This window comes from Dermacentor silvarum, chromosome 9 (genome assembly GCF_013339745.2).
Source record: "Dermacentor silvarum isolate Dsil-2018 chromosome 9, BIME_Dsil_1.4, whole genome shotgun sequence".
Classification (NCBI taxonomy): Eukaryota; Metazoa; Arthropoda; class Arachnida; order Ixodida; family Ixodidae; genus Dermacentor; species Dermacentor silvarum.
Window position 1 is genome coordinate 106498477 of NC_051162.1, and position 140845 is coordinate 106639321.

Here is a 140845-nt window from a genome sequence, read left to right on the forward strand (position 1 = left end):
TCTTTTTTCCTCTCGATTGGATTGGCACAGCTCGCTACGTACTTGCACTATCATTTCCGAGCACAGATCGGTGTGCGCTTGGTTTTCGCACTGGCCTTTCAACAGATTGCTCGTTGCTCCTTCTCTTTCCTCTGGATTGAATTGGTGCGGGTCGCTACGTGCTTGCGCTCCCATTTCGGAGCACAGGTTCCTGTGCGTCTGGTTTTCACACTGGGCTTTCAACGGATCACTCGTAAGGCTGCGAGACGAAGTGAGCGTCGGCTAGCGCAGATGTGGTTTGCTGCGCACTTACCGTGAAAGCACTCAGGAATGACGGAAAGCACTCATAGAAGAGTTAGAAACTATGCTTTATTTTCTTTTACTTTGTGATGCACCTTCATACTGGCTAGCGCCGAGCGATGGCTTCTAACAACCGCAGGAAAGAGTCTTCATACTGGGTAGCCCGCGCGATCCGTGGCTGCTGACAAACGCAGGATTGCAGCGCACGTGGCCGTTGCCTGCCACCACATTCATCCCAGGTGGTACTCCAGCATTGCCAGTTCAGCGGCGTGCTTGTCGTGTCCCTTCGTCCCTGTTCTTTGCGCTACCGCTAATGATGAACCCTACTTGGGCAAATAGGCAGAATAGAAAAGCGCGATTTCTCTGACCAATTAAAAATTTATTCGCCCAGAAGCGTCTTAAAATATTCACCACCAAAAAATAGGAGAGCATTCTATATAAACTATGAAGAATGGGCATGTCGTACTCTTTTGATGTTCGTTTGCACTATATTACCTAATGATATAATTTATCACTGCACTTACGACTTAAAACCACTACTCGCATAACAACCAAATGTGATGTCTATACAGGCATGAGCGTCTCATGGTGATTTCCACGACAGACGCGCAGGCATACAATGATGAGATCATCGGGCAGACGCCTGTCGTCCCCGCCGAAGATGGTCTCCCTGATTCATGGAGGACCCGGTATATTGGACTCCTTTCGACGCTACCTCCACTTGGTTAGACTCGGACGACCCACTCGAGGAAGGAACAAGGGGTTCGCCAGGCACCAAGGAAATCATGTCTGGTTCAGCGCAGCCCGCAGCAAGCATCCAGGCGTTTTCACAGGTGAGCACTTGGCTCCATTGACAGAATGTAAAGGAACAAAGGACGCGCATCAGACTCAAAGCGGTGAAGTCAATTTATTTACAACATCCACAGAGTACAGTGATCAACACTGGCAAGAAAGCTTGAAGCGGACAGAAAGCCGCTATCGGCCAACCACAGCAGTGAACATAACGTAGTGGTATATAAGCGCATTAGAATGGTAGCTTCGTTTGGTAGATAAGCATATCACATATTCCTGGCCTATACTCACTTCCCTACATACATGTATGTATTATGTGATCATTCAAACACATGAGTACGCACAACTTGACGCATTTGTCAAAATCACAAGTAAAATTATACTGACACTTTATAAATTGTAACACCGCTTTGGTAAAAATACCGCGTGCACATCATCCGAAGAAAGAGGCCAAGATAGCTACGCATGCGACCACTGCGAGGCCGGCACCACATAGTGCGTTCATGCACCCCAGAGACTTTCGAGCAAGTATTTGCTAGCCTACGCAGCCTCTCTGATTGGAACAATATAAACACTACAACTTTAACATACCAATTTCTGGCCTCAACTTCATCCTTGTGAAATGACCCACACACATCCGCAAAAGAGAGGTAAATAATGCTGCATGCAAACGAAGCTTTCGGACGATATTTTTTTATATGTTGACTGTGATGTGGACGGTATACGGCATTCGTGATGTGTGTCAATTGTGCACCACTTTTGCTTGTCAACGTAGTGCAAACAGGAACGTGTTTGCTCGAGACGTTGTTATTAACACTGTCATTCCCTCACACGGCGCATCGCATCGTATCGTTGCTGTAATGTTGATTAGCTGGAAAGCCACTTGAGTATAGTCGTCTTGCGGTGCTACTGCGGCCATGGGCCTGCACGCCCTGCGTCAGTTGTCCGCATGAACAATCTTTGCATGGCGCCTGTTTTTCAGAAATACTAGAAACCAGCCGTACCGTACCTTGAGTTAAATTGTTTACAGTTTCTCCGCATGTGTTGCCATATCTGGTAGTAGCATCTTCTACAACATTGACGAGACCCCAAACGAAGCATGTTTTCTGATGGCCCCATTCCCGAGATCTTCCCTTGTATGCACGCTGCCACAAGCGAAGAGCGGAAACGTTCACCCGTTTCGGTGCCGCATTACGCATTCTCTTTCTCCTCTTTTTGCTATTATATGTCCCTTCTGGGATCATGGGTGCAAAGGTAACTGCCATGCTTTGGCGGGGGCCTCACGAGTAATTTCAGCCTTCCAGAAGGCACTGTGTCGACGGCCAGGGAGCTTCACAAGTGCGACGCTTACAGAGTTCTCGTTGGGATAATCTCATAGCCCCGGCGATCTGCATTGTCAACCCAAAGCGGCGTTCAAGACCGCAGCAGTAGCAGCAGCAGTGGAAAAGTCGAAACAAGAGGCAAACAGAGCTTCGCTTTGAAAAGGTCCGTGTCGGCGCTAAAGAAGACACGGTCAACCCACGTCATGGTAGAAAGTAATCGGTGATTAAATGTTCAATATGTGGCCACAGTACGATTACGCATTTGACCCATTAAGGCCCAGCGTACTTTTAAAGGTACAGTACCACTTTCATTCGTAAATAGCCGCTGCGGTGGCTCAGTCAGCTAAGGCGATGCGCTGATGAGCACGAGATCGCGGGATCGAATCCTGGCCGCGGCGGCCGCATTTCGATGGAGGCGAAATGCAAAAACGCCCTTGCGTTGTATAGTGCACGTTAAAGAACCCCATGTGGTCAAAATTAATCCGGACCCTCCACTACGGCGTGCCTCATAATCAGAACTGGTTTTGGCACGTAAAACGGCAGAAAAAATGAAGAAGTAATTAAAGAGACATACTGTGTTCCTTAGTACGCCATTTTGCTAAGAAGTGTCCTGCCAAGACGACCACATTGTAGTGTTTTGTAAGCTGCATGATGAACTTGCCCTATTCACCACCAAACTTGGAGAAGTGCTGAGCATTGCAGGTGGTTCTGTGTGTACATGCAGCTTGTTCATTTTTTGTTAAGCGTAGCATATGTTTCTCGAAGCTTAGGTTTGTGTGGAAGCTTTAGAAAAGAATTGTCTAAACTAAGAATGCATGGCATTCCATATAATATACACATTTATAGCATCGCATGAAAATGAATGCAGGGTAATTTGTAAAGTACACTGGGCCAATGTGTACGCTAGATGGGTGTGCTTCTGAAGAAGCGCACCCATCATGTGTGCTTCTTCTCGAAGCACGCATGATGTTCTTTTCTTCTTTTTTACCTGTAATACGACAAAACATTTTTCTGACTACAAGAACTTCATAGACCGTCGCAGGTACAAAATGTAATAATAAATACATCAACATTACTGTTATTCCGCCTGATTCCTTCCCTGCTACAGACTGTTCAAACGATCGAGACCGGTGACTGATTCGAACATGAACGGTTTATTGAAGAAGTGAAGTGGCGCGCGCTTGCGCCAAGGAGGCGTTCTCTTGCTCTTCGTCTTCGAGTATTTTGATGATGATATTTTACAAGCTCCCGCCCGCCCAACTGGCTCAGAGATAGGCTTTGGCGGGCTATTTGAAACACTCTTCAAGAGGGTAGATGTTGTTCACGGATCTTCTGAGAAACTCTTTGTTGCCTGTCCGAAGTAAGCAAGCTCTTGTTACTCCGTCGCGTCCAGGGTAAGTTTTTTCAATTCGGCCCATTTTCCAAAATGTCCTTGGACCCCGGTCTTCGATTAAAACCACATCGCCTTGGGACAATGGTTTCGCTTGTCGTGTCTTGGCTTTGACAATAGCTCCTATTTCCGTGAGATATTCGTGATGCCATCTTTTCCACCAAGCTTTCACTAGTTTGCATCTACTTCGCCATGCTTCTTCAATGTCTCCGTTGTATAGTCTTGTTTGTCCGTCTTGAAGCTGTTGGCGACCGCCTATGATGTCTGCAGGAGTTATTGGCATGGGCTCATTAGGTTCACCATACACGTAAGTTAACGGTCGATTGTTGAGCGCTCCTTCAACTTCTGCTACAATTGTGCGTAGCTCCTCCACTGAAGTTGTTTTTCTTGAGATTATTTTTCGCATCGATGTCTTTAGGCTCCGTATGAGGCGTTCGTAGAATCCTCCCCACCACGGGGCGCACTCGGCTATTGTTTTCCATTGTATTTGGCGTATACTGCAGTAATCCTTCACCAGTTCGTGCCCAACATTGTCAAGCTTTCCGTTAATTTCCTTCTCGGCCTTTGTAAAGGTCTTGGCGTTGTCCGAGTAGATTATGACAGGTATACCACGTCGTGCGGTGAATCGCCGGAAAGCTTGTAAAAAACTGGACGTCGACATGTCGTTGGTCATCTCCAAGTGTACTCCTCTCGTTACCGCGCAGGTGAAAATTACTACGTATTGTTTCACAATCTCGTCTTTGCTTTTCGCGTAAAGTGTTCCGGTGAAGTCAACTCCTGTGACTTGAAATGGCCCCGATTCGTTGACTCTGTCCGCAGGGAGTGGAGGCGTAGTTTGAGTGGCTGGTCTTGTATTATGCCTCTTGCATACTATGCATTTGTTTAAAACTCTTTTTACAGCTTGGCGACCTTGCAATATCCAAAACTTAGCCCGTAGTTGCGCTAGCGTGGCTTGAACTCCGCCGTGCAATATTATTTTATGAACGTGACGTATCAGTAGTTCCGTGAAATATTCGTCCTTTGGAAGTACGATGACGTGCCGGTTTGATTCTTGGCTGTAGTGCAAGCGTCCTTTCTGTCTTATGAGTCCTTTGTCGTCATAGTATACTTCTTGTCCATTTATATTAAATGGTTTAGTGCTTGACTTAGCACCGCCACTTGTCTTCCTGAGTAGTACTTGTGTTTGTCGTATCCAATAGGTCTCTGCAGTTATAATCTCTTTTCCTGTTAACGGCCCCTTGTGATGTTCTTTTCTTGCGTTGTTTATGAATCTGAATATCCATGCCGTTACTCTTAGAAGTCGTCCGTATGATGAATAATTTTTTATTTCCAAGATTGGTTCATTCTCTGTTGATGCTGTGCAGGTTTGACATTGATCTTCGTGTTGATCGTCCATCTGTATATTCATGCGCATCACGCTTGTTCTTTCCGGCTCCACGGAGGTAACCCATTCGGGTCCATGCCACCACATATTGGAGTTATTAACGTCTTTGCGCTGATACCCCGTGTGAGTAGATCTGCCGGATTGTCTTCACCTTGAATGAACGACCAGCTCGTTTGCAGTGTCTTCTCTCTTATTTCTGCGACTCTGTTGGTAACAAATGGATCCCTTTTGCTTGTTCCTTTGATCCAATGAAGTACAATCATTGAGTCGGTCCAGCAGGCAGCTTCTTGAATTCTTTTGGTGAAGTGACTTTTGATGTAGTCGCTTAGTCTTGATGCTATCACCGCTGCCATTAGCTCAAGTCTTGCTAAACTTAGCTCTTTGATTGGAGCTACACGGCTTTTCGCTGTCAGTAGCCTTGACTCTTTTGTTCCATCTTTGTACACTAGTACCAAGTATGCTGCAGCTCCATATGCTGTTGGACTCGCGTCTGCAAACACATGCAGCTTGTATGCTTGTACTGCTTGATCCTTACTTGCGTAGCATCGCTGAATTTCTAGAGCTCGCAGCTCCTCCGCTTCGGACATCAGGTCCCTCCACTTGTCGCATTCTTCTTTAGGGAGTGGATCATCCCAAGTGACGTCCGTTTTCCACAGTCGTTGAAAGCCTATTTTTGCGCGTATCGTAAAAGGTGACAGCAGACCAAGCGGATCAAATATTCTTGCTGCTGCTTGCAATACTGTCCTCTTGGTTAAGCACGTGGTTGCTGGTAAGGGCGCCCATTTGTCCACAGGGAAGGATATCACGTCTTCTGAGTGCTTCCATATCATGCCAAGAAGCATTGTGTATCCTTTCGATCGAATCTCTATGTGAGCGTAGTCCTTTTCGTTTTCATCTATGATTTTGTTTAATCTCTCATCATTCGATGTCCATTTTCTCAGGTTCATCGCCGCCTCTATTGAACACTTGTTTTGCCTCTTTGTACAGCTTGACAGCTCCGTCAAACGTTGCTGCTCCTGTGATTACATCATCCACGTAAATCGCTTTCTGTAGTTTTTCTGTTGTATCCGGAAATCGCTCAGCCACTTCTTTCAAATGGTGCTTGATTGTAGCTGCCAGAAGAAACGTGCTCGGTGTTGTACCAAAAGTAACTCTAGTCATGCGCCAGGTTTGTACTTCATTCAGCAGCCTACCGTCAGCGTCGTGCTTCCACCACAGAAATCTCATGGCATCTCTGTCCTCTTCATGGATTGAAATTTGTAGGAATGCCTTCTCCACGTCTCCTACTAGGGCCACCTTTTCATTTCGAAAGTTGATTAACAGCGAAAGCATGTCTTCGTTTAAATTAGGTCCTGCCTCCAGATTGTCGTTTAATGACATACCTTGCTGCGTGTGTGAAGAGGCGTCGAATACTACACGAACTTTAGTCGTCGCTCGGTCCTCTCGAATAACCGCATGATGTGGCATATAGTAACACAACGTAGTCAGTGGTTCTTCGGATTCCTGAACCTCTTCCGCGACTCCCGAGGTCATATATTCTGAGATAGCTTGATCGTAGCGACACAGCATTTCTTCGTTTTTCTTTAACCTTTTCGTCAGTTGGAGGAGTCTTTTCATTGCATTGTCTTTGTTGATTTCCAAGTTGACGTTTTCTGTCCAGGGCAAGCTGACTTGATAACGACCGTTTAGTTGTACTATCTTATTCTCGAATTCTTCTACAATTTCATGCTTCTGTAGTAGTGCAACTATGTTGTTTGATTCCCATTGATTCCAAGCTCCAAAACCTCTGTAGCTCTTGCTGTAGTTTTGTTTCCGCAGCTTCAACCTTCAGAACCATGACTGCTTGATTTTGGGCTTGAGTTAATTGTGTTTTAGTTTGCTCCGATGGGCCTTGCAGTACCCAACCCAGTATTGTCTCGACAGCCATCAATCTGCTTTCGATTTTTTGTGTTCTGCCAGTGACGAACTCCCAGTAATAATCTGAGCCGATGAGCAGCCCTATAGCATCTGTTGCAGTAGTCGCGGTTCTGTCATCTGCCACTTGTAGCTTTAGTTGATTCATTTTCTCGTTGAGTTTGTGATTTGGAGCAGGTAGACAACTGTGTGAGATGACGTCGACTTGTAGAGCTTCGATCACCGTGGCTGACTTGTTTCTCGCGTCGCTATAGTTACCTGCACCACATTCATTTGTTTGAATTTTTCGTCTCCTCCGAACGAACCAATTGTCAGCCTTTCCTTTCGTATTATCTTCGCACCTATTTCTTTTGCTAATCCAGCTTCAATAAATGTCCGCTGGCTTCCGCTGTCCAATAACAATCGGCAATGTCGGCCACCCTTTTCGCCATCTATCCAAGCTACAGCTGTCTGCAAAAGCACAAAGTTTTGCTTTAGATTCTCAGTGGCATGTAGAGTAGACGTCTTCGCTTCCGCTTGCTTTGTTGTGACCTGATCTGCCTTTTCTTGCCTCACCGTTCTACACACTGATGTAGCATGTCGTCCTTTGCATTGCTTGCATATAACTCTTGCTCTACAAATACGTGCGGTGTGTTTTGGCCGGGTGCATCTGAAACATGCTCTATTCTCGGTTAGAATGGCCTTTTTTTCCGTCATAGGAATGTTCCTACGACAGTCCTCAGTTGCGTGGTTGTTCTGCTTGCAGAACAGGCAGCTTCTGTTTTCCGAGCTATAAAAGCTGGAAGTTGTTCTAAGCTGTCTGCTGTTATCCCTTGTCTTCTCAGTTATCCTCTCCTGTTCACGCTGTGTTTCTTCCCGAAACGATATTTGCTCTCGCAGAAATGACATAAGCCTGTTCAACTTTTCCTCACATTCTTTTCCTGTTGTGCTGCTTTGTGCGCTAGCTTCCATGTTTGAGCTGTTTCTCATTGCTTCTTTGACTTGAACTGCAGGGATAACTCCGGTGGAATTGCTCTTTTCAACGCTGTTAATAACATTGGCGCGAAACTCTCGGTCTCCACCTTCAATGATTTGAGTGCCAATGTGTTGACCTGCACTCTGTTCACTAGCTTGCGTAGTTCATCAGTTTCTTGCGCCGATTTTACTTTCTCTAGGCTCAATAGCTCGGTCATGTGCAGCTCCACTGATTGTTCACGATTTCCGAACGTTGTTTGCAGAATTTTTATCGCTTCATCATAATTTTCTTCTGCAGAGTACTGAAGCCCTTCTATCGCAGACGCTGCCTTTCCGGTTAGAGATGCTAATAAATAATTGAACTTTTGTCCCTTGCTCATGTTAGGTCTGAGGTGAACTGCTGACTCGTATTGAGCCCAGAAGCGGTTCCACTCCAAAGCTCTTCCGCCAAACTTTGTCATTTCTAGCTTAGGTAGTTTAACTAGTTCCTTTGCTTCTTGTTCTGTACTTGATGCGGCCTGCCTTGTTCCGTTATTTAAATCCACCTGTGCAGGCTCTCTCATTCTGAACTCTATGGTGGACAAGATCTTCGTTATTTTCATGTCATACTCTATTATTCTCTCGAATTCAGCTTCGGCAGTATCTTCAGTTAAAAATTTCTCCATTTGTTCGTTGGCGCTTCTTGAGGCTTTCGCTTATTCCCTTAATCTGCGCGTGCGTTGAGATCAACTCTTCTCTGTTAGCTCCTTCATTAATTTGCTGTTCTGCTGAGTTGATGAGCTGCGTTATCTGGGAGCGAAGCGCTTTCCTCTTCTTCGTTATTACTTCTTTGCTCATTGCTAGGCGGTGAAATGACCTCTTACTTGTCAGTCAGCCGTTCCGATGCTTTTGGTTTTCACTTCGGTCTCGTCGTTCGATCCAGGTTGATTTGCTGCTCCACCGCCGTTTTCTTCTCTTCTGCTTCTTTGCAGGTTCACCTTCTTGTGGGCGGGGAGGTAGTATCCTGGTTCACGGCACCATTGTTAAAACGATCGAGACCGGTGACTGCTTCGAACATGAACGGTTTATTGAAGAAGTGAAGTGGCGCGCGCTTGCGCCAAGGAGCCGTTCTCTTGCTCTTCGTCTTCGAGTATCTTGATGATGATATTTTACAGCCCACTCACATGTAGACCGCCTCATTTCTTTTTTGTTCACGCATCGGGAGAGTTTTTTCATCATAAGAGACAAAGAATACCCAAATTTAATGCGTTTTGTAGAATCAGCTGTAAGTTTTCACTAACTCTGTACTGCAGAGCGCAGCTTCAGGCAACCAGTGTAAAGGCTATATCACCCCCCCCCCTCCAATACAAAAATGGGCTCGCAACAGAAATGCTTCGTAACATTTTACGCTTAACTGTCATGATTAGCATGCAGTATTCATATGTATAACTTGGTTAGGTTCTATGTGGCTTTACCACATGGCGAATGCCTATTGTGCGTGGACGTAGCATAATAACATCATTGAATGTGGCACCATTGATTTCATCCGCGACATAGCATGCGGACGCTTAATTAATAGTTTGTTTTTATTTTTGTGAGTGCCATCCTGTCGGATGTATTTCCTGATTTTGCGATTGCGAGTTCAGGGTGCCATTTATGATTTGCATAGCGCAATCTATCGTTAAGACGAGGCTTTGTTTCAGACTGGGCTAACAGAATTGCTGGCTTGAGGTCAGTTTTGCGTGTCACGCAACGCTTATAGTCGGCTACACTTTTAGAAGACAGCGGCATCTGTCCCCTCAAAGGCTGATGCACACCAGCCTCCACCAATGGACGCGCACTCTAGGCTGACGTCATAAGCCGGATGGCCGGTGACCCCGCCGACGGAGAACATGCAGCCCACGCTTCGAGCTGGGCCGAGTCGCGTCAGCTGGACTACTTCTTTAATCGAGCATGCAATCGGCTGCCGCACTTCAGTCATCTGGGTGGAGCCTCTCCTGTCTTCCTAAGTTGTACCCGACTATAGTCTGACAGCACGTAGTTCATCTAGAAATCTGCCTGCTGATGACGAAGTACCTGGAAGTGTAACTTCCATTTTATCATAAAGTGAGCAGATTACTTTGATTTGGTGAGCTGATGGACACGTCGGCTCATGTAGAGACGCGCAATTTCAGAAGTCAGAAATAGAAAACTGAATACTTTTTTCACGCGTTAGCACCTGCCCGAAGTTCATTATGTTGACCATTGTGTGGATGAGATTGAAAGCATCGTGAAGGAGTCAGAGTCGTCGTGAAGTGAAATTCCTCGAACTGTAAACGTGTTTTTCTTCCCTATTTTCTGTGATTCTCGTGCTTTTGCTGGAAGAATATGTGTACAAGACACCGTAATACTATAAATTCAGAACGCATAGTAATCTGGCAACTCTCTGTATTCCATCTGCCAACTTTCGTACAGCATTCTTGGGGTGAGGATCTCTATTGCAAAGCCTGGCAAAATGATTCTTCTTCTGGAACCTTTGGCAGGTAGCTCCCCAGGCTGGGCATCTCGTCTTTCCCTTTTATGACTCCATGTAACTTCACAGCATGACCACCTTTCTACTTTGTTTCTGCTCTTTCCAGTGCTTCTGACTAGTACCTCTACTAATGTTCTGTTTCTTGATAGTGAGCTTCTGCGCCGTCTCTTCGGGCACACGCCGTTCCATGGGGGCTGCTTGGCATTCGGCGTCTTCAAGGCTTCACTCGACTGCCAGCAGTTGCGTTAACGTGATGTCCGTTTCACGCAGTGCGCTGCGCCACAGCTGAGAGAATGACGTGCCTTCCATTATCTGTGAAACAAGTTCACTGCCGACGTCTGCGAACTCATAAGTCACCGAAAGTTTTCTCAGCCGTACTTGGAACTGGTCGAGCGTTTCTTCTGGCTTCTGTCTTCCTTGTCAAAAACATGGCGGTCATAAAAGGTGTTCTTTTGAGTGCAAAATGGTCCTCCAGGCGTGCCACGACGATTTCGTAATCTTCTCCTTAGACAGAGTCAAGAATGTGTTCTACACAGCTTCTCAGGCGTATAGGGGCGGAGCATGGCGCGCTTGCGTGGGGTATAGCTGTGATGTTATCGGCTAGCAGGAAGTTATCGAAGCGTGCTTGCCATCTTAGCCACCACGGTGCGAGCGATGTTGCATCCGAGTGTGTATCAAAAGGCAGAAGGCAGGCAGGAGCGTCTCCATGCTTCATACTTGAAACGTGGCACGGTGAATGGAATTGTATCTTCTGTGCGGGGCACTGCGTCGTGCGTCTCAGCGTCTTGTCGTTTTCACACTTCTTGCCTTTGTTGTCTTCTCAAACAGGACACATCCTCGTCGCCAAGTTATGTAGCATCGGAACCCGGTCAGGGAAACATCTAATAAACACATCTGAAGCCGATACTAACAGATTAACATCGTTTATTTGTACAAGCGTACCCACATGCCGCCTAGCCCTCTCTTCTAATCCCCTCTCTAGCTACGGCCTTCCTCCGTCTTCTCCGGCAGTGCGCCTAGGTGGCGCCGGCTTTTAGTTACGAAGACACTACAACACTCTTGGTCCCTGCCTAATGCTTACACAGCGTTTTGTTGTTCAGATTTCTCTAACGTAAACCTTCACTCTGTGTGCATGCAGACACTTCGGGATGAAGAACAGTGCAAAAGACATCAACTATCTACCTCTGGCTGGGTCCCCGAGCGTGGCGTCTCTATTCCAGAGCCGAATATTAAGAACAGCAACATAGTTAAATGCACAATGAACGTCTGGAATTTACGTGTGATTCAACTGCACTATGAGTGGTTCAAAAGCTACACCTTCGGTAAATAACGAGCGAGCCTTGTCCATGCTCGTTCATCTCTACCACCGCGGTGTGTTCCTTTGATGGTGCGCAGTAACAAATTCATGGACTTGCATACCAATATTCCTGTTTTACAGCGATGCCACTCCAACCACAAGCTCTCTAACACATTATGTGCGTGTTTTCATGGTGTCCTAGAAATACAGCATTTTCACCGAGTTATTATTTCTGAGAAATGGGAGGCCGTTAGGGGTAATGTGCAAGCAAAACTTTGTTTTAGTAAATTAGGTGCTGAATGAAAATTGATAAGCCATGGTTATCTGACTGATTAAAGGCGCTATAGGCTTTAGCGCTCTTTGGCCGTACGTGGCCCTTGTGCCAATAAACCCTATATATATATATATATATATATATATATATATATATATATATATATATATATATATACCGCCAACACCGCAAACGACTGACCTCACCTCCGGCTGGACTACTACAACCTGTCCCGTGTCCTGAAGCTCCTTTCGCAGTAGTTGGTATCGACCTGTATGGACCACTACCCTTATCGGCAAGCGGTAAACGATGGATTGTCACAGCTGTAGACCACTTGACACGGTACGCTGAAACAGCCGCACTACCTTCCGGTTCCGCAGCGGAGGTTGCATCCTTAATTCTTGAAAGCCATCTTTTTACGACACGGAGCCCCACGTATTCTTTTGAGTGACCACGGCAGGACCTTTTTGTCTAAACTTCTCGACGATGTTCTCCATGCGTCCAATACCATCCATAAAACGACTTCCAGCTACCACCCTCAAACTAATGGCCTCACAGAGCGCTTTTATCGTACGCTGTCCGACATGATTTCAATGTACATCAACCCTGATCACACCAATTGGGATGTTATTCTCCCATTCGTCACCTTCGCTTACAACACGGCCGTCCAACGCACAACGGGGTACTCACCCTTTTTCCGTGTATGGTCGTCAACCAATCACTGTCCTCGACGTCTCTTTCTTTGACGTCCCCGTGCCATCGTCCACATCAACGTGTGAGCAATTTGTTTCGCGAATTACCCAGTGTCGCCAACACGCCCGCCTCAACACCGACGCCAGTCAACAAGACCGCAAAACTCGCTATGATGCATCCCACCGTGTCGTTTCCTTCCAGCCTGGAGACGAAGTGTTGCTGTGGACTCCAGTTCGCGTTCCTGGTTTATGCGAGAAATTTCAGTCCCGTTTTGTCGGGCCTTACACTGTTCAGGAACAGACTTCGCCAGTTAACTATCGTGTCGCGCCCGTTGTTACGCCTTTGGACGGCCGCTGCCGTACCACAGAGATTGTGCATGTTTCACGTTTAAAGCCTTTCATGCGGCGTTCGCCGCGATAGCCAGCGGCCAGGTTGGCCGCTTCCATGCGCGGGGGTAATTGTGTGAGCATTATATTACCCCTTCATCTTCTTCATCTGTATATACTCGTCATCATGGCCAGCGCCATTCGCTTCAGCGGGCGGCCTGCATAATAAACCGTCGAGGTTGAACAGCTGTCTCGCAAGATATATATATATATATATATATATACACGGTTCGAATGCTTCGCTGCTGCCCCTCCCCCCCCCCCCCCCACCCAATAAAAATTGCAGGCTCTCCCGTAATCGAGAGTAGATGGAAGCATAAAATAGCTACCATAGGGCGTCTTTTGCTGCCACTGCTGCCGCCGCCTTCAAACTGGTTTCTTCTTGGAAAAGTCCAAGGCGCTCAGAAACTCACCCCGAACCCCCCCCCCCCCCCCCCCCGACTATACAGGCCCTCCACGTGGCGCGGGGCGTCAGTGAACAAAAATTGAATTTCTCCACCTAAAATCCGCCAGAAAAATCGTACAGTATGAGTTTAACTACAACTAACAGACATGATAGCGTCGGATTGAAGCTTGAATGCACGAGAAAACATAATTCCTTTAAGAGAAAACTCAAACACAAAGCCCTTTTTCAGCATTTCTAACATAACAATTAACAGGGGCGCGCTCAGGTAGGTTACCGGCGAAAACCCTATCCAGATGGTGCTCGCCTCGAAGGCAGCGTAATACGCTAGCGGCGTGCAGAGGCAAAGGTAGAAAAAAAAGAAAGGGGCAGCTGCCGGAAAGCTTCACAAGCATTCAGAGCTGTTTGAATGCTAGAGCGTCCTCCAAATTACGGACACGCTGGCACCTCGGGGCAACAGCATACAATTATACAATAATAAAAAAAGGTCCGAGGGCCTTCACATTTTCATACAAGACGGCTTATATGGCCCCTGTAAAAATATCTTGCCAGCAATGCATTTGTGTTTAAAAGTGAGGCCGACTTTAAGGGCGTCGCTTTAAACTTGGTCTTTGTAAGCTGGCTTTCCCACGTTGCGGTTGCAGTAAAGCCTACTCATAAAGAAAAATGCGATGCGAACGGGTCCCGATAACGCCATCGCGTTATCTTAAAGCCGAAGCTTAGGCGTCCTCCAATTTTCTCTTCTTGTCGCACCGATGTGGTCGGCAGCAAATGTGCGGCCTTAGGTAGGTCCCCTGTATCAGCCTTTTGAACGTCGCTATAGAAAATGACAATAAAACTTCGGGCTACTAGGAGTTACAGCTTGACTGATATTGTGAAGAAATATTAGGAACAACTCGGAAGCAATATCTTTCGTAACTTTTTTGGAGAGTAACTAGCATACTTAATGTGGTCCTGTACAAAGGGTTGTGGGCCAGAGACCGCATTTCCTTAAGTTTTGACTGGTTGCCCGGATCTCGTTTTGTTCTCGCAATATGCCGCCATGTTCTTTTGAGTGCCCTGATAACGGCTTTGACTTTTGGCTCAAGGTCACTTGAAGGTCGCAGGCAACGGAAGCTAAAAGCATTTCACACTAAAAAAAAGGAAAAAAGAGTTACAGTGGCATCAGTAAAGTGGAAGTTTGGACGAATTCGTTCGACATAGTTGAGATCCAAACAGCGGAAAAGAACGGCACACCGGACGAAGATATTTTATGTTTCACGAGAATGGCGGCTCTAATATTGGTGACGAATATTCTAACGCTGAAGCGTTTAGGTTAAAAATGTGCTGTGTAAAAGCGTACTGAATATTTGTTCTCTATAATTTATTGGTTTGTAGTCTTTTCGTTGATCTAAACAAATCAGGTTTTTAACAGCGAAGCTCTTAGAGCTGGAGGAGAAACGTCGGAAGTCCGGCGAAAGCTCCGCGCCGTTGACTAGCAACAACCAAGCCACAGCTGCGCACCAACTGGCCCAGCCTCGCCTAGCCGCGCATGCGCCGAAGTAGTAATGATGACGTCACCTCGCGTTACCTAGTAACCACCGGCGCAGGTGCGCGCTCACTTCGCCCGACACAGACGCGGCTCCGCTGTGCTCCCGCCAGCTGCGCGCTACTGCGCATGCACTGTAACGTCATCCCGGCATGTGGTCTGCTGCGCGCCGCCCGTACACTGTGCGTAGCTTTCGCCCAGTGTGCATGTGCTTGGCCTCGGAGTTTGCGATAAAAGGGGCGGCGCTTAGTCGTGCCAACTTTCGCTAGATATCGAACGGCTAGCCTCCAAAGCGTTCGGCGTCGGCAAGCAACAGCGTTCTTCTCACTGTACCTACCTTTGTTAGCAGGCCTGCGTTTGTAGCATGCCAGGAATACTGTCGCTCGTAGGCGCCGACGCATCCAGCGCTACTCACGCGAAATGTCGGGAAAGGGAAGGTACCTCCGAAAATGATCGCTCGAGAATGCCTTCTCTACATGCGTAGTTAAGTTAAACCAAGTTAAGACCTAGCAGCAGCCATGTTAATACTTAGCAGTAGCAGCCAGTAAGACTTGAGGATCGACAGTTTCGCTGCGCCTAAGCTTTGCACGACCGAATGCAAACTTTCTCGCTTTTTTACACTTTGCGGAAGTAGAGAGTATCTTGTGAATTATATTAAATCAATGTTTATTTAGCATAGGTTAAATTTTGTTCTGAGAAAAATTATACACACGTCAGAATTCTTTATAAAATAAGCAAGGCTAGCCGAGGAAGCCACCAAGGACCAACAACGCCTGGCCGAAGCCTAGGCGGGGTCCAGACCCACCCCATTAAACCGCAGGGCACTCAATAAAGTTATTTCAATGAATGAAGTCAGAGCTTATGAAGCTTGTTTTACGAGCCGCATAGGAGGTTTTCTCGATGTTCTTCAAAAACAGTAGCTTCTTCAAAGTTGACATTTTGAAGGAATATAGGAATCTTCAAGCGAGTCAATTAATTATGGGCATTTCAAAATGTGCGGTCTGGACAAACAAGACACAGCGGCCCTGTGAAACTTGTTGCTTTCAGATTTATAGTATGGTTGTTACTGAACAGTTGACTCATGCTGATAATATTCTTTTATCAACGTTATTTGTTTAGGTAGTGAACGCAATGGTGGAGATACAGGTGAACGCTGCAACTGGGCCGTTTTCTTACATGCAAAACTGACGTAAACCTTTCCCCTGCTTTCTTCCATGCTCTTACACTAAATTTCCAAGTCATATATGCACTAAAAACGCAGTCTTGTCTCTTTTTTGCATTATATATAATTCTATAGTCTGCGTAAAGAGATGCAGCGACGACCGACATCATCTCTCACAAGCTCATTGATATTCACTTTGCGCGGCATGATCGCTTTCGCCTCACTCTGAGTTTGCTAAGCGTAAACAATGGATCAATGGAATGGTCCAAGAAGATAAAGCACACGCCCCAGCACGCTTTCTTGTATTGTTCATGTATGACAGGCCTGTTCGTTACGTATACACGTCACTCTTGTGCAATGCCAAAAGCTATGAAGAACGCTACATCATGCTCGTGATGTATACTGCTGATCTATAAGCAGTATGACAGTTTGGTGTTCGTTAATGTCCGTGTTCACGCAGATGCAAGGATAAACGTGACAATCTTACAAAACATATCACTGCCGAGCACTGCTCTTTCGGTGCCGCTAGCAGTCTTAATTTTCATCTTTGTCTGGACGTCTCAAGTGCGGATACCACTACCATAATATTTATGTGCAACACATTACAAAAGATCAGTAGAAACTTGAGTATATTGCTGAGTTATAAAAATGTAGTGAAATGGGCGAACGAATTGAAAGCAGAGGCAAATTAAGAGGGCAGCACTGGGAACATCAGTTTGTCGTTACTCTGACAGTTCGTACAATCTGTAGTCTATTAGTCAGCGTTCTTATAGATAATAAAAATGGCTGAAGCTCCCCTACTTCTCGTTTTGCTTTTATTTGTCGGTCTGGAATAGGCACAGGAAATATCCATTTTCCGAGCCTCCTCGCCAAGATTGCATAGGGCTGGGTAAGTCCTTGTTCAAGAAGGTAGGGGGACGTTAAAGTGCCTGCTTTCTGAAGCAGTGCGCGAAGCTGAAGTGCCACACCCGACGTCCAAATGCAAATGTCGTCGGCATAGATGGGGAGCCTAACGGTGCATGGGAGCACGTCGGTGAGCTTGTTTTCTCATTTTGTATGATAAATACAGCGACTGCCACACACGTCTATACTGATGGCTCAACTACACCAACCAGTTTCAGTGGCGCTGTAGTTATACCAACAATGGGAATAATTAAACGATTCATGACTTCCCATATCACTAAGTCTACAGGTGCAGAGCATGAAACTTCAGTACCTGTAGTGTAAATGAAAGCTTCAAGTTGTGCGACCTGTTTATAATCCTTAAGCGCCGGAATATGTGTATGAGTATGTAATGGAGGAGCAACTATAGTGTCGGTATAGACAAACATACAGAAGTATTCGACAATGCTGCTCCACTTCACGGCACAAAAGTAGATATTATGATGTTTCGATTCGTTAGATAGTTATTGTTCTTGTTAGCCAAATTAGGTTACAGCTGTGATGCCACTGTGGTATATTCAGAATGGCGCACAAAAAACAAAGCTGCTGCGAATAAAGCTATATGCGTTTCTTGCTTATATTTAAGTAGTCATGAACTCAGGTTATATGCGATATAAAATCATGTGAATATATTTGGGCCAGTGGGCTTATAGAACACTTGTATAGAACACTTGTGCCTTTGTCTCTGCATTTTTGCTTTGTAGGCCTGCATTTCTGGGAGCTGTCGCTCCTTCCTTGCGTCAATTGATGAAGAGAACTCCGACGACCTTCCTGGTGTGCAGCCGTCAGGTAGGATATCGTCTAGGAAACGTGGAAGCGCGTCAAGCGACACCGACGCCGAGGCCACTGAATTATGCTCGGACAGCTACGACTCCTCAGACGATGACTTCAAAGTTGTGATGAGTAGAACCGCAAAATAAACACTACTGCAGGCATCTTCGTGGGCAAGTACTTCTACCATGACGAGTGCACCGCAGTGCTGGCCGCACACTGTGCTCTTCATGCCCGTGGACCCTACGACCAATTTGCCGCTCCCAAACAGGCAGGTCCTCTCTTCGTTGCTCGATAAAATCGCACCAAATGAGATCAAATACGTGAGAATAAACTCGCACAAAAATGTCCTAGCAGTTGATGTGTTCCACCGTAGCGCCTTACAAGTCCTACGTAATGTAACTGAGATTGACAACGTTAAGGTGCGATCAATGCTACAGGCGGTGATGGTACTGCGGGCGTCATTGATGACTTCGACGTTGCCATCTCGAATGACGACTTGTCAATAGTGATCAAACCAACGACAGATGACACTTTATTTACGAAGATCTCCAGACTGGGAAAGACACGATGTATGAAGGTTTTGTTTCAAGCAGACAGCCTTCCTTGCCACGTCAAAGTAGGACATGTCCACCATCCAGTACATCCATTCGTGCCGAAGCCCCTCTAGTGCTTCAAGTCCTGCAAGATTGGCCACGTAAAGGGTGTTTGTGTGAACAGTGTCGTGTGCCCGCGGTGCTCTGAGTCTCATTCAGAAGACGCCTGCTCCACAGATGTTCTAAAGAGCCGTAAGTGCAGTGGTGCTCCGAAGGCCTCATCAAAGGATTGCCCGCGGGTGCATCGAGAGGCTGCTGCCGCTCTTCGGCGACGTCGGCATCAACACGAAGACGTTCACAAAAACCCGCCGCTGCAAATAGTGACACGCCATCTTCCGTCAGAAGGATTGCCGCATCAACGCATAGCACCACTAAGACGGATGCAAGGAAAACGAACAAAGCGGATAGACTCGCCCGTCCTGAAGAATGGCCACAGCTACCGATGGCTCAACGTGCTGCTGAGTTACCTCAAAAACGCACCAACCTCGACGGCTTCGGCAACTGTTGAAGCGACGTTGGCGGATAATAATAATAATAATTATTATAATAATAATAATAATAATAATAATATTTATTGCATTCATTTACATCCTAGTTACAGATCCAGCCCGCATAAGCAACATTGCTTGTGTGCAGGCTGGGCAGTCGGCAGGTAGTACTAATACGTGTATACTAAACGGATTACAAAGCACAAAAAATAATGTTGAAAAAGATAGGGGGAAAACACTGGGTACTATAATATTGAAAACATATAACATTTATGCCTTCCAGGTAGAAGAAAATAAATAAAGAGGAAACAGTGACATCAGAGGCTAAAACAGTACGCTCAACAGGTTCTGACAGGTACAAAAAAGAAAAAGTACATTGTATGATGCCTTCTTCTGCATGTGAACCGTGATTGTAGCGTGCTTACAAATCCTGCAGGAAATTTTAACAGTTTTGGGCTTCATGTATCGCCCATGACCTTAAGAATGCTTTTATTTCTTTAAATGACCCTGTGGTCTCATTATCATTCAGATTGTTAAAATTAGCCGGCACGTAGAAAGCACGGGTCCTCTTGCCATAGTTTGTGTACACACGAGGAACAATATATTTTTCTAAGTGACGTAAGCAGCGAGATTTCACGTTCAAGTTTTTGAATATAGGAGAAAAATAATTCTTACACATGATGTCAAACAGAACCTGTTGTTCGACAAACAACATGTCTGACTGGCACATGCTCAACGAGACATCGTCCCCCTGACTAACTGTACCACAAGAGAGGCTATAGGCAATTTTTTTAGGATACGGTTAATTATCTTTAGTCTACTAGAAGAAGCAAAGCCGTAGATTGTTATTCCGTACCTTATGATTGATTCACCTAGAGATTTGTAAACCATCTTACGGACATTTGCATCACACAAAGATTTTAGGGCATACAAATGAGCGCACACAACTCGTAGACGCCTTGCGAGCTCTTCTATGTGTACTCTCCATGACAGCGTGTCGTCGAAGTGTAGACAAAGGTATTTAAGCGTTTTTTACCGTAGTTACCGGAGCACATGGGTATGCGTCGCAATTACTGGCATGAAGATAAACAGGGAAAACATCAGGAACTACTTTATATGGGCTGTGAAAACATATCATATTAGTCTTCGATTTATTAATGAACATTTTGTTGTCAATGAACCAATCTAGTAGTTTAGACACGTCAGACTGTAGTACTCGAGCGGCTTCATTTACAAATTTGTTAGATATAACTAAAGCAGTGTCATCAGCATATAAATAATTTTTTTATTTTAGTGGTAAGCAAGCAAGATCATTCACATAGATATTGAACAAGAGCAGTCCCAAAACGGACCCTTGCGGCACACCTGATTTGACACACAACAAAGAACTATACGATTCCGCGACACGGACACATTGCTGCCTTCCTGTTAAATAATTAAAAAAAATGAGTAATACGGGCCTCTGAAGCCACAGCTGCTTAGTTTAGAGAGTAGCAGTTCATGCTCCAATGTGTCGAATGCTCTTTGTAAGTCAACGAAAAGGGTCAGTACAACATTGTTCTTATCGATTTCGTTACATATGTGATCATTAAAATCTTCTAATAGGCCTATCTTACTCTGTCCTGAGCGAAAGCCATACTGCGCTGGGTTAATAAGGCTAAACTTATCACAGAATGAAACCATATTAGCATGGATGATCTCCAGGTCATCCTTTTGTAGTCTCTGATGAATGCCATTCCCGTTATACTGTGCACAATTAAATATTTGTCTGAGCACGCTACAGGTGATGGACACTGATTCTATTGCTTGCAGCCCTTGGTTGAAATCATGGCTCGCCAGTAGCCGTCGTACCGTGACGAGGTCCGAACGCGTCCATATTTTAGTGGAACACCAGAGGACTTAAGTCACGCATGTCGGACTTTCGACAATTTGTGTTCATTAATCAGTTCCCCATTATCATCAGCTGCGAGCCCCTATCAGCTCACATCAGACTCTCCAGGTATCAGTGCTTCATGTCCGCAACACACGGAGAATGCAGCAAGATTATTGTTTTCATGCGACATGATCTTACGTATGTCCATCATGCAGTGCCGCCTCACCATGAAAACCATTACGTGTGTCTGACAGGGAAGAAAGGCAAGCTGACTTTCACAGTAGTTGGAGCCTACATATCACCCTCAAGCCGGCTGGACTGCGAGTGGTTACGGCGAATCATGACAGTGACTCCGCAGCCTAGGGTGATGAGTGGAGATTTTAATGCCCACCACTATCTCTGGGGAAGCTCTGAGATGAACTCGAGGGGCAGAATATTAGCGTCATTTGCCTGCGAACAAGAACTGTGTTTACTAAGCAATTGAAGCCTCACCTTTCTGCGTGCAAATGTTTACAGTAGCTCCCTGAACCTCACCTTTGTTTCACGCTCCTTCACCAGAAAAGTTAGGTGGTTTTCGGATATTGAAACGCGGGGAAGTGACCACCTCCCCACATATCTTAGGACTGTAGGACTGACGGACTACAAGTTACCTGGCGTCATCCAGTGTATCGACTGGCCGATGTTTAAATCAATTGTGGAAGACGGCTGTCATGAAGGCTTATCCTCTAGCCTAGAGGACACTATAAAGGGTGCCCTAGACACGGCCACGTGTTCGCTTTCGAGAACGTCTACACGCACCAAATACGACATTGAGCTGGAGAAACTTCGTGCAATTTGTCGCCGTTTAGAGCGAAGATACAGGCGTGCAAAGTCTGTACATCGCTTGAGGTTGGCCAGAAGAGCTTAAAAGAAAATTAAGCCTCGCACAGACAAACTCACACCGCAAAGACGGATGTTGTTCTGCAAGTCCTTGGACCCAAGAAAACTTCTGTCTCACATATGGATAACTGTTCGTGGTCTCCGTGGAACCCCTCAGCAGCGCCACCCTTTCAAGTTATTGGCCCTTCACCAACAATCCAGAGAGATTGACGTCGCTGACGATTTCTGCAGGAGGATTGCTGGCGAAACAAGATCCGCCGGAACATCGACGCCCGACCACTTGCCGATTTCACGTGACCCCCGCATGGACAATTCTTTCACTGTGGACGACCACGATGCTGCACTTGCCTCATGCAAGCGTTCATCATCGCCAGGACCCGACGGTATAACCTACCGAGCCCTATGCAATCTTGGCGAAGAGGCTCGGAAAGTGCTCCTGCTCTTGTTCAACAGTTACTGGCAGACAGGTACGCTTCCCCAGGAATGAAACACCAGTCGCCTAATTCCACTGCTCAAGCCTTGCAAGTCGCCTCTAGATATTGCATCATACCGACCGATTGCGCTTGCCAGCTGCATCTGAAAACTAATGAAGAGGATGGTTCTAGCACGATTAAAATGGTACCTCAAACATTACCAGTTATATCCAGACGCAATGGCCGGTTTCTGGCGTGGCCGTTCTTCCATAAACAACGTTACCGCCTTCGTGACGTACTTCAAGCACCAGAAGTCCTGCAAACGATTATGCCCTGTTTCTGGATGTTAAAGGAGCGTATGGTAACGCAACACACGAAGCGATCTTCAGTATGTGAGAGACAGTAGGACTTGGTGGCAAGATCTATTTCTGGATTAGTAGCTACCTACAAAAGAGATCCTTCTTCTTACTTACCGAGAATGGCCCAACCTCCCAGCATTACAGCAACCCTGGAGTCCCGCAGGACGGAGTACTGAGCCAAATGAGGTTCAATCTAACGCTCATTGGACTCGTCGACATGCTCCCATGCACCGTTAGGCTCTCCTTCTATGCCGACGACATTTGCATTCGGACGTCGGGTGTGACCCTTCAGCTTTGCGCGCTGCTTCCGAAAGCAGGCACTTTAACATCCCCCTACCTTCTTGAACAAGGACTTCAAATATCATGGGAAAAGTGTGCAGTGGTGGCATTTACCAGAAAACCAATGTCGCCATATGTGATGTCCATAGACGGACAGCTGGTCTCAGGCAGCAGAAGTCACATACTTTGGGAGTGGTTATTGACAGAAATCTCTCCTGGACACCTCATTTGAATTATGTGAGAAAACGTCTGACGGGAACTTGCCATATCTTTAGGTTCCTAGCAGGAAAGACCTGGAAAGTGTCAGTGCACTCTATGCGGCAACTGTACAGGGTCCTCTTTATTGAATTTCTGCTGTAAAACCTACCGGTCAAGTCCAACGCCTACAGAACTAACCTGACTATAATCCAAAGCATCCAAGACCAAACCCTCAAAATATGCCTTGGTCTACCGCGGAGCGCGTCAACGACAGAAGCTATTGCAGTCGCTCAAGATTACACTATTAGAACGCACATTGCCATTGAAACAATGCGTGTGCACATACGACATTTCGCCCGGACACCTACCCACCACCTCGCAAGCCTCCCTGTAGAAAGGCCCCACATGTCATTCAGTGCAACTGTCTTCGCGCACCATGCCTCTCTTACGTCAGGGTACGCACCTGCGGCAAGACCTTTGATTCCTCCACGGTGTGTGAGCCATACTCAAGTGAACGTCACGATCCCAGGACTTCAGAAAAAGTCGCACTTACCGGCATCTGCACTGAAGCAACTTTGTTTCCTCATCTTGTATGAGAAATACAGCGACTGCCACACACGTCTATACTGATGGCTCAACTACACCAACCAGTTTCAGTGGTGCTGTAGTTATACCAACAATGGGAATAATTAAACGATTCAAGACTTCCCATATCAATAAGTCTACAGGTGCAGAGCTCGCGGGTCTCCGCGGTGCGCTACATGTGATAAATGCAAAGAGCCCCTGGAAAATGGGCAGTCTTTGCGATTCAAGGCTGGCCTTACAATCTGTACAATTGTTCCTCCGACACGGAACTCACGATCAGCTGACGTGCGAAATCCTGGAACGTATCCATGACTTGAGGGGAAAAGGCCATCATATCGCATTTCTATGGATACCCGGCAATTGCTGTATCATTGGAAATGATGACGCAGATAAGGCAGCTCGGACGTTAAACCAAGAATACCACCGGGTCCCCATTCCTCTGTCAAGGACCGACGCTGCGAGACAGCTTCGCATTCTAGCACGCACCCTTTGTTAGCTGAGTGGAATACTGCACATACAAGGCGCACCAGACTGCACAGACTAAACCCTTCGTTGCGACTAGGACCTCCGGCCGGACTGTACCGACGCGAGGCGTCTCTTCTGTGCAGGTTGTGGTTGGGACTTGCTTTTACGAAAGCTTATTCAGCACTAATTCGAATGGCTGGCAGTCCTGCTTGTGATGTCTGCGGATGCGAGGAGAACATTGACCACTTATTGTGCGGCAGTCCTATTTCGAAGCAGAAAGACAATCTATGATCAACACATTCAGGAAACTAAATGATCGTCATTTAAGTGAACAGATTATACTAGAACACTGTACCCACCGATCATCGGCTCAGAAAGCAGTGAAGCCACTTTTGTGCTTCATGAGAGCATCTGGTTTGTACGAGTGCCTTTCACTCTATAGTACGGCCCATGCACGTCGCCATACCCCCACTCTCTCTCTCTTCCTCCTTCTTTCACTTCCCCTTCTCCCTTCCCCCAGCATAGGATAGCCAACCGGACTCTTGACTGGTTAACATCTCTTCCTTATATTGATACATATCTCCATCAGCGCACTGTGTCAGCAACATCAATAGGCAATATTTCGTTTAATGCAAAGTTCTGCTTCTTAGCTAGGAAATTGGCCGATTCTGGTTGCTTCGTTTGTTGCAACAACAATTATATGGACACCAAGCAGATTTCTGCCATCGCCGTCGCAATAAAATCGTCGCCGCGCGCCGTATGCTGTATGTGCGAGGGATGCCCATACAGCACGCGAGGGACGCGCGCTTTCACGGAGAGCCTACGCACGGAGGAGAGCAAACGCGCCGTCTCCGTCGCACGAAAGGCCGTGGGGGATGGAAGCGAGAGACGGGGGGGGGGGGCGGTCACCGTTGCGCTCTGGAACCAATTAGCGACCCGGGTGAAGGTGATCTGGTGATTCGAACTAGCGCGTGAAAGGAGGAAATAGGGTAAAAAGGATGCGCGGGAGGGAGAGGGTGCGGCTTCTTCTCTCCCAGCAACTGCGCACTTCTACTTTGCGCTGCTGCGAGCGGTCATGCGCACTGTATCTTGAAAGCGATTTGCACACAGCTCCTACCTTTGTATGCGCTGTGCTTTCGCCGCTCAGTTTCCGTTGAAGCGATAGCCCGCACGAACTTTCGCTCGCTGCTGCCGCGCGCTTGCTCACGCCAGCGTTTTGACAGCGGTTGTCTGCGGTCATCGAATGTGACCTATTTATGTTTGCTTGTGCGTGCTGACACCATGCTTGTTAATTCAGTTATAAGCGAATGTGTTCCAGCGGATAACACTACTATCCTTACAACGTATAGCTCTCTACTAATTTGCTATTGTAATTGATGCTTCGCCTTTCGGGTGAAACTGTGACTTTTTCGCACCTATTTGCTCTTCACACTGGTTAAGGCATATGATCATGTGTCGTCAGGCAGAACGTATGACCTCGGAGAGAACCAATAATCACACAGATTTCAGCAGAGTATTCGAATCTCCATGGTCGATCTCAATGCGCAATCCAATAGTATATGCTTGCACGGGGAACTGACAAACGCGAGGGTAATTTTTATCAGGCCCATCTAGCGCGCCGTACAACTGCTTCCGGCAGAGAGAACAGTTCTACAAGAAGCCTTGTATACGACGTTCGAGCAATCGCACATTGGCGTGTTATAAGGGGGGATCATTTCCAAGCTTTTCAGAATTTTTTGTAAGAACGCCTATTGCAGATGATAATTCTAATCCTTGAACTGCATTATACAGACAGGCGGGCATTACTTGCACCAGAAAGGAAGCAAACGTTCAACTAATAAAAATAACTAATTGAGTTTTCAATTAATTACTTTGCGGCAGATATTACAAATTACAAATTGTAGTCGGTGACTTTGCAAGACGTATTCCCTTGAAATGAAAGGATGACAATCTTTAGATTTGAGCAAAACATTTTCGGTATCATTCCATACAAAGGAAAACTGATCAAATATGTCCCATGCACAGCTCTTTTAAACATGTATTAACAGTCCGTCACCAGATCTGCTAGTTTGGCTTATAAAAAATTTAAATAACTTGGATTCCTTTTAAAGTCATTGTCTGTTGCGAATCGTGTCTCCATCAGCATTACAGCGTCAAAAACAAAAATTAAAGCGATTCAAGAGGTTAGATTGCTGATATCTTTGTTACTATGCGCTGCTTGCGCGTTAATATGGAAAGATTTTAATCCTTTTGTGGGTTCATCACGGCGCATCAGACCGACATAAACTCTGTGTTGTGTTTTTTTTTTCTTGACTTATATTGTTTTTCAGTCACCCTACCCGTTCGACCTACGCAATTTTCTCAAAATCATGAGAACTGCGAACATGAATGGCCTTAGAGTGCTAATCTTTCCGCGCCAAAATCTATCAATGTTTTGTTCAGACGAACATCGAGCTACAGACTGGCTTCTGTTGTCTTTCCCAGAAGACGCTTCAAAGGCGGGCAAAGATGATCAGTTATAAACACAGAACAGCTTTATCTGCGGTCAAGGTGAGACGTTGTCAAACGTGTTTTGTTTTAGCGTAAGCTGTCATTGGCTCATTCCAATAGCCGTTTCGGTTGATGATGTTGACATGTTGTATTCTTGAAGGCTCTGCGCCTTCAAGAATACAACTGCTCAGTTGTATACAAGACCGGCCGGTTACACCAAGATGCAGACTGCTTGTCGCGCCATCCTGTGCACTCACCTGGCGTTTCTATGGTCTGCATAAATGTCTTACTTCTTAAAACTTCTTAAAAGACCTTATTCACCGACTGATTTCAACGACGCCCGACCCTTGATGGCGAATGTTTGAACTCCACGATGGCATATTGTACCGCTGTAACATGCGCCCTCACAGCCTTCACCGACTCTTAGTTGTCCCTTCGCATCTGCGCCTGACTGTTTTTGCCCAGCTTCATGACGTGCCGACTGCCGGTCACTTTGGCGTCTCACGGACTTGACCGCGTTCATCGGCGCTTTTTTTGGCCTGATCTTTACCATGAAGTCTGCCATTATATCGCTGCGTGGGACCTTTGTCAACGAGAAAATAAGCCGACCACACTTCCTGCTGGCCACCTTCAACTACTTGACGTGCCGTCAGAACCATTCTTTCTTTGAGGCCCTTCTCCTAAGTCTGTTTCGGGAAATAAGTGGATTGCTCTAGCAACAGACTACGCCACCCGATACGCAATCACACGTGCTCTTCCGACAAGCTGTGCAGCCGATGTCGCCGATTTCCTATTAGAAAACGTCATCCTTTACCACGGTGCCCCTCGATAGCTCCTCACCGACCGAGGCCGCTACTTTCTTTCTAAAGTGGTTAATGGCATTCTACTCTCGTGCGCGACTAAATACAAGCATGCTTACCATGCACAAACGAATGGTCTAACCCAGCGTCTCAACTGAGCCCTCAAGTCCCTCAGTGGCATGCTGTCCATGTATGTCTCCGCTGACCATCGCGACTGGGACGTTGCATTACCGTCCGTTACCTTTGCCTGTTATTATTCTCGCCACGATACCACCGGCTTCTCTCCATTCTTCCTCTTTTTTGACCGCGATCCTACGCTACCTTTCGACACCGTTCTGCCTGATAGCCTGAATTTCACATCCGAGTACGCCCAGGAGGCCATACTCAAGGCACAAGAGGCATGCTATATTGCCCGACGTTGACGTGTGGACTCGCAGTAAAATCAGCGGCGCTTAAATGACACCCGCCATCGTGACGCCCACATGACACCGGGCACCCTGCATGGTTCTCCTTTGGTCACCGTCGCGACGCGTTGGCCTGTTGGAGAAGTTGCTTTCACGCTACTCTGGCCCTTACCACGTCTTCAAGTAACCGACGACACCTACGAAATCGCCTATCTTGACCCCACCTTGGCTCAGCCTTGTTCCGACGTAGTCCACGTCGCGCGTCTTAAGCCGTATCATTCGACCACCTCCTAACCAGCACCGGGTCGGTGCTTCAGCCACCGGGGGTCATGTGACAGAGCGATGAAGAAGACGTCTTGAGTGGACTTCAAGAAGACGACGCTCTGGACTTCGCGAGCCAACTATGATCTTGTCAGCCGCTGGCATTCTTGGAAATACAGTGTAAATAATTTCTTACTTCGTTTCCCCGTAACAATATTTTTATATTGCAGAATGAATATTATCAACGCCTGCACTGGTTATCTTCAAATGATGGATAATTTTGGGAATTTCATTAGGGCCTGTAGGAAAAAGCTAAAACAAAAAAGTTGTCGCAGTTTCACCTGAAAGGCGAAGCATGAATTGCGATAGCAAATTTGTAGAGAGCTATACGGAGTAATGATAGTAGCTTTATCAGCTGTATAAACTTGGACATGCAGCAGCACCGGCAACACGCAGAACTGTTGTCGACGCCGTCGACGTTTTGCCCGCGTTCGCACAAAATGCGTGCGGCGTTGGTGACTGTTGCCGGAGCCTCTGATATAAATAGGCCCTTGGTGCCGCAGCTAAACGTCGCCTCCCTTCCCTGCCCCCCCCCCCCCCCCCCCCAATGGCCTTTCGCGCGTCGGAAGAAGGCGCGTTTGCTCAACATATATGGTGATTGTAAAGGAGGAAAGAGACGCCTACTTCTGCAGCCCTTAAGGGAGCACGGCGCAGAACGCGCGTTTGTTCTCCGCTGTGGGTTCACTCCCCGTGAAAGCGCGCGTCCCTCGCGCCCTTTCACTCGCACATACAACGTTCGGCGCGCGGCGACGATTTCATCTCCATCGACGTCATACGGAACCTCACGGCGACGGCGACGACGACGGCGATGCCAACGGCAGAAATCTGCTTTGGAGTGTCCATATAATTGCTATCGCAATAATACGAGTAACGTTGAGATGATCCTTTAAGTGTGACTGCATGACTAGATGTATTACTGCAAAAGAACTTGAAGAATGCCCTTGCGATGTCTGAAGAATCAGTGCGTATAAGGAAACAGAATATCTTTATTTTACGATTGCCCATCTTTTTAGTTGTCGCATTGGAAATATACTTTATTATCTTACATTGTTGCTTGATGTCATTACCACTGTTACGAAGTTTACAATCGTAGTAGTTCGTTAGCTTCCTTTAACCATTTATTTGGCGCCTTACTGCCATTTTACAGCTCGTTTTCAATTTAACATTAAACGCGCGTTTTGTCACCTTCTTGTATAAATTATCATTTCTGCGCGTGCATTTTAGTAAATTGTTAGCCAAGGACTGTGATGACTGACGGAATAAACTTTACTAAAACCAGCAAGAGGTGGTGGCTGGGCCTAGGCCTCCCGCTTGCCGGGTCGCCCAGAGTTGGACTGTGATGAGTGGAAAAATTCTTATGACACTTGACTACTCTTGCAGATTCATATTAACACCGACAGATTGCTGACGAACACTCGTCGAAAGCGGCGTTAGCGGTTTAGTAATTTATGATGAAAGATTACTTTAGGTGAGCAAACCAATGAATGAATTCGTGTTTGTTAAGTACTGTCTTCTTAAACGACTGAGCAACCTTCGTGAAATGGTACTGAAAGCGAAAGAATATAGGATAATGATCGGCAATGCTGAGTTCAAAATGGAATGAAATTCTAAAATAATTATACATATGTGGACAATGAAGGTGCTATTCTTACGTGTTGCGTTACACTGGTCCATACCATGTGGTGCGACAAGTGACCGATGTCACATATGAAATCATACCCCGCCGACCGCTCAGCGTCGTCGTCATCCGCAAGTGACACCGTTCACGTAACGAGACCCAAGCCTTACTAGAGCACTGCACGGGCTCGGGCTTACCCGAAAGCCCGGGCCCGGCCCGGCCCGTGGGCCGGGCCGGGTAGAGGAGTTTTTTCACGGGCTGGGGCCGGGCTCGGGCACGGCGTGTGCTTTTTGACCCGGGCTCGGGCCGGGCTCGGGTTTTTTGACGTGGGCCCGGGCCGGGCTCGGGCTTTCCTGCGAGTTATTCTCGGGCTTTTCAACTCTGAAAAACATGTATTTTTCGGTCTCAGGCCGGGTTCGGGCCAGTTTCGAGTCGGGCTCGGGCCGGGCTTGGGCTTAAGGTAAAAGGGTGGCGGGCCAGGCCGGGCGGGTAACGTAGAATATTTCCAGGCCCGGGCCGGGCCCGGGTCTCGCCATAAATGTTTTGATCGGGCTCGGGCGGGCTTCCCAATGTAAAAACGGGCCCGGGCCGGGCCCGGGCCGCAAAAATCGGCCCGTGCAGTGCTCTAAGCCTTACCACACGCCTTTGACCACGGATGTGTAGCTTAAGCACCGGGACGGTGATTCTACTGCCGGGGGTGATGATACGGAACAGCCCCCATAGTCTAGCTGCACTGAAGAAGACGAAGACGTCTTGTTTCCGATGTTATGAACGGGTTGGCGTTTCATCTCAGCGCTGCCATCCGTTGTTGCGGATCGGAGATTATTCCGCCGCTGATGCCAGTTTGTTGAGACTCGGGTAGCGTTTAGGCCGGTGATCCTTCAGCCAAAGGGATGAGTACGTCCGGGAGTGAGAGCGATAGAAAAAAGTGTTTATTCTACATATTTACAGTGGCTCCAAATATCGAAGCCCACTCCATGGGGGAGCACTTTTAAAGTCTCAGCTCACTACATGTCTGAGCACATGTCAGAACTCGTCAGGACACACCACTGCACGCAAGGTGTCTCCTTATAAAACATCAGTCTTCCCTAGTTGACCCGACTAGGGAATCAGATGACCTTGATGCGGCCAATCAGACGGGCCGTCTTGTTCGCTGAACTCCGCCTCTAATGTTGCACCTTCGAAGCAAGGACGAGGCAATCCGGAAACAGGGGTTTGACACTCCTTCCACGAAAGTCGGTGACCTGTTTCTTGCCCTCCGACGGTCATCTTGCCTGGGTCGGGAGAATGGCCTTTGCACTAATCCTCGCTTCTAACGAGGGGTGGCGGTTGTGGTCGGTCGCTTCAAAGTGAGCTTCTTTGTCCGAACGTCACTGCCGGTGTCTGGCCGCGTCGCCAGGTAGGCGGCCGCTGATGAAGGGGGTGGAATCGGGGGAAGCACCCAAAGAATGCGCACCGCCGAGAAGGGGGCGCTTGTTTACCCGTTTCGTCGGTGTCTGGCACTGTCGCCGCCTGGGCGACGCTCATGAAAGGGCCTGCCTCGATGGGAAACAATCAAAGAATGCGCCCGGCCGATTCGGGACGCAACACCGATTAGTATAGGGTCGCCATCGTGGCCACCGTTAGTAGAGATGCGCAAAACGGCTCACTTCAGTGAGCGGCTCGGAACGGCTCAGCTTACTGAAATGAACCGGTTCATTTCAACGGCTCAACGGTTCACTTAAACGTGTAACCTGTGTTAGGCATATTCTATAGTTATCTGGCTTTGAAAAAAAAACGATATATGCAAAATTTAATAACCGTGTTATTGGTATTTTCCCTATGTTTAGATAATATTTTTACATATATGAAAAGCGTGAATTTTTAGTTGTAATGAAACTTTATTTTCTTATATTGGGGATAAAATGCTTATGATACTGTGCGACGTAAAATGCAACGTACTTTTTTCACAAGAAAAAATGTAACTTCATCGTCATTAGAGAAGTTTCTCTGCTTTTGTGGTACCTTAAAGTCAACTTTCGTCAAAACAAGACCACAAAATGATTGTACATTATCTTTCAAATTTATTCATTTATGCACATACCTAAGTTCACTATAATATGAGCGAGCTGTAACGCCATGCAAAATAAATGTAGAAATCATTTCTTGAAGTACAATACAAAAATCATAGGAAAGATCCACAAAACTGCCGCACGCACCTTTCGTTTTTTTTTGTTGTTTTTTTTCGTTTTTTTTTCTCTCTTGAGCGCACGCGCGATACTGGCGATCATGCCATCATGCGCCAGGACAAAACAAAAGAAAAAAAAAGACATGAAGTTCTATTACACCACAACAAATCATTGGACTCGTTTTAATGACGTGCTAATGATACACGCTCAGAAAATGCACTGAAGTGGATGTCATGGGCGACATTTGCATGACTACACTAATTAGCACAAATGAAGATCAGGACTTAAACAGTACGTTCACCTGTTGTCTTTAATGACACGGAAGACCATCTTCGAAGTGTTATTGGACCAGCGCACGATGTGCGATCGGTGAGAGTCGTGAGACATCGTTCGAACAGTAGCAGGCAACGAATGGTACCATCCTTTGGCAATTAAGGCTTCTTTACTTCTCCCCTCGCTGGCATCGGGTGCCACACCATAGGACGCACAAAAAACCATAGGGACTGCTGCGCACACCACACACTGCGAGCGAGTACCAGTAGCGCGAGTGTGTCCACACCGGCCACCATTCGTCGGTCAGAAATCGAAACCTCGAAACACAGCAGAAGACCCGGCTCTGACGGAACGGTTCGGCACGGCTCATTCAACGAGAGAGAACCGGTTTCCTCACTCCGCAAAAACCGCCGCTCACATACTGAACCACGGCTCCCTCGCTCTTCAAAAGAGCGGCTCAAAAGATCCGGCTCGCTCCTGAGCGCTCAGGAGCGAGCCGGATCTTTTGAGCCGCTCTTTTGAAGAGCGAGGGAGCCGTGGTTCAGTAAGTGAGCGGCGGTAAAGCCCCTATATATAAAAAGTAGCGTTACGCTTTGAAGAATGCCGCCGCCTCCTCGTACACCCTGTCCGAGACCGACGCCGCGTCGGTATTGGCCTAATGGCATGACGTGAACCGTCGCGCCGCCGGGCGCTGGCTGCGTTTGTGAACACTCACGCTTCATCGCCACTTTCGCCCGAGAAGCGTCTACTGACTGGCGAGGAGCACAACGATTAGGGTTGCCAGATGGCCCGAACAAAAAATAGCCAAATGATCTGAAAATGTAGGCCAAGGATAGCCAGACCCGAATTTTTAGTGACCCAAAAGTCGCCAAAAACATAGCCAAAAGTTTGATGATGTTCTGCAGGTGTCTTACAGATGGTGCAGATGGTTCACCGCGTGTTTCCGGCTCCAAAACTACTTCCGCCTCATGCAACCAGCCCAACAGTGGCCTCAAGATCTGCGCAAAGAATTCTAGTGAGAGTTTCCACTCACACGTGGATTTGGACACCACTTATTGTTACAACGAGCCGAAGGATTTTGTTTCCGATTGATTCATGACGTCATCAGTATTTACTGAGCCACGTTGTGAGCTAACTTTAGTTCACGCCTCGCTTTACTCGAGGCATTTTTCTGTAAATGTCGCGCAAAATACTGCCAGCTCCAGTCTCTAGGATCAGCTTCGGCTGGTCACGATCAAGTGCCCAAGAGGCGGCCCGAGCTCAATGCATTTTCGAATAGTGATGCCTTTCCTAAGCTTGATTCATAAAATAAGCATGTTATTTCTATCCCGCTCTCTCTCTTTCTCTCTCTCAATTTTGTATTTTTTACTGAAACATAAAACGTGAAACATTCTCGCATTTTCCTCGTGCGAAGAAAGCACAGTTGTGACTGCAATTCGCCTTTGAGTGCACAAACGGAACTACCTGCTGACCCGTAGCAGAAGAGGAGAATTAAATTAAAGCTTACAGTTTCAATTTCCACCTAGATTATGGCGCTGACAATAACCCAGGTGGTATAAGTATCGAAGCGTTGAACTGTGCCATTTTTTAACAGGGATTCCCTGGCAAGATTCGTGCAATCTAAAAACGTCTGCGTAAGTTTCTGTGAATGCAGGCACGAATGCGTGTGCTGCCAAATTCCCGAAGGGGGGCTGTGTATACCTTACCTTCAGTGTGACTTGACAAAAATAAAGAAATGTAATTCCACTCGGGAACACGTACGCGCGCGGCGACGATGTTAGCGTGTTTGGACTTTAAACGCAACCTCACTGCGACGACCTACGACCACGGTAGACATGCGCTTGGAGTCCCCATATAATTTCTATCGCAATAAAAGGAAATACCTCTTGCTCAGTTACCTGTTATTTTATCATACACAACCCCTTTTGTTAAACCTAGTAAAAGCATTCTCACGTTCCAAAAATACTCATTTACGGGTGGTCAACTCGCCGGTGCAGACAACAGTAAAGGAAACGAGCCCGCGCACTCTGATAACTCGCTCTTCGCGAACACACTCGGCTCGATCAGGCTGGCGTACCCTCCGTTACCGTCACTACGTCACACTAACTGCAAATGGCGCACGTGTGTTCTTGGTTCTGCAAAAAGGACACGCAATAAATATCCTATAACGCATTCGATTATCCTTTCTTTAATAAAGCCGGTGGGCCGGCAATATCTGTGTGTTTCCAAAGACTAGAAGGGCAAGAGGGGACGGAACGGCAGAGGTCCTCCACGCGCACCGTGCCGTGGCTACCGATCTTCAGATAACGGCAGACGACGAGCGAGTACAAAGTGCGTCCACCGCAAGTACGAAGTGCTACAGTGCGCTCGTGCCTGTGCCGAAGTTCGGGATCATGCGTGAGCCTCACGCAAGACCTTGACCCTTCCTTAAAACATCCTCATTCTCAACTGCAATATTTTAAATTTTGAGTGGCTTTATGCTTTGCATATGCAATAGTTGCCTTCGAATGCGGAATGAATTTCGGACATTTTGTAATAAAGTAAGAAATTTGCCGAGTTTCTTACTCCATTCCGAAACAACGCACCACCAGACGCTTTTAAAACCAAATATGCGCACAAAGTAAAATTTACCTTTGAAAGAGGGGTCCTTCTCCCATTCCTTCTTATATACACGTATGCATTTCGCCTGCCCATGCTTAGTTTTGAGAACGGTTTTCTTACTGAACCACGTGTGAAGCGGCAGCAGATGGCGCCGAAACCAGAACAAAAAGAGAGCTTAGCCTTGAAACACGCGTAAACACGGCAGCGACGACTTAACGTCATCCACTCAGCGCCGACATTGCCTAAAAACACAGCCTTCGAGATTGCCTACATAACTTTTTCGCAGCAATGAGCTTTGGGTTGTCATAAACCGGCCTTCCCAAATTTTGTCAGTGCTGACGTCCTTAATACAAAAATAGCCCAAATATAGCCATGTAGCCAACTTGGAATTTTCGACGCCAAGCCACGTAAAAAGTAACCCAATTTGGCTATTACTGGCCCAATCTGGCAACCCTAACAACGATAGCGGCGAACACAGTCGGCGATCGTCGAATCTGATCAGCGGCGAAAGATAAACAAGTGCGCGTGTTTCAAGCGGTGTAGGCGGCTCAACGGTCGAAAAAGGAGCGCGAAAGAGAGGAGAAACTAGGAGGAGGGAAGGCGGAGGAGGAGAGTGTCGCTACTTTTTATATATAGGGGCTTTAAGCGGCAGTTCTTTCGTTCTTTCGTTCTTCAGCCGAAGGCGGGGGGGGTGAAGGCGACTCTTGCGAGGAAGGGCGGGAGGGCAGTCGCTTTCTTCTACCGCTAATAGATGGCGCGGAAGTCGCACCCAGCAGAAGAGCCGGCTCTGACGGAACGCATCGGCACGACTCTCTGAACGCAAGAACAGGCTGCCTTTCTCCAAAAGAACCGCCGCGCTCACTTTTACTGAACCGCGGCTGACTCGCTCTTTAAAAAGAGCCGCTCACAAGATCCGGCTCACAGAGCTCACAAGATACGGCTCGCTCCTGGGCGACCATCTCTAACCGTTAGCCTACGTGTACATATGTTGTGAATAGGCTTGTACATCAGCTACACTTAACACCATAAAAGTGGGAACGCATCGAAGCGTTACTAATGACTGAAATCCATATCATAGAAAGCACATTGTGTATTCACAGGAGTGTGGGATAAAAATCACCACGGATATTGACGTTATTATCGCCCACAAATACGATATTTATTTTCAAGTCGAAGGGTAATGTTCTGAGCTCCTCTGAGGATGATGGCGAATGCGAGATGCAATCAAGAACAACGTTTTCATTATTTTTAGAGGCTAATTTGTGCACTTCAAATCATGAAGACGCTGTTAGTTGTATGACTTGCAATATCGCTGTGGAGCTTATACCTCATGAGTGACGAGATAAAGATAGCTACGCCTCCATGGTTTCCAAATGACCGATGACAATGTTCCTAACCGTGAGATGGGAAACAAAACACATTTTTATCAGCCACTGATAGCTATGCTTCGGAAACACAAATAAAGGAATAACGATCACTGATTGAAAAAAGAAAATATTCTACCTCAACAAATTGTTTCTTCAGGTTTTGGGCGTTGAAATGGATACCTGAAAAACAAGAATCTTGGCTTCGTTGTCTGTTGGCTTTCTGTGGTTATGACTAATAAAATCGAGCCCCTCGGTTCCCATTCTTCGTAAGAATCTTGACTGAAACATTTAAGATTATCAGAAGAAAATGAATTGACACGATTAGGTTTCGGGCGTTGAAATCGATACCTGAAAAACAGGAATCTCGAAGGAAACATTTATTATTATCAGAAGCAAAATAAAATGACACGATTGCCATTTTTGAAGTCTCTCATGAGCAAAAGTCAAGACGTCTATCCGCTAACACCGCTAGATCAACTTTCGTCAAAATACGAAAGAACCAGTTTTCACTAGTTTCCCTCGCATTGATTTGAGAGTTGTTATTCCACAGGTATTGTAATTTCTCTTTGTGCAGTGACAGGGATTTGGTGAAACGTGTCTTGTTCTCCGGGATCAATTGGTCATTTGCAAAATCAACGTTCATTCAAGCTACAGTTAATCCGAGATCCTTCGCGTTCAGACGCACCTCACGCACATTTCTGAGGAACTTCTGATTTATTGTGCGTGAAGAAAACCGGACCATAATATTGTAGGGCTAACCAGCCTTTTCGGGTACACAATGAACGACGTCGATGTCAGAGTCATTATAACGCAGTTTACTTTTGCAGCTTTTTTTAATACGTGTATGCGCAGGACAGGTTGGAATTACGGATGATGCCGCTACTCCTTCTCTCTCAGCCAAACATGCTTTCTCAGGCATTCGGTGAGCGCAATACATGTTTTTAATCATTGTGTGTGTGAGTGTAAGGTCTAAATTATGTCTTTTCTTCTTAGGAGCTCTCGAAGAACAAAATATTAACTACCATAATATCACCCAATATGTCTTCCGGTCCCTACTGCTCATCTCGATCTCAAAAGCAGCAGAAAAGTAAGGAGTCCTTTGCCAGTCAGCAAACATAAGCAAGACTGAATTTTAATATATATATATATATATATATATATATATATATATATTGTGAGCATTACTCATACGCTTCATATTCTCATCTGTACATACTCATCATCACCATTCCGGGCCTGGTGGTGGGGCTTTCGCTTGATAGAATAAAGAAGAGAGTGACCGCCTAAACGTTGTCTCGCAAGTGGTGGAGTGTGCTGTCCAGTTCCTCGGTCCTCTCGCCCCCAGTCTCGCTTCAGCTTCACCTACGCTACATCCCTGGAGCTCCGCTCGGGTCGCCGCCTCTTCCAACTGCACTCGACCATGTCCCAAGACCAGCAGGCCAATACCGCGGCATCCACCTTGCCTGCTCCGGCGGCAACCCCTTCTTGGACAGTCACTACCCCTCAAAAGGATCCACCGGTGTTTGCTGGATTTCGCGGTGATGACGTTGAAGACTGGTTGGAGCAATACGAGCGCGTGAGTGATTTTAATCACTGGGACGAATCTGCAAAACGGCGGCACGTCGTCTTCTATCTCACCGGCGCCGCAAAAACTTGGTTTACCATGCGCTCGATCTCGTAAAGTGGAGCACATTTAAACTTCACGTACGACAGATTTTCGCTAACTCTTCTGTTCGCTCAGATATCGCCAAGAAGCAGCTTGCTGAGCGTGTTCAGCACACCGGTGAGTCGTACACTTCGTACATAAAGGACGTCCTTGCCCTCTGCCGCCGCGTGAACAACTCGAGGGCGGAGAGTGACCGTGTACGCCACCTGCTCAAGGGTATTGCGACTGTGGCATTCAATGCTCTTGTCGTGCCGAACCCCACTACCGTCGCAGACATCATCAGTACGTGTCAGCGCCTGGATGAGCGCACTGTGATCCGCTTATACCCTGACACGTCTGATTTGAGGGCGTCCAACGATAGCGAACTACGTGCTCAGATTCGCTCCATAATCCGTGAGGAACTGCACGCCCAAGCTTCGTCGACCTCTCCGGAAGTTCATATGAGACCTCCTGGTGGCGGCCTACGCCATATCGTGAGGGAAGAAATAGCTGCTGTGACGTGCCCGCTAACCCCGAACCCGCAACCCATCCCTACGCCAACTCAGGTTGCCTCCCTGGTGCCACCCTTGCAGCAGCCACCACAGCAGGCGCCTGCAATGCACGGGTCCCTGAATCCCATCACTGCGCGACCACCACCTCTCGAATCTTATGTAATGAAGAAGAAGAGCACATGGACAAGGCCAGCCAGATCGACTGTTCAATGCCTGCAGTGCAACCAGTAGGCCAGCCGGATCGCCAGTGCTTAGCACGAGTGGGAGCCGTTCGTGCAACCAGCTGTTCCTGCTCTGCGTCACCCGCCTTTCGATTACGAACAGACGCTACCATCTGAACTGTTCAGTACACCCCTTTACACTTTCAACACGTGGAGCCCACCTCGGCCTGTTTGGTACTACTGCGGCATCCGTGGCCACATTTCAAGGTTTTGCCGACGCCGTCAGCAAGATGAAAGGCGTGGCTATGACGGTTTTGAAAGGAATGAGTTTTCTGAGCCTCTACCACAACGTCGGCGTTCGTACTACAATTATAATCCTCGACGTTCCCCATCTCCACTGGAATTCGACGCTGCCGGTTCATTGCGCTTCCCGCGTCGTCGCTCTCCATCACCGATGCGGCGCTCCTGTTCCCCTCTTCGACCGGCTACTTCGTCCTCCGATCACCGCCGGGAAAACTAAATAGTGAAGCTTCAGGAGGTAAAGCTGCATCCTTTGGACAACTTGAAACTCCTCCAGCGCGCCCGCCAAATGTACTTGTGGTGTTTGTTGAAGGTATCCGTACGGAAGCCTTGGTTGACACGGGTGCATCGCTTTCGGTTATTAGTACTGACTTGTGTTCTCGATTGCGAAAAGTGAAGACACCATATAATGGCCCTCCCCTTCGTTGTGCTAATACAGTTCTTGTTCAGCCCTCCGGTGTTTGCACTGCGCGTGTTTTCATTGATGGCATCCTTCACCACATTTAGTTTGCCGTGCTATCTTCGTGTACCTACGCCATGATTTTGGGATGGGACTTTCTGTCCTCAGCGTCAGCTTTCATATTGTTCTAGAACAGGTGCTAGAACAGGTGGGTTCGTTAGGATGGCAACGAGCGATGAAAAGGCGTCCGCTTTATCACGACCCCAAGTGAAAACGACGTCCTTCTTGAGTAGGCCAGTTAGAGGGCGGGCCACTTCGGCGAAGTTCTGGGCAAAACGACGGAAGTATGAACACAGGCCAAGAAAACTGCGGACATCCTTGGCCGACCGTGGAGTAGGGAACTGACTAACCGCGCGGACTTTGTCAGGGTCTGGCTGCACGCCTGCAGCGTCAACAAGGTGGCCGAGTACGCAGATTTGACGGTGCCCAAAGCGACATTTCGACGAGTTAAGCTGAAGACGAGCGCGGCGAAAAACATCAAGGACGGTGGACAGGCGAGTGAGATGGTTTTGAAACGTAGTCGAAAAAACGATAACATCGTCCAGGTAGCAAAGGCATATGGACCACTTGATGCCTCGATGAAGAGAGTCCATCATGCGCTCGAAAGTAGCAGGGGCATTACATAGGCCAAAAGGCATCACTTTAAATTGATAGAGACCATCAGGAGTCACGAAGGCGGTCTTCTCGCGGTCTTGGTCGTCCACAGCGATTTGCCAGTATCCTGAGCGCAGGTCGATGGAAGAGAAATATCTGGCGCCGTGCAAGCAGTCCAGTGCGTCATCAATACGCGGGAGAGGATACACATCCTTCTTGGTAATCTGGTTAAGGTGGCGGTAGTCTACACAGAATCTCCAGCTATTGTCCTTCTTTTTCACGAGTACGACGGGAGAGGCCCAAGGACTGCATGAGGGTTCAATTATGCCTTTGCCCAGCATTTTCTCCACTTCCTGTTGGATGACAGCACGCTCCGGAGCTGACACACGGTAAGGCCGTCGGTGAATAGGACTCGCATCGCCGGTATGAATGCGATGGGTGACGACGGAAGTCTGGCCCAAAGGACGGTCACCAAAGTCAAAGATATCCTGGTAGGAAACCAGCACGCGGCGAAGGGCAGCGGACTGTGCCGGAGCGAGGTCTCCTGATATCATGCGGGCGAAGTGGTCGCAGGACGAACCTGACTGCGATGACGGCGGTGAAAAATCCGGTGGAGGTTCTGTGGTCAGGGCAGAAACCGTGTGGCCGGCCAATGGGGTCAGATGAGCGAGTAATATGCCGCGAGGAAGAACTTGCGTCGAGTAGCCAAAATTGAGGATGGGAAAGGCGGTGCCGTTGTTTCTAACTGTCACCACCGTATAGGGTAGCGCGACGTTGCGTGTCATGGCGACCTCAGGAATAGGGCAGGCAACGTAGTCGCCGTCGGGTAGGGGCGGAAAGGCTGACAGCTGGACGTATATTGCGGCTTGCGGAGGCAGTCGAAGAAACTCGACGGAGCGTAGGCGGGGTGGGCCGGCATCAACGTTGTCGGGGCACGAAGGAAGTTCTAGCCGGAGAAGGCCCGCGGAGCAGTCGATAAGGGCAGCGTGTGTGGACAGAAAGTCGATTCCCAAGATGAGGTCATGGGGCCCTGTTCTAGAACAGCAAAAAGAACAGATGTGTGGCGACCAGAAATAGTGATGCGTGCAGTGCACATTCCAAGTACGACAGGTGTACTCCCGTCGGCTACTCGGACGGTAGGTGAAGTCGCGGGCGTCAGGACTTTCTGGAGGCGGTGCCGGAGGCTCGAGCTCATTACAGAAATTTGTGCGCCGGTATCAACAAGAGCGGTAACTGCCACACCATCAACCAGAACTTCAAGAAGGTTGCATCGGGTATAAGGGACAATCAGAGGATTTTCAGGCCGGGTCGTAAATGCAGTGTCACCTCCGGGGGCTGCACTGGCTAGTTTTCCGAGAGGCGGCCAAAGGGAGACCGAGAGCGGCGAGGTTGGGGCGAGCGGGACTGACGGCGCTGGGGCGATGGTGAGCGGCTGGTCCGGTTTTCCCTAGGAGGACGTTCAGCACTTGAGGCCTCAGGACGGAACGACGGGGCATATGGTGCATGGTCCGGGCGATTGTAAGTGTTTGGGCGATAGGACGTGGTCCAGCGGCGGCGGCAATGGCGGGCGATGTGTCCTATCCTAGAGCACGTGAAGCAGATGGGCCGGTCATCAGGTGTGCGCCAATCGGCTGGATTTCGATAACGTGGCCTGAAGGTCGTGTTCGGTCTTGCAGCAGCGACGACAGGGGCGACCGGGTTGGTAGCAGCGTGACCGTTATCAAAGGTGGGTAAAATGCCCATATTCGCGACCTCTTGGCGAACCACGGCCTGAATTTGCGAAATCGGAGCCAGGTTGTTGCTTTGCATACCGTCATGAGGTGTAACGGGTGCCATGGCCTCGAGTTCTCGACGGAAGATCCTGGTGACGTTTTCTGGAGCTTGCGCTTGCCGAAGCGTGGCTAAACCTTCGCAGGAGGACGTGGCAGCCGTATTAGGAAGTCGGTCGAAGCGGTGAGTGATACGTTGACTTTTGGCCAGCTCAAAACGACGACATTCACCGATGACCGACTTCACCGATGAGCAGTTCTTACACAGTATCAGATTGAATGCGTCATCGGCTATGCCTTTCAGTACGTGGCCCACTTTGTCCACTTCAGGCATGTCCTTGTCGACCTTGTTGCACAGAGACAACACGTCCTGAATATACGAGATGTACGGCTCCGTGGACGTCTGAGCACGAATTGCGAGCTCCTGCTTGGCCGCTAGTTGTCGTGCGATAGGTCTCCCAAATAGATCGCGTAATTTCTGCTTACAGACGTCCCAACTAGTCAGATCTGCCTCATGCGTCTCGAACCAGAGTAGCGCAGTGCCCCGCAAATGGAAGATGAGATTCGCCAGCATTATGGTTGGGTCCCACTTGTTAGTGCGGCTGACGCGCTCATACATTGCCAGCCATGCATCGACGTCCACGCCGCTGGTGCCGTTGAATGTCCCGGGATCACGAGGGTGCAAGATGACCGGTGACGGGTCTTGCTCACACTGGGTCGCTTGGTCGGTCATTGTGGTGGCAGCAACGCGCCGTCCGCTGCGAAGATCCAGTTCCCGGTGTTGTAGCGAGCGTACCCAGCACCTCCACCAAAGATGTTACGGGGAGAATATATATATACAATGGATATATTTACAGGCTAAGGCGCACAACGCTGCAGCAATCGTTCAGGGGAGTGCGTGCACACCAGAAAAACCACCCGTCGTCGTCGTCATCGTCCAAGCACCGACCACAGGATCGCTGCTCGTGACAATATCTTGCCGTCAGCGAACTATTCATATGACGGACACTGAATCTTCGTCCGCTGTCGATGCTCACAGCCTGCGCTTCGTCGCGTGTACTGACTCTTTCATTCCTCCGGGCAGTGAGCATGTTCTAACACGCACTTCCGACCCGATTGTAAATGGTGATGTGTTCCTTGCACCGAGCGGTCACTGCATATCTGGTGGACTTAGCATTGCCCCTAGCCTGGTGCGGTTTCAAGACGGTAGAGCGTTGATCGCTGTGCACAACCCTACTTCTTCGCCAGTAGTGATCTCGCAGGGCACCGCTGTGACCTGCTTTACTGACACCGAACCTCTGTCATTAGTACCCCTTCACACCAAATCACCAGCTTTGTCTATCACAACCGACGATCATGCTGCGTCCACTGCTTTAACGGCCGCGACAAATCCCAATCTGACTGCTGCACAGAAAGAAGACCTTTTGGCTCTACTGCAGAAACACAGCGCCTTATTTGACGTTAACACCAAGCTACTGGGACGCACTTCCGTTGCTGTGCATCGCATCGAAACCGAAGGCAGTTCGATTGTACGTCGTCGCCCGTATCGCGTGTCGTCCGCAGAACGAAAAATCATTGCGGACAACGTTGATGACATGCTTAAAAGAGACATCATTCGGCCATCGTCCAGTTCTTGGTCGTCTCCTGTTGTGCTGGTCCGGAAGAAAGACGGCTCTGTACGATTTTGCGTCGATTATCGAACACTTAATAAGATCACGCGCAAAGACGTATATCCGATGCCAAGAATCGACGATGCCATTGACTCCCTCCAGGGCGCTGAATATTTCTCAAGTCTCGACGTTCCATCCGGGTACTGGCAAATACCCATGCATGAAGCGGACAAGGACAAGACAGCCTTTGCAACACCAGATGGACTTTACGAGTTCAACGTGATGCCCTTCGGTTTATGTAATGCTCCTGCAACATTTGAACGCATGATCGACACAGTTTTACGCGGCCTTAAGTGGAAGACCTGTCTGTGTTATTTAGATGACATCGTTATTTTTTCTACAACTTTTAGTCAGCACCTTGAGCATTTCGACGATGTTTTAACATGCATTTCTAATGCTGGACTCCAACTCAACACAAAGAAATGTCATTTTGCCCGTAAGAACATCAAAGTGTTGGGCCACCTTATCAGTAAAGATGGCGTTCGACCAGATCCTGACAAGGTTGCTGCCGTGATTCGCTTTCCTCGCCCTGAAAATCAAAAGCAGTTGAAAAGTTTCTTGGGCCTGGCTTCTTACTTCCGCCGCTTCATCAGTCATTTTGCTGCCATGGCGTCGCCGCTGCACAAGTTGCTGACGTCGGGCACTGCTCGCACTTGGACAGACGACTGCGAACGTTCTTTCCAAGCCCTCAAGCAAGCCTTGACATCCAACCCCGTCCTGTGTCACTTCGATGAGAACGCACCAACTTGTTTGCACACCGACGCTAGTGGCCATGGGATTGGTGCTGTCCTTCTACAGCGTGATACCACTGCACGAGAGCGAGTTGTTGCTTATGCCAGTCGCACATTAACGGCTGCCGAACAGAACTACTTGATCACAGAACAGGAATGCCTCGCAGTAGTTTGAGCCATACTAAAATTTCGACCATATCTTTATGGCCGCCACTTCACTGTCATAACCGACCATCACGCCTTATGCTGGTTGTCGTCACTGAAAAATTTGTCTAGACGCCTTGGTCGCTGGGTGGTCCGATTACAAGCGTACGATTTTGACGTTGTGTACAAGTCTGGGGAAAAACATCAAGATGCCGGCGCCCTGTCTCGCTGCCCGCTTCCACTATTATCTTCGAGCACGTCTCTCCATTCCGCGCCACTTGACGAGACTATGTCTCCCCTTACGTTATTACCGCTAGCTGTTACTGACACGACATCTTCTAATCGCGGCACTCAGTTCGCCTCGTGTCAACGTTCTGACCCCTACTGAAGCAGCATCATTGAACGGCTGTGCGGTACTATTTCAGCACCGAATGCCCGACTACGTCGACAACTGCGACTATTTAAGCTCGAGAATGATGTGCTGCACCGCTACATTTACAACACTGACGGACACCACTGAGTACCCGTTCTACCACGACTCATCTGCTGGCCACTTGGGTTTCCACAAAACTTACCACCGCGTTAGGAGCCGTTTCTTTTGGCCAGGCATGTCTACCTTTGTGGCCAAGTACGTCACTTCTTGCGTTCAGTGTCAACGGCGGAAACGACCGACTTCACCTCCTGCTGGCCTTTTACAGCCCATCCCATGTCCCGAGACACCTTTTGCCATCGTTGGAATAGACTTGGTCGGACCTCTGCCCATAACGCCAGCAGGTTATCGTTGGATCGTGACAGCTCTCGACCACCTCACACGGTACGCAGAGACGGTGCCTTTACGCTCTAGTTCGGCCTCAGACGTTGCCAACTTCTTTTTGGATGCCATTGTGCGGCGTCATGGTGCGCCTCGTGTACTGTTGAGTGATCGCGGCAAGACTTTCTTGTCAACAATGATCGAAGAAGTACTCAGAGCTTGTGGCACAGTTCAAAAGACGACATCCGCGTACCACCCTCAAACAAATGGCTTAACAGAGCGATTTCATCGCATGCTAACAGATATGATATCAATGTATATCGGGCCAAGCCACGACAACTGGGACAAACTTTTACCTTTTGTGACGTTTGCTCACAACACTGCTATCCAGCGAACTACAGGCTACTCACCCTTCTACCTCGTTTACGGCCGTTCGCCGACATTCACCATCGACGCCACTTTCTTAACTGCCCCAACTAACACCTCGGCCAGTATACCCTAACAGTTCGTCTCGCGACTTCACGAATGTCGTGACCGTGCTCGATTCAATACAGAAGTCAGTCAACTAGACCGCAAGCAACGTTACGACATCTCTCGTCGAGACGTCGCCTTTCGTGCTGGAGATGAAGTGCTCCTTTGGACGCCCATTCGTACACCCGGTTTGTGTGAGAAGTTTGAATCGCGCTTCCTTGGCCCCTACATTATTAATGAACAAACATCCCCAGTGAACTATCGTGTTATTCCCGTCGAGGTTTCTTCGGACCATCGTTATCGTGGTTCGGAGATCGTTCACGTTTCGCGTGTCAAACGATTCGTTCGGCGTTTCCCTCCTGGCTAAGTCACGGCCTGGCTGGCCGCTCGCGCGCTCGGGGAAATTAGTGTGAGCATTATTCATACGCTTCATATTCTCATCTGTACATACTCATCATCACCATTCCGGGCCTGGTGGTGGGGCTCTCGCTTGATAGAATAAAGAAGAGAGTGACCGCTTAAACGTTGTCTTGCAATATATATATACATGCGCACACTGTGGCCTGGAACTAATTAAAGGTGCGGGCCAGTGTTTCTTTATTTGTTCACTTGTTCATGTCACAATATTGCAGGCCAAATTTGCAAAAGCAGCAGTGGCATATGTTACAAAGAAATGCAGAAAATGCGGGCACCAGACATACGGAATTATCAAAGAAATATTCCCAAATATGAGTATTAATACTAATGTATGAACCGGGTTATTTCTCTGCACCTGTAAAAATATAAATTCAAACAGGAAATACACTAATGTAACCAAATATGTTCAAGTGCCTTGCAAGAATCAGTAGCCTCTGCACCGTTTAGGAACGACGTTCCCGTCGAAAATCATTCGTGGGAAAAAACTCTGCTTAGAGGCTTTTGTTCTTGCAAAAATTGGTATCAGCGCATGACCATGTTGCGTTGAGTCCTTCGGGTACTTGACGTTTGGACATATGAAGGTATGGACATTCCTAGTTTACTGTTTCAACTGTTATAGAAATGTAATATGCAGCCATATTTTCTACGCATTCGTAGTGTTAGAATGTCATTCTCATGCATACGCTTAATAGGGGAGTCCTTCCTTTTTATTTTTCCCTTAATTAAATCTGACGGCCTTCTTTGTAATATCTCTTGCGTTTGTATATCCTGTTTAGTTTGGCGATCCCTAATAAAGGAAGCTTATTCTATTTTAAATCTGACGTATGTATTGTATACTAATAAGCTGAGCTTTGTGTCAGCTTGTTCTATTTTCCTCCTGAAAAACACAACTTCGTAACGGATGATGCACAAATGTTAGAAACATGAGCTGACCAGGAAAATGTTGAAGTGAGTGTACCGCCTTGATATTTGTGTTTAGTTACTTGTACGATATTTTTATTGTAAATTGTGTAAGCATAAATGGTAGGCTATATTTTAGCTGTCATTCTTACAGGGACGGTTTTTTGAACGTCTACTTCCCTGTCCCATGTCCGGCACCATTGCTCAACCTTCAACAACTGGTTCTACAAAACAGCGTGGTAACTTTCGCACAATGCTTATTTATATATAATAGAGTCATTTATTTGAATTTTGCCAAAGCATTCGATAAAGTTTCCCACTCCAAACTTTTGTTTAAATTAATACAGTGTTTAAGAATCCTAACCTCACAAAGTGGTTTACCTCGTACTTACAGTGCCGTCAGCAGTACGTTCAAATAAACGCCCATAGGTCCAGTCTACAACCGGTGTTATGTTGAGTACTTCAGGGAAGTGTCCTAGGAGCTCTTTTATTTCTTATATTCATTAATGACCTGTCACACCACATTTCTGTTCCAATAAGACTATTCGCTGACGACGGTGTTGTTTATAATACTATAGCATCTTCCAGTGACCAAATTAAATTGCAATGCAGCCTTGAAAACTTTATTAAGTTATGTTCTGACTGACAAATGGTTATAAATCCAAATAAATAAGTAAGCATGTCTATTACAAGAAAAAAGAAGCTCCTGCAATTTCCTTATAGTATGCATGGCAACAAGCTTAGAAAGGTAGAGGAGCACAAATATTTGGATTTATTATTAAGAAGTGACTTAATCTGGAATAGACATGTAGAGGAAGTAAGAAGGCGAATAATGCGCTTTGGAGCCTAAGGCGAAATTTACACAGAGCAACGCCTGAAGTTAGAAACTTGGCCTATAGGACACTGGTCAGACCAATCATTGAGTACGTGGAAATTATCTGCGATCCTTACACAGAGAAAAACCGTAAGAAACTAGAAAGGATTCAGAGGTTAGCTTCTCGGTTTATCTTCAACAAATATGGTCGACTTCACTCCCCTTCAAAACAATGTCAAGTTGCAAATCTTTCAAATTTAGCATAAAGGACTAAGTATGATAGGCTGAAGTTCCTATTCCTTATTATTCATAATGAAATAAAAATGAATACGACGAACTATTTTAAAATTTCTACTAATGAATCTTCCAGACATCGCCACAGCATGTATATTCCCCCTCCAGTAACCGGTAATGACACATTTAAATATAGCTTCTTTCCCAGAGCGATAAAAATGTTGAACATGCTTCCCGATTTAGTAGTTCAGTCTGCCTCTTTTATTAATTTTCTGAGTAATTTGCATGCCGTTATTTATTCCAAGAGCACGGTGCGTTAATCATCTGACTTTGTGAATCATCTGATTTCATGATTTTGTTATTATCCGTGTATGTTGTTCTTATTTTTACATGCCTCAAGGGATATTGGTTGGTTTTTCTGCTTTCTTTTTTACAATGTATATGCACTGCAATTTAAATTTTCTACGTTGTATTCAGATGTATTTTAAGCCCTGCCTAAATCAGATGTGTTGACATTGCTTGTTTTATTTTTTTTCTGCACTCCTGTAATAGCGCTAAAAAGGGCTCACAGTATCAATAAAGGAAAAAAAACATTTTTTACACATAGAGTGAGACACAAATCCAATTAAGGTATTTACGCGGACTAAAGATAATAAAAGAGCCGGTACACTGCCCTGTGGCCCATCAGGAGAGACAGGAAGGATATGATATCGGAATCTAAATCATCCATCACAACAACTTAGCGTCGAATTTGCAAATACGATTCTACACACTTCACTAAATATTGTCCAAAACAGCCTTCTGCAGTAACAAGCTATAAAAAATAACACAAACGGTCTCAGGGGACGACGTTATGAGGGAGCGCAGTTCTGCGGCAATGCCGTATACAAAACGACCATTATATATTTTGCTGCTACGTGTATAAAGCAACTCTTTTTTACCGAGCCACGCAAAGATGTGATAATTCACGCTAATCATTCATTAGGCTAGAGGAAAACATGTACCAGATGCCAGTGCTCGTTAGTCTGAAGATCGGTTTGCTGAAAACAGAGCATGAATGCACTCATTCACAAAAAAATAAAATAAAAAGCTGCACAAGCAGTCTAAACCTAGAACTGACCGCCAATGCGGCAGTGGCGCCCAAAGAAATGTTGTCAACGGCAGCTGTCGCCAAAGTGTCGTACGTGGGTGTACGCAACGGCTGCCCATTTGGATTCTGGTCATGATACCGAAAACAGTGGCGAACGGGCAAAAAGCGCCGTCGTCCAAAGAAAGGCGCAGTGCACCAGATGCCGCTTGTATTTCATACTGCCCGATATATACACGCTGTCCGCACGCCACCAATGTGTCGAGGAGCACGCCTCCAAATGGCACACAAATAAAACGGAGCCTTCAAAGCAGAACGCAAATGGGGAATTTCGACAAGTTCTCTCTTTCGTTTGCCCATACGAAATGCGTTAGCGCTTGCCATGCAAGACATGTATTCCAACCATTTGCGTTAGATGAGAGCGTTGCCTATATTTTTCAAACGAAGCTTGCATTGCATCACAAGTGTCGGCGGCGGTGGTGGTGGTGTCACACTAAAACTCTATCAAAAACCTGTCCAAAACTTGCGTCTCGTTCACTTGGTATATACCGAAATTGGCATGGGAAGGTACGAATGTAAGGCTATCATGACTGATAGGTCTTGAAATCACATGCTCGTCAGTTACGTCACAATTAACGATAATAAAATCACATGTGGCGCATACCCGCATTGGATGTGCGGCTATGAGCGAGGGAAAAGAAAGAAGGAAGGGAAGAAAGAGAGAAGGAAAGAAATAAATCAAGGGTGGCTCATACCGGGGCCGCACATTTCAGCTCCGCTGCCGGAGCAGGTGCGGGGAAAGCTGCGCCGGCGCCGGATCACATGACGCGCTCGACCAATCAGGGTTTTCTGGTGTGTCGCGGGGAGGGAAAGGGAAGGAAAGGGGGCTGGCACGCGCTCCGCCGCTTTTCCCTCGCCTCAGATCAGTTTCGGTGCTCGGATGGGAAGGCTTCGCGTGGTGCGGGCTCATCGTTGACGTGCCGATTCTAGCGTGAGGGCTTCCGAAGCCCAGGCGAAACTACAGCGAAGAGCCGCGGACTCCGAGTTGCGGGAGCGCGATGTTGAGGCCGAACGTCAGCGAAGAGGCGCCGACCCTGAGTTTAGGGCAAGCGAAGCGGAACGCCTGCGACAGCATCGTCTTGCCACAAGCTTCGCTTACCCCTCATTTTCTTGACAGGGGAAGGGCTGGTGGTTTGTCTGAAACACCATTGTCAAAAGAAACTAGCTGACTTTTGGAATGACGGGCATCTCGTAAGAACTCCTAATGAATGCCGCAGATGATGCCAGGCACACTGACTACATCTTTTTTATTTTATCTTTATTTTAATAAAAAGAAGACACGAAAATATATTACGCTTTCTCTCCTGCATGTCATGCAAAAAGGGTTCTACTATCGCTCTTATTTGCAACACCAGTGCAGCATTTCGAATGTTATCAAGTTATGGAAAGCTTACACATTTCCATGAAACTCCGCGTATCGCGTTTTGTTTTGTTTAGAGTGCCTCCAGAGACGTATTCATTTGTGCGCCAGGTACCCGAGACGTAATTCAAGCGTGAATATTTCAATGGATCAATGCGTCATTGCAACCATTTGTTGGAGATGGGAGACTGGCATCTCGTAATAACTCCTCATGAATGCCTCAGATTATGCCATGCACACTGATTATTTTCATACGCTGCAAATTCAGAGCGTTGTAGTACAGTCAATCTCCGAACGCGGTAATTTGCACTCAGTGATATAAGTTAATTGTTTGGTTTCGTTTTTCCATCGGTAGGTATAGTTTCCATAGGGCTGAAAACTTTGGGAAGAGCTGTTACATGGCTTGTGTTTGCATGTATGCCGTAGTGCATATTCCTTTCCTGCGTCACATTAATATTGGTGCCTGCATCCTACTAACTTCAAGTACCAATAACTTCAAGAGTGCTGTAAACTATGTTTTAACAGCGGAGCTGTTTAAGCCGGCCTTAATGTTTCTGCTGAATCCAAAAAAAAAAAACCTCGCCGAGCGAGTGCGTTGCCTAGGAACCACCTCGCGGAGCGGCGTGTGCTTCGCCTCCTCTCCGTGCCGTGCGCATGTTGCCTTGACATGTGACGTTAAGGAGATGCAAGGAAAGCAGGCACGTGGCGCGCGCTATGCTAGGGAGATAGAAAGAGAAAAATTAGATTAAGAGATAGATAGAGAGAGAGAAATTGTAGCATCACTAACGAGGCAGCGCGCAGAGCTGCTGCCGACGCCGTTCGGATTTCCCCGTTGTTCCGCGTTCGCGCCGAACGCGCGCAGTGTGCGTGACTGCAGCAGGCACCTCTGGCGGCGGTTCGGCAGGTTTGGACCTGCAGCCACGCCCCTGCAAGTGTGGACGTGCAGCTTGGCCGTGACGTCACGTGGCAGATAAAGCGCGGAGCCGCCGCGACGGCGGCAGAACTCTCGTTGACTCTGTGGCGAGTACTTGTAGCCTTGACATCGGATGACCGAAGAAGATTCGGACACCCGAAGAAGAAGCCGCTCATCTTGAAGCACGTCGCGTGTCCAAGCGAGAAGCTGCGAGTCGGCGGCGAGCCGTTTCAGAATACCGTGCCTAGCAGCACTTAAAAATTCCTAGCAAAACGTATACAAGCGTAGTAAAACCTGGTGGAAGCTACGTCGATCACCAGCTCCGCTGTTTACTCCAGCCTTGCACCACTAGTGCAAGCTGCCCACATTTATTATTTTATTGCGATAGCAATTATATGGACACTTCAACCAGATTTCTGCCGTCAGCGTCGCCGTCGCCGTGAGGTTCCGTATAGATTCCAAGGGCGATAAAATCGTCGCCGCGCGCCGTATGCGCTAGCGAAAGCGCGCGGGGGACGCGCGCTATCACGGAGAGCGAACGCTCGGCGGAAAGCAAACGCGACCGTCGCGTGGGGGTATGGGAGGGAGGGAGGCGGGGCGGCGCTGTGCTCCAGCACCAAAGGCGTATCTTGCCACTCAATCTCCCACGCGAAAGCAACAAAGCGGGAAGAGGGGGGGAGAGGGGGGGCAGCTTCTCCTCTGCCAACAACTTCTCATTCGCAGTTTGCCCGGTGGTGCCCGTCGCCCGCACCATCTCTTATCTCCACACGGCTCTGACCTTTGTATGCGCTGTGCATTCGCCGCTCAGTTTCCGTTGAAGCGATAGACCGCGCGAACCTGCGCTTGCTGCCAGCGTTTTGACAGTCGTTGGCTGCGGTCATTCAGTGTGATCTTTTCATGTTGGCTTGTGCGCGCTGACACCACGATTGTTAATTCAGTTAGTAAGCCAATGTGTCTAAGTTTATGCAGCCGATAAAACTACTATCTCTACTCCGAATAGCTCTCTACTAATTTGCTATCGCAATCGATGCTTCGCCTTTCGGGCGAAACTGCGACATTTTTTTTTTTACAGTGGTGCTGTTAGCCTCTTGTTGGTCGGCATTTTTCGTGCCCGCTTTCATGGGTAAAAATGTGGGCCAATCCTGGAAGTTATACAACACCGGGCGTACCCGCGGCGGAGGTGAAGCAGGCTTCAAGCACTCAGCGAAGGGAATCGAAAAGTGCATACATTATACAAAAAAATGCGAGGGCAATTCAAGACGACTCAAGATTTGCCTCTTGTTTACAAGGGCGGCCATGCCTTTCAGAATGAAGTATACTTGTAGAATATTCACCTGGTTTACTTTTTTTTTTCTCCTAGTCGAAATACTATGTCCACGTCGCAAGCTGCCGCAGCGACGGCAGCTTGCGACGTGGAAAGTGACGTCACCAACCTTTGTATAAGAACCATCTATCAGAACCAACCTGTAAGAACCAGCCTATCAGATAAGAACGAGCCTATCAGCTGATTTGGTTGTTGTTGCAGCCCCGCTATGGGCAGGCAACACATAGTTAGGACTCCCGTGGTGCAGCGTGAATACGAGGAGCGGCAAAGGGAAAAAAAAACGGCAATACGACCAGCGGTGGCGTGCTGTCAAAATAACCATTACTCGAAATTGCCATTGTTACCATAACTCTAAAGCAATAAAGCACCGCATACTACCTCGGTAGTTGTAGTGGTGTTTGTCAATAGCTTCGCTGGAGATCCTCTTTCGAAGCACTGGGATGGCGAGTCAATTTTTGAATAACCCATTCTTTGTGTTTACGTGCCAAAACCACGATATAATTTTGAGGCACGCCTTAGTGGGAGACCATGGATCTTGGGTTGCTTAATGTGAGCCTAAATCTAAGTACGCGCTTGGCTTTTCATTTTCTTCTCCGTCGAAATGCGGCCACTAGTGCTGGCATTGGATCCACAACATCGAGCTCAGAAGCGCAGCTCGTGAGCTCGAGGTTGTCGTTTGTATATATCATCATCATCATCATCATCATCATCATCATCATCATATATTTTATGTCCACTGCCGGACGAAGGCGTCTCCCTGCGATTGCAGAGGGTTGCATTTCCTGCGTCTCCTTGCCGCAGGAAATGCAACCCTCTCGTATGAGGGAGCAGGGCGACGAAAGCTTCGAAAAAAAAAAAAAAAGCCTTACGCGTTTTTTCGCGTATTTAAGTTTTCTAGCGCAAAGACGCAGCGAACAAACTATTGCTATGGGAGTAGGTATAGCCTGGTCACACGTGCATTTTCACGCGTATCCGTCCTTGACTTGTGAAACGCACTTCGCCCCGACGAGGACGACGCCATCTACGCTTAACGGAAATTAACAATTAATGATGTCTTCTCCTATCGGACGGGTGGTCTCAATGATGCGTTTTCGAAGACTGGTCCATTCAGTGGCGCGATGAGAGACCGTTGCTCCAAACGCCCACTGTACCTGTCGTACTTACTGTATTTACTGAGCTTACTTTACTTTTTACTTAATTTCTTCACAAGCACACGCACACGCGAGGGAGGGGGGGGGGGGCGGTCCCATGTATTTGATATACATGTATAGAGTCTGCTTACACTACCGATATTTATTATCGATCACGTGACGTAGAGGAAAGTGGAAGCTTGCCCCCCCTCCCCCCGAAAAAATTTCTGGCTACGCCCCTGCCTAGTGCGTATTGTTTCCAGTACAGTGAAGTAGCCGCCAGTAATTTTTTCACTGAGATTTAATTAGGTAAATATAATGAATTATCTATGTCGAGAAGTAATGTCCTAATTATCAAAGTGTTAATTAGAAAGTTGTACAGCAACATGAAAAACTCCCAATACAGCTTTCTGTTGCTCAATACGTGCTACATAAATGTGTTTTTCTGAGTGTGAAAGAAGCCAGCGAATACACGCAGAATTGCCGCACGACCGGTAACAAGAATGCAAAGCTGGGTAACGACTGCCGGAACCAAAACACCATGTTGTGTTTTGCGAATATTGAAAAAGAGTAACCGGAGGAACAAGTACAAGTTTTCTTCGAGATTTTGGCACACACACGAGGCTAGGGAGAATTTCGGAAGCTAGAAATTATTTTTGAGATTTATGAAAGGCCTGATGTAGGAAACTAAAATTAAGTTTGCCCGTTGTTTTATCTACACCAGACGGAGCGAAAGCGCGTCACACAATTATTAGGATAAGTGGTCAATGAAACTCATCTTACTATATGAGTGCTTTAAAATAATTTCACTCAACTTACTAGCACTTCTACCTAGAACGCTAAGTCCTGCCCCCTCCGCACAGTAAACTAAATAGAGCTCAGGCCATTACGCCAAGGCTCTTACAAACGAGAACTTATCCGAACCCTTTATTAATCAGCAAGATCTATCCGGCGATCTCAACTCCTACAACATGCGATAAATGTAACGATACCATAGGTATTAGTCATATGCTCTGGCGTTGCTCCGCGTTACGCAGCGACAAGGACAACACTGAAGAGCGCTAGGACGCAGCTCTACGCAGTCTCACATTAGATGAACAGCTATGGGCAGTCCATTGGACCCGCGAAGCGGCCTATATGCTAGGCCTTTCGGTCCCAACGTGGGAGCGGCCCGCTTCGGGCTAGGAAACTACCGCGAACCAGTGGACCATAATAAAGTTTTTCCATCCATCCATTCACCCATCTATCAACTTACTATATGAGTGCTGGCCAAAATCACACTACACATATAACTCGAACGCTGGTCACAATGGGTTTGCTCCGTTTAACTATCATCACAACACGCATAAGAAAACTTTAAACATGACGATGTAGTTCTGAAGTTATCCTGTAACACTGTATTGTAGTTTCTTGAACGTTGAAAACTTGCTCACCACGTATACTCGTATTTGTATTATGCACTCTTCTGTTTATTGCAGTATCCAGGTCGCAAAATCTTCTTCAGTTTCCCGTCAAGCAGCCGTCGCTGCTGTCTCTTTAGATCTTCGTCCGGGGCGCCTCGATTTTCGACTAGGAGAAAAAAAAAGTAAACCAGGTGAATATTCTACAAGTACTTCATTCTGAAAGGCATGGCTGCCATTGTAAGAGGCAAATCTTGAGGAGTCTTGAATCGCATTTTTTTTCCTTTGCCTGAGGAGATCGACTGTGAAGTGTACGTTTGCTACCAGGTATATCGGTTTAGCCTTCGCAAGCACAATTTTGCGATTGTAGCACACGTGTTCTGATAGCATGTTTTATAGTTTACTTTGTCGTCTCCTGTGGCTGCCTGTTCCTTGCGGTGCTCTGTTGCGCTTGGCTGGCTTTTCTTGACTACGGACGTAGTCACTTTCTTTGTGCTCGCCTGCCCAATGACAAGCTTCCTTCCCGAGATTAACTAAACTACCGCGGAGATTGCTAGTCGAGTGTTAACAACTAATCGAAATCAGAGAGACCCGATGGCTACGACACTGATAAGTAGGGGGGCCAAAGTTTAATTTCTACGCCAGTGGCTGTGGCCGACCATCAGCAGACTATAGCAGAAATACGTAATGTTTATCGAAATTTCAAAGCAGACTCTCACTTACTTAACCGTATACTTAGATTTAGGTGCACGTTTAACAAGACCAGGTGGTCCAAATTAATCGGGAGACTACGGCGTGCCTGCTAATCAGATGGTGGTTTTGGCACGTAAAACTCCATATTTTTTTTTCTCACTTACATCAGCATGTTCATTCAACTGCGTCAAAAAATAGGCACCGTAACAGTAGGAAGAAGCGCACTCATCCAAACAGCCGTCTCGTTGTACGCCAGCTATTGACTAATAGCTGCCGCGTATGGGAACTAGAGCACTGCACAGGCCGATTTTTTTCAGCCCGGGCCCGGTCCGGGCCCGTTTTCACGCGAGGCTGCCCGCCCGAGCCCAACCAAAAGTTTTATGGCGAGACCCGAGGCTGGCCAGGGGCCGGCCCGGGCCGGAAAATAGTGTACGTTACCCGCCCGGCCCGGCCCGCCACCCCTTTACCTTAGGCCCAAGCCCGGCCCGAGCCCGGCTCGAAACCGGCCGGAACCCGGCCCGAGACCAAAAAAGATCACCGAGTGGTATTAAAATAAAATAAAGACAAGAGTGAAAGTAATGCATTCTTAAGGCATAAATACATGTCATATGCAATTATGAGCACCATTTGAGCGGTCTGAACGCAAATACCAGCGCGCGAAGCAGTACGAGTGACCCTGCCGAGCAGTATCGCCAGCAGTTTCCAACGGCGCGATCTTGATGCAGCCCAATCCACTTCTATCGCAGCGCCGCCGCAGTATTTTTCCACGTCGGGCACCTCACTGCAAAGCATGCGCCGCCCCAGCCGCTCGTCCCACTCAATCGTATTCTATTACACTCTAGCCAAAGCGCAGCCACGACCGGTCGTGAGCGCAGGGCATGGATGGAGTCAACCGAGAAAAAAGCTTCTCGTTCCTCCATGGTGCAGCGTAATGCGCTGCTGCAAGGCGGCCGGTTGGGAACATGCGTGCAATCATGGATGGACGCAGTGCCATATTTCAGCCGCGTGGCGAATTATCTTTTCCTACCAATAATCGTTTTACCAATTCGCCTTCGAAGAATCAGCAAGTCGCGAACGCGCTTAGACCGTGCTGCATTGATTTAGGTAAGGAATAAAATGGCATCCTTTGGTTTGAGGCGACTTCTGTCTTTCTGGACTTTTTCTGTGCGTTCAAACAGTGCAAAATACGACGGAAGAAGAAAAGGGAAGTACACAGGAGTAGCACTGCTAGCTTCCAGTTGCGCCGGGGCAATAGGTTTTTCATAGTCGAGACGCGCGAGGATAATTCACTGCACGTTACATACACACCACCAGAAAGTCCGAGCCTGGCCCGGGCCTGCGTCAAAATATCCGAGCCCGGCCCGGGCTCGGGTCAAAAAGCACATGCCGTGCCCAAGCCCGGCCCGAGCCCGTGAAAAAACTGCCCTACCCGGCCTGGCCCGGGCTTTTTCAAGTTTCAAGTTTCAAGTTTATTATACATACTTAAGAGGTTACATAGTTGTGTATATACAGAAGGAGGTCCCAAGGTTTTAATCACCGTTGGCGGGACCTCCTGTGCAAGTATAACGAGCAAAACTACAAAGTAAAAAAAGCAAGCAAAAGAGAGAACATAAATATTACAAAGGCAAAATAATCAATAACATTCACTGGTAGATGGGATTATTTATAGTTTAAAAATAGAAATTGTTTTAGGTTTTTCTTAAATATTTGCAAACAAGTAACAGATTTCATATGCGTAGGTAAACTATTCCAAAATGTTACTGAAGAAAAAAGCAAAGTGGATCTACCATAATTAGTACGGATATTAGGCAAGAGCAAGTTACGATGAGTAGCGAAGCGAGTAGAATTGGGATTAGAGAGCACATGTTGTGGAAAAATGTCTAAAGTAAGGTCATGGTTATAAATTTTAAAGAATATAATGCCTATATTATAAAAATAAAGGCTAGACAAAGGCAAAATATTAATCTGAACAAAAATGGGAAAGGAAGGTGAACACCGTGAAGCGAAATTAATAATGCGAAGTGCTTGTTTCTGGAGTTTAATCAATGGGGAGAGGTGAACGGAGTATGTGTGACCCCATGATGAGATACAGTAGCTTATATGACTGTGTATAAAGGCGTAGTATAGTGTTGTGAGAACATGGAGGCTGAAGAAGAATCTGGTTTTAAGGAGGGCACGTATGCCAAAAGATATTCTATTGCAGACTGAAGAAATATGTTTATGAAACCGAAGATGAGTGTCAACAATGACTCCGAGAAAAGTAACATGATCGGATGAAGTTAGAGCCTGGTTGTTGATGAAAAGGCACGGAGACATATTTTTTCTGTTTGGTGAGTGAAAAAGCATAAAAGAAGATTTAGAAGGGTTAATTGAGAGCCGGTTTGCTGCACACCACTGCACAAGGGAATTTAAATCTGCTTGTAATTTAGAAATTAAGACATCAAGGTCAGGGCTGTGAGCAAAGATGGTGGTGTCGTCTGCATATAAAATACACTTAGAGCTGGAAAGGCAATAAGGCAAGTCATTAATGTACGTTAAAAACAAAAGGGGTCCTAAAATAGATCCTTGGGGAACACCTTTAACAATATATGAGGGATTAGAAAAACATTGATCAACAACAACAAGCTGCCGTCTATTAGATAAAAAGCTTTTTAGCAGTGATAGCGCTGGCCCAACAATACCATAACACTCAAGTTTCAAAAAAGAATGTTATGATCAATAGAATCAAAAGCCCTAGAAAAATCTATAAATACAGAACCTGAAATGTCGCCATGATCAATGTACGATTTAATGTTATCCGTGAAACAAGCGATGGCAGCGTCAGTAGACAACCCTGAGCGGAAACCAAACTGAGAAGAAGCTAATATGTTAAATTTCGTGTAGTACTTGTGTAGTCTTGTTACAATCAATTTTTCTAGAACCTTGTCAAGGAAGGGAAGAACAGAAATCGGGCGATAATTTTCACATGCAGATTTGACACCTTTTTTCCAGACAGGTATGACCTTCGCAACCTTGAACTGGTCAGGGAAAGCACCAGAACTGAAAATAAGGTTAAATATGTGGCTTAAAATGGGTGAGATTGTAGAACGAATTAATTTAATGTGTTTTGCGGAGATGTTGTCCAGACCAGGGCCAGTTGATTTTAAACCTAAAATGATGAATTCAATTTCTTCAGTATTAGTTGGTTGAAGAAAAAAAGATTGTGGTTGACGGGCGAAGGAAGGAGAAAAATCAGGACTGTCAGGGATGGTAGCACTTGCCGAAAAGTAATCGCTGAATGCATTAGCTATCTCATTCGGTAATGTTATGATCGCACCATTTATAGATAGTGATGTAATCGGGTCATGTGAATCAGAATTATTTAAAAATTCATGTACCAACTGCCATTTTCTTTTAGTATTATTACCACATTGTTGAATTTGGTCTTCATAATAAGTGCGCTTTGCAGTTTTGAGAAGTGTGGATAGAGTGTTTGAATAATGCTTGTATCGTGCTTTAAGGCGCATGTTGAAAGGCTGGCGCTTGGTTTTTTTGTAGAGGTTGTCCTTTTTTCTCAAACAACGTAACAGAGAATTTGATAGCCAGGGGCAAAGGGGAGCATGATAACGTCGCTGAGAGGACAGGACGGTAGTGCATGATTTCACGGCAGTATTAATAATGTGGGTAAGTTTGGTTAACGCAACTTCAGGATCTTGAGCGTCAAGAATCGGCAACCAATCTGCATCTTCAATAATTTTAGTGTATTTAATGTTATCAAAGTAGGTTCTGAAGTGCATTTTATTTTCTTGGGAAATGGATTGGACAGTGGACAGAAATATAGGGTAATGATCCGTAATATTAGTTTCAATTACACCAACTTGAGCGGGTACGGTGAAATTAGCGATAATGTGGTCAATTAAAGAGTGTGAACCACTGTTTGTATAGCGAGTAGGGTCAGTTATAAGGCAGTGGTAGCCATAACTATAGATGCAGGTGAGGTAGTCTCTTGTCACAGTGTGAGAATCTTCTAATAAGTTTATGTTGATATCACCAAGGATTATAACATTTTTATTTTCGCTAGACAGTTGATGTAGTATGACTGAAAGTTCAGTGAGAAAGCTGGAACAATCAGATGACGGAGAACGATAGATGGAACCACAGACGACTTTGTGATGGTTGTTAGTTATTGCAAGTGTATCAAATTCTACCCAAACGGATTCACACTTGGGGATGTTTAATTTTAAATCATGACGTCGCGTGTATGATAAGCCATTTAACACGTAGATGGCAGAGCCTCCGTATGGATCACCATCACGATGGCAATACTCGCATGAGTAACCTGATAGACCGTAAAGGTCTTTATCTTCAGCCGAAAGCCACGTTTCCGATAGACCAATAATTGAGAATGGACGGTCAAAAGAGCCAAGGAAGGCCGAAATCTCGGTATAATTTTTACGCAAACTGCGGGCGTTCGCATGAATTGCAGAAAAACCTGCAGCATTGGTAGTGATAATGTTTGCGTCATGCCGTGACATGTGCGCCATGATGAATTTGTTGAAGAAGCTTGTACAAATGACATGATCTAGGCATCTCTGAACACCTTAAGGTCTTTATCGCACAAAATCCGATAAACCCGCGTTTCCTGCGTTTTCCGTGCTTTGATAGTGCCATTGTCAGTCCAGAGGAATGACCATTTATGTTGCCTTTTCAAGGCAAGCGCTTTCCCAAACAGAATCTTATTTTCAGGGGTCAGATGATCATTAAAGTAGATTGGCGTTCCACGAGAGTCAGCACTTTGCCTTTCATTTGCCTCATTCGACCCATGCGCAGACAGGGATGATGCGCGGGAAAGGCCAAGACAACTTGTCGAAGGGCGAGCCTTACGAGCTTTAGTAAGGAATGTGCTGCGTTTGTCACGGGAGCAAAAACGCACTATCAGGTTACTATGATCAGTATTGTGCGTTGGAACCCTGTGGGCCGTATCAACGTCTGTAACTTTAACAGGACAGCCAATTTTTTCGCCAAGAGCTTCAACAATCTTGACGCAGTCTTCACCTTGCGTGACAGGGATGCCTTTTATTTCAATATTGTTCGATCGAGAGTACTTCTCAAGCTGAAAAACTTTGCGCTGGAGCATTTGGTTGTCTTCTACTAATTTGTTGTTTGTGGCGGCTAGAGACGCATTTTGCTCCTTCGCGGTTTCAAACTGTTTACTCATGTATTCTAAGGAATCCTTAATTTCATTTACTTCTTTCTGAAGTTGTTTCACATCATCTGGTTTGTGTCTAGATACTGCAACCTTTAGGGTTCCCAAAGCGTCAGACATGTCACTAAGTTTCGCATTGAAAACAGCTTTAAAATCCTCAAACTCCTTACTTAATGAAGCGACAGTGCGAGCCATAACAGCAAGAGCGATCAGAGATCTACGGTGAGAAGAAAAAAGAAAAAAAAAAGTGCTTCAATTATCATAGTACTGCCGATCTCCTCTGAAGATGCAAAGATCGGCCTCATCTGGAGACGGACACGTGCGAAAGGCTGATCGCGTATTACAAAATTCATGGTAACTGAGGACCACGCTATTTTACCTGCATAGAACAATATCTCAATAATTTGAATTTTTTTCCTGCCCCACGTTTGACTTCGCCAAGGTAAGTTTGCATCCTTGAAACCTGTGAGGGAGCAAAACTTTGATGCGTGGCTATGATATTGCTTTAAAATTCTAATGGATACCCGTGAAATGTATTTCACAGAAAGTGCCGCAAAACTAGCTTCCATTAAAAAAAGCGAATATAGACAGCAGATTGTTTACATTCCACCAAATTTGCTTCCAGTGTGACGACAAAAAATCACGCAATTTGCCACGCACAAAATTCATGCCGTGGACAGCCTTTCAAACGCGTTACAAATTTAGTTCACAAATTACGAGAGATGCCGGAAAATTACACTGAACAAAATAAACTGCAGCCAAGCTGGAGCAGTTAGCAGCAGAGGTGCCATGCTCTACCACCGTAGCCTCTTGATTGCTCATTTCATTACGGTTAATAACTACACACTTAGATTTATGGCCTATATAATTCATTATATTGAGGTAAGTTGCGCTACACTATTGTGCAGGAGAGACTCCCTCTTCGCTTTGAAAATATTTCAGCTGAGCTACGTTGCACACTCAAAATGCTGCTCGCAAAGCCACGCTGTGCCCAGCCGATGCATATGGCACACCCTAGAAAGCTAATTAAGCCTAATGCTCTGTAATTATTGTACAATACAGTGCACGCTCCGTAGTCAGTATGCAGTTTCGGGCATGGAAAACTTGCCCAACAAACAGCGCGATGAAGACCTTATAGACACATATGAACACAGGCTCCAGCCTGGTCTTGCTCTCATCCGGTGGAAGTCCACACAGAACCGGTGGTACGCTGTTACATTGCATCATAATCAAGGCACGCGACACTGGAGCTGTCATCGCAGCTGTTAGCTTTCTTGTCGTCTTGCTGGTCTCGTCGAGTAGGCGTGCGTACACCGTTGCCAGTCCTTGAAGCCTGAGGGTAACTTTGTAGATTGCAGCGGATAATGTTTGTTTTTTCTCTCAGCTGGGACTTCTCTCACGCCGTGACGAGGCTGTCCGAAACAGAAGCGACGAAGCATCGTCGCCAGATGTCAGGTTTTTGCGAGAGCGAAGAAAGAATAGTAGTGCACGGGAGAGTGATCTAAGAATCAAAGTCCTATTGGGAAAACTTTTGCGCAAATGTTCACAGACGATTACGATACTCCCTAGTGCGAAATTTGAGCGAAGCAGGACACCAGTTTTCACTTCGTGATATAGTGGCTGGCCTGGACAATTTGTGTCTTGCGCCACGTTGCAAACGGAGCGAAGTACGGCGCGACTGCCTCGCTAATCTGGAGATCGCGAGAGCCAGCGCGTAGGTGAGGCATGGGCGCTATTCACACCAGCCGCCACCGACATACCTACCACACGACGCGCACTACTCCGGCGTCTCTTAGCCATCGTCTCAACACGAAGCTTTTTAGGGGCGAAGCTCCTTATAGCGGCACCCGTTCGTCCCCGTCGTCGTAATCGTAGTAGTAGTGTGTAACCAGTCTGAGAAAAATGAGAAAAAAAATTCCGAAGTTGTGTCCGTAGCGCGGAATCGAACCAGGGACCCCTCGCTTCCGAGCGCGCGGCGTTAGCCCACTACGCCACGAAGCGGACATGGACACACGCACCACGATGGCAATAAATACCCAACATTAACGAAAGGCCGCGTTTCTAGCGCGTTTCTAACGCGTTTGTGCTAGTGCGTTACGGCCCGTGTAAGAAGCTGGTGTAAGACGCTGTGGCCTCTCCGCCTTACCTTCAACGTGTTTCGAACGCGCTGCCCAAAGCGGTGGCAAGTCAAGTTCAAGTCGAGGAGCGTTTATGATTACGGGGGGTATACTCTCTCAGCAGTCATGTGATGGCGTCGGCAAACGCGGTGCACGTTCCGGCATGTGTAAATGGCTGCGTAAGACGCTGTGGCCGCTCCCCCTTACTAGAGAGTACTGCACGTTTCTAACGCGTTTGTGCTAGCGTCCCCTTAAGCGGGAGATCCGATGATTCCCTCCGGAGCTTCGCCCACTCATCATCATTCACCCCGTGGATATGCTGTGATTTTTTTTTCTCACGGTTTCGCCATACCCTCCTCCACTTCCCGCCTAATACTTCCGCTGCACCCTCCTCTCCGCTTTCCTCCTCGCGTCTTTCATCCCCTGCTGCGCTCCGCGTTCGCTTTCATGTTTCGCTGAGCTCGTCCGCTCGGTTACGCCGCCGCTCGCCTCAGGAATGGACGCCTAAGAGCTGCGCTCTAAAAGACAATAAACATTGAAATCAGAACACAAATCAGAAAGCAAGGTCGTTGATCGTTTATTCTGAATCTCATGACTCGAGTGCGCCCGACATTTCTACTTGACTAATCACACATTCTAGCGTAATCGCTTGTGCTCATGTGCATCTGAGAGTTTACAATCCATCCGCGCCCGAGCATAATCTGATAAGCCAAGGCTCTCTTGCTATAGATCAGAATCTGCTAATCTCACACACTTATTTGGAGCAATTGTTCTTGACCTGGATGTCAGTCACCAGATCTCTGGGAACGCTGTGCTGGGCTGCTAATTTTATTGTGATGGCTATTAAAGGGACCCACCGACCGCATCTCTGCGGTCTGCGTCACCTCCGCCGTGAGGTTCCGTATAAAGTCCAAGGGTGATAAAATTATCACCGCGCACCGTATATATATGTCCGAGTGAAAGCGTGCGAGGGTGAGTTGGCGATCGCGGCTCAATCTCGCGCACGCAAGGGAGGAAAGCGGGAGGAAGTGCGCCGTCTTCCACCACACGCAAGGCTCAGGGGGAAGGGTAGGATGGGGGGTGGGTGCGCTTTTTATACCCGGCCCAGGCGGCCCCGCGCGCCCGCCCGGGCCGCTGTATCTTGAAAGCCATCTGCGTTGGGGACACAGTCCGCCATGCACTGTGTTTTCGCGGCTTAGTTGATGCGAGACGCTGTACGAAGGTCAATTCGCTCGCTGCTGCCTCCGGGCTTGCTCATCGCAGCGTTTCGGCATCGAGTTTCCATTATCATCGAGTGCGATGTGTTCATATTCGCTTGTGCGCGCCTGACACCATGCTTGTGTATTTAGTTGTATGCCTATGTTTACAAGTTTATACGGCCGATAAAACTACTATCTTTACTTGGTATAGCTGTCCACTAATTTGCCATCGCAATCGATACTTCGCGTTTCTGGCGAAGCTGCGACTTTCTTTATGACGGGGCAGCTTAAAATGGCGTGAGAACAGTGGCCCTAAGCATGCGTCAGAAAAGGCTGTGCATGGTTGCTGTGGTTTTTTTTTCCAGTTTTTTAGACAGCTTCCGAAACTGACTGCCCCCTAGAAGGGCAACAAAACCTGTTGTATAGAGTCTGTGACAGTAATTAAAACATTTCGGATGCAGTAGGCGTGTCTTGCGCTGAGCAGGAACGTTGCAACAAAATTAATGCAATGAAAAGTGGTCACAGAAAAAACCTAAACAAAGCATTCATGTCTTTATGGCTCAGCACGTGATCAATACATGAACATGAGCAATAGCAACATCAACAAACAATACAAACAACAGAAAAACATGAACGATAGCAACCAAATTCATTCAGCTCATTATGGCAATAGTGCGCGTGCACTGCATTGTTAGGGGAGAATATACATCTTGATAAAGGACACTATGAAAAACGAAAGGAGACCCTGGGAACATACTAGGTTCACTTAGCCGCTGCACGTGGCCCTAGCCTGGCAAATACTGCCGATGATTGCTCTGCGCGAGGGCTCCATACTCGACGGATGTGGAAACTAGGGGCCGGATAACGTAAAACTATGCAATTATGATGTTATTCCAATCTCCAGGGGCCAGATTCACAAAGCTTTTCTTTCGTAAGTGCTCTTTGCCATTGGCAGGCCACCTTAGATAATAACATGTCTTGCATCCGGATTGGCTACGAAAGAAGAATGGGAACCGAGGGGCTCGATTTTATTAGTCATAACCACATAAAGCCAACAGACAACGAAGCCAAGGAAAGCATCGGGGAAATTAAGTGTAGTTGAAATTGGAATGCAGAAAATAATGAAGAAAAGGGAAATGAAAGTGGACGAAAAGATAACTTGTCGCCGGCGGGAGCCGAACCCGCAACCTCCGCATTACGCGTGCGTTGCACTACCAATTGTGCTACAGCGACGGCCATCAATTCGTCCACTAACTTACTATAAAATGGCTTACTAAAAGCCAAGCTTTGGATGGCAGATGTTCGCAATGAGCTTCACTAACACTACCACTGGCGTTTATGGATATGTTCATTTATATGATCACTTATATAGCTGGTTGAAGCAATAACTCTATTGTAGACAAGCACAGCGTGTTAAAGTCATCTGGCATGTGCACTGTACTGTGTTTTGTTCCTCGTGGAAAAGCATTTTCAGTACGCACAAGTTCAGGTGGCAGAATATTTCCTTTGTAATCATGGCCCCCCTTTAAGATATGCCAATTTCATTTCCATTAGATATTCACTATTATGTTCAGCTGTAGCGTTCGACTGTGAACAAATACGTTACGTGCAGACCTAAAGAAAACATTTGATAAGAACAATAAATGTAAAACGTTTGCTCGTATTTCTACTAACGTCATATGCTTGGCTAACCTAACTGCGGTAAATAGCGAAGAAAACTTAACAAAAGACACGGAGATAAAACATTCGGTGCTGTAGACGCTGGTGACACTACACCGTAGAAACAATGGCTAGTGCATTTTGACACACCTGCACACACAATGTTAACGGCTGCAAGGTTCTGAGCAAACCCTAGCAGGAGGTCAGCCCCCCGCTTTCTCCTACTGAATTGAAAGGAACAACATGCAGCGCATTGCGGTGGTCTTGGCCACGATTTGCATTGTTGCGGTGAGCGGAGACCACAACTGCACCAGTAAGTATGGTTTTATGACGTGTAACTTGCGAGACACTCCGGAAATTCCGAGTGGTTGATTCCCCGGCGAGATGAGAACTATTTGCATATCAAAGTGCGGCCGCCCAAATGCGGCAAACACAAAAGAAGCCGCTATCTTTAAGTAACCCGTTCGATTGCTAGTTCAGTAAATAAGTACGACTTCTCGTAACCACACCTGGCCCTTATGCTTTTGCAGCGGTGGATACTTTCGCTAATCTCTTGCGCCTGCTAATGTTCCGGCTACGGTAGTTGCTTTATATTGAGGTGCCTAGTAAACATATATGAGTAAAAATGATTCCTTCAGGTGGTAGAGATCTGTATGAAAGTTTCACTTTATAACACCTATTTGCAGAGCGAACTAATTTTCGCTGGAAATCAAGCCTTGTGATGCTGTGCAAACACATGAATAATTGAATACCCATTCTCAACAATGGCTTGCCGATCAGTTGTAGTAAGTAGTGTTACATGGTACCCGCCCCCTACACGGTGCTGACATACTTTCCTGTGATGCCACCGCATGCCGAAACAAATGTGAAAATCATTGTGAAAGAAGGTAAGGCGTAGACACGGACACAAGAGAACCAAACAACAAAAACATGGCTTTTGTGTTGTCTGGTACTCTTGTGTTTGTGTCTGCACGCCTTCCCTTCTTTTACGATGAGTCCCTACCAACTAGTTCAACATTCTGTAGTTCTAAATGTGTAAGATATACAGGGTATGTATCTCGGCTCATAACTCAGCTTCACAGGGGTAATGGTTGCTGTGTTCCCTCTCTCATTGGGTATCTGATGCAGGACGTCTGCAAGGCTTCGCGATCGGAAACTTCAAGCTTACGGAAGTCTTTCGTGAGAATCATGAAAGGTGACCTTGGATAGTAAAGTTCAGAGTAAAAGCGATAGAAACTTTTTTTTAGCTTTGCGGTTGACATAAAGGTTAGGACGCAGTAAATATTCAACGCGGATGATGTGGGGTTGGTCTGTATTCAATTATACTATTGCGGTGAACATATGTTACTACAACGTTGGACACAAGCATATTTTTTTTTGTAATCGCGTCCTGTTGTCTTTTTATATTGAATAAGCTTTATGTATGTTTAAATGCTTCAATCCTAACAAGGGTTCCGTGCTTTCGGTATATTTCTTCAGTTTTTAAGTTACTTATCCGTGGTTCTTTTTTCCCTTTGAATGTTTTGTTCTTTCGCTGTTTAATGTTAGTGCTGGAGAGAAATCGTCATTTATCATGGCTTGGAAAACATTAAAGGGCGTAGACAACCCGCATCATCTCCTCTTTTAGCTCTGCTCAAGTGGAAAGAGCAGAGGGCTTCGCCGAGTGAGTTTGTCCTGGGTACTCAGGTGTCCTCTTTCCTTGCGTGTTCCAGGAAACAGACGCATCGCCTAAATATTTGGAAACCGTCACGCTGGCAAATTTAAGTAAAGAGAATAAGGCACTCAATTTGAAGAAAATTCAAAGCAAATAAATTCGAGGGTTTTCGGTTTTATCCGATTCCAAGAAAAATGCCTCGGAGTTTTAATTTTGATAATTAGCAGGACATACCGAAAACACGGAACCCTGTTATTAATCTCATTCTTTTTTTTTGCTTTTGCACTTTCCGCCCTTTTTTTCTTTGTTGAGTGTACTTTTCATTGCCTTTAGTGTTGCCGATCTCGTCGTAATGGGCCATGTGTTGAGGCCACAAGAGCAAATAAGCGAAATGAACGCAACCTATAATAACAATTTTTGTGAAAGTATAGGGTAGCATTGCGGATGCGCTACAGCTGGCGCTTCGCCGAAGTCACCGACTTGCCGGGCTTTCACGCTTTTTGCGAAGGTGAACTCTGGCAGTTAGAGCAAGCAGCCATTGTCAAGTGCCGTTTGAAAACACAACAATGAGCCACGCATGCAGCTGCGCCGAAAAAGCAGGTAAATATGTTGAACAAGGGCTCAGCTACTACCAATGAGCCGGTCGATTATACCACTGGCATTCCACCGGCCAGCTGAAAAGTGCTGTATTCGTGTTTCTAGAAGAACCGCGACGATCTATCTGATCGAGAACCCCGTACATACGTATAAATTGCTGCAGGTCATGGGAAATCGTTCGTTGAAGAGCTCAAGAAGTAATTCTGGGACGCAACTTCAATAAATAGTAGCGGTAAACAAGCATTAATCCAGTGGTCACCAGACCCAGGTAAAATAAGCACAACATACATAGAATAAATACTGAAAGTAATCGCGCGAATTTACAAATCCCCTTATCATGACAGAGATGACGAGGTCGGGCAACGCCTCATAAAATGGCCGAGTATGCCTACCATTTTCTCATAGACAACGACAGTCTGGAAAATGAGGGATAGGGAGAGAGAAACAACATTTTTAATGAGCATAAGGATGGCTTGATTTGCAGGACTGGTTCCCTCTTCACTGGAGTCCATGCGCCGTCTTGGCTGCGACCAACGTGCATTGTCAATCAAGCACTGTCGGACCTTGAAAAATGTTAAAGCTCACACGAATATCACGCGAAATTGCTGCAGGACTGGCCCCTCGAGCCAGGCACTTTGCGTGTATTCGCGGGTTTCTTTCATGCTCGGAAAAACACTTTTATGTAGCATGTATTGAGCAACAGAAGGCTGTATGAGGAGTTTTGCAGCGAAGCTGTCTGTGGCTAGGGTTCTATGCATTTTTCGTGTCCGTCAACAGATAAAGTGTGGAAAATCTCAGCTCCCGAATTTGGCGCGACATCGCTTCATTCTACGCCAAAGCTTATACGTCTCATCAGTTGGATATGCATTATCAGTAGATTAGTTATCAATAGGCACCATTTTCAATATCAGAGAACTCTCAGGTAGATGATAAGGGTTTCTCAGAGATTTGCTACTATGCGACCTGCGTCGGCCATGTGTACGCTCGCACCGCCCTTTCTGTCGTTGTTCCAAGCGCTTGCATGCTTAGTTTCCTTCCACCCTTCTGGCGTCCCAGTCCCGTCACGCGTTTCTACTTTCCGCGGTGTGGCGGTCCCGTCGTGCGTGTCTAGTTTCCTCCGGCTCCCCAAGGTGGCGGTAGTCTTCCACACGTCTGCATACCGCTGATCAAAATGGTAGTGTGTGTGCGTGTGTTTCTTCGGGATGACCACCTTCGCCGCTCAGGAGAAATAAGTTTGCTCACACCTTTGACCTAAATTCGATGTCACCTCTATGTCGACTGCTAAACTGCTTCGCTGGTAATCCACCTTCAGAGCAGTGGAATGACGCGTGATTTTAGAGTGATAGCTCTACTACTCCAGGTATACAAACCCAGTAAAAGCCTCGTTCCGTAAATCTGACCTTCAAGCTCAGCCAAGGTCAAAGTGACACAGCCTGCCCCTACCAGCAGCTGCTGCGAACGCCGTGTGGGCGCCCATATCTTGAAAGCGATCTGAGATGTGGACAACGTGAGTGGTCACGCGGCCCACATCTTCAAAGCAATCTGGTATGTGTACAAAGTGCTGGTAACTTCGTATGCGCTGTGCTTTCGACGCTTAGTTGGCGTTGAAGCGAGACGCCGCATGAAGGTCAATTCGCTCGATGCTGCTGCCGCGACGCGCAGCGCCTGTCTGTTGTCTGGTGGTGCAATTGCACATGAGGTAATTGCTGACGGCGCCAAGCGGCATCTGTGTCCTATCAAAAAGCAAGAAAAACCGTGCTATATCGCTCGACAAACATGGTTTACCGGCGTTTAACCACGGCAGTTGTTTTTTTTTTTCATATTGCTCTACAATATTCTCGTTGGCGCTTTTCATGTACTTAAAATCTTTAAGAACCTGAATAATAAAACCTAATTATGGAATTAAGTTGGAAACAAAATATGATGTGAGATACGTGGCATTTGCATATCTTTAAAGTTTGCTTAAGTTACGTGGGGCACCTTGTATATTAAGCCCAACTGACTGTGGTCTGCTCCGGACCACCTCGCTCGCTCCTAAACAAGACCTTGCAATGTTGGAACGTGCTTAGAATCATGGTCACGGGGACCTCAAAGAGGTGGGACGTAATGCTCACTCATTTCTCTCACAGTTACCGTGAAATCACCACTAATTTATTTTTACTCGATCCTATGCTCCAGAAAACAAACATCAATAACTACTTCCTGGGCTTCTTTTACGAAGAAATTTGTCTATTTTCTTCACAAGTTTGTAAATGACAAGAACTCCAGCCCTTTCGTTCCCCTTATGTACCTGGCTCGTCCCTATGAGCAGTTAGGTATGCCACTATATGACGCAACATAACGAATCGGTTAGCCATTCATCGCCCAATGTGCACTTTGTTATCTTGATTATTAACAGTCGACTATAAACATATATGACCACAGATAAAACAGATATAGGTTTCAAACGGCAAATAATTTGCATTTCTTTAAAGGCAACACACACGAAGACAGCGAATCATATAATGAATATATGTAATGTTCGTGACACACTTCGGGAAGTCGGTAAGTTAAATTGAAGCTTCACTTGCGACGCTCCATAATGAACTCAATGTGCCTTCCAAACTAGCCCATAGTCGGACCAAGTCGTAGAAGGACCGCAACCTGTGGTCCGTACTTGTCCTGGAATATCCTCAGTCCGTATTTCCATATCGCGTTTCACATTTCGCGTATCACCTAGCTAGAGTGAAAATATTTCCATTGAACGCACGTCACGCAATCATCATCATACAAACTTTCTCGCATTCACACGGCATACCGCTACATTACCGTGTTATGAGGCGGTGGGAGCCGAAAAGATAATGGATGGAGAAGTGTAGGACTACACGGAGGGGCGAGATAGGGGTTGCCAGCGGAAGGTTTGGGATCGAGTCTTGAGGTGCAGTTTAAAAGGAAATGGTGAAGAGAAATGACGATCCCGCCCCGCCAAGGTCGCTCGCTTTTCACCTCATGATCACCTTCAACTCAGTTATGCTCCTCGATAAGCACACTCAGCGAAAGCGTCTCTGCTCACCGGTAAAGATGTTCATGGATGCACACGAGCGGTGCCGCCGCAGCTCTAATTACGCATTTTCGCCACATACTCACTCACCGTCGCTTCGAAGCATGGCACCCTCCAGGCTGCTTTTTTAGGCTGCGCAGCTGAACAGGCGTAGCGCTCTTACCATCGCAGTAAGTTAACAAACTGTAAGTAATCAAGATGTGTGCGTATTTTTGCTGTGGAACAAAGATGCGACTGCTTTTTGAAATAGACGTTTCACTTTCTTGTAATGAGTAATTCATATGAAGAAGGGGATGAATAAACGTTTTTTTACAGATAAGCTGTATACCTCTACCAGCCAAGGATATTTTCGTGTCGTTGGCGTAAGCAAAAAACGCCATAGCCCATACCAGTTGTGCGATAGCTTCACCGAGCTCGGGGGAGAGAGAGCTGAGAGAAAGAGTGAAAGCAGAGTACAAAAATAGCATCGCGCAGCATAGCGGATGCGAGGTGGAGAGGAGGGGTGAGGCAGGTGGTAGTGGAACGAGCAGAGCTGCTGCCGACGCCGACCGCGTTCGCGCCTAATGAGCCCGATGTCCGTGACTGCAGCCGATGCCTCTGGCGGCGGCTCGGCAGATTACGACCAGAGAACTGGACACTGGTTGCTCCCGAAAGACTGAAGGGAGAGCTAGGGAAGCTGAAACCAAGCGTCACAGAAAAGAACATCCCTAGTTTAGATTGAGGGAAGCCGAGAGTTCGCAGTAGGCGAAGAAATGAAGATCCGGAGGCTTGTGAACGTGGCCGGTTGAATTAATCGCGATACTACGCAGAACATCGCGAAGAAATCCTGAGCGCCAGGAAACTAAGTGTGTGGTTTGCCACTACTTTACTAGGCTTTCCCCAGCTCCGCTGGTGTCTGTTGTTTCCGGTAGCAGAGCCACGTACTTTTTTGTTTGTTTATCGTACGGCATTACGTGATCAGTGCGCGCCTGCATTGTCAATGCAGAGTCCGGAGGATGTGGTGGCCCTTCAACATGCGGACCCCTGGAAGTTCCCGTGCAGGGAAAGCCCCGGCAGGACAGCTTCTGCCGACCTCTGTTCACGCCCGCTTGGGAGCTGCACAAGCTCCGCAGCTGCGTGTGCAAGCAGCGGTACCTGCGCAACTCCTGGGGCGAATGCATCCCGCGAAAGAAGTGCATACCTTGCAAGTTCCGATGGCAAAGAGATTATCGCACATGCGCACCCGGATGCCCCGCAACCTGTAACATGCCATTCGGCACGTCATGCAACAAGCCGTGTACCGCTGGTTGTGACTGCCCGCCTGGTTGGGTAGTGTAAGTGAGATTTCTATTAGGGTTCGGCGACGCCTACCAGTACGTGCCATTAGAGAAGCGAGCAACCAATATTCAATTTTTTCGGACAAGCAAGATCCTCAGGGTTTAAACAAGATTGCGTGAAATTGCATTTTAAAATGTGGATGAGCGTTCCGTATACTAGGACCCCAAGGCACGACGTCATCGAGTTTCTGCGATGCTCGCAGAAGAGTGCAGTGTAGCATGTAGTTGCTTAGACATGTGCAGCAAGGAGAGTTAGACCATTGTATGACATCAAAACTACTGCCACCATTCCCTCCATAGAGAGCGAGCTGGTAGCATTCTTTCCCTCGATGTGACTCATCTCTTGTATGCAAACTCGGAAGGGCAAGCAAGGAACCGAATGTTACAGTCCGCTTGCAGTATCGATAAAGTATGAAGTTAAGAGTTGTGTTGTCTATGATATCGAATAGAAACCTAGCATGTTATCCGTGAGAATCACTGTTACAACTTTCCTGGGCTTAATGTCTTCGTTGATTGTGCGCACCTGTTTGGTCTCTTTATTCCTTTCTGAAATGGTATTAAACCATGGACATCTTCGTGCTCTTCAGGTAGCAAGAATTGCCCGCTTTCGATTGATGCAGTAATGCTTGCAAATTTCACTGGTTCGTCTCTCATCGACTTAAACAAGCCCGGTAGCTTTATTTTGTTTTGTTAGTACTAGTTTTACATAAGCGATAGAGGTTCTTTGACCAAGGTGATTGCCCTGCATGTCGGTGTATGATACGATGTCGCATTGTAGTGACGGTCGAGAATACATTAGCAAAACTGCGAATTACGAAGCTCATTATTCAGCAAACTTGGTCCCCTAAAAGCAAGTAACATTCAAAGCGCAACTATAGCGGCGAGCACAGTCGGCGATCGTCGATAGTCTGATTTGCGGGCCAAGCGCGTCGGCTTTTATACACGACTCGTCGAAGGTTCCAGCATAATTGCTGGTGCCCGCATGCCTTCCAGAAAATAATAAACAATTCATCTAGCGCATGCAATCGGATTACACAAGGTTCGGCGAGAACATACAGAACAGATAGAATAAACGATTACCTTCGAGTAAGTCCCCAAAAATGCCGGCGCGTCTTGCGTAGAGCGATAACACTAGCTGTTAGCGAGTGCAATTCAGTTCCCGGAAAAAGGATAAATAAGTGCAAGTGTCAATATGCACTCTCTATTTAACAAGCTGTGCTCTCCTACCTTCCATGGCGTCAAAAGCTATTCATTCAGATCTTACGATATAAAGTAACTCCGTTAATAATGTATTTTTTATGCAGGCACCCGAAACTCCCAAAGATGTGCATCAAGGCCAAGAAGTGTCTTCCGAAATGTCCAGCGAACTCAAGTTTCCAGTCGTGTGTTTCGAATTGTCGTCCTAAGTGCGGCGACAGCCAACCCAATAGATGCGACTTTCAATGCGATAAGGGCGCCTGCATCTGTAAAAAGGGCTACGTTGAATTGGAGCGAGGTGGCCAGAAATCGTGCATTCTGGAGGCAATGTGCCCGACGCACGCCCGTACCAAACCTTTGTTTAAGCCTAACATAACTCTAAATACGGGCGGAGGAGAAAGGGTTCCAGTCACTGCCAATATCACGCGAGGCGTCGTAGGCCCTCCAGGCAGTACGGCCTTGCTGGCTCCCTCAGGACATGTGTCGACAAGTAGTACTGCAGAACTTGGTGGATCCACTGTAAGTACGGGAACAGGAGGTACGCATTCACCTATTACCGCTGGAACAGCTGGCAATGTTCTCCCTGTCGGGTACTGAAGCCACAAGCTCACCTGGGGCTACCGTGCATCGCCCAACTACTTTAGGAACGAGCTCAGGGGGCACAGTTTCAAGTACAATTACCGGCAATACCGCAGAAGATGCGTACTCACATGGTACTACAGGACTTCCAGCACTGTAACGGGAACAAACTCAGCGGCTACAGTAATTAACGGCCACGCCGGCCTTGTCGCGACGCAACCTAGCGGAGGTACAGAAGCCACACTATCGCCTTCTATTGTCATGCCTTCCGGAGGTGGGGCCAGAGGAGAAAGCGCACAACCACCTATTGCTCACCTTAATCGTAATGTGGGTTTCGAAGTCACAGTTCCAGGTACGCGTTTAAGTCTTGCTAGTGGGCCTCCCACAGCAGACAATAGAACATCACCGGCTGCTAGGCCACTGTTTATTTCCGCTGGGAATAACAGGTTCGGTATCGTTACGGAAGCAGTGGGTGCACTTAATACCGGACTATACGGTGCAGCCCGTGGCAGACGATACATGGCGGGTACACCACCGCTCGTAACAGCAGGATATCACGGTGGCCGCTTCGGACTTCACCCATTCCATATGCCTTCATTTGGAACATTTGGTTATAGCGGTGCTGGTTTCGAGCGATACCCGTGGGCTGCACAATTTCTGCACCCATGGGCTACGGCCATCGCTTATTTGGACACCGCAGTACGGGGCCGCCCTCGGGTTCTACCCATGGGGCCTATCTTTACCTGCTAGGATAATCGGAAACGGTTGGACTGAGTTCGGAATTTCTCCATGGGGCTCACCCTTGCAAGCCATTCGTGGACATGACGGTGCGCATTTAGGATTTCATCCTTGGAATACGTTCTCACGCAGCGCAGCGGCATACGGCACAGCTGGTTTCCCATTTGGACGGAATAGTATATATGCACCTCGAGCCATCGGTTTCCCGAGGGCCAGTGTTGATATGTGAGCGGAAGTTGCGCGCTCCACTGGCATCACGTGGTATAGCGGTGCCCGCACCTGAGCACTTTCTCCGGGCAGCCGCTAAGTTATAGCCTGCTTATTTTATTGTTTTCTTGTACCATAAGTACAATGTAGTTTTCTTGTACCATAAGAATATAGCTACAGTACTATGTAAAAATAAACTAGTTGATATGCGATCTTCAAGTTTCTTTGCATGATGAACCCTAACGCATTATTTTTCGGTAGGTATTGGCTAATAAAATCCGACTGCGAAATGCCTTGTGGCAAAATTGCACTGCGTTTCTCACTTTTATTTTTGAGCTAGGGGAAACAATAAAATGAACTTCCTCCGCGCAAACATTTTGAGAGATATTGTACTTAGGGTAAACAAATGCAACACTCATGTATTCATTTGAAACGGAAACTTAAACGATCATATTCCAGAAAGTGCACAATTTAACCGAACATATTGCCACTCATAGATATCGCGTATTTAAATTTCGGTTTATTAGATATAAGTGGGAGGCGGGATATTTTTAGGAGAGTTCTGTGACCATTAAAGTTTTTAAATTGGTTCAAATTTACTCTATTGGGTCGCGTATAGCGTCTATTGTGCTGTTTTTTACATCATGTTTGCATCGTGCTTGCATCGTTTGCCAGTCGCCTGCTTGCTGTCTTGTTTGTTGCATTGAAATCTTGCATTTTTAAATGTATTAGGTTTAAGACAAACGTGTAGTATATCTTCATTTATGGCACACTTCTATGAGAAAATAAGGTTTTCACGCGAGCTCATCGGCAACCAACAATACTAAAAGAAGGTGAAGCCTCCGCTTACGGGAGGAGGAGAAAAATGAAGGTGAGTTAAAGCTCGTGCAACATAGACAAAGTCGTTTCCGAAGTGGGCCTAAGCTATGTGCCTGGGGGAATATGAGCATATTGAATCTACCTTACCTACCTTGCGATTGGTTTCAAAACTACCTTTTTTTCTCCAGATTTTAATTTTTCATACTATATTATTACGCATACACCTTCAACACTATCTGCTTCGTTTTAATACCTCTGTGTAAAATTTTGACTATGTTTCTGTTACAAAAAGAAATGCAATGAACCGCAATGATTTAAAACGAGGGGTGTTCGAATAGGGACATTTACGACTGGAATAGAATAAGAAAATGACATGAGAGTTTAAAATCGAATGTCATATGCCTTCTCAGTTCTAAACAACATAAAGTTTGATACATGTGTATGTAACAGCGCTTAACCGCGCGTCCGGTCTACTGAGAAGTTTTCAAGCGAGAAAAATTAAGCAGTCTTGACCAGCTGCCGAGGCACTGAAAGCGATAGAAATGCTTAGCGTTGCCCTGAAGCTAGGCCGACATGACACACTAGGCTGACACTGACATTGATTTGACCGACCGGTGGGCAGCGACTGGCGTTTTCCGTCCAGTCGGCCCCCCTGTCGCAATTCCCCAAAGCCAGCTCTGCAGACGAATCGCTGACTGCCGTATCAGCAGAGTCGGGCGATTTTCTTTTTATACACTGTCAACGACGTGACCATACAGTCTTCAAGGCAACCGCCAGCCACTTTTGATCTATGAAGTCGGTGTCCTGCACTGTTTCGTACTATCACTCCCAAGATAGTTTGCTATAGGTTTGAGTAATGCTGCTTCGTACAACAAACAATTAGCATCAACTGGGCACTGCTTCCGAGATCCATTTTAGATTATTGGCCCATTAGGCCTAGCGAAGGCAGCTACATTAGCTGGACGTGGCCTCTGATAAGATATGCGTTGTCAAATCTCAGAATCCATACGTTAGGAAAGTTTGCTTGTTTTGCTCGATAGCTGGCGCCACAACTTTTCACCACGGTGCACGGCTTTGGCGCACGGGGAGCACTTGTTTATCCTTGCTGGCGCTCGTGGCTTTCTTCAATTGGGGGGTGGGGGGGGGGGGGGGGGAGGCTGCAGTCATTGCTCTCCGAATACCTCTAAAATGCTGCTGCCGCTACTGCCAAATGCGTCACAGTCACATTCGGCAGTAGCGCCAGCATGGTCAACTTCACATACAGCGCATCTAAGCAGCGTTTCTTCGGTGTCCCAGTTTTTAACGCGAAGCTGTCTTTGTCTCACTGATTCGTCCGTAAGTGCCGAAAACGTACTGCAGGAAAGCCCGCTTACACAATAGAACCATCTGCGCATCTGCGCACACAATCGTAGAACACTACAGTTTGCATTCGCAGTGTTACTGATAAGAACAATGGGAACTGCAACGGCACTCTACCCAGACGAACTGTAGATATCTGCATTGCATTACGCGCGTCCCTCAATGCATACCCGGCCGTCACTATGGGTAGGCCGCGGGTGCAGCGCACGGCAGAAGAGGCTGCCGTACGCGAATGTAAGCAAGAGCGCGATCGTGCCCGCAAGGCCGATCCCGTGTATCGGAAACGGCATGCAGCGCGTTAAAGTGTGAGTGTGCGTGTGTAATAAACGGCTACGTGATCTTTGAGCTGTGCAATTTAACTATGCAACTAACGAAATGGCTATGGCTATGAAACTTAACGAAATGTGTCTTCATTCAACTTCAACGTTCAAAATACAATCCGAAACAGGCAATCAAATGACACGTGCATCGCATCGGGTCACTTAGTATTTCTTCGGTTCATTGCGTGGTCGTTGGCTTTGGACTTTGACTTTGATTCAGTTTGTATTGCCTGAAGCTTCGCGTTCAACTATCTTTCTTTAAGAAGGCGCTTTGATTTTTTTTCTTACGGATTCCGTGGGCCGGACGCATTCTCCTATGGATGCTGGTATGGCTTCCTACATCTCATCGCTGCCGTGACTTGCCTCTGGCCAGATAAGCAAGCCCGTCAAGATAAACGGGACAGCTGTACTGTGCGCTGGATGATTGGATAACCGCTATCGGCTGTCTATGACGCCATCATTTCCGACGAACTTCATCAGTGTTTGCTGGGCGTCTCTTTCCCACAGTCGCGTTCCGCAGTAGCGGCAGCATTGTCAACTTCACGCACAGGGCATCTAAGCAGCGTTTCTCCTCTTATGCAGGTTGGTGCTATCGAATTTATTTTACTTGCTGTTGCTGCTGCCGAGTGCGACTGTTCCTACCCGCTTACTTATAATGGCTGATGAATCTTACAACTGTCTTGCCTGTCACCAAGAAATTGCTACTGGTGTTTTGTCGGTGCTTTGCTCTGGTTGTGAGTTAAGCTGTCACATTTGTAGCAGCTCTGGGCTGAAAGCTAGGATTTTCACCGTCATGAAAACTGATGGCAGATTATTGCAGTGAGTGTGCCGAACCTGTAAAGCTGGCAATCATTCCCGCGATACCGTTACTGACGGAGTACCTTCAGGTGATCAGAATTAGTTGATCATCATAATGAAAGCTATGAATGCAAAGTTGGTTGCATTATTGCCTCTGGTAGACAATTTTGATTCCCTTCTTCAGTTAAAATACTTGGTTGTTGATCTGAAGGCTTCAATAGAACACAATTCTAATCAATATGACGATGTGATTAAGCACCTGGTCAACCAGTCTCGAGAAATCACTGAGATTGAGGCACGCTTAAGTCGAGTAGAAAATTCCAGTACTAAACAGCCCTTCCACTGGGGTGGAGATGGAAGACCAGCGAAGCTTTACTATCGTGGGAATTATGTATTTCTAATTATGACTATTAAGATCTGATGATGTAATTGGTTATTTGAACGATTAAATAATGAGAAATATATATGATCCGGTGGTTTTCAATTATTTGTTGACCACAGGGACCATGACCTTATGGTCGCTACAGTACACCGCCATAGAGTGTAGGGCAAAGGTTGGCACGTTCTCCATAAACACGTCACCAACGCCGCGCGATTTTGGTGCGAAACTCAGGCAAAACGCCGCCGCCGTCGACAACAGTTCTGCGCGTTCCTGGTGCTGCTACATGTCCAAGTTTATACAGCTCCTCAGAATTTTGAGAATGACAGCCCGTAAACAAATGTCCTGAAACAAAACACCGGCAGCGCATGCCTTTTATGTTAAATCTTCTCAGACTGAAAAATTAAAAGTGTCAAACAAAAAATTTGCGAGCCAATGAGAGTTTTTTCCTACACGCGGACACGACCATCGGAGACAGCACTGAACAGCTTCGCTGTAAAACAACATTGTTGGCTTGCGAAACCAGCTGAATGACATTGAACAGTATGGACGGAGCCACAACCTTGCAATACATGGACTGCACAGCCACAACCTTAAAATACATGGACATGCACAGTGAGAAGGAGGACTTATTGGACAAGGTAAATGAGCTCATGGGACGTTTTGTTGTGTCTCCTTTGACGAAGCAGGACATAATGAAAGGAATCAGTGAAACGGCGACGAAAAACGAAAAGGTGTCAAAAAAATTCAACACGTTTCGGCTTCCGTACGGAAGCCTTGGTCACAAAATAAAGTGACTCGGCGAGACGACCTTATGTCCCTTTTAGTACATGACCGAGGCACCTAACATATGCAGATGGAAGATTGCCATCATTCCTGTTCAGCTTGAAGTCCGGATAAGAAGCGATTCCAGATACGGAGGGGAACAGCAGTTGTTCTTTCGCGATGATGCTAGCCTTAGCCCATTCAACCTCATGATTAGAAATGGCCACGTGTTCCGCAAGTGCGTTGGAGACAATGTTATTCTTTATGACGTCATTCATGCGGTTCATATCGGCGAGCGCATAAATTTTGAAAGACGGCTGAAAGACCACACGGGAATGACGTCAGAAAGAATAACGCTGTCTCCAACGCACTTGCGGAAGACGTGGCAACCTCTAAGCTAAGCTGCTCAGACAGAATTAATCGCCCATTCATTTCTACGATAACCTCACACTAAGAAACAAGCTTCTGCTGTGGTTGGCACGTCCTAAGGCAGCAGAAACGGGGTATCAGTTTGTTTGGCAGATAGAAGGAAAGATTCTCGTGCGCAGAGCACCTGGTGAGTGGGCTCTGCGTATTGAAAGTGGGGATGATTTAGGCAAGATGACTGCTTCTAGTAACAACCACCAGCCAAGCAGTGCTTCCAGTAGTCGCTCATAAATAGTTAGTGCATGTTACCACGTCAAATCGAAACGATGGCTAGTACCTTTACTCATTTCCAAGAAGATTATTACAGCGCTCAGTTTTTTTCGCAAACCCATTGGTAAACTAATACAACCGGCGCAGAAAATGACCTCGGTGTTTTGTATTAATACTCGAAGCCTAAGATATATGAGTGAGGCATTTTTATTTACCTTCGTTTCCTTGGAACCACATTTGATGTACTTCCATTCACAGAAAATGGTTTCGCGAAGTTCATGATGTAATTCAATTTGATGGGTATTCTGACGTGTCAGTTTTTAGAAACAACCGTAGAAGAGGCGGCGCTTCTCTATACTTTCGTCACAGTATAATGTTTGATGTCTTGGAGCGATATTCTGTCGTGAGTGAAAATTATGAGGTATTAGCTGTCGAATCATATAATATCGCATATATATCTTAGTGTACCGACCACCTTCGGGTGATGTGAACAATTTTCTATTGTATATTCAGAAAGCGTTGCAATACCTTGCACCTGCAAACAAAAAACCTGTTTATACTTGGAGACTTTAACATCAACATTCAAACTGAGAGCAAACCACCAGGAATTTAATTGATATAATGGCTAGTTTCTGTTGGACAAATGTTATAAATACGCCAACGACAGTTAGAGCAGACACTGAAACTATCATACATTTGTGCTTCACGGACTACTTGTACACTGACGGGATCTCAGGTGTTCTTGTTTCTGATCTAAGTGATCATCTCTCATCCTTCGTTTGTTTTCCCAACACTCAACAAACGCCTCTCAGATTATGGCAGTTATCAACAAACAGAAAGATAAATGATTGTACACTCTGCTTTTTATGATAATTAATATTTCAGATAGGTTGGTCTGCAGTGCTCCGTGAAAACGACCCGTCTACTTCTTATTCTATTTTCTTAAAGAAAATATTAGGTGCCAATGACTCGACTCTTGCTGTGGTAAATATAAAAAGGCGAACAAACCTTGGGTACAACTGTACAAATAAATACAGTACAAAAATGATCTCTTTAGTGTGTTTTTAAAGGGTAGAGATCTAAATACCTGGCAATTGTTCGAAGAAACCAGAAATAAGTTAGCCGCAGATATGACAAAGGTGAAGGAAGAATACCATGCGAAAATCTCTGCTGGTGAATCCAGTCTTCAACAAATATAGAAAGCGTTTAATACATTGCTATCGAAAACAAACAGAAAAATCCCCAGCGAGATTCTCCTAGATGGCATAACACATGCAGGTGAAATGTTAGCCAACAAATTTAATTATCATTTTTACAAGTAGAAAAATTCAGTCCTAAATATACCATCTATACCTCCCCTTAGATGTCGTAACAATAAATACAGCGAAAACAGCATTTTTTGCTCGCACAACCACTAGATAAATTGAGGATAATATAGCATTAATGAACAATAGCTCCACCGGAGTTGACCATATTAAAGCTGAAGCCATAAATTAATATGTGATATAATAGAAGTATTTTCGCAAATATGTAATCAAACGCGTCTACTTTGTGAATTTACTGAAGAGTTAAAAATCGCTAGTGCGTGCGTCAATCACAAAATGGCAGCTACGATCAATAATTATCGCCCTATATCTGTCCTGCCAATATCCTATAATATTGCTGAAGCGGTAATAAACATAAGACTAATTGATTTTCTGCATAAGAATAAGACTATTACAGAATAATATTCAGAAAGACAAAACAACCGAAATGGCATTTATTAGGGCAAAAAATGAAATTATCAGCATTGAAAAAAAAAAAACTCCTTACCCCCAGCCTGCTTGTGGATTTCAAGAATGCAATGCATTCGACTCAATCAACCACGAAATACTCTTGCACAAATTACCTTGCTATGGTATAAGACGAACACCACTGTGACTATTCGCTAGTTAGTTAACCTGGTTTTTCTTCAATTTTCAAATTTATCGACGTTGGTGCACCATAGGGCTCAATCTTGGGGCCTATACTGTTTCTTTTGTAGAGTAACGATATAATGAACATTCCGAATGCGCACAAAATGGTAATATACGCAGACGACGCCAGCGTATTTTTTAGCGGATACAGTGTGAATCTTATAACATAAGATTCAAATGCATGATTAAATAAATTGGAAATATGGCTCAGTGCAAATAGGCTGCAACTAAAAGTTAAGAAGACAAAGTATATGTTCTTCCTGCCTAAAAATAAGCACAGTCACATTAGCACTAATCTCGATGTCACATTTCCGGCAAACGTATTTGAACGTGTTGTATCGGCCAATTTGTTGCTGTCATTATCCATGAAGAACTTTCATCGGCGGTATACGTTAGAAATATCCGCTTAGAAATTTCCAGATGTGTCAGATTAATTAAAGAATTTCAGTGTCCCCTGCAACTATGGCTAAAGAAACAAATTTACTTTACTCTCGTTCAATCTCATTTGCATTACTGTATATAGGTTTGGGCTAATACGAGTAACACTAATCTCAATTCACACTTCATCCTTCAAAATAAGGCAATGAGAGCTGTCGCAAACCTATAACATTCCGAGAGCTACGTCACACATTTCAATTCCCTATGTGTAATAGTTGCTTCAACAACTAATCGCCTACGATATGCAGTTGAGTCATAGCATGCAGCTAATAATAAAGGAAAAATTGATTCAAACCTAAAATCGTATCCACAAACTAATTATGAGTTGAGGCATGTCTCTCGAACAACACCAGAGATAAGAACTAACTATGGAGCACAAACGTATGAATTTCAACTTATACATTTTCTTAACACTAACAAACCCATTGAAGACCTCATCTATCAGAGTGCTTCTTTTAGGGCTTACAAAGAGAGTGTTACAGAGTCGTTGCTACATAATAAAAAGTAGTATGCACATTTAGTGCAAGTGCTGTTAGTTTTTACACAATGTTATTCAATGCGTGTTTTCATAATGTAAAACTGGCGCTGCTTTATGTTCATGTTCGCTTTCTATTGGAGTGCCTTTCCCGCTGTCTGTCAAATGCTACGACTGTTTCTGGGGGGATGGGCGTCGTCAGGCATTTCACCTTTTGCTCTTCTCATAAAATATTCTCTAAAATTGTTACAATTTGAATAAACTTCACTTATGATTTCACTTATCACTTATAACCAATTGGATTGAGGTCAGGTGAGTTTGACGGCGAACGCTGGGAAGTGATAGAGTCAGGGAACGTGTTTCTGCGCCACTCAACCAGTGGCCTAGTTCTAGTTTGTTGGAGAGCGCATACTCTTGGTGAAAGACAAATGTCTTTTTTACAAAGTGCTTGGAGTCTAGGGGTGCACTCTAAGGATGCCCTGCAGTTCAACTTTTTCTTAAACTGTACCGTCTTCTTGAATGAAAACAAATTTTAACTTTCTATCAAACATGAGGGCCGGTAAGGACATCACTTTCTTTGACTGAATGGTCCTCTGCACCATTTTCCCCCACGCTTGTTTGTCTCATAGACACTTCGGGCCACAGTGTTGTCATTTTTTTCTGTTCGCACCTTGCTCTATTGAAACATTTTCTCGTCGACAACCCAATGCGTCGATGGCGAGACGTGGAGTTAAAGCACCCCGTCAGCTTAAGGCATCTTTGAAGCCATGGCTCTCGCCTTTTCTTGGTCAGCACGTGGCACTTAGGCACATTGTGAGCTCTTTATGCTCAAAACATCGTGATATATTCGTAGCATGAGTGTCATACTTATTTTCAAGTATTTTGCCCATTTGGCGTATGCTTTGCTGTGCTCTGCGTTGGATACGTTCTGCAGCGAATCAAAAGTTTTTCTAATTGAGGGAAGATTGAGGTCACCCACTTCGTTTTCTGTCACTCATTTTCCAGAGATCAAGATAGCTATTGATCGTATATTACGCAGTACACCTCAGCACCCGAAGCCTCTCAGAGATCACAGAATCCACTCCTGGCGAGACGGAGAACTGCTGTGTGATATGGTGTTACCGAGTTTCTGAAAAATGAAACGCCACAGATTTCATTCAGTGCACAAAGAAGAAAGAGCACATAAAAAGAAACCGCACAAGGAAAAAAGTTATCTCCAAAAGATTGATATTTTTTAAAGATATGTCCAAAACTGGTGCTCTCCAAAATCTTCGGACGTGCCTGGTACAATTGCTCGAATCATCAATCACCACACCTATTTAAAGCGCTTCGTAATTATTTGCAACAATCTGATTACACTGACATTGTGGTGTAATTAGTTTGTGCTAAACGCTCTTCATGCAACATTTATGTTGGGGCCCGCGGTGGTTTGCATTTACTGTACTGAAAGAGACATTTGGTTAAGTGCAATATCGTGAGCCGATTTTCGTTTTGGTCGCCATGGGAATGTTTAGTTTAATGTAGTAGGGTGTTTCTGTCAAGTTTATTTTTGTAGTTTTTTATTATTTTTTATTTGTTATATGTCGCCAGTGTTACACGGCAGTCTTTCCCATTTATTTTGTTTACACATTTCATACAAAGTATGTTATAAATTCGAGTTACCCTTGTCTTGGAGATATGAAGTATCGAGACACACTTATTGTGCAGTTCACCAAATTATCTCATCACCTGCAAACAGCAGGATCGGGAACTTGATAAGAATGGAAAGAAAACTGGCTTAACAGCATTGTGCCTCGTAGTTCTAAGTATACTTTAAAGTTAGGAATCACAATGATGATATTGAATAAAATATATTCCAGATATTGCGCTACCTTTGAACAACATTGTCAGCTTAAACAATAATCCTCATTGCCGTCATCGTGCCTTAGCTTTTTCTCGTGCCTGTATTTTTTATGGAAGCAATAAAGTGGCATCACTGGATGGCGAGTAGCCAAGACTCTCTTCATGCCTCGTCATGCGAAATATAGCATCGCTGCGACATCTAGTCACTGCAGCTTCATACACATTCATGAATGCATGAGCCTCCGAGATATCGGAAGCAGGCAGAATAAGAATGTTGAGAGTAATTTCTGCTCTGACGTCGTCTCCTAGCCAGCTGTCGGCCTATTTGCGCAGGTACGTCTTTGTACGCAGATGCTACGCAATTCGGTGCAGAGCATTACAGTCTGCGTAAGTAGTTTTGAAAGAACTTCGACGTCAGCGACCTGTATAAACTTCTGCTGCGGCATTTTTTTTTCGGCAACAGTCGTAATGCCACTGCCGCAATCAGCAAGTGATCGTTCTTATAGTTCGTCGTCGTCAGTCCTTCTTGGCTCTCCGCCTTACCGCATGGCAAAAAAAATAAAAAATACCCGCGCAGGTGCATGTCACCGCCACTGCAAAGGAATTCGAACACATGTGGGAACCTGCAGCTGGCAGCCGGTAGCGCTAACCACAGCGCATTCACAAAACAATCCAGCTTGGAAATGGGGGCGGATTTCGGGCACCACTTAGACTTCGATAGTGCGCCTCTGTTTAAATAACCACATCAGACAATACTGTCGCGCACGAAAGCTATGCTGCTTAAATTTCAAGGAGCAAGTTGGTTCCGATATGGCAGCGTCATTCAGCACTTGCAGCGGTAGCTTAGTGGCTATGCCATTGCACTGCTAAGCTCGATGTCGCAGATTCGATCTCGGCCATGGCGGCTGCATTTAGGTGGGTGCGAAGTGCAATTTAGGTGTTCGTTAAAGAGTACCAGGTCCTCACAATTAATGCCGAGTCCCCTTACAACGACATGCCTCATAATCAGATCGTTTTTTTTTTTGCACGCAGATACTGCAGTATCTAATTTAATTGTTTTTTGTCAGTCAGGAAACTGAACTGTAACTGTACAAGAAAAAAACCCTGAAGGTTACTTGCGAACTAGAATGACTCGAAACCATTAATCTTTTTTTCACTCGACCAGGAAGCTGAAAAAAAATTGTGGTTTTCGGTTCATGTTGTCCACCTTCTCTCGTTGTAGTGAACGTTGTGCGTGAAGACAACGAAATGGCCACCCTTGCGTAAGTGCACTAATACAGGACACCAAGCGCAATGAGTCCTGTATTTCTGTGCATGCTCCAGTCTTGTCCTTTCGTTGTTTTTGCGCATAAGCTTTCATTTGTTAAACTACCAGCCCAGTATAACAATTTCCATGTTTGAACTTGTTTATCAATGCATTCTGCGTACTTCGTGCTGAACCACGCTGTCCACTGAATTCACATGAGTTGTCTGGCACTAGTGGCAGCTGTGTCACTGTGGTTTTCAACATATCGCGTCAGGATCCAGAAATAATAATACACTCGTGACTGTTTAAAACTGCTGACCATCAAGTAGTTCAAGATTACCTGACCATCAAGGTAATCGCTGAAGTAAGGGGCGTCTCCAAGTTGGGCGTTCGCATTTCATCACGGGGATAAGTCAACTGAAATAGGTGCGATAGGAATGACCTATTTGTTGTAATGTGTGACATTTTCTCATGCAGTAATCATTACGCAAGTTTTCTGTCACTACCAACGGCGACATATTGCCATTTCATGCCTACGTAATGGATAGGAAAATAGACATATACAGTACAGAAAGGTTTGCTTTATTAAAATTAAGTACATAATGGGGTTTTACGTGCCAAAACCACTATCTGATTATGAGGCACGCCGTAGTGGGGGACTCCGAATTAAGTTGGACCACCTGGGGTTCTTTAACGTGCACCTAAATCCAAGTACATGGGTGTTGTCTGCATTTCGCCCCCATCGAAATGCGGTAGCCGTGGCCAAAGCTTTGCTTTATTAATGGAATTCTGGAATTCTGTGAGTGATGACGCAGGTTTGTTTTAATGCCAATATTTTAGTATCATTTGTTTTATCACTGAGTAATTCCAGAGCACAAGGCCAGCAGCCCGGACATAGATGTTTTATAGAAACGAGAAATGATTAAGAAGATTTAGGTCAATTGCTAGGCTGATAAGCAGGTAAAAATTACCTGATTAGCTTAAGCGAGATACGCGACTATTGGGATGCAAACAACGCTAGGGAGGCAAAATAAAATTCCTCGAAACCCATTTCATGAAGACTGTCAGCTTTATTGCGATTAGCATTCAAGCGCGGTCTTGACACAGCGTGTCACTGAAGAGAGCTTTATTTACAATTTGTAGAGGCAATTCTGATATGTTCATTGATTCGGCTACATGCGGCATACACTGTCTCGAGGTTCGGCAGACTTTGTTATGATGCTCGCTTGCCGGGGTCAGCCATTAGAGCATGACAGTGACTGCACGTATGACGATAGCGGCATGAAGATAATGAGATGACGGCGATTGCATGACCATTGCGGCAGGACGAGAATTTGACGACAAATCTGTAAGGACGTCGATGAAACGACCACGGACCACAGTATGACAGCGAATACATGAAGATGTCCGAATAACGATGATGACAAGAAAACGGCGGTTTAATTACGATTCAATGACGCCAGCTTTAATACCATGAAATGACGAATAATTAAGGAACGGTGCTTGTGGAATGGCGAAGAAGGTGTGGTTAAAACGACGTCACTCGTGAAGCGCTGGGCAAGAACTTATTTATTGCTAGCAGCACACTCGCCATCGAGGTGTTCTCAGGTGACGTCCTCTTCGTCACTGGCACCGGCGCAAATGCGCCCCCACAGGGCCTTTCCTTTTGAGACCTAGTCTTCTCAATGCACACGCTTGGGGGCAGAGGATGAGGACATGTGTTGCGTTGTCGAGCCTGTTGATGCCGTCGCAAGGTAATTTCACGCATCCAATATAGAAGCAGCCGCGTGAGCCTCGACAAAGGCAGGTTTCAGCCGATGCAGGAATACGATGGTGTTGCGACCACTGAAACGCCGAGTAAAATGTTATCTCGGCGTGCGACAACATGGTGTGGACCGCTGCACGGTGCCTCGAGAGCGTGGCAGATGGAGTCGACGCGGAGGAATAGAATTGTATTCTTCCGTAGGGGACGTTGTGTGAACGGCGGCTTGAGTGGTTGGGCTCGGGTAGGGTACTGGTCGACATATATGAGGAGCTTGACATGCGCCCTGATGTGGCCGCACTGGTATGGTAGAATAACTCCGCTTGCAGAGTTAAGGTAAGGAGATGCTGTGAAGGCGTGTTGGGAAGGTGTGCAACCAGGGTCCTCTATGTTGGCGATGTCCAGCCTCAGAAGTATGATGTAAAGACGTGCGACCCATCGGTCTCGGTTGCTAGCCGCCATATTATCGAAGCTGCGATCTGGCTGTGGACCCACTCAGCAAGGCCATTAACAGTTAGTCCTATAACACCTATTCCCTGTCAGAAAACGCATATTATACACGCCACATACCCAATATTCTCGTATGAACATACGAGAACACATGTATTTTATGTTTTTTTTTATTAGATCATACCGGATTATTGGTTATGTGGCGTTTGTGTCGCATGACATTTTTTGGTCGCGTTCGCTGGAAAATCTGCGTTATTGAGTGCGCGGCCGCACGCACGTGTGAGTGAGTGAGCGTGCGAGCATGTGTATGCGTAAAATGAGTGCGTGTGTAAACGGTAGGTTTGGGATCACAATATATTCAGATGATTCACCGTCTGAACGCTGGTACAATAAAGTGCGAATATCGCCAAGTCGAAGATCAATAGTGATCCAGACATGGTGATCAAATATCTGAACGACTCCGACAATGATCAGTTTCGAGCCTCCTGTTGTTGTTGTTTTTTTATCGTAAACGATATATCGCCTCATGTGAGGTGATGCGTACGTTTTGTCATACCATGTAAAGAAATAACAAATAAAACGGACACCATGGGTGTGATCACGCAAACAGCTCGGTTTTCCGTTCCTTCGCTTGCCTTTTCGTGATCGGTCAGAATTGCGATTGCGTCAGCGGCCGTCAGAGACAGCGGGGCGGTACCGCAGCTTTCCCACTTTGTGACGTAACAGTGAAACCGAACGTGATGAAAGCGAGATGTTTGCGCGGTCGCACCCCATATTGGTGTAATCTGACTAGATAGAATTCGACGATGGCTTTAGTTACTTGCAAATGAAAATGACATCGAGAAATCTAAACACGTTACGTTTCAACCTGTCCCCAATTTATTACCAAATGTATTGGTGATTACAAATCTCGCCATCGTAACAGTTCCGATGAATCATTGTTTTCAGGTATTGTGAATTATGCTTGCACATCTTGCTAATGCTTCTAGAAATATATCCGAAACATAACACTAGTAAACATGGTGTTAGAAACTTCTCCTACATCGGATGAGTGCTAATGCTTAACTTCTGGCATTATTTGGGTAACAAAAGCTTCACAATATTGTGCTTGCAAGATGTGACCCCACCCCTATGCCGCTTTATTGATATGATAGAATCTGTAGAAAGCAAACCTGTAAGGCTCATCACATGTGTTAAATGGGGCCTATATATATTTAAAAGAATGATTGCCATTTTACTTCTTCTAATAGGCTCAAAGCTTTCTCGTTGTTTTTTTTTACCTGCGCGTATTAGCGCGACATGCCCCTCTTTAGAAGTCTTCGTTCGTCCGGTGTTTCAAGCATAGGTCGACTAATTCACTAATGACTGGACTACGTATAATTTACTGAGTCTGAGTTTGAGCGAGCCTTGCATAATAGAGTTCTTTAGAGCCTGAATCCAAGCGAGCCCTAAGTAAACGGTGTAATTTTGAATGAGTCTGAAGTTTGGTTTATATTGTTGACCTATGATCCCAAGTAGCCGCTCACCTCGAACACGAGCACTCACATTACCTAAAATATGCACGAATTAGATTAAATTCTTAGCTTCACCTTTAGCACTCACATTTAATGATGCGGTCTCAACCAATGTCAATATGACACAATTATGAGGCTTCTGACAGTCTCTTTTGATTCACCTTGATGACGGAAGTATTCTACTAACACGTTCGCTTATTGAAGCGATCCGCTTCATTCACTTTCTTTGTTTGTTTGTTCTATGGCACGTTTTAGAAGACTATGAATTACTGCCTTGTGTGATTGATGTACTGTATGTGTATTGTAACATTAGCGTATACTAGCCATTAGAGAATTTGCATTATCAATACTTCTTACTATTACTCCTGTACCACTAGGTGCATCGAATTCCCTAATTGCAATGTCTAAGATTTTAATGCGATAGCGTATAGGGCCCCGTGTCGCAGAAAATCCGGCGTCGGCAACCGGCGTGTGATCGCGGGTGGCGGAGAAATTCATCCAACCACATCGACCGCGCAGGCCCTCCATGCGGTGCAAGGTTTTGGTGAAGAAGAGTTGAATTTCTCACAGTGAAATTCGTCTGAAAAATGGTGAAGTAGGCCTTTACCATTCGGCGTCGGATTCGCCGTCGGATTGTTTACCAATCGGCGTCAGACTGTAATTTGAATGTACGAGGAAACCTAATTCTGCTACGAGCAAACTCAAACATTTCTACTAAACCTGCGCGCGTTGGAGCAATAGCAAACAATTAATAAAATAATTAAAAGAAAGGTGCTAGGGCCTTCACATTCTAATATACGACCGCTTATATTGCCCCTGGAAAAACGTGTTTCCAGCAATGCAGTTCAGTTTAAAAGTAAAGCCGACTTTAAGGGGATCGGTGTAAGCTTGGTCTTTGTAAGGTGGCTTCCCCACGTTCAGTGTTGCAGTGAATGAAGCCTACTTGCCGTATGTGAACGATGCAATGCGAAGGGGTCCCAATAACGCTATCGCGTTCTACTCTTAAAGGAGAAGCTTAAGCGTCCTCTAAGTTTTTGTTTACGATAATGCTCCCCTCCCCCACCTTTTTGTATATTGCTACTCGTCGTCTAACATACCGAGAAATTATCCCCCCCCCCCACCCCCGTATAACACCGAAGTTTTGGACACTTGTGGCAAATGAACGGATTAGCTAAAATAATTCGAACACCGGTTTCATATATAAAACACATGCGGCATAGGTTAACTTCGGTTTAAAATCTAAACACGCCTTCAAGAACAAAGAGTTGCGTTGTTGTGCTTACATGTGGCTGCCTGTGTTTTCTGATGAAACCTACACAACTATGACATACTTCTAGAACTCCCGGCTGCCGTTTAAACCGTATAATGATGCAGTAGCACCAAGCATCTTTTGTAATGAAGCTGAAGGAGAGGCCGTCAATCTTTTTTCTCAATCAACTCAACTCAGTCAATCCCAACTAAAGTGACACTCAGACAGCAAACAAGTCACCCTTGCAAAGTAAATGTACGTGCTCGACCTTCCTATTATTACTTGATCGCTATTTACTTATTTGTCACCGTGTGTGCCAAACGAGTCGGTGTTTATGGAGTCTATCCTTAAATAAGTAATTTAGTTTAATGTTTACGCATTTCGGATTTTATGTTTTAGCATGCAGTGCAAAACACATTATAGAACAAAGAACATTATATGTTCTTTTTCTGCATGGTTCGTTGTCGAGTACAACCTTGTCATTTCCTCACGCTTCGCAAGAGTGATGGTCACGATGATGCTGACTATCAATATACTTTCGATTGCCACAATATTACATGACAACGAAGCCACTATCTGACAGTTCATATTACCTAAAGCTCGAACATTTACGTACAATGCGTTTCTATATTTTTTCTTCCCACTAAAGCTCCTCCCAGCGTGACACGGCGCAAGATAACTCATGGTCATAATTACGACCTCTCTACGTCTACAAGTTTCTTCTGAACACTGCGTTAACCTAAAAATCGGCAAATCTAAAACAATCCCGACAAGTGAAAAATGCCCTCTCTACGCCCAACACTCATGTGACAATTGGTTTTCACAACAATGGCTTGCTGGCATCGAAGTATGAAACACAATTGTCGGTATTGCCAGCTTTTTGTACAATGTTTCGCAGCAGGCGAAGGCGGGTTTTCTTATCCCGCGTCGCGCGAACTGGCATGCAGTACATTGCGGTGGCTTTAGCCACCGTTTGCTTTGTGGTGGTAAGCGGATACCATAACTGTACGAGTAAGTACTCATTTCAAGAAGTGCATGGTAGCTGACGAGTCCATCGCTGCGACGTCATTTGTCATACTAAAAAAAACTCAATCGACCATCGACATCCTCTGTACACGATATAGCAGCATCGCTGCAAAGCGCAGTCGCCACGTTGGCTCGGTATTTTGTTTCAGAGTAGGGGGCGTTGTTCTAACTCCGCCGCGCGCAAAAAGATCCCGCGCGAAATGGTTTCGGTGCAACGCGAAGAAGATACACCACCTCTAGAGTGTGTTTTTATTTTATTCATTCGTTGGGGCTGTTGCTATCATCCACTCGGAGTCCTTAAAAACAAAACGAAGGATGTATGGAATATCAGTACAGAAAGGGTTAATTTGTAAACTCGTGACAACTGCTGCTAAGACGAACACATATTACCACCCTATTTGCTTCCTGACTTCCTGTAAGTCATGTCCGGTCAGCGTCTTGTCAGCGTTCCTGAAGTAGGAAGTTTTTTTTTTTTTTTGTTATCATGACGCAAGCGATATCGCACCAAACTGACGTGCGCCAAGATTCACAGTCATAAATCTGGAAGCGGCATAACTACTACAAAGCGTTAGTAGGCAGCCATATGCAAACACGAAGGGAAAGAGAGTGTCCCATTTTCGCTGTGTTGCTTTAAATTTACCTTGTATTGTTATTACTATAGTTCTAGCTCCGAAATAAGGAAGGTTCGTCGTGTGCGAATACAGGCGGCTTTACGAGCCCTTATGTAACGGAGGTACTAGTACTATGACCAGAATACACCTAGGCAGCTTGCTATACAAGCCAGCTGTATTGTTGAGGAGTATAGGTAATAATTGAAAAAATCAAATTGTTTGGTTTCACGTGCCAAAACCATGACATTATCACGAGGAATGCCGTAGTGGTGGACTGCGAATTGATTTTTACCACTTGAGGTTCTTTGACGTACACCGAATTCATGGTACGCGATCGTCTTTGCATTTCACCCCCTCGAAATGCGGCCTCCGCGGCCGGGATTCGGTCCCACGCTCTCGGGCTTAGTTGCGCAATGCTAAACCCACACGCCGCCATGGCAGATTAGTGTAGCTCTTGACGTGTTAGTTTGTATATTATTGCGCTTGTAAGAGCGACGCCTTCATATCTCTGTATAGCTCGGAGATATCGTTCCTGGATCGCCCTGCTGTTTGTTGATGAGTTCTTTCACGTTCTGTCAGCACAAGTGCACTACGTAATGAACCACAGTATGCATTCCAACCCGAAGCTGACGCGCAACTAAACTGGAAGCTTACGCTCATACTTTCGATGTTTTATTGCGGAGTTCGTGTTTGCGCTGGTATGCATGCTAATAGAATGTACCCTTTCAAAGCGGCCGAACGAGTGACTGCGAAACTGCACCGGACAGCGTAGTGATGTTTCCTAGTGCTTGTCACATACCGGTCAGGCAGTAGGGCAACCAAATACAACATAGGTTTCGAAAACCTATGTGCAATGACGCGATGTGATTCCCATCAATGGAGGAGTCATGAGAATAAATGCTTCTAACATATGGTGCACCGTATATTTCACAAGCCTCTTGAATTGAAACGGGTACGGGTATAAGATTTTGCGTACCCGCCGTGGTTGCTCAGTGGCTATGGTGTTGGGCTGCTGAGCACGAGGTCGCGGGATCGCATCCCGGCCACGGCGGCCGCATTTCGATGGGAGCGAAATGTGAAAACGCCCGTGTACTTAAATTTAGGTGCACGTTAAAGGACCCGAGGTGATCCAAATTTCCGGACTCCCCTACTACGGCGTGCCTCATAATCAGATCGTGGTTTTGGCAAGTAAAACCCCATAATTTCAGATTTTGCGTCTGCAGTGTAGGTGATAATATGAAACAGCACACGTGGAAAATTAGCCCTTCTTTCCTTCGTCTACACGCGTCATGCTCATGGCACGTACGGAGCACATGCGGTGCCTTTTCTAATTGAGCCAGGTTGGTACAATATTTAGTCGAATTTCGGAATTGAGAAATTATCAGTAAAGCATTGCCTAATGTTTACTTTACCTTACCGAAACCCTTGTATCTCCAATTCAGATCCAGAAGGCTGCGAGTCTCCAACATGCAGCGATCTGGAAGTGCCCGTGTTCGGGAACCCTCGGCAAGACAAGTTCTGCAGGCCTTTGTATGCGCCACCTTCGGAGGTGGAGAAACTCCGCACATGCCTCTGCAAGAAGGGTTACGTGCGTAACTCGTGGGACGAGTGCGTGCCAAGGAAGATGTGCATGCGCTGCAAGTTCCGTTGGCAAAGGGACTTTCACACCTGTGCCTCCGGCTGCCCGGCGACTTGCAACAGAGCGGACGACGTGGTATGCCAGATTCCTTGCGCTCCCGGATGTGAGTGTCCACCAGGCTGGAAGCAGTAAGTTCAGTTTCAGTACGGCTTGCTGTTAAGCTAGGTTGCCCAGGCTCACCTTGGGAGAAATAACGCAAGAGAAGATGACACATTCGACTACACGACAGCGTACGTGCCACTAAAATGAAATGTTGGAAGTGATATCCGCCCGTCGTCTGCTTTTGTACGATTATATTAGTCGTCTGCTGTTATGCGATTTCTGACGACGGGATAGGTGCCCTTAACAACTTTAGTCGTTAGCGGCACATGTTCTGTTGTCGTCTCTAACGAATCTTCTTTTGTGTTATTTCTTTCAAGACCACGATTTCGTAATGCGTAACCTGCGCAACTCTACACAGCTCATGAAAGTACTAGCTTCCAAGACAATTATACGAGAAAAATTGGAATACGCATCAGCCATTTGTAACCATCGCTAGATTTGCCTCACAAACGCCCTTGAAGAAGTTCAGAATTGTGCCATCCTGTTTATGCACTCCGTTTTCTAATATGATATCATAGTAGCTTTTCGAAAAGTAGATTCTATTATGAGAACCATTTCCCGTCACCGTTTCACTGCTAGCTTATCATCATTCCGTGCATTATATCACTGTGCAGTCATTCATTGCACTATAGATTTTTCCACCGTCACCAATATCCCATCGCACAATCAGTAGTTAAAGGTAATCTGTCCTCACGCTTGCAGCGTATGTTGCAGCTTCTTTTCTTTTCCTGGCACACCCAAAAATTGGAACGACCTTGCTTACATTCTTTTTGTCGCAGCGTTTGCACCAAATGGCAGCAGTTTCGGCACGATCGTGGCGCAGGCCTTTCTCATATTTCAGCTCACTCAATATGAAGAGAACGGACAACTTTCCCCAACCAAGTCCTTCTGCTATCATTCTATCAGTAATTCAGCGGTCACTGAGCGAAATAAAGCACAGAGAATTGGTGGTTTCATCTTCGCACGAGGATGATGGCCTTCGCAATCTTGTAGATGTACATCCTTGGGATATATCTGGCGTCGTTTTTCTGGCCTTTACTGCCTTTCTTAAACGCTGGATTCGCGTAAGCACAGCTATCTCGTTTAGAGCATTCGTTCCATTGGACCTTGCAACATTTGATGAATTTATGAAATATGAATGCTCATTTGGTGAAATAATAATGAAACATTTCATGAAATACAATTGCTGAATTTCACAAGTTTGAAAAGGATCCTCTTTATTTTGCTTCTGTGCACGAGGACATGGCAAACAATCCGAGGTGGTTAAAATACTTCCGCAGCCTGTACGACAACTTGCCTCATAATTATGTGGTCTTTCTGGCACGTAAAATACAGGAATTTCTTTTTTTGCGTTTTCTTTTTCTATCGCCAATTTCACCGAGTAAAAATTAGCTGCACAAAAATGTGACTTGCCAAGAGCAGTCCGGCTCATACTAGAGCTCAACCGCGTCTCTTCTAGTGGAAAGAGCGCGAGAGCGGTGCCACAACACCCTCTCCCACTTTTTTACTCACTCACTGCATAAGCTTTTCGGACAGACCTCGCACATCGTTAGAATAAGAAAAGCGGAATGCATGGATTTCGACGATCACAAAGAAATCCATTTATCCGCCGCAGTGGCTTAGTGCCGTGGCATGGCACTGCTAAGCACGAGGTAGCGGGTTCCATTGATGCTCACGGCGGCAGTACTAAATGGCAAAATGCAAACACGCCCATGTGCCGTGCGATGGGTGCACTTAAAGAATTCCAGATGGTCAAGATTATTCTGGAGTCCCCCACTACAGTCTGCCTCACAATCATGTCATGGTTATGGCGCGTAAAACCCAAGAATGCAATTTTTCTAACAAAAAGATATGCACATAACACGCTGGAAGCAATCAAAGCTTCCCAATTACTGTCGATGCGCAAAATTATGTTTACATTACCCATCGCAGCTGCCTTAGCGCCTACGGTCTTACGGCTGATAAGCACGAGGTCGCAGGATCAACTCCCGGCATTTCGCTGGGGCTGAAATGCAAAAACGCCCTTGTCCAGTTCATTGGGGGCACAGTTAAAGTGGTCAAAATTATTCCGGAGTCTCATTGGCACGTAAAAGCCCACAATTCAATTCAATTCAATTTGATACACGAAACTTTACTAGAACGCATTTGTTTTCGTTTGGGAAATGTAGTCATCCTTTCTAGAATTGCAGATAACATTTGTGTCAAGGTAAGCTGCTTGAAATACATGGTACTATCTTGTATTTCGTTATATATTGAACAACCTATCTTAAGTGTGCTCAGCTCAACAATGTTTATATTTTGAGGTAAAATTGTGCTTTCATAATACTCAAGCTGTGAAAAGCTCGAATTTATTTCACGTGTATGGAAGTTATTGGTTCTATAGTTTGAAGAGTAAACGTACCCCAGAATAGCAAACAATATTCGAAATAGAAGTAAGCTATTGATTACTAAGGAGTAGTTTTAAACTTACGCTGTTACTGAAACAAGTTTCCGTAGACTGCAAGCATTGATAACTTAAGCTTCTGGGATAATCAATATTCTAGTGGACATTAAGAGAAAAAAAAGAGAACTGGGCAGGCCATGTGATGCATAAGGTAAAAAAGTCGCAGGTTCGCCCAAAAAGGCGCAGCATCAATTGCGAAAGCAAATTAGTAGAGCTATGCGGACTAAGGATAGTAGTTTTATCAGCTGTACAAACTTGCGCGTATTCGCTTGCTAACTGAATTAACAAGCCTGGTGTCAGAGCACACAAGCAAGCAATAGATCGCATTCGATGACCGCGCAAAACCGCTGTTAAAACGCTGGCGTGAGCAAGCGCGCCAGCAGCAGCGTGCGAAGGTTCGTGTGGTCTATCGCTTGAACGGAAACTAAGCGGCAAAAGCACAGCGCATACAAAGGTAGGAGCTGCGTTGCAGATCGCTTTCAAGATACGGTGAGCGCGAGCACCCGCCGCCGCGCAAAGTACCAAGTACGCAGTTGCTCGCACAGCAGAAGCCGCACTCGTCCCTCCCGCGCTGCTTTCCCGCTTTCCTCCTTTCGCCTGCGAGATTCCAGTTCCTATTGCGCCCTTTACGCACCTTTAGTGCGCAGGATTTTAGGCCCCTTTACAGCCACCCTACACCTACCCACTGTCATTGATCATACCATTGCTCACTCACTACACCACGTCTTGGCGCTCTTTGGCCATAGCTGGCCCTTGCGCCAGAAAACAACATATATCATCATCATCATCATCATTCCTATTGCGCCCGGTCGCAAGATACGCATTTGGTGCCGCAGCACAACGTCGCCCCCCCTCCCTCCCTCTCATTTTCCCACGGCCTTTCGCACAACGGAAGACGTCGCGTTTGGTCTCCGCCATGCGTTCGCTTCCCGTGAAAAAGCACGCGTCCCTCGCGTGCTTTCACGCGCACAAATACAGCATACAGCGTGGGGCAACGTTTTATTGCGATAGCAATTATATGGACACTTGAACCGGATTTCTGCCGTCGTCGTCGCCGTCGCCGTCGCCGTCGCCGTGAGGTTCCCTATAGATAAAATCTTCGCCGCGCGCCGTATGCCCGAGAGGAAGCGTGCGGAGACGCGCGCTATCACGGAGAGCGAACGCACTCAATCTCCCACGCGCAAGCAAGGAAGCAGGAAGCCAGCGCCGGAGGGAGCAAGGGGGGGGGGGGGGGGGCGCACTTCTCTGCCAACAACCGCGCTCGTCGCTCGCTCGCACCGTCTCTTATCTCCACACGGCTCTGACCTTTAAGTGCATTCGCCGCTCAGTTTCCGTTGAAGCGATAGACCGCACGTACCTTCGCCCGCTGCGGCGTATGCTTGCTGCCAGCGTTTTGACAGTCGTTGTATGCTGTCATTCAGAGTGATCTCTTCGTGTTTGTGCGCGCTCACACCACGCTTGTTCATTCAGTTCGTAATAGTCGGGCCACATTTTCCAACGCACGCTACACACGCAATGCTGCCCGGATCGGCAGTGCAGCGCTACAGGTGTGTCCCTTCGCACGCGCGCTGCCCACGGGAAGCGCTTCTCATCAACACCACCGTTTCACACGCGCCTTCTCGTGGTCATTGTGTCTCTCTTCATGTCGGTCTACTTACGCCGCAGCACACCTGCTTACTTAATCAGCTCATGTTTACTACAATTCATATTGCTACCAAAGCCACTCACCTTACTTCGTATGACATTGCTGTGTTGCTATCGCATTCATTGCTTCGCCCTTAGGGCGAAACTGTGACATTTTTTATCGCCCTTGGACTTTATACGTAACCTCACGGCGACGATGATGGCAGAAATCCGCCTATAGTGCTCATATAATTGCTATCGCAATAAAAAGTGGACCATTAGAGTTACGGAATGAGTGCCAAAGGAAGGGAAACGTAGTCGAGGACGGCAGAAAATTAGCTAGGTGAGGTGATGAAATTAGGAAATCTGCACGTGCAAGTTGAAATCAGTTAGCGCAAGACAGGGGTAATTTGTGATCGCTGGGACAGCCTTCGACCTGCAGTGGACATAAAAATGGCTTGATAATGATGGCGTTCAAAGTTAGATGTCAATAAAAATGGCCATACAAATGTTTATGCTGCTTAGAGGATGTTTGATATCATTTCGGAATTGTAATTTAATATTATTCCTGTAGGGAACATTTCGAGCTCTAAAAAATATGAGCGTTGTTTTTAATTGTCCCATTAAATCCTATTAGCTTCTATCCGCGGGGGAAATATCTTGTATCCAATTATTTGTCCTGGCTTCTAAATTCACTACGTTGAAATCATTAAAGAATAAAGTCCTGTCACCTGCGTAGAATGGAATGTCGCCAGTGGGTTATATTTTACATATATCAATGTTATACAATATACAAGAAAAATACAAACGTTCCATTATGGAGCGCTACGTAACACAAATCGGTATTACCCTGTGCTCACAGACGACTTCCCCGAGTCTATTACATTTCTTACGCATTCTCACGCAGCTGGAAGTTGAACTGAGTACACGGCTCTTGATTCCACAGCTTTTTTTAGAAATATTGAATGTTTCACTGAAACAAGACCTTTTTTATTCTGGTCACACTCCCGTCCACTCTTAAAAAAGAAACTTTTTTAAGGGGATGGCTCTGCCATACAAGAATCATCCCCACCAATCTGGCGCTCGTTTCCACTCCCTAACACGGCACATCCTGTATTTTTCTGTCAGGAACACTATGGGACGAAGGGACGCGCTTGTTATATCGGAAAATAAGTGGCAGTGTGCACCTTATTAAATAAATCGAAATTTAAATACGCGATATCTATGAGTGGCAATATGTTCGGTTAAATTGTGCACTTTCTGCAATATGATCGTTTAAGTTTCCGTTTCAAATGAATACATGAGTGTTGCATTTGTTTACCCTAAGTACAATATCTCTCAAAATGTTTGCGCGGAGGAAGTTCATTTTATTTTTTCCCCTCGCTCAAAAATAAAAGTCAGAAACGCAGTGCAATTTTGCCACAAGGCATTTCGCAGTCGGATTTTATTAACCAATACCTACCGAAAAATAATGCGTTAGGGTTCATCATGCAAAGAAACTTGAAGATCGCATATCAACTAGTTTACTTTTACATAGTACTGTAGCTATATTCTTATGGTACAAGAAAACTACATTGTACTTATGGTACAAGAAAACAATAAAATTAGCAGGCTACAACTTAGCGACTGCCCGGAGAAAGTACTCAGGTGCGGGCGCCGCTATACCACGTGATGCCAGTGGAGCGCGCAACTTCCGCTCACATATCAACACTGGCCCTCGGGAAACCGATGGCTCGAGGTGCATATATACTATTCCGTCCAAATGGGAAACCAGCTGTGCCGTATGCCGCTGCGCTGCGTGAGAACGTATTCCAAGGATGAAATCCTAAATGCGCACCGCCATGTCCACGAATGGCTTGTAAGGGTGAGCCCCATGGAGAAATTCCGAACTCAGTCCAACCGTTTCCGATTATCCTAGCGGGTAAAGATAGGCCCCATGGGTAGAACCCGAGGGCGGCCCCGTACTGCGGTGTCCATATAAGTGATGGCGTAGCCCATGGGTGCGGAAATTGTGCAGCCCACGGGTATCGCAGGAAACCAGCACCGCTGTAACCAAATGAAGGCGTATGGAATGGGTGAAGTCCGAAGCGGCCACCGTGATATCCTGCTGTTACGAGGGGTGGTGAACCCACCATGTGTCCTCTGCCACGGGCTGCACCGTGTAGTCCTGTATTAAGTGCACCCACTGCTTCCGTAACGATACCGAACCTGTTATTCACATCGGAAATAAACAGTGGCCCAGCAGCCGGTGACGTTCTATTGTCTGCTGCGGGAGGCCCACTAGCAAGACTTAAACGCGTGCCTGGAACTGTGACTTCGAAACCCACATTACGATTAAGGTGAGCAATAGGTGGTTGTGCGCTTTCTCCTCTGGCCCCACCTCCGGAAGGCATGGCAATAGAAGGCGATAGTGTGGCTTCTGTACCTCCGCTAGGTTGCGTCGCGACAAGGCCGGCGTGGCCGTTAATTGCTGTAGCCGCTGAATTTGTTCCCGTTACAGTGCTGGCAAGTCCTGTAGTACCATGTGAGTACGCACCTTCTGCGGTATTGCGGGTAATTGTACTTGAAACTGTGCCCCCTGAGCTCGTTCCTAAAGGAGCTGGGCGATGCACGGTAGCCCCAGGTGAGCTTGTGGCTTCAGTACCCGACGGGAGAACATTGCCAGCTGTTCCAGTGGTAATAGGTAAATGCGTACCTCCTGTTCCCGTACTTACAGTGGATCCACCAAGTTCTGCAGTACTACTTGTCGACACATGTCCTGAGGGAGCAAGCAAGGCCGTACTGCCTGGAGGGCCTACGACGCCTCGCGTGATATTGGCAGTGACTGGAACCCTTTCTCCTCCGCCCGTATTTAGAGTTATGTTAGGCTTAAACAAAGGTTTCGTACGGGCGTGCGACGGGCACATTGCCTCCAGAATGCACGATTTCTGGCCACCTCGCTCCAATTCAACGTAGCCCTTTTTACAGATGCAGGCGCCCTTATCGCATTGAAAGTCGCATCTATTGGGTTGGCTGTCGCCGCACTTAGGACGACAATTCGAAACACACGACTGGAAACTTGAGTTCGCTGGACATTTCGGAAGACACTTCTTGGCCTTGATGCACATCTTTGGGAGTTTCGGGTGCCTGCATAAAAAATACATTATTAACGGAGTTACTTTATATCGCAAGATCTGAATGAATAGCTTTTGACGCCATAGAAGGTAGGAGAGCACAGCTTGTTAAATAGAGAGTGCATATTGACACTTGCACTTATTTATCCTTTTTCCGGGAACTGAAGTGCATTCGCTAACAGCTAGTGTTATTGCTCTACGCAAGACACGCCGGCATTTTTGGGGACTTACTTGAAGGTAAACATTTATTCTATCTGTTATGTATGTTCTCGCCGAACCTTGTGTAATCCGATTGCATGCGCTAGATGAATTGTTTATTATTTTCTGGGAGGCATGCGGGCACGAGCAATTATGCTGGGACCTTCGACCAGTCGTGTATAAAAGCCGACGCGCTTGGCCCGCAAATCAGACTATCGACGATCGCCGACTGTGCTCGCCGCTATGGTTACGCTTTGAATGTTACTTGCGATTAGGGGACCAAGTTTTCTGAATAATGAGGTTCGTAATTCGCAGTTTTGCTAATGTATTCTCGACCGTCACTACAATGCGACATCGTATCATACACCGACATGCAGGGCAATCACCTTGGTCAAAGAACCTCTATCGCTTATGTAAAACTAGTACTAACAAAACAAAATAAAGCTACCGGGCTTGTTTAAGTCGATGAGAGACGAACCAGTGAAATTTGCAAGCATTACTGCATCAATCGAAAGCGGGCAATTCTTGTACCTGAAGAGCACGAAGATCTCCATGGTTTAATACCATTTCAGAAAGGAATAAAGAGACCAAACAGGTGCGCACAATAAACGAAAGCATTAAACCCAGGAAAGTTGTAACAGTGATTCTCACGGATAACATGCTAGGTTTCTATTCGATATCATAGACAACAAAACTCTTAACTTCTTACTTTATCGATACTACAAGCGGACTGTAACATTCGGTTCCTTGCCCCTTCCCAGTTTGCATACAAGAGATGAGTCACATCGAGGGAAAGAATGCTACCAGCTCGCTCTCTATGGAGGGAATAGTGGCAGTAGTTTTGATGTCATACGGTGGTCTAACTCTCTTGCTGCACATGTCTAAACAACTACATGCTACACTGCACTCTTCTGCGAGCATCGCAGAAACTCGATGACGTCGTGCCTTGGGGTCCTAGTATACGGAACGCTCATCCACATTTTAAAATGCAATTTAACGCAATCTTGTTTAAACCCCGAGGATCTTGCTTGTCCGAAAAAATTTGAATATTGTTTGTTCGCTTCTCTAATGGCACGTACTGGTGGGTGTCGCCGAACCCTAATAGAAATCTCACTTACACTACCCAACCAGGCGGGCAGTCACAACCAGCGGTACACGGCTTGTTGCATGACGTGCCGAATGGCATGTTACAGGTTGCGGGGCATCCGGGTGCGCATGTGCGATAATCTCTTTGCCATCGGAACTTGCAAGGTATGCACTTCTTTCGCGGGATGCATTCGCCCCAGGAGTTGCGCAGGTACCGCTGCTTGCACACGCAGCTGCGGAGCTTGTGCAGCTCCCAAGCGGGCGTGAACAGAGGTCGGCAGAAGCTGTCCTGCCGGGGCTTTCCCTGCACGGGAACTTCCAGGGGTCCGCATGTTGAAGGGCCACCACATCCTCCGGACTCTGCATTGACAATGCAGGCGCGCACTGATCACGTAATGCCGTACGATAAACAAACAAAAAAAGTTGTCGCAGTTTCACCTGAAAGGTGAAGCATCAATTGCGATAGCAAATTTGTAGAGAGCTATACGGAGTAATGATATTAGCTTTATCAGCTGTATAAACTTGGACATGCAGCAGCACCGGCAACGCGCAGAACTGTTGTCGACGCCGTCGGCGTTTTGCCCGCGTTCGCTCAAAATGCGTGCGGCGTTGGTGACTGTTGCCGGAGCCTGTGATATAAATAGGCACTTGGTGCCGCAGCTAAACGTCGCCTCCCTTCCCTCCCCCTTCCCCCCCTCCCCCACGGCGTCTCGCGCATCGGAAGAAGGCGCGTTTGCTCTACATATATGGTGATTGTAAAGGAGGAAAGAGACGCCTACTTCTGCAGCCCTTAAGGAAGCACGGCGCAGAACGCGCGTTTGTTCTCCGCCGTGCGTTCACTCCCCGTGAAAGAGCGCGTCCTTCGCGCCCTTTCACTCGCACATACAGCGTTCGGCAGCGCGCGGTCACGATTTCATCTCCATTGACGTCATACGGAACCTCACGGCGACGGCGACGGCGACGGCGACGGCGACGGCGACGCCGACGGCGACGGCGACGCCGACGGCAGAAATCTGCTTTTGAGTGTCCATATAATTGCTATCGCAATAAAAAATCTGTCACAGTTTCACCCGAAAGGCGAAGCAGCAATTGCGATAGCAAGTTAGTGGAGAGCTATACGGAGTTAGGATAGTAGTTTTATCAGCTGTGCAGCTGTGTAAACTTGGACATGCAGCAGCGCCAGCAACGCGCAGAACTGTTGTCGACGCCGTCGGCGTTTTGCCCGCGTTCGCACCGAACGCGCGCGGCGTTGGTGACTCTTGCCGGTGCCTCTGGGGGCGGCTCGGAGGTTTTCGACGAATCAGAATGGGACACTCGTCGAGCTGCGTCGGAAATCTTACCCACCTTCTCGCCTCGCAATGTTGTTATATAAATACGCATTTGGTGCCGCAGCTAAACGTCCCCTCCCCTCTCTCCCTCCCGTCCCGCCACGGCCTTTCGCGCGACGGAAAAAGTCGCGTTTGCTGTCTATATATGGTGATTGTAAAGGAGGAAAGAGACGTTTAATTCTGCAGCCCTTCAGGGAGCACGGCTCAGAACGCGCGTTTGCTCTCCGACGTGCGTTCGCTTCCCGTGAAAGCGCACATCCCTCGCCCCCTTTCACTCGCACATACAGCGCCCGGAGCGCGGCGACGATTTCATCGCCGTTGACGTCATACGGAACCTCATGGCGACAGCGACGCTGACGGCAAAATTCGCTTTGGAGTGTCCATATAATTGCTATCACAATAAAAATACATGCAAAATTGATAATGAACCAAGCTGCATGCCAAAGGTGCAACTTGACTGGCATGCCATTTCTCAAAATTGTTGAACTATAGTAATGACCACCTTTTTTTCTCCCACGCATGTAGTGCGCAGTAGCATAACACACTGCCCTACGCTGGCTGTGATTCTGCACTGTTTTCTATCAAATTCTCAGACATGCACCTTGACTTCACACAGCACTCTCGTTTTTTCAAACATGTTAATATGCTTATTGTTCTCTATGCAGACACCCGGTCTTGGTAAGGATGTGCATCAGGGCTGACAAGTGTCCTCGGAGATGTCCACGTCATTCGTCGGTTCAGGAATGCGTCTCGAGCTGTGCGCCGCGGTGCGGAAAAACTCCGCCTCTAAAGTGCGTCACCAGTTGCGGAACGCCCTCTTGCGTTTGCGATAAAGGGTACACCGAATATCTGCGAGCAGGGGTGAAGTCCTGCGTTCCGCAAGAAAAATGTTCCAGGCTCATCCGCTTGAGAAATTTGTTTCTACCTAAGAGGACAGATTTTTCCATCGACCGAGGAACGTCCTTTGGTTCCGCTGGGCATCTGGCAACCGAGACAGGCACGAGCAGAACGCGGTCACAATGGCGTGCAGAAGGTCTATCACCCCTATTTGAAGAATCACGTGTCACGGTATTGTATAATGGGGCACCTGTCGAACATTACCCAAGGGCTCCGGCCAGATTAGGCACTTTCGCATCGGGTGGGACTGCAAGATATGGTGGGGTAGATTTAGGATTTCACCCATGGCCTGTTCCGTTACGGAGTTCCGCAGGACTTGGTTGGAGCGCCCTTGGAGCTTACCCATTGGCTACTGCATCACGTGTGACTGCGGGGTATGGACTGAAGGGTTACGGAGTTTACCCATGGGCTACACCTTTAGGTTTTCCTCACAGATTTGACAGGGCCAGTTCCGTGTACTTCCCGTGGGGTACTCCGTTACGGGGTACCATCGGATACGGCTGGGCTGGTTACGGAATCTATCCCTGGGGAACGCCATTATTGGTTACCCCCGTGTACGGAGGGTCCGGTTTTGGGTTTCGCCCGTGGGGTAGACTGTCATCGGGTGTACCTAGGTATGACGGCTCTGGTTTTTGACTTCTCAGGTAGTATACATCGATATAGTGGCGCATAATAGATAGAACTAGGCATTAGAATGCGACCAGAGAGTGTATCCAATTCGTTCCTGTTGGTATAGCAACCATAATACGCAAACACAACGACAAAGTTGTATTCCCATAAACGTGTATGTTGAGGTCATATCGTACGACATTTAAATATCCTTCTCGCAGAGAGTCCATACGTGACCGCAACGTAATGCGAATTGGCAGGCATAGGAATATAAAAAAAATATTATCGAAAGGGCTCGTAGGACAGGTGAATAAAATTGATTTCTCGTAATTTTTCCTGCAAAAAAAATTAATAAAACTGATTTTTGAGGAAATCTGCAGGCATTTGCAGTGCATTTAAAAAAGTCGCGCTCTCAAGTTTAACCACATTAATTACAACTAATAGCAAATTTCTAGATTTACAGATGTGCTCTCACAATAAAATGATAAATTAGACAAAGGTGGTTTCGTGAGCAAAAAGCAGTGAATTGAGGGATTGACCTATTTAAAATATTTTCAGACGAATTATGCAGAAACTATTCAGAACGGATTAAACCCATCAACACAGCCGGCCAAGTAGGTTTTAATGGGCCAATTCAGCAGAATTTATAAAAAGGTTTGATTTTTTGCATGTAGCATCCCAATTACTGATGGAGCTGTGTAAAACAGTGTAGGGAAACTCAAATATGCACAATGACTGCTACAATACGCCATAGAATATATGCGTGCATACCATGTTTTGTCACTCCTTGACCAATGCTTATAGGGTAATGGAATTTTCCACTCATTCTTCTGCACAACTTTTCACACTACAAAAAGAAAGGAAACAAGTTACCAAGTGAAGGATTTTCTGCAAGCTACAGGCCAAGTCGAGCTCCACAAACATGAAGGAGTCATCGGACGTGATTGTCAAAACGAGCGAATAGCTTTATGCATCCACTGAATAATTGGTCAAGATCGTTCGTTGGCGTTGCGCTGCTTTCCATTTTTCTGCAGTTTCGAAGTGAGAAATTTGTAGCCGAGCCTCGTGTCATGGTCGCAGTTCTTGCCTCGTTCTTCTGCATTCAAAGCCTCCTCCCGTTCACGGCAAGCCTCGGGTCGCTTTCCCAGCTTATCTTCCTTTTCTGCCACTGTCATCGCAGCAGGACGCTGAGCGCCCGCTACACCAATCCACAAGGCTTGCCAAGCGCTGGCATGACGTCACCTCCTCTGCGACCAACCAGCGGGGTCCGGAGACGCCAGCGCCTTTCGCTTGGCCTCTGCGTTCTGCCAGATGGCCACTGGCTCTACCTCCGCGGCAGCTGTCCCCTTCTCTCCAAGGCGATACCACCTTATCGCTCTATCAGCGGCTAAATTTCGGCCGCTGAGCTTGAAAACAACTTTGGTTCCCTTTGACACACACTTAAACATACGAACTGCAGGCTGTGTCCTAGAAATATGGTGGGTCGACATCTATTGCTACTGGTCTCAGTCCCATGCGCCCTCCAGTAGTGTGAATAGTGCGTACAGCTTTCATGAACCGTGTTAGGCAACAACAAAAAGGCCTCAACTTTAGAGAAACTCAAATATGGAGCGAATTTCATAGACACAAGCACACAAGCGCACACATCACCGTGCTTATCTCAACTAAAGAGGTTTCACGTCCCACTTCAGCTTTGCTTCATGTGCGCCCCAAGTAGCGTTTGTTACGCACTACTACAGCTGTGATTGAAAGCGACACCAAAGAAAAAAGCAAAGTTAGGCAAGACCTGTCAATCACTTCTAGATCATAAGATACGTTACTAATACAACTAGCGGAGTTGTTGTAAACAAGAAAATTAAAAACCCCTAAAGCTTATCATGGCGTGATTAGGTTTGGGCACCTTCCGCTCTAGACCGGTCAGTAGTTTATTGGTGAAGAATAATTATGTGGCATTCTCAAGCTAATAAAAACTAGTAAGATTTTATAACTTTTCGAACAAAGAATTGCTAGAATATGAGATACTACTTTGAAAAAGCTGATGTAATATTAGCGTACTAGTATTGAGGTGCCGGTGCAAGATTCAACAAACGAAGCAGACATCTTTAATTATATGCTGATATGCAACCGCCATGCGCCAAGCAAATTCCCATCTGTAGCCCCGAAAAAGCAGTACTACTGCAAACTAAAAGTGGTGAGAATAAATTATAGAAAAAGCAGAGAAGTTTGCCTGGGATTGTATGCTTGCCAGCTGCTCTGCAAATGGGAAGGAAAGGGAAAGAATGATTAGGGATGATGACGATGACGATGAGTGCATGGCTACATAAAAAAAAAAGCCCGTGACATAGTGGTTTCCTTAACACACCGAGCCCAGTCCGGTGCTTTGCAGGTAGTCCAGAGTGCTATTTTAAGGGGTTGGGTAATGTTCCTAAAAAACATCCAAGGTAAAGTTATTTCCACAGCCAACAGAAAAATGAGAAAACGACGAAGAATACGCTTCATTCCAAATATAAGCTCACACCTGTCGTATCGCTTTCAATCATAGCGTTAGAAGCAATGGCCTGAGTCAGTAGAAAACGCAACAAAGAAATATATTTAAAATGGCACGGGGCATTGTTCGAGCATGCAACAGCGCAGCAGTGCTCGCGGCATCGAAAAGGACTTGGGTGTTGAGTAACATTTTCGAGACACTGAGAAGACTGTTCTGTTTTCCAGATTTATTGAGAAGTGTGCAGCTCTTCAGCTACGGGGAAGGATCCCTTTCTTTACTTCCATTAAGCAAAACACTTTAATTCAAAATCAGAGCTGCAACTGACTATGTGAGCTGCTCTGCGAATTGGCAGTTTTCGTGTTCTATGGAGGAGGAGCAAATAACTTTATTGAGTCCTGAGCAACCCCTCCTCACCCACTCTTGGTTTAGTGGTCGGCAGGAGTCGCGGGCCGCATCCACAATGGGACGGTGACCCCATGAGCCTCCGCCCTTTCGTGAGCCCTCTGGACGGCCCGGAGCTGAGTCTGGTGGTCATCGCTTCGCAGGGCGTCCTCCCAGTCTTCTTCTTTACTGAACGTTTTGCCGCTAAACGCGGAGCATTGCCAGAGCATGTGCGCTAGCGAGCACTACGATTCGCCACAATCCGGACATTGCGGCTCTACCTCTAGTGAATCAAGGCTCAGTCTGCCTCTCGAGGGGAACGACCGTGTCTGAAGCATTCTGAATATCCATGACTGTGGTCTATTGACTTCCGCGTTAGGGATGGGGAAGGCCCTCCTCGACAGCTGATAGTGCGTTGTTATTTCGTTGAAGGTGAGCAGCGGTTCTCGGAGCTACGATTCATTTACTTTAAAGGCAGCGAGTAAAACAACACAGCCCAACGTCGCGATGAGCCCGTAACGTGCCTTTTTCTTCAAACAAACATCACTTTTTATTGGGCACCCAAGTTATAAATCAATGTTGTGACCGCACCGATCTCAAACATATGCTTTGTGAAACAAATTCCTGCAAGGAAGAAATGTTTATCTTCCTGAAGATATTGTAGCACAGCTAAGATTGTGCTCGTCTCTAAAGACGGACGAGCAGCAGCGAACGTCAGTAAATGTATGGCAATCGTTGATTGTTATTTATTGAGATGAAAAAAATAGAGAAGGCCTATTCACCGTACTCTGGTTATGGCTGCTCTTTTTCGTTCGGCTAAAATTATAATAAATTGGAACAAAATATGTGTTATAGATTTTCAAAGCAGTTTTTGAAACATAATTCAGGAAGTCCAAGATAAAAAAAAAACAGTTTTCATGAAGATGCAGGATTGTGACATCATTGCTTACAGTACTTTGTAATCAGCACTCTTTATTTCTGCTCCTGTCTTCAAGATTGCTGATTACCTTGTATCATTTTCAACTGAATCACTATCGCATAGTCCCCTTTAACACACACGTTGTAATTCCGGAATTGGAACTGGTTAGTACTCAATGCCTATTAATTTAGGGACAACCCTGTAATTTAGTTGCATTACTCCAGAGTTGTTCATTCAAAAATCATTTTACGAAATACATTGGTTTTAACATATTTCTGCCGCAAACTGCAGAGCGCTTTCGAGTGAAAATAACTTTTCGAACTTGCGTGCTATTTTCTGGCGCTTTGGTTAATATTATTTCAAAAGACGCAGTGACTCAGGGTTTCTAATACATTAGAAATCATTGTGTGCCTACAGAGAGCAGTTTCGTGAGAACAACCAGAACACAGCGTAATGAGAACTTAATCACTAAGTACCAAGTATTTAACAGATTCATTAATTGCTTCGCACATTTTAATGAAGCACAACAAATGTTCTTCTTAGCAGAAAAATGCATGATATCTGCTTCACAGTCCTCAAGGAACTTGACACTACTTTGAAACAACTGAGAAGCTGTAAACATACCTATCAGATTTTTTTTTTTTTTTTTTGCAATCTGGACGCAGGTTCATAGTGTTTGTTCAGTCCACCACCATATTAATGGTTCAGTTCCATCCTGCACCTCGAACGTAGTTCGCTTCGGTGACGCACCGTCAATATTCTTCGATCACGTGCACAACTCTCTGCTCTAAACCCCACTTTGGACAAAGGGATTCCGTGGCTGAAATCTCGACTACTGCAAGCACTAAACAATTGCCTAATGATGGCTCGTTAAATGATGAGGCCATACGTCTTCCTTCTTAAGCATTTGTGAAAAAGAAATATTCACATACACAGCTTCAGGATGGAGCCACTGTTGACTCCGGCATGAGCCGTCATTGTGAATTCATTGAATTTCCCATTTTCGGTATCCCATCTGTTCTGTCTCCATGTTGCGATGAGCCCCTGTCGTGTACAGATGTTGTGGTCTAGGCTGACATGCAGGCTCTTGTTGCAGCGCCCTTAGTTTACAATTCTTTCTTCTGTTGGGTGCTAAAAGAGATATGAACTGCTATTTGTAAACTTGTAGTCGCAATATCACTTTGAAGGTGCCTGTGCGATACCTCCACCCTTGCCAAGCTGTTTACATCGTCTTGAGAGTGAAAGCAGATCAGGGACATGATCGCTCTTCAATTCGGTTCTTATTACCGTCTGTTCTGCTACGAACGCGAAAAGTCCATCTTTGTTTAAATACCACGGTTATATAGACAAACCTGCACATCCTTGCGTGTGACATACGTCACCATCTCGAAGTCTTTGTTATGCCAAAAATTGATTTTGTTCTACTGAATATAGATTAAAATGCGGCATCATGTCGGGGGCAGGGGATGTTGACACTTGCAACCCTGATTTTTAATGCCATTTTGCGGTACTTGAAACGCGCCTATTACGCGCTTGTGGCCGTCTGTGAAGACACAGAGATCCGGTTCTAACGAGCGCCACTGTTCCGAAGCGCTGACGCAACGGTATCATAAGGCCACTTCCACACGTGCCTGTGACGTCATATCCGTGACGAAGATTTGGTGTATTTGCCTCCTAGTTAGTTAGCAAGGTGATAAAATGGGAGCTACTTGCAATGTAGCATTCAAGGAGCCCACCCAAGCCCTGACATTTTTTTTTTTACTGCTGGGCTCCAGCACTGTGTGCCTGAACGTGATGTGAATAAAGTTTATTTTATCTCCTGTCTGAACATTGTAAATCTATACTTACAGTTCGGGTCTGAGAAGGGCCAGTTCTTTGTGAAGGCGTCTGTTCTCTGAGCAGTTTGAGTGACGCAACTGCACAAGCCGGTAAAAAGATACGCTCTGGTTGACATCTCTTTTTTTTTCTTGTTTAATTATGTGCGAACGAGAAGTTTCAATGGATTTGGAGAATAGGAATGACACTGTCACGTTAAAACAATGGGTAGCATGAGCCTCAATTCTAGCAGACAATGATGACGACGGGAGCGTTTTGTGCGATTTGGAGCAATATGCCAACTCTTACTTTGTCTCACTGCATCGCCGTGAAGTGGAATGCACTGCACCACCATCGCTCTTGCCGCCATCTGCGTCGTGGTGGTAAGCGGAGAGCCTCAGTGTACTAGTGAGTAACATTTTATACAGCATCATTCTGAACCTTTATCTTTAGCCGTAGCTTCAAATTCACTATCTCAGCCCGAACGCAAACAACCTAAATACATTCTGTGGCTGAACTCAGGATAACCATAAGCTCGTCAGGAGGTACGCCGTAGAGTGCGACTTCTGATAAATAGTACCCCCAACGCATGGTACATGAGCCTTCTTACATCCCCCCCCCTCCCCCTTCGTGAAAGCGGCCGCCGTAGCCAGGGTCGAATCCGCTGGCTCGTGCTCAACAGGGCAACACCATAGCCACTGAGCTGCCTAGGTGGTTTCAAATTCGTCGCTGACTGGCGAGGCGATCGAGCACTTAATAAAAACAGCTTATACGTTATCTCTGATGAAAAAAAAAAGAGCAGTGCCGTCCATTTTCATCGTTACCATCACCATTATGACAAAGCAAGTGCACTTCCTAGGCAATGCCCACACGGAATAACGCCAATTTGCCGTTCTTAGGCTGGAAATAAAGCTGCAGTTTTGGGTCCAAGAAATGGGTATGTTTTCAATGCTGTTCATGACGCTGACACTAGTATTTCCAACAATAAATATTGCATGGAGGCTTCTCTATATTTACGCCATCTTAAACTAGGCTGTTTAGCGGTCCTAGATTCCGTTGCATGTGCCTTTAATGCATAGTCCAAGCAAAGCGTAGAAAGTTCAACTTGCTAGCAGCCTGCGCTCATCTATGGGACTGTTGTCGTAACAACATCGGCGCTTTTTTCTATGATATATTTTCTTTATTAGCCATACTTTTTTGGAATTGGGAGAGCATGCTTCATCTGCAAAGTTTTACTCGATGGACCAACTTGTTTGCTGTAGGCGAGCGATTGTCTGTGCGCTGAGAGCGCTTGTGTTACGGCAACAGCAAGGCGACGCCGTTAGTATGACGGCAGTACTATTATTACTCACTTATTGTGCACCGGCGAAGAAAGGATACCTGTTTCTTTACGACCTGGGCAATGTCGCTTTAATAAGCATCGTGTTGCTATGCGACGGGGCGCTTATGAAGGTCAGTGTTAAGGTCAAGATTTACTTTAGAGCTCTGGTACTGCGCCTATGATGGCATCGTTGTCAAGCTGTCATCGTTATACGATTGTGGTCATTTCGGATCGTCATCTCACAGCGGTCGCGCCGTCATTGACGTTCCATCGACGTCATTCCGTCGTCGTCATACAGTCGTCGTCATGCCGCCAGGGACATGGCAAACGATGGCGAGTGCATGCCCTAGCAACGCGGGCTGATATCGAAGGCAGTGTACGTAGCACATAGCCGAAGCAGTGAAAATCAGCGAATAGCTACGCAGATTGTACAAAAAGGGGGGCCTTTAGCAATACGGTCTCTCGCTACATTGCATGAGTGCTAATCACTATAATGTGGGCTGTCATTGTGAGAAGGGTTCTGCGGAGTTTTTGTGCTGACGAACCCAGATTTAATCAGTTCATTACTGATGCGATCATTTTAATGCGAAGCATTTCTTGGCGAACATTTGCCACTTTGACAGTATCTATCTATCTAGTCACCTACGTCTTGGTGCTCTCATGGTCGTTTCTTTAGCTTAGTATGTACCAAAATTGGCATAGTATGACAAGAGTGGACGACGAAAATAAATGATAGGCCATGACATGAATATCATGACATGTGTGTCATGCAGGTCATGAAATAGCCGCGTTCGTCTTGATGCTCTCATGGTCGTTTCGTTAACTTGGTATGTACCAAAATTGGCATAGTATGATAACAGTGTATGACAAACATAAATGATAGGCCATGACATGGATATCAACATGTGTGTCATGTAGGTAATGAAATAGCCGCCTTCGTCTTGGTGCTCTCATGGTCTTTTCATTAACTAGGTCGTTATGGGAAGCACACTGCTTCCCATAACATCAATTCCCACAGGGCGTGGGATCTGCCGGCTTTTTTTTAACAGGCGCTAAACAATTAAAGGCGAGACGCGAGCCGATCTTCCTACCTACGGCAAAATGCCCAGTATGACTGAATGAATGCTTCTCATAATAAGGGTATTATGCGCTTTCGTGGTAAGGCCGCGTTGACTTGTTGCATTGTTAACATGCTATAGCAAGGAGACATACGCACTTGGTTTCTTCGTTGCGACACTCCTTGTTTCTCTTTGTGACACCCGTTGAGAAGCTTTCCAGCCACCACTCAACTGTTGCTATTAGTGAAGTGCTGGAGGCGGAGGTTGCTACAAGCTAAGGAGGAACCTAGCCTTGCGATGATTCCAGCAATTGCAACACCCAAGCTTCTCCTTGTATAGCGCGGAAAAAAAGCGGGCAAGTGTGCACTCGGTTGTGCAAAGTTTAGGCACAGCGAAAGTGTCAATGCTTTTAAGTCTTACTGGCTGCTACTGCTAGGTATTAACTTGGTTGCTGCTAGCTCTTAACTTGGTTTAACTTAGCTACGCATCTAGTGGAGGTATTCCCGAGCGATCATTTTTGGAGGTACCTTGCCTTTCGCAACATTTCGCGTGACTAGCGCTGGACGCGTCGGCGCCTGCAAGCGACAGCGTTCCTGGCATGCCACAAACGCAGGCAGGCAGACAGGCAGCAGCCGTGCCTGTGTCGGGCGAAGCAAGCGCGCACCTGCGCCGGCGGTTACTATAGGCAACGCGAGGTGACGTCATCGCTACTGCTTCGGCGCATGCGCGGCTAGGCAACGCGGGCGGCGTCGGCAGCAGCTCTGCGCATTGCCTCGTTGGTGCTGCTACAATTTGTTTCTGTCTCTATCTCGCTCTCATTTTCTCTTTCACTCTCCCGAGCATTGCCGGCGCCGCGCGCATGCTCTCCTTCCCTCTCCTTAACGACCCATACCAAGGCAGCATGTGCAGGGCACGGAGAGGAGGTGAGGCACACGCCGCTCCGCGAGGTGGTTGCTCGGCAACGCAGTGACGTCATAGCTCGGCGACGTTTTGCGACAGCAGGCGCCACTTTTTACGGTTAGCTAGAACAGATTCGCTGTTAGAACTTGCCACCGAATTAGTCGCAGCATAACGAGGTCTAAGGTCCACCAAAAGATATGCCACTCCACCAAGTTCGCCCTGCACAGGTGACCGCTTCTGCACGAAGTGGTCACGTGTGCGGACTACAAGGTGGTGATGGCCTGCATAATTTACATACGCCGGGCAGAGCATTGGTAGTTTGGTTTTTAAAGAAACAAAAAAAAAGTTGCAGTGACGTTTCACTTCGTGAACGCGGATGACGCGCAAGCGTGTGGGTGCTATAGCACACATGAAGCCATCGGCCCTCGGTGCGTCCCTACGCCTCGACTGTCTGCATCGGAGATAGCTTTCACGATAGGGCTTGCGCGGCCGTGCCGTAAGCAGCAGCCACCGGAGTAAAACACACCCCTGCCGGTGGGAAAACGGCGCGCTTCCTTCACGCTTTCCGCCCTTGTGGGCACGAGATTCAGCCGCCAACGTTGGCTCACCGACGCGTTTTCATTCACACACACAGCATATGACGCGATACCGAAACGAACCCAGTACGTCCATTCCGCGCACAGCAGCCGTACAACGGCCAGAGGAGGTCAACCCAGCGGGCCTCCAACCTACGCTGGTCCTCCGCGAAGGTTCGCCTCTTTTTTCCTTCGACGCTTCGCTGAACACCGCCTAAAATTTCCTCTAGGTGGCGTTGCTTAGCCGCGCGCTGTAAAGCCCCTTGATCTTTAGCGCTCTGAGCGTGCTCCTTCGTAGTTTACCCAGCCCACACTTGTCTTCTCCACCTCCAAGCGCCTTCCTCCTCCGCCTCCTTCGGGGCTTCACACTACCCAACGCCGATTTCACTGACTAGCCGCTAACGCTGGCGCGTAAAAGACTATGACAAAAAAACTTTGCCGTGCTTGAACGCGGTTAATTAAAGCTTGTCGAGCGATAGCACGGTTTTGCTTGCGCTGGGAAAGGGCACAGATGCTGATATCGGCTGTGTGCTCATCTACAGTTTCACCATAAGAAAAAACACAGACGCTGCTCAGCGTGGCCGTAGCAGTAGTGAGCGAAACCTTCATGCTGCGCCTCGCTTCAACGCGAACTAAGCGTCGAAAGCACAGTGCATACGAAGCTACCAACACTCTGCGCACTTTGCACACATCGCAGATAGCTTTCAAGATATAGGCGCCCACGCAGCGTACGCAGCAGCCACCGGTAATGGCAGGATAAGTCCCAGTTTTACCTCGGCTGAGCTTTAAGGTCAGATTTACGTAACAAGATATTTTCTGGGTTTGTACCTAGAGTAGTGGATCTATCACCCTAAAATTTATCAGGCTTCGGAAATTCTGTCTACTCTCAACTTATTTATTGAGAAACCACAGGCTCCCTCGGGCCATAGAAATATTATCTCAAAACTACTATTTTGCGATGCAAAATGACGTTAGTTTTGCCCCCTACCATATCATTTGCTGTGGGTTCAGAAATATACAAGAGGTTTTAGCGAACACTTTCAAAATTTATTTAAGGTTGCCTGTGGCAGATAGCCCAATTCTAGTTAATGAGCTGGTCTACTCGAAGAGGCGGACATTACTTGCACAAGAAATTGAAATGCTTAGTCGAATAATTAACAAAAATTCAATAAATAAATGTTTACCTTATTACCTGATGGCCCATATTGCAATTTACAAATTGTATCTGTGGAGTTCACAAGGCGGATCCACTTGGAACGAATTCTCGGGATGACACCAGTTTCTAGATATTAATTCCCGAACTTTGCGGAGAAATACATTGGCGTTCCAGTTAATTTTGTGCTTCAATGCATAAAGGGACGTTTTGTTAAGAAACTAACTGGAAGGCCAATGCATTTCTCCGCAAAGTTCGGGAATTAATATCTAGAAACTGGTGTCATCCCGAGAATGAAGACTTAGAGATTGACTCCAACCAAATAAGGAAATTTACTAGCCCGACGTTTCGGAACCAATTCGGCTCCTTCTTTCCTTGTTTCCTTATTTGGTTGGAGTCAATCTCTAAGTCTCAATCAATTTTCCCAACCAGACAGGTAATTCTGTCGAAATGTTTAGCTTCATCCCGAGAATTCGTTCCAAGTGGATCCGCCTTGCGAACTCCACTACTACAATTTGTAAATTGTAATATGGACCATCAGGTAATTAGGTAAAAATTTAATTAGTGAATTTTTGTTAATTATTTGATTATGCATTTCAATTTCTTGTGCAAGTAATGTGCGCCTCTTCGAGTAGACCAGCTCATGAACTAGAATTGTGCTTTCTACCACAGGAAGCCTTTAAGAATTTTCGAAAGTGTTCGCTGGAACACCCTGTATACACAGACACCGAAACTATCGAAGCCCTACGTGGAACAGAAAGCGCAGCTCAAATTGTAGCCTACCGAGCCAAGCGCCCGCTCAATAGCTGGAGCACCTGGCTCCCAACTATAAAAACCCGCAGGGGGCGTTAGTTGGAATCCTGGTGCCGGCAGCAAGCTCTTAAATTTTTTGTCGACATACGGGCAGGGTAAAGCTCATGATTAAGACTTGTCCTGGGGACAGTCTAAACCAAAGAATGAGCGGGTGGACATCCCGAACCCAGTTTTTAGCTGGGAGCTGTTGCACCAAAAATTCTGTAATTATGGCGACAGTAGTGAGGTCGGTAACAATACCTGAAGCATAAAAGCTTGCCGGCACTCACTCTTTGCCCAGAGTCAAAGGCCTGGAATCGTCTTGCAAGATCAATCACTTCTATGCGCCACATTGTTCGTTTTCTAAATTATTAGCTAATATTCTATTACGAAGTATTTTCTCTTGTGACTGTACTTGTGGATTCTACCACTCCCTTCCCCTGAATTGCCTTCGGGCCTAGAAGGTACTAAGTAAAATGAAACTAAATGCAAAAATCCAAGTGTGATATGTGTACAATCAATGAATCGACGTCATTATTGCCTTCAATTTTAATTTGCGCCTTGTCTGCCTCGACATTTCGAAAACGTTTTTCACACGCTTCGCAGAACCCGGAGGTTGTGGCTCGTCTCCAGTATGCGGTCCCTTGGAAGACCCTGTGGTCGGAAAGCCTCAGCGGGACTGGTACTGCCGGCCTTTATTCACGCCCGCCTGGGAGCTCATGCAGCTCCGCACTTGCCTTTGCAAGCGGGGCTACGTTCGCAACTCGTGGGGTGAATGCATACCGCGCATAAAGTGCATTCCTTGCAAGTTCCAATGGCAGAGAGACTATCACACGTGCGCATCCGCGTGCCCTGCCACATGCAACAAACCACTGGAGACATCGTGCCAGAAGCCGTGCTACGCGGGATGCGACTGCCCTCCCGGCTGGGTGGTGTGAGTGAAATTGCCGTTTCCACTCTCGACCCTAGGCGCGCATTCCGCGAGCAGACGGCATTAAAAACGAGCATAGCTCAAGCGCGTAGTGTGACAGGTACCCTTGCGAGGCATGGACTGTGCAATGAACGAATGGGTATGAGCGAATATGCAGCATGGACAATAACAATCCCATGACTACCTAAGCCTGCCCAATCCAACATAACTTGCGGCTTGGGATAGTGTGCAATAAAATGTGTGATGAATGGCTGTTTACGGGGAGCGCTAAGGAAGGAATTGCACATTGTTCTTGCATATTTGTTACCTTTTTGTGATTTTATAGGTCCAACCGCAACGTAAAGTGCACACCACATTCTTCAGCTTTAATTGTTCAGCGAGTACAAAATATAGAGAAATGTTCTCAGTACACCACCCATGGAGAACATATTGCAAGAAAGTCTTCAACATCTTGTGATGTATATATACATGCAAAAAAAACTACTACAATTTCACTTCATTCAGTTTTACCCGTATAGAGGAGCCGACTAAAGATTAACACGGAGGGTGTCTTAAATTTTAAGAAGAAATACCAGAATAATCATGCATGCGGCAGTTTTGTGCTCATGTGTACTTCGGCAAACATGAGATTTAAGTATGCTACAAAACATAGACAAATGAAGTTAACACTCCTGCACTGGTGATGGCCACTCTCAGAACAAAAGTTACAAGAAACTGACTACACTCTCTAGTTTATTGACAGGTCACTGAAATAACCGCGGGTTTGTTTCAATTTTTAACAACGCTCAGCTGCACTAAAAACTGGCTCTGAAGAAGTGTTTGGATGTAGATTTGTGCGGTTTCCGTGGGTTTTGTGTTCTCCAATAAAAATCACAATAAGTAACCGAAGTGATACCACTCCTGCCCTACAGCATAGATGGCGCAGCCGAGGCAGAGGCAATGTTGTAACAATCTGAGCTGCATGCTAACCTTGGGAATGTCTTGCTCCTAGCGTTGAGCGAGAATGTTACTTTCCGCTTTGGCGCGCTTGTCAGCACCATATCATTTCTTTTCCACGGGTCGGCGTATCAGACGACACAAGTAACCAGCCTATCATTTGCAAAGTTGATAGCATATTGTTTTGTCTGATTACCTGTACTACTGTCCGCATCGTCAAATCACACTACACTTCTTCGTCGTTTGAATAATTCATTTCTTTCTTGTTCACACAGGCACCCTAACAACTGGCACATGTGCATCCGACACAGGAAATGCCCTCCCATATGCCCAGCTCACTCGACGTACGTGCAATGCGTGTCCAACTGTTCGCCCAAGTGTGGCAAAAGTCCTCCCAGCAAGTGCGTCACCGACTGCAATGTGGGCGCCTGCGTCTGTAATAAGGGCTTTGCGGAATTTGAACGCCGCGGCGTGAAGATGTGCGTGCTTCAGGAAATGTGTTCCTGGTACACTCGCCAGACGTCGATGTTCACGCGTAAAGGCATCGCGCGTAGTGTCTCACCAGGCGTCGCGCACCAACCGGTAAGCGTTACGTTACGCGATCGTAGCGTGCGCTTACAGGCTAACGGAACACCTGGTGGCGTTGCTGCTCGATCTCATACAGAAACGAGTCATTCAACTATCACCAGGACGCATTTCTCGAACGGTACCAAAATGACATCAGAAAGAAGAATTATTAATGTTCCCGGAGGCAATGTTAACACACATGTCATTGTACACACTGTAAGTTTGCAGTCATCTCCTAACGCGGTATCAGGCGCGAATATTGTCCCAACAGCCGCACAGAATACACATTCGCTTCACAGTGGAGGTCACCTGTCAGTCGCTACCACAGTAAACAAAGAGGTTACACTCTCAACTAATACTGCGGCTCTACCCAGGGCTCTCGGCCTACCCATCGAAGGTGCACACTCGGCTGCTATCTCAATAACTCGCCGTGGTGGGGCCAGAGCCGGCACGGTACGTGAACTTCTGCCTCACGTCACAGAGCACTTCTGGAAAACTACAAGAACTAGTTCTGAAAACTCGCGGTCAGTTGCTACGGCTGCCGGTGCTCGTGAAACTGTACGTACAGCAGCCACGCGCTTACCTAGTAGCTTACTACTTGGGGGAAGCGGGGCAAGAACTGCGACGGAAGTCAAGCCCTCATCTCGCGCAGAGGGGCATCTCTTGACCGTGATCAGGTCAACATCACAGGTTACGACCCCCCGTTTTACCGCTCGTCCTGTTGGGTATGGTGTAGACGCACGTTTGCAAATTCAACGCTCACATGCCACAATTGTGCCTGGAAGAGTCAGTAAGGGACGAAGTACAGAACGTACACAATACCCTGGTGCCATAATACCTATTCCACATATCACAGGGACCTTACAAGAGGCTAGACCCCCCTACCGAGCGGTACAAAATGGTACATTCGCTGCCCATGTACAGTCGGTAAATACGACCTTACCTACTAAAACAGGTAATGGGTCTGATTTTGACATTGACTTATGGCTCGCACTTGGTTTAAGGTTTTCTCCTTGGTACCTGCCCTTACATACTAACAATCTATTTGGTGTGCCCCGTAGAAGATATTATCTATGGCCTGCATACTTACAGTGTCCGGAAACATACCGTTGGAGTGATAGCAGGTTGTTACCATGGGCCTTATCTTCAAGTACGCCAGCGGGATATAATGGGACCAGTTATATGCTTTACCCCTGGGGTGCCCCGTTCCATGGCACAAGGTGGATATGGTGGGGATAGTTTGGGACTTTCCATGTGGAGTAGAGCTCTACGGGCAGCCACTTCGTATGATGGTACTGGTTTCATGTTTTACCGATGGGGTGTGCCTATGCGTGGTCGCGTAGGATACGGCTGGCCGGCTTACAGGATTTACCCTTGGAATACACCCTTACGACCTACCTCAAGGTATGGCTGGATTGGCTTTATGCATTATCCTTGGGGCGCACCATTATCTGCTGCAGCCGGACATGGCTGGGCCGGCTACAGAACGCCTCCTTGGCACACACTCTCCCCGCTTCCCCAAGTAAATGTTTGGGGTAGTTATAGATTTTATCGATGGTGCACTTTCTGACATGGTGTCACTGGATGGTACAGCTTGATAACATGCAACGCAGAAAATGTACAAAGCCTATAAAATGTGCAAAACTCTATACCGTACATTACTTGTAACAAAATTAACAGCCATTGCCAAGTATCACGCGTAAGAGTAACAACCTGCAAGAGTGTATGGAGCTTAAGAAATATGAATGTCGAAAGCAGATGTTCAATTCTATGTCAAGCTAAGTTTTAAAGGAGAAATTAAACTTTTCACAATTAACGGTGGTGTGTACAAGTTCCTTTCGTCTTATTCAAACTTTAATTTCAAGAAACGTGTATGTTTATCGTAAATAACGGTCCCTACTTCATGGTCATGCAATTTTTATGCACTGCATATTTCACAAATTATGTCGAAATGCCAACTCCGAATCAGGAGAATGCACAATGCGACATTGATATGCAGTAATGTCAGAAGAACGAAGGCAAGGTGTGCTGTTCGTCGACGGAAGAATGAGATGGCAGGTGCATGTACATAAAAGTACGACATACATGAAGCAATGTTTAGTGATTTATTGACTTCTTGTGTTAGAGTTGGCCATATCCATTGTGAAGGATTGGTCAAGAACGGGCAGACCCCTGGGGAGACATAAGTGTTTAAATGAAATAAAATAATCGAAATAAAAAAATTCATGGAATGATATTAACCGATGTATAAATAGGTATGTGTGCTTTAGAGATATATGTGATCTTAACACACCTTCTTACTTAAAAAACCACAGGACACAGAAATGGGAGGACACACACGGCGCTGAAAAGAACGCCTGATTGGGCGAGTTCTGAGTCCGGTGTTGGAAGCGCTGTTTTTAAGTAACATGGAACACCAATTCGCTTAATCAGCCAATCTTCTTAACATATATGTTAATTTTTTATGTTGGATTGATAGTGATCCACGGCCATTCTGCAGGACTGGCCAAAACGGGCACACACCCAGCGCCATATACTGAGTGAATTCTGAATGAATTCTGGGGTTTTACTTGCCAAAACCACGAGTTGAATATGTGTCACGAGTTGAATATGTGAATATGTATGGGTTAATTCTGGGTACCTGTTGATCTTTAACGTGCCCCCAATGAAAGGGGCACAGGCGTTTTTGCACTATGGCCCCATCGAAATGCAGCTGCCGCGGCCGGAATTTGATCCCGCGACCTCGTGCTTACAGAGCAACGCCATAGTAGCTAAGCTACTACGGCGGGTCGTATACTAAGTGGCTACATGAACGAAAATTAAGTAAATCAAAGAATTCAGTAAACACAATTCTCCATTCAAGTAACAGGTCGACGTGCTTTCGACAGGCCTGCGAGCCGACGTGATATTTTCAGGTTCTATAGCATTTTTTTTCTGTTCCGAAATGAAAGGTGCGCATACTTGGTCTTGGCAAGCACTGCAGAGTTATATACGCCAGTTCACTAGTACTTTCCTTCGGTGCACACATTACATTTGTACATATATCGGCGAAAATATCTGCAGAGATATCGATCGACCAAACACCACCAAGCAGCTATGCCATCACGCCAAATTCGAAAACGTAGGAAAAAAAAACAGTCCGACGATTGTGATACTCCCTAATGCGAAATGTGAGCACAGCTGTATGCGTGTTTTCATTGTGCTATATATTGTGGCAAATAATTTGAGAGCAAAATCACCGCACCGACTGGCAGTAAACCAGTGCCGTCAGGGCATTCGCAGAGGGAGGGACAGTGCATTCTAAAAATTAGGGAGAGTATCCCAGCAGCAAAGGGGCCGATTTACTCTTCAAGGCAATGTTTTACTCTCACAAAATGTCGGGTGGAGTGAAATGCATTGCTCACTCTATCCGCAGCGAGACAGTGAAGTTTTCTTTATACTCTGCCCTTCTGAGAGACAGTAGAATGCCCGTTCTACTCTTGCGTCAACAGAGAGCAAAACGTAGCGTATATTTGCTTAAACTGCAGGAGGCTGGTCCGCAACATGGCGATGTATCGCTCACACACGTAGAGCAAAGAGCACACCGTTTTTCTTGTAAAAGAACAGGCATCCAGACCGCAAACGGGTACGGAGATGAGCGAATTAGTTCCTTATTCGGAGTTGCCCACCTCGCGCCGGCGCCACGTCGCGGTACAGCACAACACCAGCACAACACCAGCCGGCAGGCGGCAGGCGCCAAGGCCATCCAAGAGAGATGAGGACCGGTATTTTGTAGCGATGCTTATTCGCGCTTTTCGTGCTTTGTCAGTGGTCAGAGCGACGGTCCGCTCACGTTATCAACGGGATCAGCCGGCCGTGAGCGATGGATGATAAGGCTAGTATAGAATAAAGCATAACGCATCGCTACAAATTACCAGCCCTTGTGTCAGTCATCTTTCGCCACCGCGAAAAGAGGACAGTCGTTCACCGTTCGTTGCATTGAACAACAAATCCTCCACGGTAAGTGATTTCTAACTTACGTGGCACCATCTGCGTATATGGCATTCAGTCATCGCGAAGTTTAGCCGCCGCGATTGACAACGGACTGGGTATGCGTGCTGCGTCATTCGATGTCAATAGAAAAAAAATGTCACAGTTTCGCCCTAACGGCGAAGCAATGAATGCGATAGCAACATAGCAATGTCATACGAAGTAAGGTGAGCGGCTTTGGTAGCAATATGAATTGTAGTAAACATGAGCTGATTAAGTAAGCAGGTGTGCTGCGGCGTAAGTAGACCGACATGAAGAGAGACTCGATGAACACGAGAAGGCGCGTGTGAAACGGTGGTGTTGATGAGAAGCGCTTCCCGTGGGCAGCGCGTGCGAAGGGACACACCTGTAGCGCTGCACTGCCGATCCGGGCAGCATTTTATGTGTAGCGTGCGTTGGAACTATTACTAACTGAATGAACAAGCGTGGTGTGAGCGCGCACAAACAAACACGAATAGATCATACTGAATGACTGCAGACAACGACTGTCAAAACGCTGGCAGCAAGCGCATACGCCGCAGCGGGCGAAGGTACGTGCGGTCTATCGCTTCAACGGAAACTGAGCGACGAATGCACAGCGCATAAAGGTCAGAGCCGTGTGGAGATAAGAGACGGTGCGGGCGAGCGACGAGCGCAGTTGTTGGCAGAGTAGAAGTGCCCCCCCTCCACTCCCACTCCCTCCGGCGCTGGCTTACCGCTTCCTTGCTTGCGCGTGGGAGATTGAGTGCGTTCGCTCTCCGTGATAGCGCGCGTCCCCGCACGCTTCCGCTCGGGCATACGGCGCGCGGCGAAGATTTTATCTATACGGAACCTCGCGGCGACGGCGACGGCGACGCCAACGGCAGAAATCCGGTTGAAGTGTCCATATAATTGCTATCGCAATAAAAGTCAGTCGTCGCGATGACTGCATGTAATTTTATCACTTGCCGCTATCTGTAAGAGCTCTGAAAATCGCGAACACTGAGTGAACCATGGTGTGTTCAATAGGAACTGAGGCACGTGGTCGCGTAAAGAGGGTTGTTAACCAGCCCATGATTCCGCGCCTATGCGGAGCGTGCTTAGCGTGCGTTTTATGTGTTTGAATTTATTCAGTTCGACAGTCTACTGTGTGCGGAGGGCGGTTTAGCTGAGGAGTTAAATAACAAAAGTCGTAAACTACTGGCGACATGCTTTCGTTATATTAAGGGGCGTGCTTGACAGTGTGTTTCGCCCATGGGTAATCTGCGGCCACTGAAGTTACGTGCAGCGCTAGTGCCAGTTATAAACTTGCCGCAGGCATACAGCTGCAAGCTGCGTGAGGTCAGTTTGACGCGTTGTCTTGAACTGTCTGAAAACACATTGGGAATTGATGTTTTGGGCTGAATAAGACTGACCTATTTTTGCTCACGTATTAGAATGGTGTGAATTTAGGTCTGATTTTGTGTCTCGTGCTGCGATTTTCGAGCACGGTGCGAATGTAAACGGGATCTTATGCGTATAAATTCGGTGACTGGTAAAGCGGCGAGTTATGCACCCGAATCAAATATAACGGCTGTTGTTGGATTACATTGGCTGGGGCGTTGTGCATTGTTGCTGTTGGCTCGGTCTCCACGTTTACTGTTTTCGATTTGGCTGTGTATTTGCTAGTATGAGTTGGCACTAAAGAATTATGTCGTATGAACAGCTAAATCAACGTTCCTACGAGGATTCAAAGCGTAAGCTGCGCATTTTGCTACTGCAAGGCAGATTCAAATGTATTTACCGCCCTAATATGTTTAGTCCAGAAATAAAGCGTCAAACTAAAATGTTACCTTGCATGCTACCAGTCGTCTGCCATACACAATCTATGAGATGGTCTAATAAACTGATACCGTTGGTCTAACTGAAGCTTTTACATGTCTTCCAAAATGTAAAATGCAAGATTTGAAACTGCAGCAAGAGTCCATAATCGCAAAAATTAACTCCACTGCATACCTCAGAAATGAAAATAAGTTCGTGGCTTGTAGAAAACTTAGATGCAGGCCTTAGTGAACTGTTTCTTGTTATTCTTAAGATGTGGGTAAGCTTGCTACGCCTTATAAGCACACCCAGTAATATCCATTGAACTAGACGACTATATTTTCATCCCTACTGAGAATCATGTTTCAAAGATGATCCTCAAATTATGGCTTGAGCAGTGGCATAACCAGAGGGGGGGGGGGGCACACTGAGCTCATCCCTACAATGTGTCACAAGCGGTGTTTATGACCCATCTGAGTTCATCATACAGCTTTGCGATGTTTTATTTTTGGTAGTTTACAGAAAAACTGCATGCTCCAGTGTTCACAGTTAAATGACTGCCGATATGCGTACTTCATATTGTAATCCAGCTTCAAGTGCAGCATAAGCAGTGCATGCAGATTTTGGCCTCATAAGTTTGACGGGTTCCTTTAACGGCAGTTTAACTACTCATTATATTATCATCCCGCCATTCTTATTATAGCACCACGTTTGCGTTATTGTTGGCCACTTGTGTATACTGAGTGTAGCCTTTATGCTTTCTTAACTTCACTCGGTGTGTTCCCTGTGCTTGGCAGCTGATTTCTTTTGTTCTAGATAGGCTAAAGAGGCAGAAATCTCTTCAGGAATTATATGTGTTGGTAACATAAGAAATGAGATGCACACCATACCACCACTGCCCCTCTTCCATCCATACTCAAGCTGTCTCCACCAGAGGAGGGTATGTGTTTACGACGTGTGCAAACAATGAAGAATATTCCATTTCTTAGTAGAAGTATTGTGACATTGGTGCTGGACTGGGGCCTAACTGCCGGTTATTTCTTTTTTCCTTTAAATCTGAAAATTGAAATTAATTGAGCAGTTGACTATTGCAGTCACTTAGATATATCACGTGCATTTCAGCAGAAATACTAAGTGTTTTAGTGCAATGACATTTTTCCTTGACTGTCCTGATGTTGTTTTAGAATATTTTCTCGTGTTCATCTCTGCCCTTAATATTTTTCAGGCACCGGTTTTATATAAATTAAGAAGACAGCTGCAGGATACAAGGATGTCAAGGAGCCACTCAGCACGACTCCATATGGTGCAGAGGAGCCCACTCCAAGGCATCAAAATGCGTTGCCATGCAATTTGGACGAGAAAACTAAAATGTGGGTATACTGTGTATACGATGTAACTAAAGGGAACTAAGACTTCAAACACAGTATGTCACACTAAGATGAATATTCTGACATGCTTTTGGCAGTCATCATGACTTAGTATTTTTTGTGACGTCTCTGATGAATTTTGCAAATATGTTTTGAAAAACAGCTGGTTAGTTTTGTGACTAGTGACTTCTTTTTGCCTGTCCTTTCAACAGATATAGCCACGCGGCAAAAAAGAGTGGTACAATGAGATTGCAGATTTCCCTAATGAAAATTAAACGTACTTGCAATGAGCAGGGTGCCTGTATTGGCTATAAAAAATAAAAGCTCATGCTTAGTTTGCTGCTGACATAATTTAACACCACCCAAATATAAGGAAGCAAATACAAACTACTGTCATTCCGAATTTTAAATGATGACCTGAAGCATGCAAATTTTCGTGATTTTCCTTTTATCTATTTTTTACGTCGAGTTTCGTAAGTATAACCTCTCTCCTAGGATTTAATAAAGGGGGGGGGGGGTATTAGAGGCAGAGCACTTCAAGTTTAAAAAGAAAAATGTCACAGTTTCGCCCTAAGGGCGAAGCAATTAATGCGATAGCAACACAGCAATGTCATACGAAGTAAGGTGAGCGGCTTTGGTAGCAACAACACGCAGAACTGTTGTCGACGCCATCGGCGTTTTGCCCGCGTTAGCTCAAAATGCGTGCGGCGTTGGTGACTGTTGCTGGAGCCTCTGATATAAATAGGCACTTGGTGCCGCAGCTAAACGTCGCCTCCCTTCCCTCCCCCTCCCCCACGGCCTCTCGCGCGTCCGAAGAAGGCGCGTTTGCTCTACATATATGGTGATTGTAAAGGAGAAAAGAGACGCCTACTTCTGCAGCCCTTAAGCGAGCACGGCGCAGAACGCGCGTTTGTTCTCCGCCGTGCGTTCACTCCCCGTGAAAGACGCGCCCCTCGCGCCCTTTCACTCGCACATACAGCATTCGGCGCGCGGCGACGATTTCATCTCCAAATGACGTCATACGGAACCTCACGACATTATTATTTACGTACATGCTCACGGGACCAGTTAATTCATTAAAACCGATCACGCCTCCGGAAGCGGGAGCAAGGCCTTCGACGGTTGCATACACCATGATGCGCACGCTACGTTTTAATTAGAAGCCACAGAGTCGTTTTTGATTGAAAAATTTTATGACATGTAAAATTGTGGTATATCCTACTATGACACACTCATCCGTGTGCTTCTGGCCGGTATTTGAGATTTTGATGATGGTGACTAAATCTACTTGCCAGCCAAGTTTGCAAGTAGCTGCAGGGATATATTCAATGCAAAGAACTATGAGAGCATCAGCGTGGAACACTTGTTGATCAATTTGTGAATGTGAACATAAAATCGAGGGAAAATGAAAACCCTTATTTTGATGGTTTCTGCACGCAAAAGTTTTAAAGGGCAAAATAAAATAAACCATTTTTGTGGATAGTTAATTTATGGACTGAAGATATAGTGCACAATAAGGTGAGAAAGAATGCAAGGGGTGTTCTCTGTAGGTTTGAGAACAGTGGTGCCTATATTTTCATCCAATTCTTTGCCAAGTCTTATGCACTCAAACTAGCATGGGGTCGTCAACAGAGTCACATATTCGTGATCTGTTAAGCTTACATTTCCATTATCTAAACAAAAACGTACTTGTTGAGCATTTTAGAAATATTTCAATGACCTCTGGAAGAACTAATTCTGTCATTGCAGTGCCATTTCTTCCAGAGCACTTCCTGTGTTCCCTTGAAGCTGTGCAATGCTTACAACTTGTGCTCTTAGTATCCCACGAAAGAGGAGTAAACGAGCTGAAGGAATAAACTGGAATGCCTGTTTATGCTCTTGTTCAAACAAAATAAAGAGGCGTCAACTACAGAAGTTGAAAGTCGGGGCTGTGTGTGACACCTTCCTGATTGTGACCTTAGTTATAGTTGAAATAACCTAGAGATATACTTTATTAACATTTGTAAAATCTCAGTGGCTTTGGAATGAAATTCCAATTTCTCTGAACCTGAATAATTAAATTTCCTAGTGTGGCAAAGTAAAAGATGTAATATCCGCACAAAGGGCAGCATGGTTTCGAATGGGATGCATGGTGTCATTTGCACCCCCAAAATTCATTGTGACTGTCATACATGATTGTCACACAACAGTAATGTCCTAAGCCAGCACCATGCACTGGAAATATGCAAATCGGTCAGAGTAGTGCTGTGGACCTTTACATGACTAAGTGACCATGCTACCAAAACAAACTGCATTGAGCATTTCAGGCAATACAAAGAGAACGTGACAAAGGCATTCTTATTTTCGTGATAAATGTCAGCAGAGGATCAGGTTTCTTGCTTGTCAAAGAAAATAAATTACACAATGTACAACTTACGAACTGATTTTCTAGTAGACAGCCATCGTTTGACAACAGTTAAGATGTGGCTTCAGGCACTGTATAAGTCTGCCCAGTCACAAATATTCCTCTTTTAAGGGGGCGACAAGATTCCGTAGCCATAATTTTCTTTGCTTTAGTGTACTTTAGCCCTTCAGCAGGAAATAAACTGTGGTTTCAGGTAGTTGGTTCCTTTCGCAAGTATAGGCATAGCCGCATGCAAAACCATGGACATAGAAGGCCTATATAAAACAGGATGGCGCCCTTCCCGATTTATGATTGACCTATTTGTTTGTCTTTGTGTACTGCCCTGCCTGTGCTCATGCTTCAATAGCCGTTGGTGCAAGAATTCATCACATCCAAGTTTTGTTTCAGCTCTGAATTCATGCCACACTTTAGTTGCAATGCGAGCGCATTGCTGCCTTCATATTGTACTGTTGTTTCTTAGGGATCTCATTAAAATGCCTCCCAGTCTACCTGATGTAGATGCACCTGCAGGAGAAAGGGATCTAATAGATGGCGAAGCATGTGCATGTAACAAACATGGTGGCAGTCCTCGTTCTGCAATATCTTTGTGAAGTGCCCTCCGTCTGCATGTCCCTCTGAACTTCTGCAAAGTGCGACCCAAGTCATCGCGTGCTGAGAAAATCAAGTACTTTCTGTACCTCGCACAACATTCTTAAAAAATAGGAGGATCCATGAGCATACTGCACCACTGCCTTCCTTTTGCGTGTAGTAACGTTAGTGTTGGACTGAGTACTCACATGTCACATGCTCAACTTTTCTACTTAAAAAACTTCCACTTTAACAGCATCTCCAAACTTTCATCTTTAAATAAGAAGACTTGCGCGAACTCTGTGACCACAGACGATAAGCTGTATGGCTCATGACTGTATGACGGTATGATAAGCAGTATGACTGTAGGAAGTGGTATGAAGGTTAGCATTCAAAAGTTCCTCATGCTTTCGACAAACAATGTCAGGAAACAAAATGCAGTCGTCTGCAAATAAACGAATTTGTACTGGTTCATTATGGCGTTAGCAATATAATTAATCAAAATCAAAAACAAGAGTGGTCCCAGTACGCTACCTTGTGGAACCCCCGAAGTGGCAAACGATGCGATTGGTGACCATTACCAAAAGCCGATTGTACACGGTTTTCTAAGTAGGCGGAAATCCAGTTTAATATGGAAGAGGGGAGGTCAGTGTATTTTAGCCTGAAGATTAACTTTTGATGTGAAACAAGATCGAACGCTTTTCGAAAGTGCAAAAAAATACGTCACTTTTAACAGACTTGTCGGTAACGCTGCAAAATTGTGAATTACTGTAGTTAGTTGCGCGACAGTAGAAAATCCCTTCCTAAAACCATGTTGAAAATAAGATATAATGTTGCTATCTTGTAAAAAATTGCTTACATAATTAGCAACAATATGGTCAAGCATCTTACAGCACAAAGTGAATTGGACGATAATTTGAAATCACTACAGAGTCACCATTCTTCTGCATGGTCATAACACACGCGGAATTCGCCATTCAACCAGTAGACCCTCAGATAATATGGATGCGCGAAAATCCATGCGAGGAATGGGGTGAAAATTCAGCGTAGCGACGAAGGAACGCATTTTGAAGGCCATCAGGACCAGGTGATGCTCTATTATATAGGTTAAGAAGCATAGCCACAACACCTTGTAGTGACACAATATCTACGAGAACAGAGCAAAACACAGGGGTAAGACTGACTGTTTCAGAAGGGACGGCAAACACGCAGTGAAAATATAACTTAAACTCTTCCGCAGTGGCCTTCTTCTCAACAATTCCAGGGCCATCGAGTTGTAATCTCATCAACATTTTTTTTCTTTTACTTCAAGAAGTCCCAGAATTTCTGAATGGATTCATAAAAAAATGGTAGGGTATGTTGAAAATAATGCCATGTAGAACGTTTCAACGCCTCATTAAACGCCGTTCGAGCGGCTTGAACGTTTGTAGCCGCTCCTCTTTTTTTAAAGCGTTTAAGTTTTCTTTTTATATGTAAGACTTCTCTCGTAATCCAGGGATTAGTGTTTTTGTTTTCTTAGTTTTGTATTGGTACGATATTATCAAGACAGTAAGTACATATCTCTTTTAATTGATCCCAAAGTATACTAACATCTGAACCTTGGAAGCTGTTGAATTTTAGTTCAAGGTAATCCAGGCCACCGTCATCCATGGCACGTGCAGAGAAAAATCATTTACAGAAGCTATTTCGAAGGGACCAATACAAGGTTCTTGAAGGACTACATGACAACATTACCATTGAATAATCAGAAATAGGCACAATCAGGGAGACTCTATATTATTCCATTGTCCTAGTAACGAAAACAAGATCGAGGATTGAAGAGCATGAAATCACAAATTCGCGTACGCTTTGATACTACTTGTTGCACATCCAAGTTTAGCGTAAGATCAAGCAATAATCCAACTTCTGAATTTCGATATGTATTGGAAAATGTAGAGCGCCAGTCAACAGAAAGTAAATGAAAATCGCCAACAACGATTACTTCTTTAGAAGAAAATTACCCTGATTGATCGCGTAGATCCATCAGAAATCGAGGTTGTGCATCCGGTGCTCTATAAACCTCACACAAAAATAAAATGCACCCTCAACAGAAAAATGTCAAAGAAACACTTTCGTGATTATCTATTTGACGTAGCAGTGATGTTCGAATGTCATATTGGATCCAAACAGCAACGCCGCCGCCTCTAATAGGACGGTCGTGGCGAAAAACCTGATATGAGTGCGTAAATACATCAGCGTCATCGATGTCATCACGAACCGAGGTTTCCGTTATAACAACATGGGCATCATAATCTAACAAGATGGCTTCTAGTTCTGTTTATTTGTTAACGACGCTATGCGCAGTTGTGTTAACAATATTAGGTTGGTTACTAGAGGATCGTAGAGATCATTCCATTTTACCATAATAGAAAGCAACCTTTATTCTGGTTTGAGCGTTTTCGTCCGACATGGAGACCTCCCCATTTACTCGCAGATTGTCGTTAATGAGTGAAGCATTCTTTTCTTGTTTTTCATCCTTAGAGCTTGCCCATAACAGCTTTTCTTTCTGCAGTGTCTCACACGATTAGTCATTTTGAAGAGATATTTCTGTCCCTTTAAACTTCTCTAAGCTCTTAAACACTGCTTGCTTATCATTTTAGTCTTGAAAATGAAGTATAATTGGTCTATAATTGTCACGTTTGCCTAAGCGGTGATTTCTACCAAGATAGGCATGATACTTGTAGTTTGGCTGAAAACAAGTTGTTTAGAACTCTTTGCTTCACATTCGCGTCTTTCTCATTAGGATCTTCCTGCATTCCGAAAATAACTAAATTTGATCGTCTACTGCTGTCTTCTAGATCGGCTAATTTAGATTTCAAGACCGTAATTTTTTTAGTGATTCGACCTGGCCAGTTCAGTTTTCTACTTGAAGAAAGCGCAAAGTAAGATCAGGCACTATTTTCATTTATTATGAGATTAGTTATCAGACATTAAGAGACAACACGACCTCTTAAAACATGGAAAACCACAGATAAAAATGGCAACGGCCGTAATACAATCCGACCAAGCGCCATAGTAAATGATGCGTAGGCCCTGCTTTTGGGACAAATGGGCGGCAACTTGGGCAGAAGCTTGGACAAGCCGCTGCACGACACGTCATTCCCGCTGGCTTCCCCTGCGGCGGTGTCGACGAGTGATCAAGCGGCATTCAGCAAAACAAGTACAGACCAGTGATAGGGATTCCTCTTTGAACATCGAATTGTACAAGTTGGATACGCGCATATTTGCTATAGTTTAACAAAGAACGCATTCAAGACCTCGCTGCAAGTTTACAGAATCTGTTAAAACAATAGTTCCAAGTAGTCCTGATAACAATACAAGCACAAGTGTGCCTAGTGGTCACGGGCGATTGTGCAAGACAGCTGCGCTTAGAACAAACGCTGTGCACCGACTGCAGACAGGTTTAGTTCCACGTGCGCAAAGAAGAAGGGTGCGAAAGAGGAACAATGTCATGGCCACAACACACAGCACTTAGCAACAATCAGGGAGCAGGTTACGAGATGAGGCTGAAAAAAAAAGAAACACTTCAGCAGGAGGTAGTCGCAGGATCTCTGACATCAAGTACTCAATGGGGAACTCAAAGGCCTTGAGCTCAAAAAAAAAAAAAGAATAACGTCGCAATGATGCATAGTTGGCGAAGCATTCGTAACGATAGCAAAAGCATTAAACTATTACAAGTAAGGTTCGTAGTTTCTGGACAGTAAAAATGGCAGTAAATATTTTCATTGTAACTAACACAGGTGGTGTCAAGCTCCCAAATGCACAATTATACACAGTTCACTCGATCACTGCGAGCACTCACGGTCCCTTCTCAAAGATGCCATGACAAGAGCGCCTACAGCGAGAAACACGCGTGCTTGCCCCAAACCGTGCTACCGCACCCTTCACCATTTCAATTGCGTCACTCTTCCAAAATGACCATATCAGGTATCTTACAACACTAAGCGCGCTGTAATATAACGCGCTGTTAGTCACAAGCCTTTGTGGCTAGGCCCTATATTTTCCCAATTGTATCCTAGAATATCACGTGGTTTACGAGACGCGGCGCGCCGGCCCGGCTTGACAGGATTGACCGTGTGGATCGCGCATGCGCCGTCGTGCTCATTTGTGTGCGACTCCCCGCGACTGCATTTCGGTAGTTACGCAAGCACTGCGCATGCGCAGCTGCAGTCTAGGCCAGTGCCGACCACACGAACGCTCCCCGAGTGTCTCTATAGATGGCTTGCACTGACGTCATTGTAGCCGCCATGTTGCTGCACCGACACAATGATAAGCTGGGTCCGTAACGTCACGTGAAAACTTTCAATAAGATGGATTGGACTGCAGTGCTCGTAGTCGCAATGTTGGTGCCCCAACATGGCGATAAGGTGGGCGCGTGACGTCACGTGAAAGCTATCAATAATTACTATCGCAATAAAATAGGGTGGGCAACGCCCATTCCCAAATAATACCTGTACCATGTCGTCAAGTGTTGAAAATATGTTCTCACTGGGTAATCGTTACTACCTGAAAGCCAAAATGCACGTGTCCAAAATTCTAGCTTGTCTTAATGGCGCACGAAAACTCGCCATCTTTTCTATGCTCCATACGCAAGCAAAGACCTCCAATTTGATGTAAGTTTGAAACACCAGTTACTGGTTTTCAGACAGCACTAGCCTCCTGATTCTGTTCACATCAGCATTACCATGTGCTTGCGCTGCTTTTTTTAACAAGCATTCTCGACAATAAAACTGTAGAATCGATGAAAACGCAGGGCAAGCTTCCGACACGTCTATTTTGTTTGCCTCAGATACGTCCGCCTATTGTTTTTCAAGCAAATAACTTTTTCTGTTTTATGTACACCTATGCAGAAAACGTACGCATAGCAAGGACGCAAGGAACCCTTCGCTTGTAAAACAATGGGCACACTGACACGCAATGTTGACGACTGAGCGGTTTTGACCAAGCCTGAAGGACAGGTGAGCAGACATTTTATACTGCTGCGTCGTCTAAAGCGCGATGCGCTACATTGCGATTTTCCTTGCCACCGTCTGCTTTAGTTTGATAAACGGACAACGCAATCGTACCAGTAAGTACACTTTAAGTGAAATATCTGAATCATGGCGCAAGCATCATGGGGCCCACATATTACATGTAATCGAAATCGAATGGTTATTAGGCTGAACAGAGATGTTCAAACAAAAAAATCAAAACTGATTTCATTAGAATATATAATTAGCGGGAGAAATGAGATACTTTCAACGTCACCTGTAAATAACGTTGACGGGCAAAGCACCGAAACTATCGCCTGGAAAATTTCATTCTCAAAGACAATTTCAGTGGAGCGAAGAATTTTCTTTTTCCCCAGCATAATAAACTCGTGACCGTTTGGCAAAGACTTCACTGAGTGCGAATGCTTTTCGCAAGCAATGCACTTTGTACAGCCATCTGCATTTTAGCAGTGAACTTCCCTTAAGCCACCGCGATCTAGTCGAGGGATACTTCCCAATAAGTCTGCATCCGCGCCTGGGGTCGCTGTTGTCCAAGCGCATGCTCACATGGCTCCGAGGAGATGGGCCTCGATGTATCGCGCTATTGCTTACTACTAATGGTGTCTTGGATGATGCGTTTTGGAAATAACATTTAAAGACCTGTTTCTCCTGCTCCCATTTTACTGTGTGGTTGCCTGTGCATGGCGTCACGGCTGACACCTGCTCATTCACTTGCATTGGCCGTCAGGGCTACTAAATGACCACATCTACTCTAGCAGGTTCAGCAATGTTCGAAGGGTTCAGAAAGACTTGCCACGGAAAAGGCAGAAAGCATACGACCATCCTGCTGTCATCATTTCTGCGTTTTAGGTGTCTGTAAAGGTTACTCTGAGATCTAGATAAATTTGCAGTGAACACTGTGTATGTGGTCAGAGCTTACTATATGCAAATGCGGGAAAAAGGGTGCGTTTTGTGACCGCACTATTTATTAAGTGGGCATTTAAAGTTGCACATGTGGGACTATTCTTGTTGACCTGATTCTCGAAACGCGAAACGCGATAGCTAAGAGTCCTAACTTTTCGGCTCTTCTGCTGGTGTTAGTACGTGTAGTATAACGGGGAGGTAAATTTCCCTGCTTGGATTTTACGAGATTTATTACATAAAAGGACGCTTCGGCTCGGAGCCAACTGCGAGGCCGCCTATTCAAATACATATAGAACGCAGAAACGCTTTTATGAAACAACCGCTTAACGAATTTGAATAAAGTTTGTTGCATTTACAAAGTTAAATTTTTGGGCTGTAGGAAGCGGAGTATAGGTTTAGGACCCGCAATTTTTTAGAGCTATCGCCGAAAATTGGCAAGATTAAGAAAAAAAAAGCACCAACTTTACAAATACGTAATTCCGCACCAAAAACTGATATTGCTGTTCTATAAACTGCATCATGTTGAGAACTAAACGCGGCCACATTTAACATTATTTTTCAGCGTACGGGGTTTTGTTATGGTGGTTACGAGGGTAAAGCAGAAGTACTACTGAAGAATAAATGGGAAAATTCAGAAGTGGGTACAGCAAACAAATCTTGTCCGCTTTAGATATATTATTATGTGTGGTTTATAGAATTGTAATATCATTTTTCATCACTCAATTAAAGGGTTGTAAACGTACTAGCTTGGTTCTTAAAAATTTTGCGATGTTTAGTAATGTTTATAGAAACAATTGAATGGCCCATTTCAAAACAATGCTTCTTAAAAATCACTGGACTAACTTTTTTGATGCAGCGAACCTCACCAATTTCGGGGCCGTAGCTGCCGGCAAAAGCGATTTCTCCACTCCCATGCATTTACATATATGGCCATGAGCTAAAGCTTTCTCTTGAAGCTTAACAATATTATAAATATCACCCGTAGCTGAAAACACAATATTACTCCTTGATTCGGATAATTCGAAGGGGCGAGTATTCCTTTTTGATTATTACAAAAGTTTTAATAATTCTTCCTTTAATTCTGGCCAATATAATATATAGAATTTGAGATAAATGAAATAGACATAATCAATTGGTTGGAGCTCTAACATTACCTCTACGCTTCCAACATAACCATTCCCATAGTATGAGATGGAATGTATGCATGTTTCAACAAATTCGTCCTCAACTGCTTAGGAGAAATTTGGAAATGGAACCGTACGTTTCGTTGCAGTTTCCGTTTAACCAAATGTTTAGTGTTATTTCCCATAGAATTAATTCACGCTTTCTGCAGCAATCTACCTAACATAGCAATCTCGTGCTCTCTGCACCATGCTTTTTTTTTACTTCAGTCTCTCAAATTAAAAATAAAAAGAACATCCGTGTACGTTTGAGCGCACACAAATAGGAGCAAAGCTTTAGCGACTGCCGTTTAGATATCTCGAGCCAAGGAGAGCATTTTCTTACACTGCGGTTCTCAATAGAGCACTGCACGAAACCATGACACGCGTCTACGTTTTGCTTTTACCACTGCCTTAACCGACTTTCACTTTAACCCTCCTTTGCACAATTCGCAGACAGTGGGCCTGAAAAATGCGGCGACCTCGAAGTACCAGCTCCTGAAAAAGATCAGAAAGACCACTTCTGCCGGCCTTCCCACACGCCTTCTTGGGAGCTGGAGAAACCTCGCCGATGCGTTTGCAAGAAAGGTTACGTCCGAAACTCCTGGGGAGAGTGCATTTCCAAGACGCATTGCTGGAGTTGCAAGCTGCGCCGCTACAAGGACTGGCATTCGTGCGCGTCAGGTTGTCCGGCTAGGTGCGGTCAGCCATTGGAGGCGTCGTGCCGCAAAAAGTGTAAACCGCGATGCGAATGCCCCCCTGGCTTTGTGGTGTAAGTACTATTTCAACTACAGTGCCATTTCCACAGATCCACGATATACACGTAAGATGAGGATAATGAGCCGGTAAACTTTCCGACAGAAGCGCCAGGCATCCTCCATGATACTACTGGAGCGTGTGTACGTCCTGTAATTGTCAGACATGCATGACATACCCTCCTGATCATTTCGTGTAAGTTCGATTTCCCCTACAGTACATTGTAACAAAGTGAAGGCATACATGGACATTTGATCTGAATAGCGAGCTGAAAACCGCATTGCAGAAGTCATATCACCCAGTTATTACCACCGCGTACGTACGGCCTCAAACTGCCTGAGATGCATAAATGCCCTCCAAACCTTCGTGGTGTGAGATCCATTTTATTTACAGTAGAGCTGCACAAATCCGCAGTATTCGTGGGCTAGGGTTTGCACTGAGCTAAAATTCTTGAAGATGGCAAAACACCGTCAGTGTGCTAGCGAAGCACCTATTGCCTGATATTAACTCAGATTGAGCAGTACTTGACAAAAAGAAATGTGTCAGTTCGATTTCAGCTACACATCTGCAATATAGATGCTGCATCCGAATACGGAGTTAGTAGTACCTTGAAGAAGCCCTATCCTGTTCAAGGTAAAAATGTAGTTACTAATTTCTGATGTAAAATATTTACGTATTTCTGTGAGAGAATAATTGTTAACCAATCAATTAATGCTTCATCTCTGTTTGTGTTTCCACTTCCTAATTGCGTAAGACGTGCACCTTGGAGGAGCAAATGTTCAACGGGGTTATGTGGAGCACTATTATACGAAAGCCTATTGTGTTGCATGTAGTATAGAAAAACAAAAATTCTAGGTAAGCTGTTTAGACAAGAGCAGACGGTGGCATCAATTACCGTGCGAACGGATGTAGCTGATTATTTAGAGGAGATATACAAACAGTTAAGTTGGACACATGATCTAACGCATGGAGCAGATAACGGGTAATCTATTAGAGCACGGGAGCAAGTGACAAGGGAAAACGTCGTGAGAAGCTGATTTCATGATGAGATGACACTAAGGAGTGGTAAATATAAACCGTTGGAAGAAACCTTAGGTCAGCACTGAATGTAAAGCAGGGCCATTCTTCTTCTTCTTACTATTAATAATATTATTATTTATGTCCAAGGCACCTGTACCGCTAGAATGTGTTTTTTTTTCGTTACATCGTTTGTACGCTTAAGGTGGCGGTCCCACTCCTGCGGCACGAGCCCCCCGTTTTCAGTACATTTGGAGCAACCGTGGCGGCTCTTCTACTTAAGATATGAAGTTGTCGTATAAACCATAAAAAGCTTAATTCTTTTAGATTCCAACTATATATAATATAAAGAAATTGATTGGTGTAATTTAGAAATCAATGTTCACGAACAAGCATGAGATACGTGGTTTTTGCGAACTGTGTCTCAGTTGTGGCCATATTTAGAAGAAACTACCGCACTTACTGCATTGCGGCTTGCTCTGTAGCTTTAGGACATATTGTCACGTAGTAGTGACGGTGAAGAAAACAGTCGTAAAACTGTGTGTGACGAAACTGATTCTTTATTGGGCGAACCTGTGCCCACAAAAGAAAGCTACACTCGAAGCACAACGATAGCGGCGAACACAGTCGGCGATCGTCGAAAATCTGATCAGCGGCGAAACGCGTCGGCTTTTATACCTGAGTCATCGAAGGTTCCAGATTAATCCCTGATGCCCGCGTGTCTTCCAGAAAGTTCTAGACAATTCGCGTCGGTCATACAATCAGATAACATAAGCGTCAGTGAAGACAGGCAACGGAAAGAAGCATCGATAACGTTCTAGAAACTTCCGATACAGGCGCGTCCTGCGCCGAGCGATCACGTTTAACGTTTGTGAGCCGGTCACCGGTAAAAGATAAAGAAGTACACGTGGCATTACCCTCCCCTTAAAAAACATCGTCCCGATGCTACTAACATAACATAAACATAAACCACGTGTAATAAAGACAATAAAAAATAACAAAGCAACGAAGTACCCAAGTTCGTCAACGGGCGTAGAAAGGCTTAAGACGCACCACGTGGATGACTTCGGGTCGTGCGCGGCGCCGCTGTGATTGCGAAATGCCGTCTGGCACGACCTCGTAGTCCAGTGCGCCAATCCGTCGGATAATCTTGTAGGGTCCGAAATAGCGTCGTAATAGTTTCTCGCTAAGTCCTCGCCGGCGTATCGGAGTCCAGACCCAAACACGGTCGCCGGGCTGGTACTCGACGTAGCGTCGTCGAAGATTGTAGTGTCGGCTGTCGGTTCTCTGCTGGTTCTTGATGCGCAGCCGGGCGAGCTGTCGACCTTCTTCGGCACGCTGCAAATAGGTGGCAACGTCGAGATTTTCTTCGTCGGTGACGTCCGGTAGCATGGCGTCAAGCGTCGTTGCTGGGCTCCTTCCGTAGACCAGGTTGAACGGCGCCATGTGCGTCGTTTCTTGCACGGCCGTGTTGTATGCGAAGGTCACGTACGGAAGGATGGCATCCCACGTCTTGTGTTCGACGTCGACGTACATTGCCAGCATGTCGGCGATGGTCTTATTTAGCCGCTCGGTGAGGCCATTCGTCTGCGGGTGGTAGGCGGTGGTCCGGCGATGGCTTGTCTGGCTGTATCGCAGGATGGCTTGAGTTAGTTCTGCCGTAAAGGCCGTGCCTCTGTCGGTGATGAGGACTTCTGGAGCACCGTGACGCAGGAGAATGTTCTCAACGAAGAATCGGGCTACCTCGGCGGCACTGCCTTTGGGCAAGGCTTTTGTTTCGGCGTAGCGGGTGAGGTAGTCAGTAGCTACGACAATCCATTTATTCCCGGACGTCGACGTCGGAAAAGGCCCCAGTAAGTCCATCCCGATCTGCTGGAACGGTCGGCGAGGTGGTTCGATCGGCTGTAGAAGTCCGGCTGGCCTTGTCGGCGGTGTTTTGCGTCGTTGACAGTCTCGGCATGTCCTTACGTAATGGGCGACGTCGGCAGAGAGGTGAGGCCAGTAGTATTTTTCTTGTATCCTCGAGAGCGTGCGGGAAAAACCGAGGTGTCCAGCCGTTGGGTCGTCATGGAGAGCTTGCAGAACCTCTGGACGCAATGCTGAGGGTACAACGAGGAGGTAGTTGGCTCGGAGAGGCGAAAAGTTCTTC

General features: G+C 46.1%; 4 protein-coding genes across 5 annotated transcripts in view; all 4 read left to right on the plus strand.

Moving 5' to 3' along the window:
* Positions 1-66009: 66009 nt before the first annotated feature.
* On the plus strand, positions 66010-75469 carry LOC119464069 (zonadhesin-like). Its single transcript, XM_037724889.2, has 3 exons — positions 66010-66172; positions 72136-72463; positions 73771-75469. Exons 1-3 carry the CDS (start codon positions 66103-66105, stop codon positions 74258-74260), a joined length of 888 nt encoding a protein of 295 aa, XP_037580817.1. The 5' UTR covers positions 66010-66102; the 3' UTR covers positions 74261-75469.
* A 16623-nt stretch (positions 75470-92092) lies between these two features.
* LOC119464070 (uncharacterized) lies at positions 92093-111443 on the plus strand. Its single transcript, XM_037724890.2, has 3 exons — positions 92093-92205; positions 94274-94598; positions 105029-111443. Exons 1-3 carry the CDS (start codon positions 92136-92138, stop codon positions 105894-105896), a joined length of 1263 nt encoding a protein of 420 aa, XP_037580818.1. The 5' UTR covers positions 92093-92135; the 3' UTR covers positions 105897-111443.
* A 278-nt stretch (positions 111444-111721) lies between these two features.
* On the plus strand, positions 111722-121521 carry LOC119464071 (uncharacterized). The gene is made up of 3 exons (XM_037724891.2): positions 111722-111880; positions 117878-118205; positions 119414-121521. The coding sequence occupies exons 1-3, from the start codon at positions 111811-111813 to the stop codon at positions 120942-120944; spliced, it is 1929 nt and encodes a 642-aa protein (XP_037580819.1). The 5' UTR covers positions 111722-111810; the 3' UTR covers positions 120945-121521.
* A 13284-nt stretch (positions 121522-134805) lies between these two features.
* LOC119464072 (translation initiation factor IF-2-like) overlaps positions 134806-140845 on the plus strand; it is a 21291-nt gene continuing 15251 nt past the window's right edge. Inside the window, exons 1-2 of one of the 2 annotated variants that reach the window (XM_049655864.1) lie at positions 134806-134937; positions 137380-137695. In XM_049655864.1, the coding sequence (XP_049511821.1) occupies positions 134868-134937; positions 137380-137695 (386 nt within the window). In that variant the 5' untranslated portion in view covers positions 134806-134867. The remainder of the gene's footprint in view (positions 134938-137379; positions 137696-140845) is intronic. The other variant, XM_049655863.1, reaches the window with a different exon arrangement.

Bases quoted from the DNA above. Each gene is read 5' to 3' on its own strand.
- LOC119464069 (XM_037724889.2), top strand. From the start codon at position 66,103: ATGCAGCGCATTGCGGTGGTCTTGGCCACGATTTGCATTGTTGCGGTG. The intron at 66,173-72,135 runs GTAAGTATGGTT...TTGTCAATGCAG, and splicing joins CGGAGACCACAACTGCACCA to AGTCCGGAGGATGTGGTGGC. The intron at 72,464-73,770 runs GTAAGTGAGATT...TTTTTTATGCAG, and splicing joins TGCCCGCCTGGTTGGGTAGT to GCACCCGAAACTCCCAAAGA.
- LOC119464070 (XM_037724890.2), top strand. From the start codon at position 92,136: ATGCAGTACATTGCGGTGGCTTTAGCCACCGTTTGCTTTGTGGTGGTA. The intron at 92,206-94,273 runs GTAAGTACTCAT...TCTCCAATTCAG, and splicing joins CGGATACCATAACTGTACGA to ATCCAGAAGGCTGCGAGTCT. The intron at 94,599-105,028 runs GTAAGTTCAGTT...TTCTCTATGCAG, and splicing joins TGTCCACCAGGCTGGAAGCA to ACACCCGGTCTTGGTAAGGA.
- LOC119464071 (XM_037724891.2), top strand. From the start codon at position 111,811: ATGCACTGCACCACCATCGCTCTTGCCGCCATCTGCGTCGTGGTGGTA. The intron at 111,881-117,877 runs GTGAGTAACATT...CACGCTTCGCAG, and splicing joins CGGAGAGCCTCAGTGTACTA to AACCCGGAGGTTGTGGCTCG. The intron at 118,206-119,413 runs GTGAGTGAAATT...TTGTTCACACAG, and splicing joins TGCCCTCCCGGCTGGGTGGT to GCACCCTAACAACTGGCACA.